We start from the raw sequence: 144,179 nt of genomic DNA on the forward strand, positions 1-144,179 counted from the left end.
ATGTAAAGCCCCCTTTCCACTATCACGATCTGGACCCCGATCTGTCCCGATCTAGCAGATCGGGGGAGAGCGGCAAAAGCGTCGTAGCAAGATCGGAAGCATCGTAGCAGCAGCGTGTGGAGGTCGGGGTTGGAGCGGGCATTTTTTCAGATCGGGAAGAAATTTTGAACCTGTTCAAAATTTCTTCCCGATCTCCCCGATCAAAATTGACCTATTTTTAATCGTACGGCAAGCGGGGAGAGCGTAGTGACAGCGTAAACGCAGCAGGATGAGCGTAACAAGGTCTTTCTGAGCGTAGTAACATCGGCACAAGAACGGGAAGAAAACTAAGAAGTTCCACTATGCCGTTGTCGCTACGATTTGACAATTTTCTCAGATCGGGAAGGATAGGGTAAAACCTGAGCCGATCTGGACCAGATCGGCTCAAGTTTTACCCGATAGTGGAACAGGGGCTTAGGGATAGAAACAACCACTGTACTCTCTAAAAAAGATCGAGTGAAAATATTCACTCTTAAAGGAGTGAATACAAAAAAGAGTGAACTTACAGTGAAATTGGAGTGAATTTCGAGTGAAAATGTTCATATTCACTCATTTTGGAGTGACCTCAGGGATCACTCGAAGACTTTGGAGTGATCCCTGACGTCACTCTAAAACGAGTGAAAATGAACATTTTCACTCAAAATTCACTCCAATTTCACTCTAAATTCACTCTTTTTGTATTCACTCCTTTAAGAGTGAAAATTTTCACTCGATTTTTTTTTTTAGAGAGTAAAAAATTGAATCCGTATAATCGATGTTAAGTGTCGCTAAATGCACAAAATGTGAACAATAGTTATAATAAAAATGTTTCCATACTAAACCGTCTACAGTTATGGTTTATTGAATAAAATAGTTATATCTCTCGATATTTTAGGCTTTATTGCGAAAATTAATGGTAGGATGTTTTGTGATATAACAGACCTACACATATTCATCAAATGTGATATCTTTAACATTTTTGAAATTACTGCTCACCAAAGGTAAACTGGACCTTTAACTTGGTCAAAATGCTTTTGAAAAAAAAGATGAAGTGGCTACATCATGTACAAAAATGTGTGACTTGCAGGTATGCCTAAGCATTTCTTTTTTTAAACAAACCGATTAGAGATTTAAAAGGACCTCTAACAAATTAAACAAATTTAGCTTTTCTAGCCGAATGAAAGAGCACTTGACTTATCTCTGTCAGAAAGCAGTGGAATGATATCGTCCTTGATATGATATGATATGATATATTATGATATGATATGATATGATTATATGATATGATATGATAATATGATATGATATGATATGACATGATTATATGATATGCTATGATAATATGATATGATATGATATGATATGATATGATATGATATGATATGATACGATATGATATGATTATGTGAGCATCAAGTCGAGGTAATGTGTACTTTTCATTTAGATGAATATCGTGGAATTATTGTTCTATATTGATTTTTCTTCTTATCGTTGTCCACCTGCGGGGACATAACTAACTGTAGAATCATCCAGTTAATGGCGGCACCGAAACTTAAAAAACAAAACAAAACATAACTTTTGAAAAGATTGTCCTATTTTCCTCAAACTTTATTGATGTGTTCCACTAACATTGTTTCATTCACTCAATCCACGTATGTAATATACGTATGAGATTTTTTCCCCTTCAAAGCATTTCTATCTTAATAATGCCGAGTTTTCATTCATTTTGTATGATTTCACCATAGGGCCTATAGGCCTACTTATGGAAGACAAAGTAAAATTGGAGGGAAATCGCACTTTCAGTTCACTTTCATTAATTCAATTTATATTTCCAAACATCTTCACAGTATGAAAGGGGCCTTGAGCCACGTCTCATGACCATGAGAACAAGTATAGGGCTAACAACCGAAGCTAAGTACAAAACTGTACTCCGTGAACTCAGCATCGGGCGATTCTTCGCGCATACTGTGTGTGTTGTCGTCGTTTCTTTTGCAAAGGGAGGTATAGATAGACTCCATTTATCACGCCAGCTGCATTTTAGATACTCGATGTCGAAAAAGCGAATTAAGATCGTATATCATATCAAGGTTCCACCGCTTGGGGAACATAATGGCAGCCGATTTCGCGATAATCAGTGATAATAACTAAGCCCATCACCATAAATTGAAGCAACGTGAGTTAGCGCGATTCTGGCCGTAGGTGTCATGGGCATAATGGAGATTTGAACCTCCAAATCGCACGCCCTGGCAAATGTAAAATGCGCTGCCATCAATTGTGTTTTGTGTGCGTGTGTGATGTGAGAGTGTGTGCACGTTTGCATATTATGCCATTGTACAATTTTGAGTTTGCATTTTATGCTACGTGTATGTGTTATGCGGAATGTGTATTTTCGTGGTGTGTTTGTGTGCATGTGTGAGTGTGTGTGTGTGTGTGTGTGTGTGTGTGTGTGTGTGTGCATTATAATACTGTACTATTCTTACGTTTAATAATAAATAATCTTATTCATCTAGACGAGTCACAACCCAAGAGGGTTTTTTTTTTCTATTTGTGTGTTGTTGTCACAATCGGCTGTATCCTTTTCAGACTACGTATCAAGCAGAAGTTAATGATTATCATAATAACCATGATATGATATTTAAATGATTTTGATGCATTCGAATGAGTTCTTAGTAAAGAAATTTCAAGTTTGTGTATACGTGTATGTGTGGATATACTATTAGCACAACCACAAGCAACATACAATTTGTGTGTCATAAAATCAGGATCTTAAATAACTCTGTTTTTCAGTTGACTGAACTTACGCATAGGTTTTGGAAATAAGAGAAATACATGACTGTCTGACCTCAGAATTTCATTAAATACAAACCCAAAGCGAAGAAGAGACAAAACAATTTCATACACTGCATTTTTATTTGTCGTTGAGTCACACCGAAATCTTGTCCAGAGATTATAATGTCATCAACAGAATATCACAGTTCTGTGAGTCGATTATTCCAAGTCGAGTAATGATTTTGAGGAAAACAATGCTCTTGAATCTGTTTTTAAAATGAAAAAGCAGTATTTTCGAAATGTCTTTTTCTCATGCCTCTGAAACAAATGATAACATTTCGAGCATCTCCCTATTTGCCCAATGCTGCATTTTGTCAAAATAATGACAGGAATGGATGTTCTCACATACGAGGTGACCACTGCATGATGTTTTGCGATTTTCTTCTCTCATTTTCTGCCTCATAATATAGGTTAGAAGCAGAAGTAAACGAAACAAAACAAAACAAAAACACGCACGCACACACACACACATAAACACATAATTCTCTCATTAGAACAGTTCCCTTTTTTGTCAATAATTCATCAACGTCTAGTTTAACTTCTCTTTAAAAGTACTCATTTTGACGCAAAAAGATATTATACATTCGTGCTTTTATAATGGGGAAAAAGGTGACAAAGGTCAAAATAAAGACATGGCACACGCAACACTAATAGGTCTTTATACTTCATCCAACTTACATTATGTCAATGTGACAGTTGGCGGGGTTTCAGGACAATGATATATAATTATGATTCTTTATTTACTTTTTACCTTTTACTGTACTGTTTGTTCAAAGCGGATTTAAACATAGAGCAGATTTTCCTTTAAGTGAACTCTTATACAACACGTGTCTCTATTAAGTGGGTTTGATGTGGATACTTGCATGCGCAATTATAATTATTATGACCCATTATGATAATTTTTGCTGACGTTCACTGTCATGTCCGTTTGATTTTTTTTAAGCAGCTTGAACATAAGTCAGAGTTTTCCTTTAGGCGAACTCTTAAACAGCACCTATTGATATCAAGTAGGTTTGATGTGGATACACGCGCCATTATAATTGGACTCATTATATGATATTTTTGGTTAACGTTCACTGTCTTGTCCGTTTGAATTTACTCTTTTGATCAAAGTGAATTCGAACATGGAGTAGACTTTCCCTTTAAGCCAGCTCCTACACAGCACGTGTCGCCAGTAAGTGGGTTTGATGTGGATACACGCGCCATTCCACTCGAAACTGAAGACTGAGGAACAAGGTCTGGAATCGAATACGACAGCCGGATTAGCATTAATTGTATTTACTTCTTGTCTGCCGTATAATCATTCATTTAGCCTTGAACTTGATTTCATTTGTTAACCAATATGAAATATAGAATTAAAATGCAGCTAAATATATGCCTACCATAATTATGCAAACAAGAAAAAAGAAAAGCCTTTTGTATTATAAAGTATATCTATATTGCCTCTTCTTTCTCCCCCCCCCCCCCCCCGTAATTCAATTTATTCAATTCAATGTATCCCTGAAGAGGATATGGCACTGGACTTATCAGTGAGAATTGAAGGATTGAACTGTGTGTTCGGTAAATAGGTATGCATCTGTGGACAATAGGGCCTATTGTTATTGTACCGCGCTGTTTTGCTCTTAACGCTCAAGGTAAACAATGGATAGCTGGCGATGTTGGGAAATAACAGTACCGAAAATGACTAATCAGAAAAATCCCGCAAAACTGATAGAAAACTTGTACATGTATACATAAGATCATTCCTGCCTCATGAATCGATAGATTACTCCATCTAAATTTTATTAGAGAGGTTGAGCATTGTACACAGTGGAAGAGATCATATTATACTACAGGATTACGGGGAAGGGGGGGGGGGAGCGGCATTGGAGGCGGCTGATGGTGATGAATAAAGAATAAAACCCCTATTCGCCTCAATACCACGATGACAAATTACTAACTACGCTGAGACTGATGACCAGTTAAAAGTAACCACTGGCCTCTAACCGGGCGTTCGGTTGATTACCGATACGGCAAAGGACGTAATTAACAGCGTGGTGGGGGATAGATGTAGCCTTCTATCTCGGGCGCAGTGGAATTTGACAATTCTATTGGCTTTACATGCGTGACCGGGCAAGCGAGTGATCAATCACAGCTAAATCACTGTATCTAGGTTTGTGGATGGTAGCATTAGTTGTCAAGAACTTCCTTTTCCTTAACCCCCCCCCCCCCCTTCATCTTCCCCAATCTTTACTTTTCTTCTTAAAGGGTGTGTACAGTTCTGGTTGAGGTGAGGATTTAGCTTTTAACGTTGTGCGAGATATTCAGAAATCACTCTATGAGATGTCAAAGAGCATGCAATTCTAAGGGGTATCAAAAGTTTATTTGATGAAAATCGGTTTTGAAATGGCTGAGATATCAAAAAACAAGGTGAAACAAAGAGATCCTAAAAAAGGTGTGGCCTGTCGCCTTTTATTATTATCACTTTTTTGGTTATCTCGGCCATTTGAAAACCAATTTTCATCAAATAAACATTGAATCCTTCTTAAGATTACATGCTCTTTCATATTTCATAAGAGGTTTCTCATTATCTCACTTAGGAATGTTCAAAACATGAATCCCAACTTCAACCAATACTGTACAGTCCCTTTAACACAAAGGTACTGCTGAAAACGAGCTCCACGCCACCGTCAATCGAAGCAGAGTGCACAGTAAATGTCTGAAAGATAATAAAAACGAGAAAAGAAAAAGGAGAGGGAAACGTCAGAATGGGTCGTCTCTCAGGTATTATGACGTCACGCCAGTCACTTGAGAGCACTGAATGGCGCTCACAGATGGCGCCCACGTGACGCGCATCGTTTACAAATTGAACAAAGACATGCAATGACCCGGAATTAAAACACGAATTTGATTATCAGACAACACACTAAAAACAAATCTATTTACAAGCAAACACACATGTCCAGGTCAACACACACACACACACACTTATGTTTCCTTTATCTTTATTTATTTCATTCTCAAATCATACATAAATGGATTCGAATCCAAGTAAAACATATTTTAATACAGTTGGCAAAATCGATATAATTTCGTAGTATTGACTGCCAAAATCTCTCACTTTAACATCAACAATGGTGATGATAGTTTACAGTTAAGTAATCAATGAAACAAAGCAATGCTTTTGCTTTTCATTCATGAATTTAATTAATGTGCAGTATATTCCACTTGCATATATCCGCTATATTCCATTTGAATAATTATGTTAACATATGAAACGATATTTCACTTGAATGTGTAAACATGTAACTCATTTTCCACCCTTAAGAAAGTATATGTGCAAAAAAAATATACTGTATTACACAACTCAAGAATTAAGGTTTTTAAAAAGCCTTATCACACCCCCCCCCCAAATAAACATGTTTAATCATCATCGATACTAAACAGTATTGTATTCTGAATAATCAGTCATACTGTATAATTCTTACAAGTTATCATTATCCTCTTCTCCATATCTATCCCAACCCCACCAAGTTCCCCTCTATACACAAAACACGTATTCACAGACACACAGACACACAAACACACGAAAACAGACAGACAGGCACAGACACACACACATACATGTACATATAAACTATTAAAACATTGCAAATTGCTATCTTAGAATTAAATGACGAGTGTCCGTAATTAACAATAATTATTGGAAAATACATCATGAATAGAGAATGTGCAACTAAAGAAATAATTTTTGGCAGTCATGTAAACGATAAGTGATAAGGTGAGTCTAACCTTGTCACCTGTGTTCAAAGAATAACTTTTTTGATTTTACCTGCAATTCAGTATAAAAGATGGTTAATCTATATACTGTATACGATTATCAAATGTTAAATGATCAAAGTATAATGATATGATACTAAATACACACATATTACAGGAATCGCAATAATTTGATCTTCTTCTTTTTCCCCTGATCGTGTTAAAAAAGAGGCATAAGAATAAGGGACTGTGAAATGATAACGGAAATCATCTGAACCTGGAACGGTCATAATATTTAAAAATATTTGTGCTGCGTCATCACGTAACCCATATCATTAAAAAAGGGGGGAGAAAAAATTCGCGTGAAGTCTACTTTGGCAATCGTTACAGTTTCTAACGTTTGATTCTTAAAAAGAAAATGTTTCTGTGAACGGTAGTAGGGCACATTATAGATCCATTTTAAGCTTAGCATCTTCCAAATTCAGATCTATACCAAACACCTTAAGTTATTTTCCCGAAATAATATGGCTTTCGTGATGACGTATCATATTTACACTATTTAATATGTGGGTGGAACGTACTTTTCACCATGCATACACACACAGTGCGGATTACAAAGTTAACATAATAAAAACTGTTGAACACAAGCCTTTGACTATTCGAGAGGTTGTTATCTGGCAATCCTTGTCTGCCTCCTCTTCCACTCTTTCTCTAATCTTTCTCCAATCCATTGTGGCCTTGTTCTTTTTCCGTGACTCTACAGATAAGGGAAACATTCTGCGATCTCGAACAAATCCCAGCTTACATATTTTTGTCTCAAGAGTAAAGAATTGCCCACTGTACTGTCTTCTCCAAAATCTCTTGTTTTAATTCGTTTGCACTAGAAACAAACACATAAAAAACAAAAAGTTGTGTCTCACATATAAACCGGTGAGGTATTTTAAAGTACTCGTGTTTCACTGACCTAAATTGTTACAGCAACCGATTCCAAAATATCTCCCTGAGGTGCATGCTTAAACACTTTGCAAAATTCTAACCACTTTGTGGCATTAGGCGGATTTTCAAAGCCTCGAGCTTTATTGAGCACGCAGCTGACGAAAGTGCCAGTTCTTACAAATCCCTCTTGATTTTAATTCTGTAATGGAATACACTTTTGAATATGGATAGGTCCACACTAGTCTGTTGTTGTCCACAGGGCATCCTGTAAAGTGAGGGCAGGGAGTTGGTGGGAGCAACTCAAAATACAGATAGACGGACAGACAGACAGATATCTAGACAGACAGACAGAAATCTAGATGGACACACACGCATGCCTACACACACACAAACGCACACACGCACAGACACACATAGTACAATAGCTCAGAACATCGACCAACGGTGTCAGAATGCCCAGTCGTAACTCGATAGTCGGTATTGTCCGTGGGGGCAGAGAAGCTCGTCTGATCGATAAAAGATTGGTAGATACATGAAAAAAGGGTGTCCTTGGCTGAAGTCTATCTGAGTTCGATCCTCTCGCTTAGAACGAATCCCTCGGGCTCAACGAGAAATCTGATCGCTGACGCTGGTGTCCCAACTTTCTTCCTTGAGATTGTTTGAAGCGGAATTGTAATCTACAAAGACACACACACACACCCACATACACCCACACACATGCACACAACACAAACACACATATATAATGTATCATTTAAATATATATGTATTCATATATATATATATATATATATATATATATACCAATATTATATATTATAAATAGTATATAATGTATCATAAATGATATGTAATATATTATAAATGATATATAATATATATCATATATTACATATTCAGCGTTCGTAATCAAAACAACTTAGTACACCAAATATATCATGCATGAATGTTGTGGTGCATTGTTGCTTCTAGTGTCTTACTCCGTTCTAATTTCAAACATCTTTACCAGACAGAAGCACAGGAAAGAGTGAAAGAGACACAATCATTCAGAATAGTTACACGTAATCAGCAAACGTTTAATTTTCAACGCTATCAGATGTGATTGGCAAGTTAGAATGCCGCAGCTATAGAAACAGTATAAAGGATCGCAGATCATAATATTTCATAGAGGACAAATTATTTCCCTCTCAATGATCGGGTCATTTGGCATGAGCAACTCGAATGTTTTCTCACATTATCAAATCATGGACCTACTACACATGGACGTTCATCGGTCATTAATTAAATTCATGCACCTGTTTCTGTCAAAAGTGTCACAAAACATTTTAATCATGCTTTACTGCTTTAATCTTATCATCACCGCCGACAGACAGCCCGGATAAAAACAAGACAGCGCTTTGAGAAATCTATTAAAAAGTACATGCGCAAAAGCTAGTGATTCTCTTAAATCAAGAAAAAGCATGTGCAGTTGTAGTGTACATTGGGAAATCATCGCTCAAGCACATTTTGTCAAGTAATTTCATTTGCGAAATGTGCGTAATTTACCAGAGAGAGAGAGAGAGAGAGCAATTATTTTGGCAGGTTGATTTTGATTTGTAATCTAATTTTTCCCATTTTCGCACATTGTTTCAGAGTAAACATGGACAGTAAGCGTAGATGACATGCATGTCATATCATTGAGCTATGTTACATGCTTGTCCACTTTTAGTGTCCACTTCAGTAATTTTCAATTTTGTGACAGGAAAACTGTCATATTTTCGGGTTTGCTGCTCCCTTTCATCGGTGTTTATTCCAAGGAAGTTGAGTCTGAAAAGGCACCTCAGCAAAATAAGACTGCAATGAGGGAAACGGTTCTTTTGTTAGTGACGATGCACGATTGTACAATCGTCATTGTCCAAACATCTGAATGCACTCATTAAGATGCACATAATTAGATGGCGGCAGTGATGATGGGATCAAAGAAAGACCTTCGCTATAAGTCCATGTGTGTAGTAGGTCCATGGTCAAATGTAGTTTTGTATTTAAGAAAAAGAGTTATGTGTTAGGAGAGATACATGTACAGTGTGAGAAAAGGAGAACTCGGATATCTGACTTATTACATGTATCCGTCACTGAATGACCTAGTGAAAAAGAAAAAGAAAAATACTGGAGTAATTCTTACAATCCGGACGGCCATCTTAAAAAGCTACAGACACTGTACGTAACGCCGACCACCCATTTACGTATACAATGTCTGCATAGCGTTTTAAGATGGCCGTCCTGGTAAACAGGGGAATCCACTATTTTCACATCTAACGATGATGCAATAACAAAATAGTAGCTGACCAGTCAGCATCAAATGTCAATTAGCGATACCAACACGTTACTATGTCTTAGCATGGTTAGCATGCCTGTACAGTGACGGGGCGATCGTTAACAGGCCGTTAACGATCGTCCCGTCACTGTACAGGCATGCTAACCTGGAAACATTAAACTGCACATTACTTGAATATGAGACCATTCTGAAGCAAATAATTTTCACACAACAATAGATATAATTATAATGTACTCTTAAATGAATCACACAAGGATTGGAACAATCATCCCCCAGCATTCCCACTGATTCCCAATGATCAGTTACTAGCCATCCCCTTTGAATTCATTGGTATTAGTTTAGTATCACTATGCATGGGAAGTGCGCATACACTCCATAACCATAACGCTAAACCAGACATCCGGGATATAAACTTCTGTGTCCAATATCCGCAAGTCAAAAGATATCATTTTTAACCTTATTTGGTGTCATTAAATCTTGGAGGCCTAACAGTTTTGTTTTGTTTTGATTTGTTTTTGTGCGAATTGTTCAGTGGTGGTAGATGACATCCGTTATTAGATGTGGCAATGACTTTTCCTAAACTAAATTCATAATAATGAAGCACAGAAGATGAAATCATGACTGACATCCCCAGAATGATTCGGGAATAAAGGTAACCAACAGTTGATAAAACTTAATGTGGGAAGCAGATGGTTAGGGGATAAGACAGAGATTTGTGTAGGCTGAACTATTATCATGATTATCACATTATATCGTGTCTTTTCCGCTCTTTAGTATGCAATCGTGTGATTACGTAAAGATGAGATACAGGTTGGTTGGAAAGCAGAATGATTAAAGTTATCCAATTTTCCAGTTTGAGGGGGATAAGTGGGCGGACGGGATGATATCGCGTTATTAGCTGTAAATCACCGCTTACATAATACGTCTGTAGTCCCTTGGGGCACCCGCCGGAGTATCCACCGCTCTGACCGGCAGGGCGTAAGGCCCTCGGCCGTACCGCCTTCGGTTACCGGCGGTTTGACAGCTAATTACAAAGACATGCAATTGATTGCAAGATCGGCATTAGAGTAAGTCGTGTCTCAACTAACCAACTGTCTATCGAACAAACGTATAAGCAATTACAATAGTTGTATGACATCGGAATCTAAATTGACAACACGACTTACAGGCAGTATTATCGTATACGGAAGTAACCTTGTGCCAAGGCGCGGTTTCTTTCTACATGCTAATTTTGATCTTTAAGTTCTAACACGTAGACAGGAATGAATGCTCAGCGACCTCACTTGGAGAGACATCAGGCAGAAAAGCACCAGCAGATACATTTCTTGGCCCGCAGCGATGTGTGGTGGTATATAGTATTGGTTGAGGTGAGGATTCCGCTTTTAACTTTTTGCGAGATACTAATAGAAACCACTGTTAAAACCACAATGAAATGTTCAAAAGCATGTAATTCTAAGAGGAATTCAAAGATTATTTGACTTTAATAAATCGGTTTTGAAATGGCCGAGATATCCAAAAATAAAGTAAAACAAAGCGATCCAAGTGAAAGATGGGTCCCATCTTTTATTGGGATCGCGTTGAGTTTGGGATATCCCGCCAATTTTAAGACCACTTGTCATGAAATAAACTCCTTTTAGAATATTGTATGCTCTTTCATAATGACAGGTATCTCATTATCTCACAAAAAAGTTAAAAACCTGAAGTCCCATCTTAACCAAAACTATACCAGCCCTTTAAAGATATCAGAATAAGTACCTCGGGTCATTTTGCAGATCCTGCGTGTCCTGGGCGGCGCAGTTCTCCCTGTAAGGTTTAACAGCTTTTAAACAGTGTTTTATCCTGCTTATACTAATACCTCCCCCACGTTCTGCATCGTTACAGGGGTAAAGTAATGCCTTGATTATGCCTTCTTACACAGTATAGTAGAGGTGTGCAACGCATCTTCATTCCAATGAGGAGCGGAGGGCTAACGATCAGCCACACGTCTCTCTCTCTCTCCCTCTCCTTTTCTCTTACTCTTTCTCTGTCCTTCTTCATTCTTCCTTCGAGAGCACTATACTATATTAGATCAAGAAACAAGATCATGAAGAAGAAGAATTATGGTTGTGACGATTGATTTGAGTGCATGTGTGTATGAGAAGTGCAAACGTGTTATCCCTCCCACACGTCATTCTCCTCGCGCCGGGGTAGCCGAACAAGTAAACAAGGAAACAAATTCCGGTCGATTACTCTTCGCGAATGCACTCCTTATTCCCTCGTCCATACAGTGATTAGAAGGATTAAAGTCATTATTTGGAATATGCTAGTCACTTATTATCTCACCAAGGAATGAAAAATATGCTAAAACTACTGAAGCAATACCGTGAATTCACCAACAAGAGCCACTTTTACGTGCAGAATAGAATTTTGAAAAATCAGTACAAAATTGGCTTAGGGTATAACTTCGTAGAATTTGACACCTTCAGTCTGTTCGTAAGATTTATGCGATCCTCTGACCTACTTAGTAGTCATACGTCTTTGCACATCAGTATATTTTTAAGCTCGTCAACTCTACATATAACAAAGAAGCAGAGATAAAGGGCTGGATATGTTTTCCTTGCACTATTGCCTATGGCGTCTTGCTGAATTTATATCTCCTTACGAGTATAGCTTACAGGGGCAAGTCAGAGCATACCTGCGCTTGTTTATACACCTTCAACCTGAATATAATGTATCACGTTCACCACATACTACTTGACTTACATTACATAAGATTCCAGACTGATTTAAAGAGGCTGAGTATTAACTGATACCGATGGTACCGATGATGAATCGATGATACATAAGTGAATATAAACTTAATCATGGAACTCGGTGAATAATCATGTCCCCATTGAGAATTCTCATTATTGAAGATGCGAACTTCGATATTGATAGATGAATTATTCAAACAGATTAGAAATGTTTACGTCATCAGATGACATATGAAACTGGACGAGAGATGTGAAAGAATAATCTTCCCGTCCTTCATGATTTTTGTAACATTGGAATCGGTAGTTTATTAACTCTGGAAACAAGCAAATAGACAAACATGACAATCAAATAGATAGCTGGAGTAAAATGAATCATCGAAATACAAACATTGGAAAGTGTACTCAGATCCGGCAATACTTGAGGGGGAATAAAGACTCTGTTGTAGCACATAGACACGACCAATCTATTCGCTGTGTTTTACCCATATTTATGACTGTATAGATTTCTCACCTGGTTCGGGTCCTAGAACACTGTCAATCTTTTAGGTATCGTGGTATTTATGTAAGACTAGTATGAACATCAATAACACTCATATATCATGGCGGTCTTTCTAAGGGGTACATTTCTCGTACTCATAACAAGGTCCGACCAAATTAAGTCTAAAAACTCTGAAAGTCACACACTTTTCTTTCCTCCCCCCTTTTTTTTTTGGTTTCACAAGTGTGTAGATTTGAAGACGTCTCATTGGCAGACATCACAAGTCAATGTAATGACGAAAGTGCTTTGACTGTTCCAAAATGTTCCATTTGGAAAGTCAAAATTGGATTTCAAAGCTAATGGATATTAAGAGATAAGTGAGTTGGTAGTTGGAAACCAAGGTGCTTTTAAAGTCTGCTGAATCTATCTAATCTAGCCGGTGACACAACATTCATCTTGCTCATGCGATAGTTGCTCCGGTCTTATTTTCTCCGAGGACTTAGGGTTTGGGTTGTGATAGGATTTTAGGTTTAGGTTGATGCAAGGATTAGGAATAGGGTTATGTTTGTGGGTGGAATTCATGTTTGGTGTAGCGTGTAGATATTTCTAGGGAGCAACTGCCGCAGGAACAAATGTCACGGAACCAATCTTATAGCCCTCGCCCGTCTGTGCACCTATAAGCGAGTTGTACACCGGTACACTTTACGTATTATTCATCACATGGATATCAAAATAAAGCAGTACATGGAAATAAGAGACCTGACAACAATACCACATCCACATCATTACTTGATACGAAGCACAGAGAAAAGTTGTGTAGCTGCTTTAAGGCCCATTCATAATGAAATCAATAATCTTATCTAAGGTATTATATAAGTATGATACATTATACAATGAAGTCTTTAGATTATACAACATCGTTTCTTCTTTTTCTTGAATTGGTTAGGATTGAGCGCTGCCCTCACTGCCTGGTTGAACACCTCCGTGACGCCGTCATTATTCTTCGCTGAGCATTCTACGTACGCCAGCGCCATGACTGTCTTTGAGATCTGGACACCCTGTACAGCATTGCAGAGGGAAAGAAAGAGAGAAAGCGCGGAATAAATTACTAAAAATTCAGCATCAATAATTTCGCAAGGCCGTTGTATAAACAAGCTATACCTCAGGTGAAGTCATATCTTCGAAAGATTTTGTAACATATAACTGATTCTGATATGATTATATTTCAGTTTCAATTTCAATTCATTTTCATGTTTCTTGTTGAAAAAATACATCAAATATAACAAAAATAGTACATGATATTCAGCTAGGATACACAATGTTATGAAATGAAAATACATGATATCCAGCTGGGAGGCATAGTAGAGTATTGCAAACATTGGTTGTGATACTGTGATATTTGCCTATGCTCGAGCATATTCCAAAGGGTGCTGTTCATTATTCCGAAGGTTCGCTATTCCGAAGGTTCGTTATGCGAAGATTCGTTAATCCGAAACACACAAATTCCCTATACCTAGTGGTTCGTTAATCCGAAAATGAAAAAGGGTTCGTTAATCCGAACAATAATTGTGGCGTTATTCCGAAGGTTCGTTATTCCGAAGATTTGTTGATCAGAAAATGAAATTCCGAATAACGAACCTTCGGAATAACGAATCTTCGGACTGAAGAGCCTTCGGAATAACGAACCTTCGGAATAACGAGCTGTAACCATTCCAAATGTAACCATCATCACGATTACATAAAAAATTGTTATTTAGTGGTGGATAATGCAAAGAGAAACTGCACAGGCAACTTTAAATTATTTGGGTATTCTATGTTATGTTGGAAGGCATGCATGGGTAATAAACACTAGCCTACAAGAGCAATCAATGACAATGATAGGTTTTTGTTTTTGTTTTTATTTCATCTGCTCCCTTCAGCGCAACTGTTTCTGTGACCCAAATCCGTACTCCATCCATAGGTCAATTGTTGCTAGATCAGACAAGTCTCAGTCAAGCTTTGAGGTAATTATTCACAATAACCTTTTGGAAACACAACATCAGATTTAGAGCATAAATAAACTCATTCATTTCAAGCATTTGTATTAATCAAGGAGAAAGTATTGTCACCCAGGGCACTAAGGTTTTGGGAATTATACATTTCTCTGAAAGTGATCAGGAAGTTGATGGTTTTTATCTGTTGTAGCAGATGATGAAATTGGAGAAAAAAAAAACTGATTGAAACGTTTCCTGAATGGCAAACATCCCTCAAGCAAACTGAAGCAAACGCATGAATTAAGGGGACGAGGGCTTCGATATAGCCAAAGATCGATGGAATATCTACAATTTAATTGAAAAAAGAATGGAAATAGAAAGTACCGAGAGAAATATTATCACATTAATCACTATATCTCGGGCAATGTCATTATTCTTTCGTTCGTTTTAATTCACATCACTGGCAATATGGGAGGGGTGGGGACATGGGAGTTAGGACGAAGGTATTAACGGAGGATTGATTTGATATCCTCTAACCTACATCTTTTAAGTACCCGTGATATTTTTGTTGCCTATTAGTAAAAATGTCAATGACTGATTAAACCAATGTTATCTTTTCGGTTCCACTTGAGAAGCGTGTCAAAAAAAATGGGGGAGTACATAACCAAAGATGCATATCATGTTATGAGAAGACATGCATTGTCCCACTTAGATTATTGTAATGGCTTCCTATCAAACGAAATTTCTTAGGGCACAATTAAGTAGATTGCAAAAGTTACAGAATTGGGCTGCTCGCCTTTTCTTCATGGTGGAACGTTATCATAATCCCCCACTCTTGTTTTAATTTCCCTTCACTAGGTGTCAATTAAAGGAAAGAGTTGTATTCAAGATATTGTTGCTGGTTTATAATGCCTCTGACAACCAAACATCATGATACATTAACAATTATTGTTTCGAGTTGTATATTTCATTGTAGAAGGAATCTACGTCCTATATAGCACCACTCCAGCCTGTTCCTGAATCTGGGGATCGTAATAGTAACAGCAACACAGGCATACAACGAAGTACCTACTTTCATTGACTTTCTTTAATTCTTCAAGTTCGGTACACACCTTTAAGAAAGTGTTGAAAGCTTATCTTTTCCTCAGTTGTAACAATGATGTATCTTATTATTTGTTTTTGTACATAACTGTATCTTCTGTAAGCGCTGTGATATAGCTGAACTAAGTATGTACATTGCATATCATATCTAAATGTCTAGCGATGATAATCAGCGAGTTGGAACTTGTCATTTGAAGAGCAAGAGAAGGGAAGGGCGGGGCGGATTGACTTTTATATGTAAAGCAAGGAACCAGGATGGCATCTTGGTAAGATGGTCACCTCTTCGTGCATAACAGGTCTGTGTTTCTGCTTCTGCAGAGCATCCAGTGTCGCCTTGTCCTCCCGCAGGTCCGTCTTGGTCCCCACCAGGATGATGGGGGTGTTCGGCTGGTGTTGCCTCACCTCGGGGACCCACTTGAGCGACACGTTGTCGCGGGAGTCGATGTTGACGGTGGAGAAACACACTAAGAACACGTCCTGTGGGGTGCGGGAAAGTGAGCAGGGGGAAAAGGAGGTACATGTATGAAAGGTATCAGACTCGCTAGAATTGTTCTATGGTATATATAATCACAATGATAGCGATGATGTTGTCATGGTGATGATGAACATGATATGTTAAGACGATGGTCATGATAGCCCCAACGATTAACATGACGACGGTATTAAAGAGAGAAGTGATTACTATTATTATTATTATTATTATTATTATTATTATTATTATTATTATTATTATTAATGTTATCATTATTTTCATTATTTATTCATTTGGACATACAACTGCAATATAAGATACATATTATTTAAATGTAAGGGAGTGACCTATGGGCCAGGGCTCACCAAAGTAAAATTCTTTACTATTACCCGGAGGTTTGTGAGCCCTCATGTGTCACTCCCTGAAAAATAATAAAGATGTTCAAAATGAAGATGATAATAAAATTATTAATGGGAATGATGATGAAAATACTAATAGCGAAATACAGGTTGTAATATATAAAAAAGTTAATATATCATTTTCATAATCACCACCGCCATCATCATGACAATAATAACAATGAATAGAACAATGACCCTTCGTATTCATGGAGGGGATCCTCGTTATCTTTGGCACTGTAATTCCACAGAGTCATCATCTAACTTGGCTATGACAGTAACACCTTCCTCATTTTCCCTCTTCAGTCAAGAGGAACATAAAGGGCAGAACACCTTGAATAAAAATGCGCACTGGCCAGGGTCTTGAACACAGGAATTCTCGTATGCGGGTTCTGAGGGCATGCTACGTTCTACCACAGTGCACCTTATACTGTTATCATTATCACGATGATTCTCATTGAAGTGATTACCGACGTCGTTATGTTCCAACATTCAACATTTTGTTAAACTGAGCAAAGAGAGTCAATTTTCAACACTGTAGAATATATCAGTCAAAGTATAAATTCTGCAATATGATATCATATGTTTCTATTTTATCGACATTATCTTCATAAGATATGACATCATACCATGTAAAAAAGCCTGATTAATTATCTTTAAAATAACACCTCACTCGCTGTGATTGGGTGTTCCTGGAATGTGAAAAACAGCTGAGTATGGGAACAGATCAAAAGGGAAAAGTAGAAACAGTTTTTGCTATTGATAATGTACTGTTCCGATGAAGAAAAAAAAAGGCCACCGGAATAAGTAATGTTGAAATGTGAGCACTTTCAAAAACTCGAGTCCTATACTTCAGATGATTGTTTGGTCAACCTTTATTCTTTTATATCCGTAGATACTACTGCAGTTTTTAATCCATGGATGAAGCCTGGAATCTAATGAGAATCTCACAATGCATTCTTTTCAAGCATATGCCTTCCCTGAAAAGACAAATCAAATTGGATTAATATACTGTTTGACGTACCACGTTTGCTCCATTTTGCAACATTTCACATTTTCCTCATACTCAGTCGTACTGTGAATTCCAGAAATGCATAGTGTAAACAAGTGAGTTACCATTGTAAAGAAAATGAATCAGGCTTTCTTATGATGTCACATTTGAATGAAATGATGCAGATTTTTATGGTACATCAAACTGACACTGCAGGACTTTTTTGAGGGGTGTAAATCGCTCCCCTTGTACCTCCTTGGTTGTCTAATTATCGATATGGTCGTTCTGCTTTATACAGCAGGATGAACCGTTACTCGCAAATTTAGTCAAAAACATACAACTTATCCAAAGCAGGGGAAACTTTGCACCACTGCAAGTTCTTGCGTGATGGGGCCATCAAGGAGTGATGGCGGCGATCGGAAGTGGTTAAGAATGGATAGTTTTGCCATTAGAAAGTGAGAAACGAAATGCCTCGCTCTGGGCATGGATGCAGGTCAACGCACGGAGTCTAGACCGTGAATGATAAATTGCTAACACGAAACGAACGTGACGAAATACGAGAGAGAGAGTGTGAGAGTGAGAGAGCAGAGTCGAGTAGGCTATCATTAATGTTTGATTAGAGGCAACAAAAGAATTGCGTGGAATAAATGAGCTTCAGATGGCCCTTCGTGCAAGGCGAATGCATGAAGGGGGGGGGGGGGAGATCTCTGTTGAAGCGATGCAGGTAGCAAAGAACTGCCACGTCTTGCATTGTATATATATTCCAGATATCAATTGCTGTTTGATTGTTTAACCCTATTGTGACTGAGGCAAAATTTATACACTTATCGATCTAAAGCAATATTGCATTTTAAACAGTGGCACCTAAAGAGCCAGTGACCATGGAAGGGGGGGGGGGGATCGAGGCAAGGGAGAGAGGTGGCTGGGGGGGGGGGGGGAGTCATACCGCTGAGCCATGTTTATCACTGATTCCTCTTATTTTTTCTGTCGGATCAACCTTCATCTCACCGCACCATCCCAAAGTGCCTTTGACATTGCAAACAAACGGGTCCTCGACGATAATGACACATTTCAGAGGAGCGCACACCTCATCTCACCCCACCCCCTCGAATCTGTGAGATAGATGTTCGGGAAACCATGAATATTTAATTGCTACGCCTCGCTAGCTGGCGTCAATTCCGTACGATATAGGTTTGGACAACGGGAGTGACAGGGAGAACTCCCCGACGCGGCCGGGGTGACGCGACGGTTTGCCAGGGACTGGATAACGAGTTTGATTAGATTCATAAATGAATATTTCGGTCTGCCTAGACATTTGACATAAAGATTTCCCTGTGAGGTCTTATTCACCGACTGTTTCCATTATTTTTTTTTGAATACTTACATTGTCTCTAAAAGCGAGTAGTGAGTTTCAGTATAAACCATCATATTTATTTTCAGATGTTTTATGCATAGGAAAGAAGTAATAGTCCTGTTCCTGTGGTCATGTTACCAGGACACAAACATCCATGTGGCATAGGATAGCTCCTAAAGATATCATAGTAGGATTACACAATGTCAGCATTTTGTATGAACCTGTGGGTATATAACACTTCAAAAACAGAAATAAAATAACAAAAATACTAACGAAAGAAACTTCTGACTTTCGATAAATAAATCTACGAATTTTATAAGAAAGCGTCATGCGGTTGGTTTGTTACATACTGGTATTACTCAAATAATTGAGAGGTAGAAATAATGTTGATAACAACTGCTTTGCTTTTGAAGTTGTAATTTTGTAGACACGATAGAATTTAAAAGAATTCAAACTCAAAAAGTTTCATAATAATAATGAGTCGAAAATGGAAGCATTACACGTGCAACGAATACGCAGTCACAATTTGTATAGTGCACAGATGATACTAACCCACAATTACACACACGCACACATCATTCGCACACCTGCACACACACACATGCACACACACACACACACACACCACACACACACACACACACACACACACACACACACACACACACACACACACACACACACACACACACACACACATGATGATGATGACAATGAGTGTGTTTAAATCATATTATGTATTCAAATCACACAACCGGGGCTGGAGAGGTTTCACTGCATCAGATGCCAAAACGAAACTGCAAAGACTAAAAACTCATGAGAGTTTTTTGAGATGAGCTTTCAACATCATCGTTATCCTACTCTCTGCGAGAATTCATCTGCAGCAAATTCTTCCCGTTCGAGCTGGCTTTTTCCCCCCTTCTTCCTGGGAATGGGCCTGTTTAATAATTGCCTGGGCTTGATTGACAGGAGTAATCTTCTGTTTAGATGAACATTATTAAATATGCATCATACAACTTGCTAACGGTGTCTTTGGACCAGATTTGAGTGCCCCCCTCCTCACAGTGTGTATGTATATATATGTATATATATATATATATATATATATATATATATGTGTGTGTGTGTGTGTGTGTGTGTGTGTGTGTGTGTGTGTGTGTGTGTGTTTGTGTGTGTGACAGGGATGGGAGTTATATCACCGCATGCCGTTTCGATTACTGCTCAGCGATATGGAAGAAGGGATGCCGTACCATTACCACCTGCCCATGACCTGAAATCGTCTATCCCATATTTATAATACTCACCTACGAACTTAGTGTGAATATCAAAAACCCACTATACATGTACAGGGTGTATAGACACAAACCAATCATATATACACTAAAACCATTCATCCAAAAGAAAGCTTCCGAAAAGGAGGGAGGGGGGAGAATAAACGGTATTATGCATGTTTCATTCTTAACTGAGATCCAGCATTCATGTGATATGATGAATCGCCTATATACTACATAGTCATCGAGTGAAAACATTATACGCTGGTGTGTGATAGTTTTGAAGAATGTACAACGCAAACAGTGGTATTATCTTCACGGAACACTTGATGAACTGATGATGACGTTTATAATATGCTAACGTTCATATGATAACGTTATTACTTCAAGCTTAGCTACAACTGCACTGGAGACGATTCATTCTGCAATCGCTTCAAGAAATGTAATTGATCAATCCATCCATCCATCCATCCATCCATCCATCCATCAATCAATCAATCAATCAATCAATCAATCAATCAATCAATCAATCAATCAATCAATCAACCAACCAACTGAAAATTCAAAACAGTCGCTTGTCGAATGATGATAGAGAATTGTAATCGCACGGTTCCTCATGGTTTGTTGTTAGAATCCCTTCTATTCGTTTTGGCCACCTATAGTCATAGAAATGACGTACATACATGACATACATAGTTATGTCAAACATCACCTTCACACCAATAATGAATTTGCATCATAATTCTCCTGACGTGAAAAGCACATCTGATTTGATTTGATTTGATTTGATTTGATTTTTATTACTTGATTTCGTTTTGAATAATGAATAAAGGTGCATTTATATACACCGAATGACAGTGAATAAATACATGCATTGTGACAAACTGTTTCTCAGTTAACTTGTTTGGAGTCTCCTGGGGATGATATAGTTTTTCTTGAGGTGGGGATTCAGGTTTTAACTTTTCTTGAGGTAATCAGAAACCACTTGTATGAAATATTAAAGAGCATACAATTCTACGAGCAATTCAAAATTTATTAGATGAAAATCGGTTTTGAAATGGCTGAGATATCCAAAGCAAAGAGATCATATCTAAAGGTGGGTATACCACTTTTGATTAGGACCTTTATTTTACTGTATTTCTGGATATTGCGGCCATTTCAAACCGACTTTCATCACATTAACTTGTTCTCAGAATTGTATAGACTATGATATTACATACAAGTGGTTTCTAATTATCTCGCAAAAAGTTAGATCTGAATCCCCAATATCTAAACCAAAACTTATATATACCATTCCATTCAGAAAGTTGCTTCAGAAAGATATGTGATTCGTTCAGCAACCACATTCGTAAAGTAGACCACCTCAGTCATGATATTTTCCCTGTTACCTATTTGTGATGATCGATAATGACATGCACAAAGGGCGAGAGACGTGATGACGTAAATCAGTGAACCAGCGTATAACATGATGTCATGCCAAGTGTCTCACCAGTTAGATCGAAACGTATTTACTTTTCTTCGTGTGTTCATCACGACATTGTATGACTCAGCCTTATTTGATCACTCAGTTGCAAAGGTTACAAAAATGACACCATTTTACCGGACATCTACGAATAACGACGTGTTTACACATACTCTTGTGCATCGAAAGTTGAGGTCCCCAATTAGCGTACTAACAAGCATTTAAACGAATGTATAAAGAAAAACACAAGAAAACAAATGTAAGTATTTGTTTCTTTAATTTGCCTGTATCGTTAATCACGTTCGGAAAGAAATTATGCTGTCATCATACAGAATTGCAAACGACAGTAAGTGAAAGAAAGAAGGAAAGCGAACGACAGACGTACAGTCCTATTCCAAATATTCAGCTCCCGACTTAACATATTTATGACGAGGTGTTAAAATTGCTGGATAGCTAATCCTCCGGTAGCATTAACGCACTAATTAAAAAAAAAAATGACGATAACAGCAGTTGAATTACGCAAAAGACGAGATAACGAAGAAAACAAACAAACAAACAAACCTGGAATTTAGGGATGACTTCAAAATTAGATTAGAAATGAAAAACAATAATGCGCAGGAAATAATTCGCTAAAAGTAATAGGTATATTAATTATAGCTTTATATGTGGGAGCGCCGATCGCGTTAAAAATGTGAACGTGCCATTCCATCACGTCTTAGCAAACGTGAATGAGGTATCTGGAGGGATAAAGTGAAAATTCTATCATAATATCATTCTATCAGATATATTATTTCAAACGAATTCTCATTAATTCATCATTTATCGGGAGGCACTATTACAAGCACGTCATCATACAGGTAGATATACACAGATGCATTCCTAACTAACACTTACGATTCCTTAGGGGAGAAGTGAAGACACTGGAAGACATTTTGTCGCTTATAATTCATTTCTAAGCCCAGGTGACATAAATATATTAATGTCTTTATCTAATAATTATGTTACATATAAAACTTTCGATATTCATGCATTTAAACCCGTCTCTCTTTCTTTCTCTCCCCCTCTCTCCTCTATCTATCTATTTATCTATCTATATATATATCCATCTATCTATCTATCTATCTATCTATCTATTCATCTATCTATCTACTTATCTATCTATTCATCTATCTATCTATCTATCTATCTATCTATTCATCTATCTACTTATCTATCTATTCATCTATCTATCTATCTATCTATCTATCTATCTATCTATCCATCTATCTATCTATCTATCTATCTATCTATCTATATCTTTCAGTGAAAATATATCTTCGCCCAAATCACTCTTAAATATAGAGTACATTAACGAATCTACCATGAGCTATACAGCCATGACAGGGGTATATCACCGTCACCACATCACATTAGTGACCCCACTGCCTTCGGCCGACACGTGATAGAGAGCAGGACGATCCTTTAACTGCGCGCGCCGTTTCGGGTCGCTTGGCCGAGGAGGCCATGCGTTAAATTGCACGAGACCGCGGCGGAGAGCTGACAACAGTCTGGGCCAATAACTTGGCGAATCTCCACCTTGGACCTGTAGCCTACCTTCCAGACTATCGGATGTTTTGTTCCATCCCGACTGACATGATGCGATCTCATTACAAATGATAATGGAGCTCACAAATCACGCATAATCTGAGAACAGTCTTCTTTCTCTGAACGTTATGTCCAACGTTTTGTCGTGTACCCCATGTGCGAAGTAAGAATAAAACGAAGTTTTCAACTAATGTCAGGTAGAAAAGTATTCGGTTTGTACCTTGTTGTAAGTTGATTTGAAAATCTATCAAAGAAGCAAGAATAAATCAATAGTAAGATAAAATGCATTACTTGGTGAAGAAACGGGTAGGACTTAATCGCAGCCAGACGAAGGAAACGAGTGTGCCAAGATCGAGCTTATAGGCATGATAGGGTTCGGTTCATTTCAGTTTGGTGAATGCTTCAGGAGCCCGTCTAACAGCCAATGCCACCTCCAGATTAGAGTTTGTCAAAAAGTGGAAACTAGACAGAACAGAGCTGCTCTCAGTAAACATCAAGGTAGTTGACAACCCCTTTAGCAACGAAAAGGATGTAGGTTTTGAAAGCACTTTCCTCTACCTTAGGATTGAATCAAGACTATGTGGTGATGGAGGCCACTTACAGGAACGAGATGTCAAGGAAAGGAAGAATCAAGTCACCACCAAGATTATTCTTGCATATACAGAGATTATAATTGTGTATTGATGTACATGTTGTTTTCTCTTCAGAGATGTACTCTATATCGATGGTCACTCTCCTGTGGACAACTGGCATTAATTTCCCTCGGGGAAATTAGACGGCGGAAATTTCGTTCCTCTTGTCAAGATCGTCATCAATGTTTAAGCCGCCAAAGAGACTATCCTTTAACTTCTTGAAGTGCTACTGCCGATTGGACGAGTGCACGAGAACGCAAGTCACTAACCTTTCTCTGATACCTATTAGAACGTCCCAAATTTATTATCGTAATCAAGAAGGTCGAGCGAGATAAACGCTATGATTTTACGTCAACCGATGCCTTAAGATGTTGGTAATTCTTAGTTTTGGCGTTTCGAAGTTGTAGCTTAACTTGAACGAGTATCACTACTTTTTTTTTTCTCTCGTCAATCATATACAATTGTGTGTGTGAGTGTGTGTGTGTGTGTGTGAGTTAAATATCCTGTACAAGGAGTTCATGTGGATGAATGAAAATGAAGCTTTTTATCTTTGTTGAATTCTATAAAACCGCTAAGATCGAAGCTCTCTTTAGTATATACCTTCTATGAGTATTGAGCATTATTTATGTATTAATGCATGACTAATGCTACAACTTGAACTAGAGATTGTAATTTGTCATCACTGACAAATTAAGGTGATCCGATTTTTTTTTTAATCAATGATTCGAGTCCTGATCGTAATAGGCATGACAATACAAGTTTCATCTGTGTTTAGAGACATTGGCCGTGTGAGGTTTGGATTCTCATTTAGAAAAGAAGTCATATCTGCCATCTTTGGTACCAATTCTGTATACACTGAATAACGAAGATACAGCAACGAATACATATGACCTTTGACCCACCTTTACACTCCCAAGATGGCATCTGAGGAAAAAGTGGTTATTTTGTGAAATGATTCTTGCGACATCGTCTATATTCGTGGGCAAAATATGGCAAAGATAGGACAGGTATTCACCAAGATGCAAAATGCAAAGTCTTAGGTACAACATAAAATCTGGGAGAAATTCACCGAAGGGTAAGTGAGAGCTAGTGCTCGATAAAGAAAAGCATGTCGATTTTCACATTAAAAAAAAATCCCTCCCATAGAGATAACACGTCATAACGAGGATACAGAAAGAAGTACATATGACCTTTGACCTCACTTTGCACACCCAAGATGGCGTCTGAGCAAAAAGTGGTTATTTTGTGAAATGATCCTTGTTACATGGTCTTTGTGTGTGCAAAATATGGGAAAGATAGGACATGTATTCACCAAGATACAGGATGAAACATTTATGACCTTTGACCCTAATTTACATACCCAAGATGGTGTCTGATCAAGTAGTTGTTATTTTATGAAATAATGTACGTGACATGAACTAAACATGTGCAAAATATGGGATTGATAGCCATTGTTGTTGTTCATCTATTGCACAGAAAGTAGTAGAAAGAAAGAAAAATAAAGAAAAAAATATGTTATTTTATAGAAATTTGAAGGAGAAGCATAAAAAAATCAGAAAAAGATAAAGTTAGGAAGGGAGATTAAGACTAACTAAAGAAAAAGAAGAAAAAAAGTGTTTAAAAAAATGAAAAAAAAAATATTGGCAGGGGTGAGCCTCGAACCAGGGACCTTAGGATTACGAGTCGGATGCGCTATGCAATGACCTATTTCATGCTCCATAGGCCCTGTGTATTAAGCAAAATGACGCTGCATCGAAGCCACGTGCCATTTTCAACCAAGTTTTTCGACGTGATGCCGACGTCGTATGAAAAAATAAAGGGCACATCTACGATAGCCCAAAGTCTCAGCTACAACATACTAAAATCTGGGAAAAATTCACCGAAGCAAAAGTGAGCTAGTGCTCGAAAAAGAGAGTCATGTCAATTTTCACTGCCAGAAAAACTGCTCTCCCATAGAGATAACACGTAAACTGGTCAAATTCTACAAGGATACATTCAATCCATTTTTACGAGGCGATGACGTCATCCAATCAAAATGTTGTTTTTACATTAATGAAAGAACATTTCATAAGCTACAACATGCTGAAATATGGGAAAAAATTGGCAGAGGATAAGTGAGATACGCTCGAGTAAACTTGTAATTTGATGACGTCATTTAGAAAATTTACTTTTTTTACTTTATTAAGAAATTTGATATCTTTTAATCATTTTGTCAGCATTGCCTACCCATGAAATGACATGTACAACTCATCAGCTTTCAATATATGTAAAGAAAATGGGGGGTCACCGTCCATCCTGACGAGCAAAATCGGATTTAAAATTGGCAGTTTTTTGGCATAGTTGCACTGTATATCGCCATTGACGCGCGCGCGGAATTTCAACTTTGACGGCCCCGTATGACGTCATATTGAGTCGGATTGACTTGAAACGTGGTATAAATATTCCTTGACATTACAGACATGCGATCAAAGTGAAAAAACGGGAAATTTCAATTGCATATGAGCTGTGCGTGCGTATATGCGCGCGCGCGTACGCGTCCGTCCGATTTTTTCAATTTTTCAAAAAATGCTCCAAATGGTCTGAAACGTGTGCAAAAAAATTTTGAGCTCGATTGGAGCATACAAATATTTCAACGCGCGCGTACGCGCACGTTTTAAGAGAAAATATGAATTTTGAGAACATGAGTAGAATGCGCATAACTTGAAATATATGTGACGTAAATTTCATTGAAAAATTCTATTTCATTAATGAGATATGATTGAGAATGTGTTTTCATATAATGACGTCATAGTGACGTCACGGTCGACTGATCACAATGATACATTAGATTTGCCGTCTTTGGGACATGATGCATACATGATATAATTTTGAAATTGACAGGCAGCGGACTTTCTGAGCTAACCTCTGCACAACTTTTGAGGAGAAATAAAGAAGAAGAAGAAAAACAAAGAATCCGTACAGATACAGAAGGTGATCCGAGAGGATACTCGGATCACCTAATTATCAATGCACACAGATTGAGTAATCACGTACTCTGATTGATTTTTTTAAAACATTTACTCTTTTTTTTTTTGTAATGCATTTCTGCGTCTTCATTAAGTCGCAAGGAACATACCGCAAACATTTATCACATTTAAAGGGGACCGCCATGCAGGCTAAGATATACTTTTTAGGTGATCCGAGTATCCTTCGGATCACCTTCTGTATCTGTACGGATTCTTTCTTCTTCTTTGTTTCTTTATTTCTCCGCAAGAGTTGTGCAGAGGTTAGCTCAGAAAGTCCGCTGCCTATCAATTTCAAAATTATACCATGTATGCATCATGTCGCAAAGACGACAAATCTAATGTATCATTGTGATCAGTGGACCGTGACGTCACTATGACGTCATTATATGAAAACACATTCTCAATCATATCTCATTAATGGAATGAAATTTTTCAATGAAATTTACGTCACATATATTTCAAATTATGCGCATTCTACTCATGTTCTCAAAATTCATATATTCTCTTAAAACGTGCGCGTACGCGCGCGTTGAAATATTTGTATGCTCCAATCGAGCTCAAAATTTTTTTGCACACGTTTCAGACCATTTGAAGCATTTTTTGAAAAATTGAAAAAATCGGACGGACGCGTACGCGCGCGCGCATATACGCACGCACATATCATGTGCAATTGAAATTTCCAGTTTTTTCACTTTGATCGGATGTCTGAAATGTTAAGGAATATTTATACCAAGTTTCAAATCAATCCGACTCAATATGACGTCATACGGGCCCGTCAAAGTTGAAATTCCGCGCGCGCGTCAATGGCGATATACAGTGCAACTATGCCAAAAAACTGCCAATTTTAAATCCGATTTTACTCGTCAGGATGGACGGTGACCCCCCATTTTCTGTACATATTTTGAAAGCTGATGAGTTGTACATGTCATTTCATGGGGTGGCAATGCTGACAAAATGATTAAAAGATATCAAATTTCTTAATAAAGTAAAAAAAGTAAATTTTCAAAATGACGTCATCAAATTTCAAGTTCATTCGAGCATATCTCACTAGTCCTTTGTCAATTTTCACCCAGATTTCAGTATGATGTAGCTTATTTAATGTTCTTTCAAACATAAAATTACAATATTTTGATTGGATAACGGTATCACCTCGTAAAAATGGATTAAATGTAATCTTGTCAAATTTGACCAGTTTACGTGTTATCTCTATGGGAGTGCAATTTTTCTGGAAATGAAAATTGACATGACTATCTTTATCGAGCACTAGCTCACTTAAGCTTCGGTAAATTTCTCCCAGATTTTAATATGTTGTAGCTGAGACTTTACGCTACCGTAAGTGTGCCCTTTGTTTTTTCATACGATGTCAGAATCACGTCAAAAAATTGGGTTGAAATTCAGGCTTATCTTCGATGTATTGAGATATTTCTTTCTTTCTGCAACTTTCTTTGCAATAACTCAAGAAAAACGGCCTCTATCACTTCTATATTTTGCACATGTTTAGTTCATGTCACGTGAATTATTTCATAAAATAACAACTACTTGATCGGACACCATCTTGGGTATGTAAATTAGGGTCAAAGGTCATAAGTGTTTCACCCTGTATCTTAGTGAATACATGTCCTATCTTTCCCATATTTTGCATACGCAAAGACCATGATACAAGGATCATTTCACAAAATAACCACTTTTTACTCAGATGCCATCTTGTCTGTACAATTTGAGGTCAAAGGTCATATGTACTTCTTTTTGTATCTTCGTTATGACGTGTTATCTCTATGGGAGGGAATTTTCTTTAATGTGAAAATTGACATGATTGTCTTTATCGAGCACTAGCTCACTTACCCTTCGGTTAATTTCTCCCAGATTTTAATATGATGTAGCTGAGACTTTGCGCTATCGTTTTATTTCCTTTGTTTTTTCATACGATGTCGGGATGACGATAAAAAATTGGTTGAAATTAAAGCTTATCTTCTATGTATTGAGATATTTCTTTCTTTCTGCAACTTTCTTTGCAATAACTCAAGAAAAACACGCCCTATCACCCCCATATTTTGCACATGTTTAGTTCATGTCTCGTACATTATTTCATAAAATAACAACTACTAGATCGGACAACATCTTGGGTATGTAAATTAGGGTCAAAGGTCATAAATGTTTCATCTTGTATCTTAGTGAATACCTGTCCTATCTTTCCCATATTTTTCACACGTATCGACGATGTCGCGAGAATCATTTCACAAAATAACCACTATTTCATCAGATGCAATCTTGGGAGTGCAAAGGTGGGTCAAAGGTCATATGTATTCATTGCTGTATCTTCGTTATTCAGTGTATACAGAATTTGGTACCAAAGATGGCAGATATGACTCCCTTTTCTAAATGAGAATGCAAACATCACACGGACAATGTCTCTAAACAGAGATGAAACTTGTATGGTCATGCCTATTGCGATCAGGACTCGAATCATTGATAAAAAAAATCGGATCACCTTAATTTGTCAGTGATGACAAATTACAATCTCTAGTTTTTCTTAAATCTGTATTTGCATAAACACACGTGTCAATGAAATATATATTACATGAGTATGATTTCTGTAGAAACTAGAAACAAAAGTGATAATGATTAATGGCGTTTAGAGGATTCTATAGTGGGTATATGTAATACATTTTCGGCTGTGTTTGCATTTGAATGATTCGCACGCGTACGTTCAATAGTTATTGCTTCTAAAATCAGCGTGACTACTCATTACTCTCTCATCGATTGATGTTCGCAACAGAGCGTCAACCCGAAAAGAGAGAGAGAGAAAAAAAGGAGATCACATTAAATCATACTTTTCTAGAGCCGGCGCACAGAGAATTTTGAGATGAAAAGATTTGTCATATATAGTCTACTTTAATACAGATATTTGTATGCACTTATATGGGTCGTATATGTGCCATGTAGCAAAAGAATAAAAATCCTTCTGTGGTATTTGGTATAGTAGGCCTACCCTTTAAAGTCAGCTGCATACAAACATTGACATAATTATTCATATACTGTACATGTTTGTATACGTACGTGTAAATGCATATCTATATTTATATATTTATAACTTTTTGTACACTCTCATCCATTGTACTTTTTTTTCTTCTTTATAAACATGATATTGTTTGATAGACCTGGAAATAAGAATACCGATTACCAACGACCAACAACTGACTTTTTAAAATAGTTAAACACGGTCCAATTTTGTGAAAGTCTTTGCGAGACACACAGCAAATGTAGATACTAAATTACACGTACGTTCTTTTAGAAAAAAAAAATCTTGCTGTAAATATCTTATCTATTTCACAATATATCATATCTCTACATTCCTTCTACTTTTACATCGTATACTTCTTTGCTGTGTAAGCTATACTGAGGAACGTGCGACGAACCCGTGCTCGTATAGAGCTCGGAGGCATGCGATTGCACGGCGGCCATGATCGGAGGGTTGATTTGATATAGTTTAGAAATTACAGTATCTAGTTGCCGACACAGATTATGTCTGTACAGGGAGAACCATAGGTGCATTGTGAACTTAAAAACCTGATACCGATTCAAAGTGATTACAGACTGCCTGGAGTTCTCCATTTCACAGCGTTCCACATCTAAGCTATAGCTTAGAATATTTCTGACGTTTGTACAGTACAAGCTATGCATTAAATTTTGTCATAACCGTTCACAGTATTACACTAGATCATGCCGCGTTTGTATAGTACAAGCTATGCATTTGTCATATAACATTTCACACTATTGTACTGGATGCCGTCCGTTAAATGAAATATGAAATTGGCATGAATACTCACGGCGTTTGCATAAGAAAGAGGCCTGACTTGAGCGTACGTGTCTTGGCCGGCTGTGTCCCAGAGACTCAGGGATACTCTGACGTCATCAACCATCGTCTTCATGGCATAATGATCGAATCTGAAGAGAAATTAAACAAATGAAATGAAATGTCATATCATATGGCGAGAGCAGTAAGAAGAACTTTATTGCATGGAATGATCCTAATCAAAGTCTAATTGGGATAAGTATTCCTCGATAATGAATGATATTGATGTAATAAGCACATTTCAGTCCGACTTTGGTGTTTCGGTTTTCTTTATCCAGGGTAGCCTCTTCAGCGTTATCACTGCTCTACCAGGGGCCCTGCCATCATTTTTGACCCCAGCGTTGCCAGGCACCCATCTATACACCTGCGTCGCGAGGGACATGACGGAGAAAAACATCTTGTCCAAGGACATAGACAATAAACGAGATTCGAACCAGGGACCCCCCGATTGAAATTCACAAGTCCTATGCGCTGTGCCAGAGTACCCCATTAATTGCGTCTTGGGAAAGACGTTATTGCGTCTTCATTTCCCCCTTCTTCTTCCTTCGTCACTGAAGTAATAACCCGAAGTCATGGCCGATTCTGTTTAGTCTGTCAGGTAGAGACTGTCCTTGATAATGGAGACGATTAGTCTAGAACTGGAGGAGCTACATTCTTGTGAAAGTATGTTTGACCCATTACCCGTATGTACATTACGTGGTAATTCTCAGTGGATTCAACCCATGGCACTATACGGCATCCCGCTGGATTAATCTGCGCTGAACAGTGAAGCCATAGCTACACGAGTGATGTTTGTTAGTCCGAAGGTTCGTTGATCCAAAAATGGAATAAGGTTCGCTATTCCGAAACCTATAAATTCCAGATACCTAGGTGTTCGTTAATCCGGAAATGGAAGGTGATTTGGAGTTATTTCGTTTTCGGATTCCGAACCTTTTACTTCATCTAACTCTTCATCTCGTAACTACAGTATGATTACAACTGGAGATGTTCCTTAGGCCAGTCTTCATTTATATCAACAGCCTCAGGTATCTGTCATTAGATCAATGTAAAATGTGTCAGGATCATAAAGCACAAGCAAATCTAGCACAACAAAAAACGCCCTAGGTCCATTCCCGAAGGTTGCTGCAGCGCCCTCATGATCCCTGGTTCCCAGGGCCCTAACTACCATTTCCATGGCATGGCAACCTCGCGTGCTGGCCGTGACTGCGTCATCAGAAGAACAGTTACCGACATTAGTGGGAGATCGTTATCAGTTATCAATGTGCTGCAGTTTATCGTTATGGGAAAAAATATAACAAAGGCGGAAATCTTATTAATCCGATAGCAGGGAAACAAACTTTCCACTGGGAGATATCATACAGAGCATAAATTTGTTCCAGTTGTACCCATTTCAAATGGCGGTACACGTTAACCAATATTGCTACCTAATTCGGTTTTTTAAAAAGGAGTTGCCTCCGGAACGTAGATTTGTGATTGTGGAATTTCGTATGTGCTTGTTTTTTTTTTTCTTTCTTTTTTGTTGAATAAAAACACCTTTTCTCTATGACCCTTTTATAGCCAAAACTTGAGTTCCAATCTCCAAGACCGATGCCGTTGACGCATACGCATGTAGCAGTCATTCAGGAACTGGAAAGTCTCACCGAGTGAAAGGCGACAATGGAAAATCCCTACTGGAAAGAACACAGTGTCCACAGTGTGTTCACAGTGTGGTCACATAGTCGACTATGTAAAAAACGCTCGAATTTAAGAGTGTGGAGATGATTTCACATTGTGGTTTGGTTTTCAGAGAGTGTTCACATGGTAATGTTCTGTGTCACACTGTGAATTGATTTTTCACAATGTGTTCACACTGTTAAAACGCTTGAATTTAACAGTGTGAAGAGATTTCACATTGTGTTCACATCGTGTTCACACTGTGGGACATTGTGTTCTTTCCAGCATGGATGATCCCCTCCCCCCCCCCCCCCCCATCCCCCGCCGCCCCCAAGATATCTACTCGGTCATGACATTGTAATCAAAACATCTTTCTCACGTTCCTTGCATGTCAGATCTATGTGCGCTGAATAACTTTCATACCGTGGTAACTTTTCGATTAAGGTTTCGTACTAGTATTTAACGCTTTGTGATTCCATGACAGATTCCGACTTCGTCTTCGCCTGAATGTCGGCTTTGGACGCCAAAGGGATAACAGGTGAAAATATTAGCACCAGAGATTTTCAAAACCGACTGGGGAGGCAAGATGTGGGATGGGGAAGGTGGATATTGAGTTGTAACTACCCTAGCTCCCACAAGTACCTCCCTGCATCCAATAAAGGCAAATTGGCACTTCTGTTTCTCGCCTGTTACTACTTCCTTCGGGCAATTTCATGCTTTGATTGGACAACCAACCAAACAGCTCACAAAGTCGGTATTTGTGCGCAATACTCCCGCGTGGACATCGACCTGTAAACCTTAATCAATATCACCGTTTGGCTTTATTAACCTCGAGGAAAAGAAAACCTCGGCGTCTTAAATCTCTTGAATTGAGCTCCTTATTTGCGACCCACGGTGACTATTCACCATCGGTGTCGCTATCATTGTAATAAATCAGCGCAATTTACTTTCCTCTCCTTTTATAATGTGCATTCCGATGTGGATAGTCTGTCGAAATTCCTTCTGCCATCCAATAAGAAGTGGACGAGGGACTTCTGTTGCGTACCATTTGTTCTACTCTTCTCACCCTACGCGCGCCCCATCTACACCGTGGTGCTTAATTAGACGGTATAGTAGTAGCATGGAGCTATATACTGTGTTGTACCTCCATGATTAGGCATCGCATTTGTTTCAAACCGAATTTGACGTACGATATTGACGCCAATTGTTACTAATACGCCGAAGTTTGCGTCTCTTTCGCTCTCCCCCTCCCTGATACCACTGCAACCTTGGTGTTTCATTAAGTCCATGATGTTCGCGAATGCTAGACAGTTATCACATAGGAAGGCAAACTAATTTTGTAATTCCAGCCACTGCGTGCAGTTCTGTACTATTTGGCGCTCGTTAAAATGTCTGGTTGATGATGCAGAGGTCGTGGTCACGATGAGTCATGTGATCGATTCAACTATTCTATTTCCTTTTTTATGCTGGTATCTTAACGAAAATATTCATGTAGAAATATAAGCTATGACTACACCAATTAAACTGACAATGAATTTTTTATTAGGGCATATTTTTAGGGATGACAAAATGGATTTCAAAATGGATTTCAGTTGAGAATGTTCACTATAATACTTGTGATCATCGTGGTGATACCGTGCTCAGTTAACTGAGGGAAAAAAATCTTTGTTAACGCTGTTAAAATGACAGGAAAGCAGTGTGAGAACGTGCTTGCTTGCCGTGAAGAGAAAACTAATATGCATGAAAATAATCAGAATGTATATAGGCGTCAAAAACAATCACTGGGTGAACAGATATTACCACTCGTTATGGACGTGTGAATTCCTGCAGTAACATAACAAATGCACATTAAGCGAAACATTTGTAGGCCAATATGACAGCATAAGAGTTTCTGTGACGACATCTGCGTATAAAGTCTCCCTGCTGGAAAGAACACAATGTCCCACAGTGTGAGAAACACAGTGTGAACACAGTGTGAAATCATCTTCACAATGTTAAATTCGAGCGTTTTAACAGTGTGAACACAATGTGAGTTACCAATTCGCAGTGTGAAACAAAGCATTACTATATTAACATTCTGTGAAGACCACACCACAGTATGAAATCATCTTCACACTATTAAATTCGAGCGTTTTCACATAATCGACTGACATGTGAACACACTGTGAACACACTGTGGGACACTGTGTTCTTTCCAGTAGGGTTTCTCATGTGTTCAGTACATGAATGTGTGGATAACATAGTCCTTCAAAAGTCTGGTGTAAAACTGGCTAACCGGAATTGATTTTGCCTTTAATATAATCTATATAAGGAGAATAATTATGCCTTGGAAGCTATAGGATTTAAAGTATGTGTGAGACTCCTGGTTCTTTTGCATCTTCCAAGTATTATGATGGCACTTGTCAGGATCACTCCGATTGGCGCAGATTTCTTTACCATAATATGACTCCTTCCATTTAAATCACCTTACGGCCGTCGTCACGTATCTTATGTCTCGTTAAAAGAGACCACATGGACTCGAGCCTGTCTTCGTTAATTAAACACCACAACCACTGAATATCATACATGCAAATTAGGATGTTGTGTGCATACCATACTCACTTGCTTTACGGACAGTCGTACTGGAATATTATATGCATGATCGAGTTGTTTTTGCGGTTTTAGTAATATGGCTTCATCAGCCGTCATGCAAAATCAAAATTTGACGCATGAGGCATTGTTATATTGACGTTGTCTCAAATAGCCAGCACACATTATACCTCGAGTAAGTCAGATCACAGTTACAATCTGAGCATAGTATGCAGTTAAAGACCATTACCTTCTCTTCAAACTAATTCTTGTGAATGAGCTGGTTGAAAGACTGGATAGGTCTCATGAAAACGATGTTATAAATACACATGGATACAAGAGAACGTTTATAACCAAATTAACAAAATCCATTCATGCAGCACTTTTGACTTTCATGTAAATTAGCACTGTCTGTATGACTGTGATGATGTCAACTGCTCTTCTTATCAAAATATCAATGCATATTTTGAAAAGTCTTTGTTTCAAAAGTGTTTGAAGACAAATATGTACTGCTAATGGTGAACTGGCCTGTGCATGCCGCACCTTCTTTCTTCAACCTCATCCCCAAGAGATTCGATCCTAAAATCTCCGTGCACATTCTCTGTAAGGGTTCTTTGAGAGTAGGGGGTCTTGAGCTTCATAACCAGGGCGTGGACGTGTGACGAGCACTCTTTGGTTAACCCTTTCAGTACTTGTACTATGAATCGTCACTGACATCATAAATGCAGTGTAAATGTACATACAGGACTGATCGAGTTAACCTGTCGCTGAGAGGCATGAACTTGTGGCAGTGGCTTACATCTTTTGGGCCACAGGAGGTGTGTTCTCCTATCAGATAATGCATTGCAGTGGTGATGTTTAAAGAGGGGGGAAAAGATTCGATGCAGGTGTTGAGGAATTCTCGTGCACCACATCGAGATTAAATTAACACAGCATCACATCATCCAGTACAGTGCACAAACCAAGAATTGAAAAACTCAAAATTATCATCTACATATCTTTACGTAATTCATTTGTTCTGTTAAACGGAATTTTGATATAACGAAAGAAAACTGCCGGTGTTAGAACGGGAGTCGACTGTAATCCCATTTTGCTGTTCATGACTGCAAAATGAGCAGTAATTTTAATACAAGAGAGCTCGGACGGAATGCCCCGGCTATTACAACTAAAATTTGATTGGCAATTACGTCGGGCATGACTTCTCATCTTGTACATGTATTAAGGAACGCTCATTTTAGTCACTGCATGATATGTATAATATGCCAGGTACAGTTGGCTACTAGTATGTGTCTCTTCTGTCACGACGCGCGCGTCCATGCGAAAAGGCGGGAAAAGGTGACGTCGAAGACCGTAAAGAGCACATCTGTCGGACAAGACTCAACGACTTTCGCAGGTAGGATGGGGAAGTCACGCAGTCACGCGCAATCAGCTTACGTGACGACCCAATTACAATCCGGCAGCACTGAACCTCTTTCGCTCGTGCAGAACATAATTTACCGGGCGTGAGATCACGTAGACAGACAGACTAGGTTCTCATGATCAGTTATGTTGCCTTTATATTCGTCCGTCGCCTTCTGCAACCACACCATGACCGGATAGCATTTTTGTGCGTTCAGCCCACTTCATGTATATAACTAATTTGTTTGGCCTTACACCCTTTCTTAGCAACGTACAAATACAGGAGTAGTCAGTGACATTACATACTGATACAGTACATTAGAAACCTTTCAATACCAACGATTCACTGACCGAAATGACCAGATTGTTTATAATCGGTAAACTGAAGTCCACATTTTGTAATATCACATGATTTTGATCAAGGGATGTCTACCGATGTAAGGGATACCTGTGTGCAAAATTTGCGGTGTTGGCCTATACCTACATCCAGATTTGAGGATGGGTACGAGCGTAACTTTCATCCTATCTCTCCCCCTTTTACGGTATATATATAAATATGAATATATGTTCATCTTGGAACTTTCCTCGAGTTGGACTTAGAATGTTGTAATTATAAGAAGAACGAGTCTCAAATTCACCATGGATCCAACAAGAAGGTTTTTTATTTTACATTTTTTTTCTTCTTATAATTATATATATATATATATCACTTGGAAGGCATACACACGTGTATGGGCACACACATGTAGGCTACACAACAATCAAGACCTTTGTGTGTGTATATAGCCCCAAAATAGATTTGAATACTAGTATTCAAAGCGCGGTAAAAATAAAATGAAAGTGAGGGTAAATCACGCATGGACGCAATGTTGCGATCAAACCAATAATAACCCGTTGATGACTCATCACCACAAATCACCAACTGATCATCGTGAACATAATTTTTCGTTGCATATATGCCTCACGTTCACTTTGCACGTGATGACTTCAACATTTTGAAATCTCTATACTCACCCACATTACCTGAATTTCTCACAAAAAGTGTGCTTCACATCGCTTTATCGTGATTTCAAAAACGCAAAAGCTCCGTCGATCGGGATGGGGCATCCCCCTCCCACACTCTCCCCCTCTACCTCATTAGACTTTGTACATACACACAGATGATGCACACGCGGAATAAGAGCTAAATGCCGTGATTTTGCTATTTAGTATTAACACTTTCCTGAAAAAAAAATCTACATTATTTCCGTAAATATATTTTTTGGGGGGAGGGGGGAGGGGCTGGGGGAGCTAGAAAAAATCCAAGTATTGAACCAAAAGTTTGCACCAGATCGCTCAATTTCAGGTCTGAAAATGTAAAATCACCTTCGTGTAGGAGGAGAAATATCCCTTTTGTATATACACTCTCGTGAGCATGCCTTTTCTGTTTGATTGCTTAATAGACAACATTCATGAAATTAATCGTAACAATAACATTATACAAGAAGTTTATTCATATGCTACCACTTTATAGGCAAATTGTTCAATAATAATCCACACCAAAATATCCTGCTATATACCTTAAACAAGTGGGGCCGTTTCAAGTCGATAAAAGACGGAAAACATGCATCAAATTGCACCATTTACAACATAAAAATGCAAAAAGTTCTCACCGTGGGGGGGGGGGGGGAACACCCCCTCCCACACCCTTCCCTCGTTCCCTAAGCTCTCTCGGGCTCGGTCGCTTCGCTCCCTGGCATAGTAGCTACCGCCCTCCCAAGGAAGATCATTATCCAGGATACGCCGGTACGTGTAAGCGGGGGTTTCAAGTTTTTATAGGCAAATTGTTCAATAATATATAATACACATCAAAATATCCTGCTACCTTAAACAAGTGGGGCCGTTTCAAGTCGATAAAAGACGGAAAACATGCATCAAATTGCACCATTTACAACATAAAAATGCAAAAAGTTCTCACCGTGGGAGGGGGAACACCCCCCCCTCCCCCACCCCCTTCCCTCCGCCCTCCCAAGGAAGATCATTATCCAGGCTACGCCGGTGCGTCTAAGCGGGGGTGGGGGGGGGGGGGGGGGGGGTGGGGAGGGGTGACCTTGATATCCCCCCCGGCTGCGCAGCCCCCCCCCCCCCCCAACTGAAAAACGTTCCGCGGCCCCTGATGCACTCAACCCGCATGAGCAGTATTGTAGACAGAGAATGATTTGACAACGTGAAAAAGAAAGGACTCACATTTTAATATTCATTTATCTTCATAAACAGTGATATTCATTATTGAACTACCTTCGATCAGAAGTTAGTTTATCATGTTTATATAGTTTGAGAACCGCAGTTTGATGAAAATTCGCCGACCATTTGCCTTACCCTTACTGGTATCAAAATGAGACAACGCCCGTAATGAGAGCGAGATTCACTGCTGCGTGAATTTCAAAAATACACGTTACACTTTATAGCGTATAGTGAGATTCCATATGCCCTTTAGAATTACTGACTTATTTTCTACATTCTTTCCAAGCAATCCATGGTTTTTGACGTACAGACGCCATGCAAATTCCGCCAAAAAACACAGTGTGAAATACAGTCCCTACTAAAACACACACACACAGTGTCCCACAGTGTGTTCACAGTGTGGTCACATAGTCGACAGTGTGAAAACGCGCGAATTTAACAGTGTAACAGTAAAGATGATGTCACTGTGTGGTTTGGTTTTCACAGAGTGTTCACATGGTAATGTTCCGTGTCACACTGTGAATTGATGATACACAATGATTGTGTTCACATTGTTAAAACTCGAATTTAACAGTGTGAAGAAATTTCACACTGTGTTCACAATGTGTTCACATTGTGTTCATATTGTGTTCACACTGTGGGACACTGTGTTCTTTCCAGCAGGTGTTACATTGAACATTTCAAAGGGTGCACGTCACGAGACCAACATCCACGAGTCACACAGCCCACGAGTCATACATCCCACGAGTTATACAGCCCAAAAGTCATATAAAGCCCAAGAGTCATACAGCTCATGAGTCATACAGCCCATGAGTTATACATCCCACGAGTCATACAGCCCATGAGTTCGACACTTAGCTAACAATTAAGGCCCGCGAGACCGACTCATTAAGCCCGATGTTGTACCTGTCGAACTCGTGGGCTGTTTTTACTAGTGTCGAACTCATGAGCTCTACTTGACGAGTGTCGATCTCATGGGCTATATGACTCATGGATCTTTTTTCAATGTCAAACTCATGGGCTGTATGACTCGTGGGTGTTGGTCTAGTGGGATGACCCCGTTTCAACAGTGTAAACATATTAGTGTCCACAGTGTGTTTACATTGTGGCATTCACATTATAGTCGACGTCGTGTGAATACACATTGTGCAAGCAGATGATCCAGAGTTTGTACAGTGTGCGAACACACACGTGACACTGTGGATTATGCGAACATCGAACATACTGAGAACACTTTGCTCTTTCAAGCATTTCGAACAGTACCCTATAATTCCAAAATATTCCCCATACAGTTTGTGCCTGCCGCTGATTTATAAGAAGCACGTTCATTCAATATTCCTTTCTATGCCCAATTTGATTTCATTAAGTAGAGCACAAACAAATCAACAGTGAAAGTTGTTCTACGATAGGGCAAAAGAGGTAAGAAATTTATGGAACTGTAAAGGTTGATTTGTTTTCGAGAAACCATGATAATAGACAAAATCACGAAGGAAAAATTTGATGAGGGAAACGAAATCATCGTCTCACAAGTCCATCAATAATTTCAAATGATTTGCTCCTTTGCAATGTATTCGAAATGACTTAAAAATCATAGTCCTCGCCTCGATTCACTTTATATCAACCTTGTTATGATATAGCAATGATGGGTTTTTGATGGGCGGTTAAATTTGCCGAGTGCCGCGGAAAGAAATTACGACAATTTTACGAGTAAATCAATGTGATGTGAGGCCATGACAATATCGCCTCAATCTAATGGCTTATGTGAGTATAAATGATAGCACTGCAGCATAAAACATGAGGAAATTTAATGGAACAGAGTCAAATAGTCGCAACATAAAACAAAACCCTGTAAAGTTGATTCCTGTTTTGCGATGGAAAGATCTACACTCGAACCCGAGTTTAGTTGGTTCTCACTGACACTTCCATTTTATGAGTGCAGGCATCTTACCTGTTTTGACATAGCATTTGGGAAGCAGCGTAAAGTGGAGAGGCAGCAATGAGCATATAGGCCCTATACTTATGCATGGCGAGTAATAACTAGGCACGAATTGTCGACCCAGTGTTCGAGAGGGGGAAGATTAAAAATGCATGGTTTACACGCATGGTGGATAGCATTTAATGAAACGACTCTCTGGGTGAAAAGTAGTAACATTAATTTGATGACTACCATTACAGTCTATTTTTGTTTCTTTGAACAGTTATTGAATAATACAGTGAGCGATTGCACACAAATTCACGGGTCAATGAAGGCCCTACCATTAGTGTGAAAAGTAAACGATTGTAATGCATTAAGCATGTAAGAACGATAAAAAGACAGTTTCACCTATGCAATTACATACATGTACAAGTAAATAGAAAAATTAGTTAGTTGAATTTTGCCTTATCTAAAAAAAAAATGAAACAAACACGCAAACAAAACTTGGTTGCTATGTCTCTAAACCAAATCTTCAGCTTGTTTTACGTAATTATGATGGTTGCAATATATGATTCTGATCACGGACAATTCTGTCATAAATTGATCACTGTAGATTCACAATTCCCCTGCTCAGTATCAATATAGCTTGGCTCAACATTAGGAATAAAAGCTGATTAAGGCATGTACAATTCTCTACGTAAAGGCAGAAGTCGATAGTGGATTTAAAATGTTCGCGGCGCTAAAAGAGAAAATTACATTAACTATTTATCATGTTCACGCTTCCGAAGGCTATCAAAAGAATATTAAGTCAAAATCATCATGCATTTCAGTCCATTTAAGTCCCTGAGGATAAAATGTGGAAGTGAAAGAAGCAGAATTGAGGAGGGGAAAGGAAGGTAGGGTGCTGAATGATTAAGGATAGGGGAGTGGAGGAGGGGAGGGGATGGGGAAATGGGGTGGAATGGAGGGTGGAGGTGGAGTTTAGGGGATGGGAGAGGATGGAGAGAAGTGGGGAAGATAAAGGGAAAGAGGTACCCATAGTAGTAGGTCCTACCTCCTTGGATAGGAGAAAAGTGTATCGGATTGAAAGAGGAGAATGGTTTAGTGGGGAATAATATTTGAGGAAGAGATTGAAGTGGACGCGAGGGTGCAGTGGAGTTTAGGGGGTGGCAGGGGTTGGAGGGAAGTGGAGAGGAAGAGATAGGAGCATATAGGGGAAAGAGGAGGGGATAGAAGTATATTGCATTGAAAGAGGAGAAGAATAGTGTAGGCGAGGGGGGGGGGGGGGACCCTGTTTGAAAGAACACAGTGTGAAAGAAGATGTGAAACACAGCGTTAACACATCGTGAACACAGTGTGAAATCTTTCCACTGTTCAATTTGAGCGTTTTAACATTGTGAATACATCGTGACTCATAAATTCACAATGTGAGTCATCAAAACTCACAGCGTGAAACAGAAATTACTATGTGAACTCTCTGTGAAGAAAAAAAATTGCTAAATGGAGATATTTGCGATTAAAGGTCAAGAAAAATAAAGAGAATAATAAGAAAATGTTTGCTTCTTTTGAACATAACTTTAAAAATTTACCTTTATATGTAGTGACCAATATATCATTTTTTAGGTATTATTTTGTACTTTATGACAAAGACCGTACTTCAAAATCTTCAAAAATGGACTTATCGGTTTTTGCAAACAAACTCTTCATATGTCATTTGAGGAAGTCGAGAAAAGTGGTAGTGAGTGGAGTGAAGTGGAGCCGATGATGAGAATAGGGGACATGTAGGGGTGGGGGGGTGAAGAATTTTTGAAGACGGGGATGGGAGGGGAGGACAGAAAAGCAGAGGGCTGTGGAGGAGAAGAGTAGTGTAGAAGAGAGGGAATGACATTTTAGGAAGTGGTATGTGGTAAGGAGTGGGGAAAAGTTATGTACATGGGAACAAGAGGAACATGAGAAGGCAGCCAATGGAGTATGAGGGGAGGGGTTTATTCAAAGAAGAAATCCACCAAAAAACTTCATAAGAAAGAGAAGAATATTCCCTTCAAAACGATGTAAAAATGACAAAAATCGGATAAGAAATAAGGAAAATATGACATATTGAAATTTAACATTTTTTAGAAAACATTTGTCGATCAGTCCTTATGAATAAGTATTATTCAAATGAGCGAGTTGATGATGTCATACACCCCACTTTTTCATGTGTGTTCTACATAAAATTGGGGAAAATTGTTATTTTTAGCTAATACAAGTAAAAGCGTGTTCTCATACCAAGATATATCATAGTTAACGTTTGTTCTTTTGTATTTTGGGTGGTTCTTAAGACAAGTTTTATATTCATATGTCGAAAATGTGAAATTTTTGTTATTTCTGTACATGAAATGAATAAGAAATTGTGAGAGCATGACAACGTCAACTTGCTCATTTGATTATTCATAAGGACTGATCAAGAAATGTTTTCAAAAAAGTATGACATTTCTAAATGTCATATGACATTTCTAAATGTCATACCTTCCTTATTTCTTATCCGATTTCAGTCACTTTTGTATCGTTCTGTATATATAGGTAATATTTGCCTCTTTCTTTTGAGATTTATCTATTTTGGGGTTTGGTTTCCTCTTTAAGGAGGGGAAAGTGAAGGGGACAGGATTTGGTTACGGCAGGAGATGGTAGTGGACGGGACGGGAAGTGGGGCGGGAGGGGGTGGTTTGAAAGTTTATGGGAGTTGAGGGAAGGGGGAGGGAATTTGCTAGAAGTGGAGGAGGGGTAAGTGGAAGCCAGTCAATCAGAGGGAGTTTAATAGTGGGGGAGGGGATGGGTGACTCCGTAATAGGGTAGATAGGGGTGAAGGGGTGATGATGTGAGTCACAGAGCACAGCGCAGCTTGGTATACTCACACAGTCGGAGCGTACTCCCCGGGGAAGCGGTTGGTCGTGTAAGATATCAGTAGACAGGTCTTTCCGACGTACCTGCGTTCAACAAATGGCAGAAGAGTGACAGAAGAGTTCATTACTGTGACAATAAGATATCAATTACTGCTGAGAGTATTTCAATTCCATTTCTAGATATCTTTTTTTTTTAATATGAATGACTCCTCAAAGAATTCTACAAGTTGAAAACAATTAATGGGTTTCTACGGAGATTGTGTAGTTTTTGGTTATGATGGGGCTTCAGATTTTTAGATTTTTTTTTTATTGGTGATTAATATGAAAGAGCATACAATTCTTAAAGGAAATCAAAGTTTATTTGATGAAAAATCGGTTGTGAAATGACTAAGATATCCAGAAACAAAGTGGTCATAATAAAAGGTGGGACCCAACTTTTATTGGGATCCCTTTGTCTTCTTGGGACATCTCAGCCATTTCAAAACCGATTTCCATCAAATGAACTTTAATTTCCTCTTAGAATCAGGGCCCTGTCAAAAAAAGCTGTTCGTAAAGTTACGAACGACTTACGAGCGACTGGTGATTAGTTCTGATGTGCTATACTTATCAGAATTTCAATAATTCAGCACAAGAACTGATCACTAGTCGTTCGTATAAGTCGTTCGTAACTTTACGAACAGCTTTATGAAACATCCCCTGGTCCTATATTCTTGCGGTCGGCTACACGTCACTTCCGGTCGACTGGAGTGAAAACAAACAGCTTGCAAGCGCTAAGCCTGCATTAATGCGCATACTGCATGCTGTGCATGTGCGACGCGTGTAATTTATGTGCAACTCTACGCAGCTCAGACATGGGGACTGTTTTTCATTATTCATTTTGTCATTTGTGCCATCATTCATGAGATACATGCATCATGTCTTGCCAGCAATATTCTAAAAATCTGGATCCTGTCGATCGATCGGTCCCGGTATTTTGCCAAGTTTAAGGCGGCCGGACTGGACCTGTGCCCGTATGAAATCGCGGCAGGACTCTGGATCAACGACCCGACAAAATGGCCAGATGTGCAGTAGAACCTCTTTGAGTAGGCCCTACCCCGATATCTACGCTTACTTAGTACCTCATAGAAACTTCAGGTAGGTCTAACGTTAGTACTGTAGTACTTTAGGGTAGTATAATTTAGAGTAGGCCTAGGGCCTAATCCTGCCGCCCGCACAGCTACAGTACCAGCTTGCGCTAGCGCTATGCTCGCGGGGCGCCCCGGCAGAAAACACGTACAGCGTTCACTCCATACAACTCCAGGCTCACGCGAGTGGTTTGTTTTCACTCCAACGCTATCCATGACCCCGTGACACGCAAAATACCCGGATGTCCGACCATGAGAATGGTCTCTCATATTTTATTTTTCATAAGTAGTTTCTCATTATCTTAAAAAAAAAAACCCACTGAAGCTCCATCTCAAGCAAAAGTATGCCATACCTATCTGTGCTACACAGTAAGGACCCCTTATGAGTGTATTTTCTGTGTGTGTGTGTGTGTGTGTGTGTGTGTTTGTGTGTCTGTCTGTCTGTCTGTCATGAAAACTAATTTACTTGATGGAATACAATGTCAATAATGTCTATTGCTCGATGTTATTTAACTGCTAGGCGATGCCGAGTGTGTGAAGCGGCTTGTTTCCGACTCTACGAAGGAGAGAAGAACACCTCACGAGCAATTAATGGATTTAATTAGAAGAGTAGTGTAGGGGTAACGGACGTACGACTATAGACCCTTTATTTTTTTGTCAGTAAAAGCTTGGTTAGCTGTACATTACGAGATCAATCTAATTCAGGTGTATCATACTGTCTTTCATCTGGTAGGATCGAGGTTCTTACTACACGCATTCTCCAACTTGCCAATTACTCTGAATTGATTGACATGCAATCTATTGTTAGACGTGTTCATACACTGCTTTAATATGTCGGGGATATTCATCCTTCCCGATTGGAGATGATACGGTTTGTAGTTCAGAGAAATATATTATGTAGATGGATGGCTATAATCATGCATAGAGAAATGGATCTAAGAATAGATAGATCCTGAGATGGATAGATTGATGAGCAGACAACCAAATAGATGGAAAATTAATATTTGTATAGATAGATAAGTCAATAAGGGACAAACAGATACATTATAAGGAAAGATTAACAAAAAATATAAACATAAACAGAGTGATTATTGGTATATTGAGAGAATGAGGTAGATAAGCAGATATCATAGATCATCTAAGAGTTCTTGGACTAACACAGGATAAACTCGCAATGAAAGAGCATTTAACTACGCTGTTCTTTTCTCGCACTAACTTGCACCAGGGAGGTGAGGCCCCTCCCTGCTTGCACATGTTCATGAGCACGAAAGTATATATACACGCTGTCAACGATATCATCATTTCCCAAGAGGTCAAACAACTATTGTGGTTTTGCAACATAGCTGTGCGAAGGAACCTGCTACAGAGGAAGTCATTCAACTTCCCTTTCCAATTCACGGGGGAAAACTTACCTTATACCATTATTGCAGCATTTGATAACATTGCTGGTTTGTTTAAAAAAAAATCCTCGGCATTCGTTTTGTTTTGTTTTGTTTTGTTTTGTTTTTGGTAATATTGTTATCATTATTCTTAATCATTGCCGGGCAGGTATGCATGTTCGACTGAATGATATCGGAGTGTACGAAGTTCATTAAGCAATATGACTCAGTTTAATAATTGTTCAAACAGTAGCCTATACTTCAAGCACTTGCTGAGAACTCATTTATCGGCAGACAAATAATACCACGGACTTCACAAGGTCACCTATATTATAGACATAGCCCCCGCTTATTGACAAGCACATCCTGACTATACGACATGTTGCTTGTGAGTTGCCATGGTAACTGTTTCATTCGCCTTGTAGTGCTAAGAGCAAGGGTATCATTTCTCATGCAGCCACAACAAAGGGGAACCCGAAATCGATACAGATGTTGAGAAATGGGGCAAAGATAACTACATCGGAAAAGAAGCATTAATGGGGCAAAAAGGAATGGTCAGGAAATTGAGTAAGTACGTCCCCGCAATCCCAAGAGTATAGGTCATATCAGTTTCAGTTGAACAATATACGCGAGACAGAAATATGTCAAGTGCTGTATTGATTAAAGGTAGTTAATCAATACAACATTTGCTCAATTCACATTCTGTCAATCACAGCATTTCATACATCAATTTATTGTATTTTCATCTACTCCGTCTTCTGAAAAGAAAAACAACAACAGCAACAATTGAGTCCCACTCACAGCCATAAAGACCTGCTTTACAACGGACACAAATGTGAACAGTGAATGACCAATCGATTTGTACGGACACACAAAAAATGGAAAAAAAAAGAATAAGAATGATCAATATTAAAAAGTATACTGCCTACTGGTATAAAAATATCATCCAATATCATCTAGTCTGTAAATAGTCGTCTGGTTATAATCACAGAATCGTATTACCTTTCCCTCTTCAAACGCAGATAATGTTATACGTCCCATTTTCACATTGTATTGAACAGCTAAAATATCCCTAAGAAATCTTAAATAGTCAAGATTCATAATGTATTACCTACTAAATAAGGTTCTCTCAGTTACATTTATTGAGCGATATACATGTATACATGTCTGCATACAAAACTAATCCTCCTATTTTTTATATACATTTCGCAAATTAAAAAAAAACAAACAAATCAGTATGAGCTTAAATCAGTTTATCAGCTAATCGACTATATAACTTCGTAAGTTGGAAGACATTGTGAGCACAGGCACTAATCTTTCTCTCTCTTCTTTTTAATGCTGCTTCTCGATTTATACTGTCTAGCTCCAAGTTACGATACCGGGAATATTACGATGCGGCACCCAGGCAGCAAGCGCCATTCTATGGTATACTATATAGCTCGAGGGATGCATAACACTTACCGCGGCAGCTGCTGACATTTCGCGCTGGTTCCGTTACCGCCGACAAATCGGGTAAATTGAATGAAAGAGTTTTGTTTTAGTGAAAGTGTTTTTAGCGATTATAGGAAGAGTATCCTGTCTTTGCCCAAGACAGCTCAATTCCAGGAAATTCGCATCTCTGCCGTGACGTGTCACTTTATAATGTGTGACTTTAGTCACTTCTTTATGTGCACAAACCTTTTTAAAATGTCGATCAATTTATTATGCAAAGCTGGTCTTATCGTACTAGGCTGTATGTATATAATTATGCATATATGAGTGCATGAGTGAACACCTTTTTATTTGTCCTCAAAGGCACAAAAGTAAAAAAATGCAAAAATTGGCATGTTGTCTATCATTTGCAAATGCCCTTTAAGATAACAATGATAACAAAAGACCAATTTAACACATTGAGAGACATGAATGAAATAGCAAAAATAAGTATTCGTTCTTTTCATCTCTTAATAACCTCAAACGAAATCAACGTGGGAAACTAAAGGGGGAAATTAGAATTTTATGTCAACTCAAACTTCAAATGACATAGGGAGCAAGGGCACAAAGATGATTAAATCAACAGAACATCTTTTTTTTTCATTCTTTTAATTTGGTAATTTAAGAATTCATGAGAAAAATTCAAAAACCAAATACAATTTACAATTTTTTTATTCGAGAAATCAATTCAAATTCCTACCATTTTCATTAAAACATTGCTTTTTTTCTCTCATTTCACTTGAATTCGGATTTGACAGAAGATTCTTCATTTTCCTACATCATTTTTAGCGCTTATTGATCTTTCGGGCTTCAAATATATTGTAGAGATCATAGGTTTATTTTTGAACTTAATTCATGTTTTATTGTGTTAGGTTTGTCTTTTCTTCTATGTATTGTTACATGGAAGAGCACTTACGCACGAATGACAACTTATTCATTTTTGCAATTTTACTTCGTAAAGTTTCCCTTTTTATTGACTTACCAAGTTGATAGCCAATTAGATTACCTTTCATAATATGATATACATGTATAATACATTGACATTTAGCTAAACATTCCATGAGAAATATAAATTAGAAAAAGTGTTTACTTTCTTTCTTTCTTTCTTTCTTTGCTGAATGTATTATAATTCCTTCTTTTTTGTAATCAGTAGGATGTAGATGAGACCACATTGTGTGGCAGGAGTTATACGGACGGAGAGTTTCAGGGCTTTCCAAATTTCAAATCATGTAGTAGATAAATCAATAGTGCCATGTATATATTTGTGGAATTTATTGTGGTCCTTGAGCAGATACACAATTAACCGAAAAACTCAAAACATACTACACTGAACAAGGATGATTACATCGAGGCTCACATATTCCCGTATAAATATAGCTGTAACTCCATACCAATACCACTTGTGTAACAAATTCACCTGTGGAGAATATATGTGATATATATATATTGTATATGCAAATGTCATATTGTATTGTATACTTTTGTCGAAAATGAAATGAAATGAAATGAAATATATGCATGCTTTCTTCTTTTGTTGTGCTTCCTTGAGCACCAAATCGTGCATTCCTAAGTAAAGCTGGTATGTCATCATTTTTGTCCATTGTGATCTATTATGAATTGTGAATACATTATTATTACTCATCCCAATCACCATAAATTCTGAACTCTGTATCCAATAAAACCAGTTTAAAGCAGTTCAAATGCAAAAGTCTGAAAAAAAGAAATCTGAAAAAAAAATCTTTAAAGATCTCAAGCGTTATATTCGCACCGTTGAAGCCTGTGTTTATGTATACAGTTCAGTATGATAGGTCAGCTGTAATACATCAGATTTTTTTCAGGAAGAATTTACACAAATTGTGACATAGATAAAGCCGTAAACTTGTATTCAGAATCGCAAAAGAAAGAAAGAACTATGACCTTTTGAATGCTGGAAATCATAAAACATGACGTTGTACAGTGTATCGGGAAAAGACAGAGCCCAATGTAGGTTGATGAGGTGCGATTATGAAAATCATAAGATAGAGGTATACATTGTAGATTGCTTTGCCTGTGAAAGAAAAGGGGATTACCCCCGTGCTCAATGTCAAATGTCTCACATACCTCCGACCATACCATGCATACGGAGTTAAGCAAGCAAGTTTTCAGCCACTCGCTTTCTATATAAGCTGATAAAACACTTATGTTTCAAAACTGCCATAACGTTACAATCTCAGTTTGAGTGGCGCCACAGTTTATATACACCACTGTCAGCCACAACTTCCGAAGGTGGATTTGTAAGTCTATCAACTTTAAGAAGGAATATCGGCTTGATTGATTAATATATTCCTTTAAAAATGAAATCTACGAACCATAGATCTACGAACCATAGATCAAAGTAGTGGACTCCAATTGTCAAAAATCATATTACATGTAGGTTTGAGTTACTGCATTAGTTTCTTTTCAAGCATCGTTTTCATTCAATAACTGTCACAAACAAACACACACACACACACACGCCTTATGCACAAGCAGTTCGCACTTCCGGACCCCTTCACTTTACTTCTCATATTGTTGTCAAGACATTAGGTTGTCTATTCAATTAGCAAACGGTTAATAAAACCATAGACATGGATGCATTTAAGATTGGAATGGAAATTAATGATTAAACATGTATGTCAGCCGTAAGAGGGTGTCTGCATGTACCTCGGCCTGTGTGTGTGTTTGTCTGTGTGTGTGTGTGGGGGGGGGGAGGGGATATGGTCTATTGATTCTTGCGCGGGGGATCCCGTATGTAAAACACAAATGGAACATGCTTTTTCACGCACTAATGACTATGCTACCCAGTATTCATTCCAAACGCAATTATAGCCCTTGTGCAATTCTATTACACCTCTACCTTCGGCATCAGTTAAATAAACTTGCACTTGGGCTAATTATGCATTTGTCGTGTGTATTATTATTCTAGTATAGTGCATTCAAGATCGTGTATGTACAGGATATATACAGCTATTATTATAATGAATCCTCCTCATCAACATCACAGCCCAGAGTTTTATCAGGATCAGTTGACATATTAGGGCAATTCCGTATGGGAAGGGCAAAAACAGCAAAATTCAAAGTTACGTAAATGCTCAGAAATTTCAGTTTCCCGTACAGACGGATTGTTGTATTTACGGAAACAAAAAACCCTTTACCAATAACTTTCCTCGTTTTTGTTGTACACACTTTTGAAGTTGGAAGACTATTTATTGTATTTATCTAAAATCTTACAATATTAAATGAAAATTTAAAATGAAACAACTTAGATATCTCTCTGCTTTATCCATACTTCCACATCTTTATTCCTATGCTTCAACAATCACATTTAATGAAGCAATCAGTCACTCTCATTATGATATTTTTTGGCTACTGACAAATTGACGTAATTCCGTTACCATAAAATTGAAAAAAGTTTTCTCCTGAACAAACTAATCACTGATTTTTTCTCCCCTTGTAAATTTTTCTCTACATGTGACTCCCTGAAAAGTCACAAAACATTTTGTGAAATATCTCCTTCAGTTCTTCTGTAATTGTGGTAACGGAATTACATGGTAACGGAATTACATGCACATCTAATATGGAAGAGAATGACATATCCTACTTTCGTGCCAATATGTAATTGAACTGTCCATGAAATAGCTTCAGGGCATTATTATTGAGCTTAACAGTGTTAGTGATTGGCAGTAAAGGAGTGAAAGTTGAAATATATGTATGGATACACTGACATGACTCAACATACAGTGTAGCTGGATGCCTCTGACAGTGAGTCCTGACATCAGGGTACACGCTTGACAAGACTTCTTGTGCTGAAAGTCTCCTCCCTTCCTTCACCTTCTCTCATGTACAAGAACGACATGTGTACATGGAGACTGTGCTAACTGATAACTTTATAAGGTTTGCTACAGATACTCATTCTCAAATGTAAAAAATCATACTGAATTCTGAGATATCAATTTGTATATTTTCTCGCTAAAAAGTCTCATGGTTTCATACAAAATCTAAGTATAGTGATGAGGGACTATTGAATGGATGTGATGCAGCATAAATTGAACAAAGGTTACAAAGAAGAGGAAGGACATAAAATTTCTTTAAAAGGAAAAGAGAGCACTGCTACTGACAGAGAGAAATGAACAGGATAATTTTTGTGAGGAAAGATCAAGAATTTAAGATAAGGATCATACACAATGTGATAGAAGTCATAACTTGACACGGGATGCCCACTGAATGTGACACCTTTGATCTTTCTGTATGCTAAAGGCTTTATTATCACCAAGTCGATAGTCTGACCTTTTATTGAACATGTCCTGTTTTCATCCTCAAGTCCTTTATCTTTAATGGTAAGTGTATGACTATTACCTTCTTTCATTTGTTTCTTAGATCTTTCCTCCACAGAGACATGGATTTTGATTTTCATGCCCATTTGATACAGAGCATCTGCTACCCTTTGAAATTTGTTCTTTTATCCTTTCTTTTTAAAAGGAATAAAGACAAAAACACCATTTGTGATGAACATTTACCCAGTCAGTAATTGTGATACAGCTCTAAAATGTAACATTTAGGCCTATACTTTCCAATCCTAAGAAGATTTTAAATATCAAAGTCAATGGGCTTCTGCTTCTACCTTTACTCTTCATGTTACCATTTGCTGTACAATCCAGTTTCCTTTCATACAAGTGCCATCACAGTGTATTTTATAATTTGCTTTCAGGCAGTCAAAATACAACTTACTGCAAAAGAGAAGATGCACACTTCTTGTGAGTAAATATTGGCAACACTCAGGATGAGAAAATAGACAAAGTCAAAGAAGAAAGACAGAGACAGGAAACTTGTAGGAAAATTGTAGGCCAAGTCATGATTACAGTCAGTGATCAAATCACTGTCGTGTTTCTGAAGACGTCATTTGGAAATTTTGTGTGGTCAGAAGTAAATACTAACATTATTCACAGGTTGATTCATCTAACTCTTACACAGTGAGCTGCAGATGGATAAAAGAGGCCCTCTTACCTTTCTATGAATTAACAGAATTTGGTGGACTCACTCTCATGGTTCAAAAGTTGTAGTTTGTTAAAGTTATTTTGCTGTTTTCTATTTCCGTTTAGTTTAGTTCATCTTATTTTGGTGGGCTTAAGTAGGACTTACACTGTAAGGGAATTATCAAATTATGCACTACATTATATACCAGGGGGCAACTTCAGCTATTAGTAAAATGTCACAAGTTTTTAGTGATTAATATATGCCACAACATATAGATAATAAGGATTAAGCACTGGTGCAGTACCATAATCATATAAGAAAATTTTCTTTTCTACTTATGATTGAATTGTAATTTGTTATATTTGTCATTGAACCACAACTGCATCTTTTCACTTAACAAATTACAAGTTTCAAGCATCTTTAGTGTTCATCCTTAATATTAAACATTGTGTTCAATGTTGGGGCTGCACACTGTGCTTTTGCACTGTAAATTGGCACTTTATGATTTAGATTTAAATTCAGTGTCAATCCGGACAGTTCTTTATTATTTTCTTATGCATGTGCACATAATATTTATGTAGAATACTTGTAAGTAATTCACACATATTGTCAATTATTGGCATATTTAGGAAGAAGAAAACAGAGAAATCTGTCTTGCATGATATCAACAAAAGAAATACAAGAAAATTTGAGTATTGTTGACTGGATTTACAGAATTGTACTTGTGTAGGGCTATTCTAGCGTAATTCCGTTACCATGTGTCTTAGATGTCATTTACCTGCAGAGTGTGAAATTCTTAACTTGAAAGTAGACAAATTTTGATGGATGTGGTACTTAGAAGTTACGAGATCTTGATTGACATAGTTACGACTTCAAATCACAGTTGTTAGCGTGAACATTTTATGTTTTTTGACAATAAAAACTCATTTGGCACCTATACACTTGTAGCAGTTCAAGGTCAAAGGCTAGAGAGTACTTATTTAGTGGTTATATTATAGCTAAAGGCATAAACAATCTTTATCAAGACATTTCAGAATACATGAGTACCAAGAATGTGTATTTTTTCCAGTGTATTTCAGAAGGAGTAATTCCGTTACCATTTGTGTAATTCCGTTACCACTGACTTTACAGGGAAAAAGCGTGCTGCTTGGAAAATGTGATGAAATATTTGAAAAACAATACAACCGAATTGAAGTCGACACAATCAAAGATGAAATCAGACAACAACCTACAGTGTATGTGTTATAGATTTCAGAGAAACAACTCCCAAAGTCAGAGTTGAAGTTGTGACTAAATTCTCTGGTAATTCCGTTACCATCACACATTTGTACCTCCTTTGTAACCAACCAAGTGAGAACATTTAACAAATTTGTATTTGGGGTGACAGTGTGAGTACCTCTGCATCTTTTAAATGCATCAAGAGAAGGCAAAGTAATCAATCCTGTATACAGGGTGAAAGAATATGAGCCAAAATTCTCTGATTTGTAATTCCGTTACCGCGGAATTGCCCATTAGTGGCAGTGTGAATTTCAAGATAGCAAAGTAGCTGGTTTGAAAATAGAATGTGGGCCCCTAATTGCAGGTGGGGTCTGAGAACTCATTTGGAAATTTCCAGAAGACCACTCGTGAGAACAAAATTTTGAATTGTAACTACCGTGGCTTTTCTTCGTTTTGTGGGAATTTTTGGTTTTATATTTTGCCTTTTTTTTGGGGGGGGGGGGGGGGGGACAATTTCATAAGCCTTGATCCCTAACTTGGTCGATGTTTTAAGTAGATGCCTCTGTTCTACTCTTCTAATTCTGAAGGATTAATTTACTTCGATCCTTCCTTCCTTCTCTCTCCCTTTCCTTCTACACTGTTAGAAAAAAATCAACAAGGTTGTTTAAAATTTTAAACAACCACAAGTTAACCGGTGAATCGCTCAACTGTTGTTTAAAAATTAAACAACACGTAGTTGTTTAAACTTTTAACCCTTTGTTGTTTAAAAATTCTAAACAACTGTTGTTTAAAAGAAATTTAAACAACTGGGGTTGTTTAAAAAAGTTGTTTAAAAATTTAAACAACTGTTGTTTAAAAGTCATTTTATACAACTGGGTTGTTTAAAAAAAGTTGTTTAAAAGTCTAAACAACTGTTGTTTAAATGTAATTTTATACAACTGAGTTGTTTAAAAAAAGTTGTTTAAAACTCTAAACAACTGTTGTTTAAAAGTCATTTTATACAACCGGGTTGTTTAAAAGTAATTTTATACAACTGGGTTGTTTAAAACAAATATTAAATATTCATGTTTAGAATTTAAACAGTTCGTAATCACATATTACTGTACAACTCACTTGTATATAAGCACAATAACACAAATGTTTATTTTTTTGGCCAATTATATATTTCAGCACATTTTCACTGTCTATATCACTGACAACGTATCATTAGAAAACCTTCAATCGGTCAATCTGTCCATCGATGTGCAAACTTATTACAAATAACAAATTGAGCCAATCAAGAATTGTCTCATCCATTTTCAGAATATATACAGAGTAACAATTCTTCTTATACAGTTAACCTTTGATAAGTCGAAGTTCTCGAGAACCGAGACAAACGTGTCGACTTGCGCGGATTTAGTAAAAATATGCAGTTTGACTGCAAAGGAAAAATCACGAGCTTTTGTTATGCTTGAGTTAAGTGATTTCCTAGCTGAATTGACCTCGACTCATCTAAAGCTTAGTGTATTGTCAAATGTACATTTTGATACCACTTACATACAAATGGGGCGCTTAATGCCGTAAAAATCACATTTCACAATATTTCAACTAAACTGCAATGGCAAATTGAATTTGAAACATGAAATAATTTAAGAATTAATTATTATGCATAACATGGATGTGTTCAGCTTGAGCTTATCTATACCTGTGCCACATTGAATATTTTGTTGCTTCATTTCTCATATTGTGTGGGTGCATGGGAACCATCAGTTGCCCTCAGATGGGTCCAAAGGGCTAACTGAATGAACAGTACACAGAGAATGTAATTTTTCAGAATGCTTTTACAGTCCAATGCACACCTTACAGACACATTATCCAGTTTTATAGTGATCATACCCTGATAAGACAAGATAAATCTTGAATGAGTCTTATTTCCTGGAATAATTATCTGATTTTCTTAGAACCACTGACTTTGTTCTTGAAGTGTTTGTCACTATTACATGCGCTTGGAAATCTCATAAGCGAAGCATAAGGGAATGGCCCTCTAAGGATTTGCTTTTCTGTCCCAATACTGTACTTTGTTGCCCCACTAAGAAAATATTACTGAAGGTATTGCACTACACAACTTCTCTATTAACTAGATCATTTTTAGCAATGTTCAATTTGATGTAACAACATTTTGAATCATTTCAGTTGCAATGCTTTTGGGGAACATCTGCAATTGTAAGTCAGGGGTTATTAGATTATATTTCCTTGACAGTACAATGATGACTGTACATATACTGCAGATGGAGAAACCATTCACATTAAGAAATAAGTTTTATCTCTTGTGAAAATTCTACTCCATACCTATATTCAGCATATCTGAACAGACCAAATAACATATACAGTACATTGTAATTATAATGAAACTTACTCCTGTTTACTGGTGTAATTTGAGAAGTCATACCTGCTACCAACACATACAGTTGTTGTTTTTTTCATAACTGGGATGTGCATTGTACAGCACATCTGTCCAGCAAAGATCATCTCTGTCACTCCTGTGATAAAGATGGCAGTAATGAAGATTACTCTATATACAATGAAATAAATTCATAATGGAAATATACATTCTACGAAACAGTTCATCTTGAATTTTATGAAGGCCACATTCAGTACAGAGTGTCACCTCCATTATGCTCAACAGATATGAGGTTTTAATATCACAATTGCTATATTTCTGAAAATTGACTGTCATGCTTCAGTATAAACCTGTGAAGATCTTGCCCAATATTTCATTAAGTGACTACTATGCAAAATACCTTTTTTAATTCATTTCTAGCCCATCTTTATCACAAGTTTTCAAGGGCCAACATTACCCACTAATAGAACAATCTTCTCATGACCTTTGATCTTTCCATGTGACATGTATCCATTACTTATTGAGTTATAAACAAATGAAATATAGATACCAAACCTTTGCTTTGACGAATGACCTAAAATTCAACTTTGTCAATTAAACTTCTGATGACCATGAAAATCTCATTCTACGCATCTAATCTTCCTGATTTGAAGAGTTCAGGTATGTCCTGATCTCTTTCACAGAATTGGACGTCACTTTACCAGGCATTTTGTACACAACTGTCTCCAAGAACTGCCAGGCAGCAAAACATTGAGCCTGGTACTCTACATCTAGGACATAATGCACTTTGAATGCACAGTCCACAGCCTTTGTCAAAGTTGGAAACAAGAATCCCTGTCTCTCTACAACAGGGAGTTTTCGCAAGCACAACGCGGCCTGGAGTTAAGCATGTCGTGTGCGAAATTTGCTTCTGCACATGATCAAATCCGAGGAACGTCCCGTCCGGGGGAAAACGAATAGTAATTGGCCAAAATAGCGTTCGGTCCCGATGCTGGGCAGGAGTGAGCCAGCCAGTCAGCCAACCATTCAGCGATCTTGTCCTCGTGCCTCCGTTCTGTACAGGAAAGCGAAACTGCATAGATATGGGGACGGGAGTCAGAGTACGGGGACTGTCACAGGTGATCGCTTCCTCGTATTCTCGGTCTTCGCGTCGTGTAGCAAAAACTTCCAAATGACAAAGGTTTGCAGTGGCTTCTTCCAGGATCCTCCCATCAGCAAGATGAAGGGCTGTGGTCTCTGCTTCCTGTCAATTTGTCCAATGTAGAAAGCCAGGTCTGTGCCCTCCTGTAAAATGAAATGGAAGTGGAAAAGAAATATGCATTATATACATCTCGATAAAATCTTGAAATAATCTACGCAGAAGTGTTGGGTTGAGGCATTGGTATAATGAAGTCCATCAGAACAGATATATTTCCCACACCTCTCCAATGTTCAAGGTAGAGTTCATAATAAAGTGCCTGGCCAAATTCTGCAACATTTCATTTGCAAACATATACCCTAAATTGGGTATTTTATGTAGTATATAACATCCATGTATTACATTTTCTATTCTTGCAAGGGCTAACCATGACCTGGCTGAATGAATTTTCAACTGTGTGGCCTATGGGAACTTCTGAAAGGCAATTAATTTTATTGCTGGCAAGCCCAGGCAAAAAGTATTATCAAACAAAAACTACTTCTGAATTGCATTTCATTATTTTGGGTAAGTTACTCTTTCCAATACTAGTAGTATAACAACTTTGTCCACTTACATTGTAGGAACGTTAAGGAGTATGCGAGGTCTTTGTTCTTTTTGGTATGGGGGGGGGGGGGGGGGGAGAGACACCCTGTATCACATTGGATGTATATGAGTGGTATGTGATATATTTCTAGCATCTTGCTGAATATAATGATACCATAGGTCAAGTGCAATATTTATTGATAAATGGAATATTCCTTATTGGCGACATTTGGGACCAATTTTGCATTTCATGCGAATTTTTTTCCCCTTTTTATCAAAATGAAAAGGACATATTGATATTGGACAAGTGTGTGATTGAGCAGTCAGGCACAAAATAAAGTAAATATGTATGTTGACTATGTAATATAAGATTTTTTTTTTTTTCATTAAAAAAAAATTATTGTGATTCACAGCATACATTATCAACATAGTAAATTTGCATAAATATGTAGAATCCATGGACTAAACTAACAAATGAAACAGCATAAACTGGGAATTTCTGTAACTATGGACCACAGCTTGATGATTTTTATATTTTGTATTGCAATGTCAAAGTCCATCTCATTATTTTAATAAGAGGGCAACACATCACTTGTTTTAGAAGATTAGCCTCCGAACAGTTAGGTACTTACAGGTTGAAAGTCGTAGAATAACTCCAACGACTCCTGAAAGGAGCACTTGCCCCACACCCTCGCAGTCCAGCCTCGGCAAACTAGCGGCAGCATGCTGAATGCAAGCGTCTCTTTTTCCTCTGTGGAGCAAAATGTATGACACAGGGGGAGTATTTTGAATGATAAGTACAAATATACCCTTTAAAAATATTAACACAATCAAGGCTGATAAAGAGAAATGCTGACAAGTATCAGCTCATATTCAGATGCTAGCTTATGTACTTATATTGTACTTGATTGCAACCAGGATTACTAACTGTGGGGGGGGGGGGGCTGTTTTAAAGTTGTTTGGAGGGTATTGTAGAAAATACTACACATTTTGAATGAGGGACTGATTCTGGCAACGGCATTTACTACCAAGACGGGCAAGTAATTGTGGATGAGTAGAGCCAAACTTGTAAGGCCAAGCATTAGAATTATAATGTTGTAATAATCATCATGCTACTCTACAAAGCAGCAATCAGAGTTACCATGAACTTGAATGAAAGAAAGTTGAATGGTGTTGACAGCCAGTGCCTTAATAAGAATAATCTTGCACTACTGTTAAGTGCTTAACAAAGACTATTGCAATATGAATGACATTTGGGCTTTTGCAGGAGGTTCATGTCATATTCTGGCAGTGCATAAGGCAAGATCAGTTGATATGCATATATCTTAATTAGATTAGCAAGAGCAAGGGATGTTCAAGGTCCAGTGATTTTTATTTCAAGTAGTAGGAAAAAGAATGCAAAAACTTTAATAGTTCATAAAAGACTTCTCTGTTAATGTTATCCTATAATGACAAAAGCTTGATTATCATGTGAGTTGATCAGGCAGTTGAGAAGAAAAGGGGAATGGTAGATGAAGGAGGCAAGGACAAACCGTCCAGAAGTTTCAGTGTACATGAACTGTGGGGCCGTGGGGTGCTACAATGTGAGAGAGGGGCAGGAGACAGCCTCCCCCAAATAATTGTCCAAGCTGTAGTTACAGTCATTAAAGCTGCACTACCGCATGTGATACAAGGAGCGAAAGAAGTTTGTATGAGCACAATTAAAGATGTTCTGAATCCACATGTCATCTCTTGAGGATTCAGTTCCAGCAGGACGAGGTCCAACATGAGCTAAGGAGGGACAATCTCTGCCTGACTGACCTGCCAGAGGGGGCTGAGGAGACAGAGGAAGAGCTTACTGAGGGCGAGTCAAATGTTGCCAAGGAAGTTGGCTTAGACATTTGGAAAGAGGACATCTCATCTTCATGATCTTATCATCATCTTGGGGAAAAGGCAAGAAGGAAAGAGCAGGCAGATCAAAGTCCACTTTATTGCAAACAAAAGAAACAAACTGTATTCTGGGCATTCTAGTCTGAAAGGAAAAGAGAACATGAAAAGTGTGTACATCAATGAAGATCTAAAGGCATGCAATGTGTCACTCGATCAGTGCATGATAAATGCCAAGGAAGCTCATGATGTCGAATCGGCAACAAAACCAAATACGGGAACATGACATGCAAGTTGAATGATGGACAAAGCAGAGTCATCAAGAGCCCGGATGATCTCTTTGATATTGGCTTTGAAATTACAGATCCACTTCAGTTTTTGCAAGTTTTTGCGAAAGTCTTAGAAATTAATTAACAAGCATTGAATGAATTTATCGGTCTAACAATTTTTTTTTTTTATAGTCATGTTCATACTGTAAGTATTTTGTTAATAATGTTAATAAATTCACCTCAACTCAAATGCAAAAAAGGAAAGGGTGGTACTGGGGCTGTAGATTAGAATCTCTACACAGAGCAATACTATTTAAAATGTCCTTGGGAAAGGCCATCGGTGTCACCCGTGTGACGAATAAGCAGCATTTGCTACGATGGACATCTTGATTCCCCATAGTAGAGTACTTTGTCAGCATACATGGCCATGCTGCAAACATCCTGTCTTCAGCCATGATCTCCTGGCTGAAGTCTTGCTTCATCTGTACAAATTAGGGAACAAGATTGCATTTGTAATCATATTAAGGGTGGCCCAGACAGAATGCTATAAACCAAATGGAAAAAAAATATAATACTCATGTTAATAACAAAAACATAAATGATGGAGTGAATTATGCATGATCATTAGCTTCTGCAAAAATGTTCATTCTATTACATTTTTCTCACAAGTTTGTGTGAATTTGCACAATGTGCTTCGTTTGGCATGGAAATCTTGACAGACTGAGAAGAAAGCTCCTAATCTTTGCATAGAAACTTATTTGAAAGTGACAAAAGTGCCAAAAATTGGTTCCAACCACCTACCTACACGAAACAAATAGAACTCTACTAAGGTGGTATATTATTACTACAGGCATTAAGTTTACGTGTGGTGCATAGACTATTGTGCGTTAAAAACACCACAATCTGTTTTCTGTCTTTATCTTCATTTTCTATAGGGGTTCTAGGCCTTTTTTCTACTAAAAGTTTACGTAGACCTTAATTCATCGAGCATCATTGATGGCAATGATGCTCAGTAAAGAATGAATTGCTCCAGCAAAAGTAGCAGAACTTAACTTGCACTTTAGTATTGGATTTTAGGGGGTTCGTTATGTTTACAGTAGATTTTGGTTGTACGGCTGGACCTACTACTCATCGACCGCCTAATGTTTATTTGCTTGATAAGAATATTTAACACTACTAAAATTCATGCAAAAAACTTGACCTACATGATTGAGAAAATCCAGAGCTAGGCTATCAAATGCCTTTGTTCCCTCTTCGATTCGAAGTTTCAGTGCAAAAATATCGCCGTCGAACTTGCATGGCCTCGTTTCAGCTCCCCGCGGTAACGCTCCTTGATCGACCGCTGTTTTTGCATTGACAATGCACGCAAACTGAGTTGTATTGAACACCGTGTTGTACGAAGCTTTTTAGAAACTTCCATAGACATTACATTACGATTCGGTGAAAATCATTCGAAATTTTGTCCTTGATTAAAACCATTAACTTTGTTAATGAACAGTGAATTTTCGCGTTTTCCCACACCATCCTCAACAGTCAAAGCCAATCCATTTTTATGTGCTTTGCGTGCAGTGAAGTGCGTACTAAGCGTTCAGTGCGCCAATTAATACACGGTCGGTCTATTACAAGAGGGTGGTCGATGTAGTAGGGCTATCATACAGCCGACCATAAGTTCTAAATTATGAGGTAGGATTCATAGGAAGAGACATGTCATTGTGTAATTGAACTTAGTCTTAGTTAGCACTAGCACTAGCAGTCTAAAATATAGGCCCTAGCCCTTGACTAGGCCCTAGCATTGCCTAGCTAGATACATGTAGGCCCTAACCGTCACGTTAGACCCTATGCCTAACTAACTTGTTTAAGTTGTGTTAGATTTCTACATCATCGAACTCGGACACTGCGCCTATATAATTGTGCATGATGTGATACGGTGCCTGTTACAACTTAGAAGTTAGAACCGGGAATACTGTACAACGAATAGGCTACTGTACTGTGTCAACAATGGGAATATTCCGTACGCTGATTTAGAGATTAGTTTTTGTAAAAGAAATTCGTATTTTATGTGAAGTTTTGAAAATGTATGTAAGGATTGAATGGCAATTATGCAAGTGTTTATACAAGCACGAGTTGGTTGAAAAACATAATGTACGTACCGGTACAGACGACCTAACTTAACGTACATTAACAGTTTCTTAGATCTTATAACGTTACATGCGAGGCGTAGCGCAGCCCGGCCAAGAACCCAAAGCGTGAGCCGTGACTATGGCTTCATACATCATGCAAATTACAGATGGGCATGAAGCGATGTAACTATCAGTTAAATAAATAAATACCTTGGAATGACTGGCAAAGTTCTTCTATAGCTAGACCCCATTTGCTGAGAATGTTCGTGACTCCATATAGCTGCATTGCAGTCATCGACACCGCCGTCCATCATGATGAATAGCCGCGTATGAGCTGTATGCTAGCTATACGTACATAAACGTGTGATGTACGTACGTGTGTGTGTGTGAGTCGCGCGGTAGGTGGCCGCGGCGCCCGGCGGCGACCGATCGATTGCGACGAAGGATACATGCAGGCGCTCTGATTGGTTCATGACTCTCACATGACTTTTGCCCATCAATTTCTAAACAACGATGTTTAATTGTTTGGACAATCATTCCGAATTGTTTTTAAACAACCGCTGTTTAAGGCAATCAAGCTCCAATTTTCTATATTTAAACAACATTGTTTAGAATTTTAAACAACAATATTTTAAACAACGAAATTTTACACAGCGTTCTAACAGTGTAGCTCTCCTATATGACCCTGCTGGAAAGAACACAGTGTCCCACAGTGTGAGAAACACAGAGTTAACACAGTGTGAACACGGTGTGAAATCTCTTCACACTGCTAAATTCGAGCGTTTAACAGTGTGAACACAATGCGAGTCGTCAATTTACAATATTTGTATGAAATGAAATAAAGCATTACTATGTGAACACTCTGTGAAAACCACGACACAGTGTGAAATCATCTTCACACTGTTAAATTTGAGCGTTTTCACGTAGTCGACTATAAACACACTGTGAACATGCTGTGAACATTGTGTTCTTTCCAGTGACCATCAGTGTAACACAAAACTAAGGCTTACACCACGCTTTCAGCCCGATAGAGCGCTATAATATTATACCAGAGAGTGTTCACACGTGAATGCACAAGCCTATAATAAGGTGGTCTACTACAACTTACAATCGTGATCTATTCTCCCTGTATGAGAACCTTGCTGGAGAACAATTAACGTCAGGATTTCGAATGGAGAACGTAATTATGAGACAAGGTCGTCATGAATTGAAACAAATAGGATCTACAGATACTAATATCACTGACTCAAACAAATAAGCGCATGCATCCATTTGAGTGACTAGTGTCAGGTCAGCACGACTACCACGCCCACTGCAGAATGGAGAAAAGAATGTTTTTTTTTTTTGTTGTTGCACGTAATGATGCTTCTGGATGTTCGCATCGCTGGGGAAAGTGATAGAATGATGATGATAATTATGTCGACTTGCACAGTTTGACTATAGTCGATGGACACGCTGTGTTGGGATTGCAATGGTACACCTTAGGACACATCAGCACCCTGCGATTTTCATTTCATTTCATTTTATTTCATAGTCACTTAACACTGCACTTCATTTCATTTTATTTCATTTCGTATTCATTTCATTTCAATTTCTTTTCATATTTCTCAATAAGTATATATATATATATATATATATATATATATATATATCAGATAACAAAATGTAATGTCATCAAGCTTGTATTGAGACAGCTCGACCACCGATGGGCATCAGGTGTAAAGCAAAGTACACATCCGTGTTACAAGTACTCATATCACGGGCTCTGAGTAGTTGCATTCGATGCCCACACCGCGTAGACAAATTAATACTAGTACGGAGGCAGCGGAACCGGGGGGGGGGGGGGGTGACTGCACCCCCCCCCCCCCCTCACACACACACACATACACACACACACCACACACCTTTTCTACTCATCAAAAGAGAAAAAAGAAAAGCGCGGTTGGAAAGAAGAAAAAATCACTCTGAGGAAACCCCATGTATCCTCATGATTCCGCCCGGAGACCCCCCCCCCCCCCCCCCCTTATAAGCGCCGGGGGAGGTCCTGGAGTAGCCATAGATCTTCCACCTCCCCACGCACGTATACACACACGCACACACTAAAAACATTCGGCGCCTCCTGGACATTTGCTTACGCGTACATTGTCCTCTTTGGAACTTGGGTTCAGCCAGTGTACACCCAGTGTACACAGAACGTGAACACATCGATGTGCTTTGTGTTGCATGATGTATTATTATATACAAGACACCTATGCTGTATTATGTTTGCTCTCGTTTAAAGCTTACACGCATGTTCAAGAACGTTTACATCTGGAAACTTCCTGAAACTATTTTATCTGCTAAAATGCACCTACAGCGGTAACTGGTAAGGTTAATCGATTTAGTTTGCCACAGCCATTTTTCACTTTGGCAGGTGATTCCTTTTCACCTTCACTCAGAAAAAGCAGTCGCACTCGCACAGCCGTCTTGCAAACTCGTATCCCATGCTTGAGCACTGTGTGATCGATAGCCGAGAATGCTCAATAACATTCCATCGCCCCGTGACATAGAACTGTCCCATTTGGTAGCGTTCCTCATTCACGAAGTTAAAAAAAAAAAAAAATTATTGGAGGTAAAGTTTCACAGAGACTCCAACCTCAAGTATACCGCCTGGATCCTCTACAAAACTAGAGATGTTGATCTCGCGAACACGCGCACAAAATTATTTTAGTTGCGCACATCGCCAGCGCGAAGCGCGTGGTCTCGTACGGACAAAGGAAGCTTTAAGAGTTTTATTATTAGATTCTCTCTGGGGTTATCTTAGTCACATTTTTTAACACATCGGACAAACTAAAGTTGGTCGGGAGAAAACTGCATTATTTTGAGGTAGAGAATGCGCCTTAAGCGGGGGCACACAGCTAGATAGAGCGGGAGAAATGTAAAAAAAAAGGTCAAACTCAAGCAGTAGAGCGGGACATTTTGCCAAAGTGTTTATATAAAACAAAGGCAGGCAAAGGCAGAGAGAAAGACAGACACTCTACCACAGAACTCATCACGACACCAATCGAAAAGCCACATGCCCGTAATTATGTATCAAGGGTTCAAATTCAAATTCAAATTCAAATTCAAATTTATTTTTCACTTCCATCAAATAAATAAAGAAATTATACACAATGTGTATGCACAGGATATTTGTAATAATTGCAGAATGTGATTTAACAAAGTACATATGAAAATGAGTAGCAGATGAAAAAAAACCCACAATTATATCTTTGTTGATATATTTTACACATAAAGCGTATGATACAAGTAAACTAAGGGTGGTGATGGAAATGGAGGGTCCCACTAAGAAGCAAAGCTTGTACGATATGGGACCCTCAGAAAATACACAAGACAGCAATAAAAAACAAAATAAAAAAAAACCAATGTCAACTGACATGAAATCAAAATAATTGGGAAGGGAAAAAAGAAAAAAAAAAGAAAAAAGAAAAAAAAACGAACCTCATTTTGCTCGAGGTTAAAATTATACATTCTCAACATCAAATGAAAAATCTGGGTAGTCAGCCATCCATTTCCAGACTACCCCCCAAGAATTTGGCGCCCTTTAACACCCAATTAAAGAACTGGTATAAGGGGAGATTATGCAATGGGAAACTGGCCCGACTCGGATACATTCGGATATGCCCGTAACTGAATTGTGTACGGCTTCATCACTGATCTCTGTGTACAGACGTCTCACTTCCCTGCGTGTGTATAAGTACACACACAGCCGAAGAATCCCGACTGGAGTCGAACGTTATCATGGATGGGCGTACGCTACGGGGCACATAGATGTTCGTTGATGGGCAATTCTATTCTAGCAGGTCTGCGCTTGTCATGGCTTTTGACTATACCCCGGGGTATAAGCGAATGAAGATAGATTCCATTGAGTCAAGTGTGTTTGTCTACCCTCCCCCCCCCCCGTCTTTAAAACAAACAAACAAACAAACAAACAAACAAACAAACAAACAAACACCTAAGCTGGCTTTTCCGTTCATTCTCTCGAGCTCCGAGTTCACTTCATTATCATATCTTTGAAAAGAAATCGGATATTGGGTTGAACGCGGAAGGAGACCCCAAGCTTCCGTACATCAGCATAAACGCGTTCATACACATACCCACAAAGCGAGCCAGACATATTTCTCTTTACCCCATGTGTGTAGGATCCTACATGAACGCACACCCACACACGCACACATACGTGCACGCCCAATCTTATAGGTCTACGCATACATTGCAGCTGTATATATACATGTATAATGTGGAATACATGCAATAATATAATATGTTTGTATACAATCTTGCATAGAGTGTTGTTGAGGATTTATGCAGAATTTTATAGGTCTATACTTAGCCACAGAAGTAGGCCATACACCAAAAACCAGTGTTCATGAAACGCCCAGTCGAGAATAATGGCAGTAGTTATATGAGAAAGAAGCAGGCGTATACTTTTATTGGTTGTTTATATCATAATAGGATAACCATGGCTTTGCGGATTGCAATAGTAAAAGTTTTTCCTTAACCCTTTCTGTGCCATTTAGTGACATGTGAACAAATTTCACACACATATAACCTATGGACAAGTAATGAATGCGGCAAGAAAAGGGTTAATTTGCATCACACATTACATGACAAACGTTGTCCACTACTCGGCAATCGCAGCATCAAATACTCTCATCCCATTAAATAACAGAGAAAGCAATTAAGGATCGCCTCAACTCCGTATGGGTCGAACTATACATCACTCACCCGTCTCCGACAATAACGCATTTGATATCTTTTCCCGGTTCCATGGTGATATATTAACAACTGGCGTCGATAATCAATGACATATACTCCAACAAACACGTGAATCCTCATAAAAATCCATTTAGTCAACGTATGTTCCCCGTACAATTATTTGGTGGTGGTTTTTTTTTCAGGAATCCGTGTTCATAATGATCCCAGTGAATGTTTGAGCGCACGAGTAACTCACTCCGTCAAACGACAGCCGCAAATTAGTTCGAAATATCGTTCCACAGATCCGTAATTGCCGCAATATGCAAGCTAATGTTAGACAGTGATGACAATGCTAAACGAAACAAAGAAACCTCTCCCACCGTTTCATTATAACTCGTCTTTTCAGCCTGTAGTATATTTATGGCACAAAAATGATGTTCCTGCAAATGTTCACTCTTTTATTCCGAATACTTTATTCCCACGTGAATAAAACCGCTGGTCCGCGTCACACCCACACAGTGGTAGTAAAGAAAAAAAAAATCTATTTATTGTGGTACTTCAGTTTTTGTGTGTACACAATGCCGTTGCAAAATTAGCTCACCACTTCCTACATACAGGCACACAGACACGATATATCTGTTTGGCTTCCTCCTCAGGTAACTTCCGCACTCGATATTTCCAGATATGTTAAAGTCCCATCCACTGTAGAGAAACACTTTGCGACAATAAAGAAACACTGAAGTTTCTACAACTCGTCGACAACTTAAAATCCAACTATAGGCCTACCAGATGCAGGATCTCTGCACCGTCCAGGAACCTACCGTCAGGAGATTGCCAGTTTCAAATGCGTTTGTTTCACTTCTGCGCGCGATCCGAGTTGACACCAAGAGGTATTGCGAACAACCCGCATAAAGTGAGTTGGCCTCTATCTGACGCTCTGGTTGAACGGCAGCAGCGGGCGATCACGCGCGAAGATACCCAACAATGGCTCTCACTGTCAGTGAAATATTTCGGTTATTTTCTCGTGGCGTATTTGTCCTATATATTTCCAAAAATGGCAAATATCTGTTTGATTGAGATCTTCGATCAAGAGGAGGGCTCAGTAATCCTCTCTTCGGCTCGCAATCACAAAATTCAATTGACGTATTTTACGATGTTCTCTGCGATGCGCGATGCAAAACAATCGCTAATAGTCAAAAAGATAAAACTGCTCTAAAAATTCGATGAATGATGAGAACAAGAATGGTTGTATTCTTTACCGCGGCCAGGGAAGAGTACATTGAATGTGATTTCCAAGGTCGCTAAATCCTGGAGTGGAAACTCGCAGACAATAAAGCATGCTGCTCGTCTGACCATGGAGCTCCATGGTCTGAGTAACATAATTATGATGACACGAGAGTGCGATGAACGATTGTATGAACATTAAATCCACGCAATCAATGGCTCTGATGAAAAAATAACGGTAACACCTGCGTGCGCAACGTCTGCCGTGTGCAACCACTGCCATAATTATGAATGTTGTGATGTGACTATGAACCCATCGAATCCTGGGTCAATTTTGCTGCCTATAGATCATTATCTTGTCAGCTTCAATTTGGAATTTTACTGCATACCATACATTTATGGAAGGATTGAATGGAAGCAGAGGAATCAATTCCGCATAACACAAAAACTCAGACAAAAGCTATTAAAAGCATATTTGAAACCAAACTACGAACCTATAGTTATCTTCTAAACTGTACGGACAACATAAGAATCAGTTGCAAATGTAGCAATTTAGGGGCTTTGGAAATTCTGCAGCTGAAAGTAAACAGCTCTGTATAAAAAGTAGACCTATATTGAGGCTAAAAAGAAAGACATGTTCCTTTTACTCTACCTTTCGACCAGAAACATGGAAAATTGGTATCATAATAACGTACGCGCAGTACCAATTACCATGGGTTCATTCATACTGTTTGTTAATTAGCATATTAATGCGAGCAGTATACTACTGAGACAGCGCGTTGTATATACAAAGCTTGCATTATTTACGTTTGCCGCGTCCAAACCTACAGTAGTGATATTTATGTTTTAGACAGCAATAGAGAAAACATGGACAGTAGAATTAAGCGTTTGTAGAAGTAAATACCATTTTAGTCTATCGATGAACATTGAGTATCAAGTGCTCTCCTGACTATCAAACAGCCAATTTTTGTCTCCCTTATGCCAAGAATCTCGGCAAACTCTATCCTCAAGTCTTCATCAAACTCTCTTTAGAATCGACAAGTTTTGAGTCCTCTATTTCTTTTTTAAATTCTCATGATGTGTACTATTTTTGTGTGGACCACATGCGATAGTTATCCCTTTTGCAGTGTTATATGCACACACCTGACCTACAAAAGGTTGGCATATGGTTAAAGAGCCTGGCTGCACGCCGGGTTCAAGGCGGTGAGACCGTCTGGAGCTGAGGAAAACGAAACGTGTTGAGTCACACAGCTTCCGGTGAACCTGTGGGGAGGGGATGAGACGAGGGTGAGGTGCAGACTATAGAGGAGGATGAGGGCGGGGGGGGGGCAAGAAAAGGACAAAGGAGGAAAGAGATGGGAAGATGGAGAGATAAACAGATAGTTGTATTATTGATAGGTAGATAGATGGATGGATAGGTGGGTATCGGTATAGATCGAGAGATATATAGATACAAAGGTAGGTAGATTTTATAGATCAGGTAAGAAGATCGATCGATTGATCGATCGATCGATAGATAGATAGATAGATAGATAAACAGATAGATAAGTAGATAGGTAGATAGATAGATAAATAGGTAGATAGATAGATTATATAGACACATAGGCGCTACATACATACATACATACATACATACATACATACATACAAACACAGGTAGGTATATGATAGATAGGTATAATAAAAGGTAGAAGGATAGATAGATCGATTGGTAGATAGATAGATATATAGATATATATAGATAAGTAGATATGTAGACAGATAGATAGGTAGATAGATAGATATGTAGGTAAATAGGTAGATAAATAAATAAATAGCTATTGAAATAAATAAATAAATAAATAAATAAATAAGTAAATAAATATATATATATATATATATATATATATATATATATATATATACGTAGGTAGATAGACAGGTAGATAGATTGATACATAGATAAAAGGAACGAAAGAGATGGGAAGCTAAGCTAATAGAAAGGGAGAGATAAATAAATGATGAGATTGAGAAAGAGAAGGGGTGGGGAGGGAGAGTTGATGGTAAGGTTGACTAAACATCCCACTGTATAATGTTTGATATAGTGTATAGTATTTGGGTAGTACGTGGGTACCAATCATGCACAAAGCTTATCGATATGCTCAGTTCGTTGTTCTACATAATTGTAATGATTTCCATGTTACTGTTATAAGTCGCATGCAATATACGCACACTTGTCGTTCAAGACCATTAATTCAGCAATTCCACTGCGCCAGTTTGCTTCCTGTTTGACGAGTACACGTCTATCTCCCACCTTGAACGGAAAACCACTAATCTATCAATTCCATACCCTGCCAAAGATACGAACTCAAGGGTTTGGTAAAAGTAATGCTAGAGATCAGCCACTGCTGATTACATAGAAATTACTCCTGTTTGAAACACGTATACGTCACACCAATAAACATTACGTGCAAATTTGTGATGACTCAGAATTGGACACAAAGGACTGCCAACAGCGTAACAAGACATTCATTTTTAGCACAATTTTGGTGGAAATACTGTGAACAAATTTGTATTATATTGCAACCAAGGAGCAAAACCTCTTCAACGTGCTACTACACGTGTCTCCTCTGAAATTACATTCATTGTGTGATATTGTGCTAGCATGCATAAACATGTTCTGTCTGTTGACGTGACTGATTCCGGAATAAGGCATGCTGTGTTCAAAAAATGTATTGATGCTGTCAAAAAAGAAAAGAAAAGAAAAGAAATAGAGTGTACTTTCACACCATGTTTTGGGGTGATTTTAATGAATTGAGTAAAATCAAACGAACAAAATGATAAAGGTTACATCAAAATTGAATCTATAGAATATAATATAAGTAATGGAATTTTACAGTTTTCCATGTTTTCACAAATCAGTGATTTGAGGCGCAACCACAACTCTCAAATTGGCAATGGTGAGGATCTCATGAGCTCGCAAGTCTATCGTAAAACTGTACATAAAGTATTTACTAATACCGTATTCCCTTTTGACCTGATAGTGATAAGAACAAGATGTATCATTCACCGCAAATAATTGATGGCTTGTAATAGTAAACAATGAATGATTGTTGTTGTTGTTGTTGTTGGGGGAGGAGATGGGTGGGGTGTGGGTTGCAGTTGCTAAGTCCTTAACCAAAACTCTGCTGGAAAGAACACAGTGTCTCACAGTGTGTTCACAATGTGTTCACATGTTAGTCGATTATGTGAAAATTATGTGAATTTAACAATGTGAAGATGATTTCACACTGTGGTGTGGTTTTTCACAGAGAGTTCACATACAGTAGTTATATTCTGTTTCACACTGTGAATTGAAGTTCCACAATGTGTTCGCACGGGAATTTAATAGTGTGAAGAGACAACACACTGTGTTCAACATGTGTTCACACTGCGTTTAACATGTGTTCACACTGTGTTTCACTTGTGTTTCACGCTGTGGGACACTGTGTTCTTTTCAGTAGGACTATCATAGTTGTGGAGTGGCAGTGATTATCACCGTCTCTGCTAATTATGCGTGTATTTGATGGAAACATTGTTGTTAACCTTTAAAATTTAACAACTCTGTTGTTTCATATCCGACCTATATCATTTTTATCTTATTCAACCCCTGCATTCATTACATCTATACCTTGAACATGATGTGGAATTATGCTCCAGATATCGACTTTCACGGGTCTTCGTCTTGCCTGATGTTTTGCTCTATTTTGCTTCCACCATCTAGTCAATGTGTCTATGGTGCTCGCAAATAAAAATGGTAATCCGGAGACTTAAAGCACAGACGACTTGATAGTACCGCAGTGACGTCATGCACTACAACATGTTGCCAGTCCCAAACAAGGACACATTAGATCGCATTTGGTCGCGTCGACACATCGCACTAACTCAATTAGCTGCCGTCTTGAATTCGGTTTTTTCTTTCAGTCGAGGGTGCACTGTCCATCACAACACAGGCTGGTGCTAACGTCATGTTGACAGAAATGTGGCAAACAAGAATAAAAGGCGAGCAAAGATGGTGAAACACACACACATAGACACACACACACACACACATATGTATATATAAAAATAAAGAAAAAAAAAGAAAGGGGGCAAAGAAACCATCCTTGTCAGCCGACTGCCTTTTTTATTTTTATATTGTCATGCTTGTCAGCCGATTAAACCCGGAAGTGGTATCAGAAATATACTTTGCGCCCCTCCCCCCCCCCCCCCACCCTTTACGGAATTCCTGGATCCGCCCCTGTAAGCATAATGTGTATGTGAGTGCGTGTGTGTGTGTGTGTGAGTGTTTGTGTGTGTCTCAATCTATAATGCCCCTCTTTTATCCAAATCTATTCTTAGTCTTGAAAGAAAAAAAATCCAAAACACAATAAATCATTTATAGCTTTTGAATTATCTTTGGTTTTAGTTCTATTTTTGTATTTTCTGCATGTTCAATAATGAATGAAACACAAGCCATGCACTCTGACTTATGTAAATAGAGACAAATCTACAGAGGAATATAGTCGACCCAGTAACACTAGTTACCGTGGCAACCATTGTGGCTCGTACAAGATAACTTACAGCGAAGAAATGGAATGACTGGAGACTCAGAAGGAAAATCAGCACAGGAGATCGCCCCCAGCTGAGTTAGACTTGGATGGCGCCCCAACAAAATAAAATGTAATTACCAAAACGATCATTTACTTATGCATTTAAATTATTATACACTACATGTTATGAAAACACAAAATAATGCGCATAGTATACACCCTTCATGAAATCTGTCATCAATCACGCTGATCTTCATGGAAATTTATGATTTCAAATTGCCGGCAGCTCCGCATTTTGCTTATAATAATATTGTAAACATCACATGTCAGTAATTTTCAATGACAACAGTAATTTTTGGGGTTTTTTTGGTCACACACATGAATGGATACCATACTTTATGTCCACATCTCATAAAAATTGTCTGAGTCTTCTTCCGACATCAAACACGTGACGGGCAAATCAGAAGAAGGTATAAATAAAGGACTGGAAATTCGCTCAGTGCCTCCCTCCTTTAGATAAGACGTTTTCCCGTCATTGTCCCCCTCAAGTCGCGTCACACATCCAATTCAGTTCAATTCAGTTCAATTCAATTCAATTCAATTCAATTCAATTCAATTCAATTCAATTCAATTCAATTCAGTTCAATTCAATTCAATTTAATTCAACACAATAACGTCATGCCAATTCAGTACGATTCGGTTCGATTCAATTCAATTCCGTTGTAGTTTATATCAACCGATAAAAGGTATATAATAGACGATACAGAGCATTATATACATTTCAAAAATTATTTTGTTGTAACAATCTGTAAATACATAACGTACAAAATAAATTGCAAAGTAGACTATAAAAATCAAAGGCATAATTTACTATTTGCAGATGAAACAAAACCCAGCATTAGTGCTTTAAAATAGTTCTAAAATGTGAGTTAGGGATAGAAACAACCACTGTAAAAATTTGAATCCATAACATCGATGCTAAATATTGTTAAATACACAACATGTGAACAATAGTTATAATAAAGATGTTTCCAGGCTAAACTGTCTACAGTTATGGTTTATTGAGAAAAAATACTGATATCTCCTTATATTTTAGATTTTATTGCAAAATTCTTATATGGTAGGATGTTTTGTGATACAACAGACCTACACATATATCGTGTATGCATTAAATGTGATACCTTGAATTTTTTAAAATCACTGCTCCCAAAGGTAAACTGGACCTTTAGTATAGTATATGTACAAGAGAATGAAATAGATAATAAATTAAGCGGTATAATACTATGCAGAGTTAACAGAAATGTATATATACATACTTTATGGTGATGGATAAAAGTGATCCACGGAGCTTGAAAGACGTGGATCACTCAAGACGAAATGTGTGAATGATACATTAATAATATATCAATATTTACCTGGCAATACTTGGAAAATGATAATGGAAGCTCCTTCTGTTGCAATGAGAGCTGTGGCAATAGGAAAGAGGCTGCTTCCAGTCTTAATCAAATCGCCATTAGTGGTGTCTCCTCTCAGCTGCATGTTTCCTCCATTTCCTGCAACTTTAATTTTAATTCGATATCATCAGAAGGTGATGCGTAGTATTGTTAATTTCACAATATTTTTCTCCGCTACTATACGTTGTATTGATTTTTTTTGTTTTGTTATGTGTTTGCATTGGCATTGGGTTATTAATGTGTATGTGGACCTAAATGTTTTGTATTGTTGGAAATGTAATAAAACGAAATTAATTGAAATGAAATAAAAATGATTGAATTAGAGGTGGCCCGCTGGTCCGGCGCCACTAAAATTCAATGTCTTCCACCAAATCTACATGAAGTTTATCTCTGTGGTGGCCCGACTAGCAGTAATATGGATTGTTATATTTCCCTTAATTTTGGGTCAATGGATTTCTTCTTTTCGGGCCACCAAAATTTCATATTTAAAGGTTATAGTGTCCGGAATGAGCCACCAGAGAGAGAAAAAAAAAAGAAAAGAAAAAAAAAGGAAAAAAAGAGCTACTATTGTTAGACGTAGGTATAATCAACATAATCGAATAAATTTGAATGAATGATACAGATTGTTCATCTGTGAGAGTTGTTCACTTCATTAATCACCCTCTTTCTTTAGGGAGGATGAGAGGGAGGAGCAGATCAGGGAATGAAGGAAGTATGTGAGGTATTACAGGATGCCATCTGTGAAATGCATCATGGGATACTCATCACTCGCCGGCTGCCCACAGCTAATGAGTGGCACGGCCTTCAGGAGCTATGGTGTGAGGGCTGAGTCTTGGCGGGGAAATGGGGGCGAACCAGGTAAGCGCGGGAAAGACGTTTCCGGATCATTGATATCATGAATTTCTGATGGAGCACCTTCTATATGGGTACTTTTTCTCATTTTTATTCTCCCCTAACGGGAATTCTTTCGTCAAGTTCTATTTCTGGGTCAGCCCGGAGGCGGCATTGTCACTGGGATGTATCTTGGTCGGTACGTTTGAAAATTAGGTCGTTTCGGCTCTGTGAAGGTTCGGTTCACTGTGTCTGATTAACGAAAATTTTATATCACATTTACGGAATCACGTCTAAAGCAGGGCACACTTACGATCTTATCCTTGTCACCCTTTACCTCATTATAATATTCATTCTCTCCTTTCTTGTCTATCCATTCTCATGTCTTCTCCTTCTTCTCATTCTCCTTCTTCCTCGTCTTCCCCGTGCCCTTCTTTTTCTTCCTCTTTTTCTATTCTTCTTCTTCTTCATAATATGCTTTTCTCTTCTTGTTATGGTTACTCGTAATTGTGTTGAGTGTCATCATTATGTATCCCCCGGATCCCTTGCACACACACACACACGTACACACACACTCACACACACATGCACACACACACACACACACACACACACACACACACACACACACACACACACACACACACACACACACACACACACACACAGAAACAAACATACATACATGCACAATCGTGCAGATCAGACAAGACTGTATGTTCTGCATTATTCCAATTCTTTATTTTAAAAGGAAGAATTAGCTGCATTTTGCAAGACTGTAATAGTTCGAGTTCTGGGGTTAATGATAATAGATAATGCAGATAATTAGTTGTTTTTTGTATCATTATCATATCATTATCATTCTTTATAATCATTAATGTTGATCGTGTGGTGAAAATGATAATGGTTATTATTATCATCATCATTTCTGATTTGACTATAATCATCATCATCATCATCATCATCATCATCACTCATCATCATCATCATCATCATCATCATCATCATCATCGTGGATGCCATCATAACTATTATATTGATATCTACATTCTATTATGCTGCATTACCCAGGTTAGCCTTTTCAGTGTAAGTCCCGTTCTCCCGGGGATGGCAGACACCCTACTAAGCATGCTTAAACAGTGAGTATAAAACATATCGTCCGAGGATACACTCACTGTGCTGGACTCGAACCCATTCTGTCTATGGGTCCAGAGTTCTGTCCCCTAGGCCATGCTCTCCCCATCGTATTTCAACAGATTAATGCAACGGACTAATATTCTGTACAAGAATTTGCGAGCAACGAGTAGGTGTTGATAACGATGATGATTATGATAATGACTTAATAACGATATGGTAATAATCATAATTGTGATAACGATATAACAATGATAATTATGATGATGATAATGATGATGGTAACAACAATAAGAAGGAGGGGGAGGAGAAAAAGATCATAAATTGTAATATTTTTCTTGTTTGTATGAAATTAAATGCATATTGTAGTACAGATGTAGATTTAAAAGGAACCCCTATTCAATGATGAAAGCAAATAAAAAAAATCAAATTAGGAACAATCTACAATGTAGTATATATATATATATATATATATATATATATATATATATATATATATATAAATTTGCTGCAAGAGGAATAGGCTGATGAAATCATGCGTCCAAGCAACAGGGTTAGGACATATCACTGAAAAACACAAACAGGCAACAGTCCTCATGAGTTGCTATGCCAGCGTTCCGATGATAATGATAGGCATTATTCATGATGCAAATTGATTCATTTCATTCATTCATTCTTTCATTCATTCATTCATTCATTCATTCATTCATTTTTCCGGAGTAGTTTATGAACAATCTTTTTAATACGAAGAAGTTGAAATCTCCAATGACAGCTGAATTAAAAGAATCAGAACAGAATGAATGAAGAGTTAAACCAAACGCCGAGTGTAGATAAATCGGAGCAACTATTATGGTAGACAGCAGAAAATCTGTCTGTCCGGAGGAGTTTTTTTTTAATTTCTTTATTTCTTTATTCATGATCATTATTATCATTTTTTTAATATATTTACTGTTCTCCTCCGTAGACAAAAGAGGAGAGGGGAAAGTAAACACTTTCTTCCATGATATTTTTATCTATGTGACGATTTAGCTGTTGTTTTTTTTTTATGATAGATCAATATGAAGATACTTGGCGATTCCACACTCATACCGCAAGAGGGCGCTAAACGAAATCTTACAATCTTACAATGACCTAATAATTGTAAAGTATACACTCACTCAGATCTAGTTCTGTATCCACAAAACAAGAGACCTGTAATAATGTTTAGGACCACGACTAATCTACACGTCAGTCAGATTGGTGTTTGAGCTGTCTCTACAATCTTTTTGATTATGTCAAACTACTATGATCATAATTCTCACAATCGTTTACTACTAGTAGTACCTGCAAAAACTCAGATTGTTTATAAAACGTATTATGACCGAAAAAATCTCCAAACAATCATGATTTCTTTGCCATATTTTGTTAAATCATGATTCAATTGCACCTCATAAAAGTTTGCGATGTGAAGACGGAAACAGGTTCATTAACATAACTACAGGGGAATCTATGAATGATGAGGAATTTAAGAATATCTGTATCTACAAAATGGTGATAGGCCTATAGGTATTGAGCACGGGTGGCAGCCAAAATAATGTTGATGATGCCATGGCATCAGTTTAACTACACACTTTTTTCTTGTAACGGAGAAACGACAAAACCATAATGCTTTTATGACATTTTGTGCTTAAAAAAGCATAGGTCTATCATAACAGTTGTTGGTTGATGTCATCTAGCTGTCAACTAATTTACATACGAGGTTGCAACTCATATCATTACTTCGGTCAAAACCATGTGAAAAGGTTACATTTCATCATGATTAACATTCCCCATAGATGTCCGATATCGCGCCAAAAATGTTATCACTTGTTCATATGAATGATTTACCCTCTTTATCAAAATTAATGTCGATTTTTGGTATGCTTCCATTGGATAAAGATCGAATCTTTTCAAGGTTAAATTCTTGCCATACGACATTGTTCATCACTTTCTGCTTCTTTTTAGCCGAGTCCAAACATATGAAGTCCTCTTCAACTAAACGCGACTCACATGAATGTCGGTGTAAGTGATGGTCATGACATGATGACTAAGATGACATTATGTCTAATGATGGTATCAATAATAGATTATTATTGCATTTCAATTCAGTTTAATTCAGTCTATTGTTTCGCGACTTCACTGCCACTAGACATTTTGGAAAACTCTCATTATTGATGTATTGAAAGTTGATCAAAATATCATCTGCTTTTATAATTTCGCATGCAATTTGTTCTACTGCATATTATTTGTTAGTTATGTGCTGTTCCCTATTTATACATTTCTCAATCTTCACTGATCTGAAACGCTTCGAGCTCTCATGTGGATATATACACTACATAATAAACCATCATGATTATTATCGTTATTATACAAGCAATCACACAACAAAAGTTCTTAGAAATTGCAATTTTATCACCTGACTTATTGAAACACAATCACATTTCTTTATTTCTTTTAGCTACTAGCAATTTACTCTCATAACTCCTAATTACCATCATTATCAATATTCACCATCATCATAACATAACGCGTTGAATTTACGTCATATTACTGGTACATCGTATGACGTCATAATAAAGGTTATTGTTAAAAACACGTGGGAGGGGCTGCTCTCGCTTCGGGTGTTACGACACACTCAGCAAGCAAGCAGGGAAGTTCCTCTAGATCTCTTCGGTTGCGGGTGTGCGCTCGCTGTCCCTATGAGAAGAATACGTTGTAATCATGCGCACCAAATGGCGGTACACGCGGTCAAAGGTTAGCGCACAGCAGGATCTATGTGTGTACGTGTGTGAGTCGTTACATACATGCGTTAAAATTGTCATTCACATCGATCTCTATTGATTGTACGTTTTCTTAGCTTGAAGGCTATTGCTTCTTTCAATTTTTCTCCATTTTGACCTCTCAAAATTTCACAATGTCGAAGACTACGGACAGTTTGGCATCAACGTGTGTTCTGTGTTGCCAGGCCATAAAAATTTATGCTGTCGGACCGTGTAATCACCACATCTGCTTTAAGTGTTCGACGAAGATGCGTGTCATATGCAATCAAATGTACTGTGCGGTGTGCCGTGCTGACATGCCGAAGGTATGTACTCGTGGTCCCAGCCGTACATTATGGTGTTTGCCGGATACGGATACTATAGGTTTGTCTGTGAGGTAAACTTTACATGCTAGTATCTAGACTATCTATTTGCCATGCCTGCAACAAGAAGCTCTAGACCTAGTCAAGATCAGCAAGGCAGAGGTAGTCGTATAGTCTACTATACACAATTTGCTCGGAGCAATAACGTATCAAGAATTTAAACTCTGTGGGCCGAGACAGACCGGGGAGAGCGAGAGGGACGGCCCAGATCAGGCGCTTTGTTCGGCAACGTACGCACGAACTGCCCGTGCCACGATTGGAGGAAGGGGGGGGGGGGGGGTTATCTGTAGGCATCTGTAGACAAAGTTCTCCTGGAATGTCTCCCTCCAACATGTCTGAAGAATCTCAACTGGAGTCGACTGTCATCGATGAGTGTCACTGTGTGCTTCGATGCACATCAGGATATACATACAGTGTACATAACATTGCTGGCATGTGGCCGTTGCCAACAAGTGCTATTCAAGTATTCTTGATTGTGGTTTTCAAATGTACTCCAGGCCAGTGGGCATTAAGTGAAGATTAATTCACGTGGACTACTCATGTTTCCTCACACCACCACCAGGTCGTAGATCTGAAAACAGATGGTCCCCTGGCACATTAATGTAGATCTTGTAGACTAGGACATACATTATGAATACACAGCTGACACACCTTTCAAATTGAAATGTGCATAAAACTAAAGCCTGTATGAGTAGTCCTATCAACTTTCCACCAATGAACTTGTTGATTTTGGGTGATCAATTAGTTCCAAACTGTGCCAATACGAAGTGAGGGCACAGCCACATTTACTCTTTCTTTTTCCTTTCTTTCTTCTTTTCTTTTCCAGGCAATATTCACCAACAAGGTCCACCTGTTTGATGGCATCATATCTCACAAGTATCCTCATGACCGCAAGTATGGTATCTTCTTCGCCAGCAGCTGGATCCAGGAGGAGTACAGGAAGATTCTGGCCCACAAATGCAACATCTGTGGCCTGAAGACACCGGCCTTTGCCACCTTCAAACAGCTGCAGGATCACATGCGCAAGGAGCATGAGCGCTTCTCCTGCAACCTGTGTGTTGAGCATATCAAGGTCAGCAACATACGCAGTTAGTCTCCCTCTGGGGACAGTTTAACGCTACTGTAGAGTGATTGGTAGGATCATTTTGCTGGTCAAAATGTGACAGATTGCATTTCGTGAGACTTCAAATAATGTGTGGCATGAAAAATAAAAGATGTTGAAAATAGTGGTCCACTGGTGCACACACGAGTAAGAATACTTTTCGATTGTAATAGGCAAGTAAGCATGTCTGAAGGGCTCTGCGGACAGTTTGAAGTGCACCTTGCATTGCCCAATAGAAATCAAAGTAACAGTACCGGTACATATTACATTAGAATGTTCGTATACATGTGTGTACATGTGTCCAATTTTAATGAGAAGGAAGTGAGCAGTTCCTCTGAATAATTCCTACCTATAACTTTGTTGGACAGAATTCTCTTAACTGAAGGAAAAATACATATTGTACCTCCACCAATGATTGTTTCTCCTATTTAACAGTTCTCCCATTGGATACAATTTGTAAATGATAGTTCTGCTCTAATACCAGACACAGTTTTGTCTTGAAGTACAGATTTAGGTTCATTCTTTGTTTTCAGAGGATTTTCCTTATTTTTGTTGTGTTTGAGCCAGCCTCTTGTTAAAGCATTTGTGTATGATTACTGTATACGCCATATATTTCGCGAGTCTAAATTTTCGTGAATCAAGACTTCCCAACGATTTCGCAAGTGGTAAAATTTGCGATCGTGGAGTCCTGTACTGAATGGAGAAATGCGTTCGCGTACAAGTGTACATGTACGTCATATTCATATCTGGATCAGAGTCAATATTTTCGCGTGTTTTTAATTTCGCGAATAGTAGCTGACTCGCGAAATTCGCGAAAATGAAAACCTCGCGAAATATTCGGCGTATACAGTAACTGTCTTGTATAACTTCAAAAAATTCATGAGCTTTGTGCATGTTTAGAGGCTTTCATGTACATGTATAGGAAGAGAAGAGGTGAGTATGCTCACTACTAAAAGTTGTCTTTCTCTGATCCAGGTCCTGTCTTCAGAGAGGAAGTTCTACAGCCGCAAGGAGCTGGCCCAACACCGCCGCTCTGGCGATCGAGATGACACCTCGTACCGCGGCCACCCCCTGTGTGAGTTCTGCGACGAACGTTACTTTGACAATGATGAGCTCCTTCGCCACCTTAGGAAAGATCACTACTTCTGCCACTTCTGTGAAAATGATGGGGTTACCAACCAGTACTATGGGTAAGCACAGACTGCTGAGCCTCCTTAAAGGGAACCCATACCCAAAGAGCAATGAGGATTGAGTGAAAGCAGCAACATTAGTAGAACACATCAGTGAAAGTTTGAGGAAAATTGAACAATCAACGCAAAAGTTATGATTTTTTTATTAAGTTTTGGTGTTGGAACTGCTGGATGAGGAGACTAGTAAAGGTTTTGACATATGAGTGGACAACAATATTAAGAAAAATGTGAAGAAAAATTCCACAAAATTCACTTTTCTAGGATTACGAAAGAGCATTTGACTAGCCGCGTTCAGAAAGCGGGGGAAACTTAATTGCTACCCATAACATATGTCAGTATCAAATTGATGGAATTTGTAATTTTCCTGAAAAATGAATTTTTGTGGAATTTTCTTCATATTTTCTTTATATTGTTGTTCTCTCATACGTCATAACCTCTAGTAGTCTCCAGCGGTTCCAACACCAAAACTTTAAAAATTCGTAACTTTTGCATCGATTGTACGATTTTCCTCAAACTTTCACTGATGTGTTCTATGAATGTTGCTGCTTTCACTCAATCCACATTGCTCTTTGGGTGTGGGTTCCCTTTAATGCAGCAGGAGTCTCCCTGAGAAATGTTATATCTCCTCATGTTGTGGCCAAGAATGTGAACACCTCCTTGTTGTGGGAGTTATTTTTAAAGGGATGGTAAAGCTTTGGTGTAGAGGGGGCTTCAGGTTTCCAATTTTTTGTGAGATAATGAGAAATCTCCTAAGAAATATGAAACGGCATACAATTTTAAGAGGAATTCAAAGTTTATTTGATGAAAATTGGTTTTGAAATGACCAAGATATCTGTATAGTAACAGTGTTTTACTTTATTTCTTGATATCTCAGCCATTTCAAAACCAATTTTCATTATGCCTCCGCCACGAAGTGGTGCCGGAGGCATTATGTTTTCGGGTTGTCCGTCCGTCCTTCCGTCCGTCCGTCCGTCCGTCTTTCCGTCCGTCCGTAATGAATTTTGTGGACAAGGTAACTATCAAAACCTGTTGAGGTATCCTAATGAAACTTGGCATGTATGTGTATTAGGGGGTGAAGTTGTGCCTATCAACTTTTGGGTGCACGTGCTCAAGGTCAAAGGTCAAAAGGTCAAGGTCAAATACATAAAATTTCACTATTTCCACCATATCTATGCAATGCCTGAAGATATTTTCTTGAAACTTAGTGTATACATGTATTACCCAATTTAGATTCTCTGGTGAAAGTTTGGGTCATGAGGTCAAAGGTCAAAGGTCAAAAGGTCGAGTAAAAGTATTAAAACGTCTTTTTTTTCTCTGTAAATTGGAAAATTGTTCAAGGTATCTTCATGGAACATAGTATATATACATGTACTGACTGGCAGTGATTATCTTGAGAATGTAGGGTTCATGGGGTCAAAGGTCAGGGGTCAAAGGTCGAGTGCAACACTTCAAAATTTTACTATTCCCTCATGTTCATGCAATGCCAGCAGGATTATTATTTTTATGCCTCCGCAACGAAGTGGCCGGAGGCATTATGTTTTCGGGTCGTCCGTCCGTCCGTCCGTCCGTCCGTCCGTCTGTCCGTCCGTCCGTCCGTCCGTACGTCCGTACGTCCGTACGTCCGTCCGTCCCGTTTTGTTTTTGTCAATATCTCAAGAACCGTGTGGTGGTTTTACATCAAACTTGGTATAAGGGTATATCCTTGGGGGATAATACTTTGTGTGGATTTTAGGGTCACAGGGTCAAAGGTCAAAGGTCACAGGTTATTTTGTGAAAAAAATTGAAATTTCATGTTTTTTTTCCATATCTCGCAAATGGTTCATGGTATCTTCATGGAACTTAGTATATATGCTCGTACCGATGGGCAGTGATTATCTAGGGAAGTTGGGGGTCATGGGTCAAAGGTCAGGGGGTTCAAAGGTCAAGGTCAACTCCTCAAAATATCACTACTTTCCTTAAAATGCAATATGCCTGAAGGTTTTTTTTAAACTTGATGTATGGCATGTATTACCCAATATATATTTTTGGGGAAGTTTCTTGCCAAAAGGTCAAAGGTCAAGTGAAAGTGCTAAATTGCACTTTTTCCTCCATATCTCGAAAGTAACTCAAGGTATCATCATGAAACTTACATATTTATGCATGTTCAACCTAACAGTGATTCTCTTTGGAACTGTGAGGTCAAAGGTCAAAGGCCAGGTTTAGATAATGCTATTTTCCCATTTGATACTGAAATTATACTTTTTCTCAATACCTTGAAAATTACTCAATGCATAAACTTATAAAAGGGTCAAAAGTCAAGTAAAAATCATCAGTTCCCCAAATACCTGCACTCTGACATTTTAATCATTCATCCAATTGAACCTAGTTCTAGGAAAGTGAACATTCAGCACATTTGTGTCAAACCTGTCATTTTGATATTTTGCCAATTGTGTGAAACTGTCATCACACATTGTCAAGACATTGTACTATAGACCTATTAAGAGAACCATGCATTATGGCGGAGGCATATCAGTAGCCATAGCGATATATCTAGTTTTTTAACACTTGGTGTATGCATGTGTAACCTAATAGAAATTCTCTGGAGAGTTTTTTTTCTTTTTCTTTTTTTTTTTGCCTCAAAGGTCAAAAGGTCAAAGATCAAGTGAAAGTGCTGAACTAACTTTTTCCTCCATATCTTGGAAGTGGCTCTATTTATCGTGAAACTTACTGCATATTTATGCATGTTCTACCTGAAAGTGATTATCTTATGAATTTTAGGGTCAAACGCCAGATGAACATGGTAACAATTTACTATTCAGTACAGAAATTGCACTTTTTCTCCATACCGGTAACATGAAAATTACTCTGCATAAATGTATGAATTGGTCAAAGTCAAGTTAAAGTCCTTAAATCCCCATATACATGCTCTCCTATTCATCCAATTAAACCAAGGTCAAGGAAGGTGAACATTCAACACATTTGTGACAAACTTGTCATTTCAATATTTTGCCAGTTTTGTGAAAATGTAATCACACATTGTCCACATGTACTATCTAGACCTATTAGGAGAATCATGCATTATGGCGGAGGCATACCAGTCGCCGTAGCGACATTTCTAGTTAAATAAACTTTGAATTCTTCGTGGAATTTTATAATTTTTAGTATTTCATATTACTGGTTTCTAGTTATCTCCCCAAGAGTTCAAATCTGAATGCCCATCTCAGCCAAAACTATACCATCCCTTAACCCACTGAGAATTATGTATGTAAAACACAAGCATTTCCCTTATTGTTCTGAGGAACTATCCTGATTCTGATATATGTTAGCCCTAGTAAATGTTCACTTATTTCCAGGAAGTAAATGTCAGTCTCCACGAGGACATTTGTTCCAGTATTCTTCTTCTAACTGTCATTATTACAATTATTACCACTGTCATCATCATTACCTCTTTTTTTTTTGTCCTAATAGTTCGCAATGTTGTCATTTCGTTGCAAAATGATTTTGTAGAACGAAATGACTGATTTCGTGACGAAATAGGCCATGCGACACTTGGCGCTCCATACAAATGGTTTAAACCATGGTTTCAATTGTACCACCTTTGTGAACTCAGGCCTTAGGGTTGTTTTACCTGTGAGGTCAGAACGAGACTAACATGCATACTAGTTTGGAGCTCAAGACAGATGGGAAGAAATGGTCTTTGCTGTTCTTCATGCATGCGTGATGTTTTCAATGCTTTTTCAATTCTGGATTTCTTTGTTTTTGTTTTGTTTTGGTTGTATTCTTTTAGGGGAAGGAGCAATTTAATTCCATTGCAGTTATAAAGAACACTAAAGCTGAAATCAACATTACTTATGTTGTTACATCGACACAAGAAAGTCTAGAAATGGCGCAAGAATTTGTGTTCCATACATACATGACCAATTGAACTTTAATATTACTTTATAAGAAATCATACAGGTGTATTAATTGCTAGCAATGCTTATTTCGAACTTCAGCTGTGCATGTGCAAAATTTTACATACAAGATATGATGAAAACTTTGAACTTTGCACATGCATGTCCTCATACTCAGTATTACTGGTATCAGTAAACTTGATAGTGAAAGTGTATTGTACATGTTGTAATTACCTTAATATGCAAAATGTTCAGCACTCTTTCTCTCTCTCTGTATTGCAGGGAGTACCCAGATCTAGCAGATCACTTTCGCTCTGACCACTTCCTATGTGAGGAGGATGGCTGTGTCCACGAGAGATTTTTAGGTGCCTTCCGCACCGAAATTGACCTCAAGGCTCACAAGGCCAAGGTCCACTCGGGCAAGATGACCAAGCTGCAGGCCCGCCAGACCAGGCAGGTGGGCATCGAGATCAACCTGCCGCAACGTCCCCGTGAGTTCACCAGGGATCACAGAGATCGTAAGCTCACATTTGTTTCCTATCATTTAAAAAAGAAAATGCTTACACAAAGGGTGCATTAGAGCACTCTCCTAAAGCGAAGCAAACCATACCGTACCTGAACTAGAGGACTGCTCGAACGTTCCTAAAGTGTACCAAACCGAACTGAACCGAGCCAAAAGTGGCTCACCTCCCGATGTGCTCCAAAAGGGTACCAAAAGTGTACCAAAAATTGACATGTGAAGAATGCGCGTAACATGCGCATACGTCATAATGCAAAGAGTTCATTCTCTTTGTTCAGGACCAGCTTGCCTGGTGAATGACCCTGTTGCTGCAAACATGTGACCCCCTCTAAAAATAACTGAGGTACACTTTTTTCACAGAGTGCTTGAACGCACGAAATCTGGCACATCACTGTATGGTATGCTTTGGTTTGGTTTTTGGTTCGCTTTTGAGCACTGGATCGCTTGCATGGAGAGAAGAAGAAAAAAAAAAGTTGGAAATAACGTCAGGATAAGTGAAACTCACTTTTTCACCTTTTTTGAGTCCTCACGTAAAGTCAAGAGGTGTGACTTTTTGTTTGTTTTGTGATGTATACATATATGTATAGTTAATACATTGAAACTAATACTCTTATGTCACTGGTAAAAATGTGTCAAATTGTACAATTCTGGAATTTTCTTATGTTACATCAAACTTTGAGGAGTTGCCTACCATTTAACTAGTTTCAATTTACTCTATTCCTGAAAGCTGACCAGTTCACCAGTTTCATCTGCAATTTTTGGATTTATAAAACAAAATGTGCTGTCTTCACAAACTGAGTTTCTCACAATAGCCAGTATATGTAAACACCAAGGCCCGAATTCACGAAGGTGGTACAAATGAAACCATGGTTTAAACCATGGAGGGCCAAGTGTCGCATGGAATGTTTGTTACGAAATTGTTCATTTCGTTGATAAAATGATTATTTTGTAACTAAATGAACATTTCTTCCACGAAATGATAATTTCGTTAACGAAACTGTCATTTTGTCAACGAAATGACTAATTCCGTGCGACACTTGGCACTCCATGGTTTTTGTCCATGGTTGAAACCATGGTTTCATTTGTACCACCTTCGTGAATTCGGGCCCAAGAGTACAAGATACCATCTAAATTTCAGTGTGCTTTTCTTGTAATTCTGTCATGTAATTATACCATTTTTTTTTTCATCTCCTTATGCATTCTTATTATATATTATACCATCATTCATTACAGCAAGAAACACTTGTTTGTGTGTAAAGGCATGTATGCATCTGTCTTTCTTTGTATCAGCCTGTGCTTTGCTTTGATAGAAATGAATATTGTAGATATCATTGATTTGTGATTTTTTTTTTTTTACTTTTACTGTAGGGCCATATGGTGGAGGCGGCAGAGGAAGAGACAGAAATTGGCGAGAAAGGTGAGTAGTAGTAGTCAAGGCGCTAATTCCTGTAAGAGGCTTAATTAAGGAGTTCGTTCAACCCACCCCGCAGAAAAGGTTTGACCAGACAAGGTGGTAGATGGGACCTCCATGAACATCCCCAGGTAGTATGTGGTTCCAAATTGTGGTGTCAGTAGAATTTTACTGGCCACTTTTCATCATGATTTGTTGGAACAAACGAAAAAGAGTCTGCGCACGCCAAGACTATTACACGCACCACTAGCACTGCTACAGGCGCCAGTGCCAGTGCTGCGTGTAGTAGTCTTTCTAGCGCACATATACTTTTTCTTCGATAAACAAGGGTTTTGCCTGCAAACTAACTTTTCACGCGAAGCTGGGTTCGGTGTAGTGTAGTTTCTAGCCGTTTTTATTTCGTCTTTATTTCAAGAGCTCCAGTAAGCCGAGTGAGAGCGCATACCCGGTGATTGTGACGACCGAATCGCAATCACTGGGTGTGTGCTCTCACTCCACTTAGCGCAATATATACAGCGGGCTTCTGCATAATACACAAGCTGCAACTCAGAGAAATAAAGACGGAAAAAACGGCTAGAAATTAAGACTAAGGTCGGTAAACGCTTGTTGCTATTTGGGGCACTGAAACAACAAACTCACACAGTTTTTGCATTTATTTCATGAAGAATTCATCAAAACTGCATAAAACTATAACCATGTACATGTTGCTAGAGATGTCATCCATACAGTGGGATTCATTGTAAGTTATAATATTGTGCATGGTTACCATGGTAACCGGATGCCTTAAGGTGACTGGTAGCCCCCAAAATGCCTCCTGCTGCTGCAAACATTTTTTTTTAATCTTATAGATGCAATAAAAAAACACAAAATTTTTTATTGTTTTTTGTTTAAAAAGTTTTCCCTGTTGCCATGGCAACCAGTATTATCCAATCAGAATTTAGTTGTCAATAACTCAAAAATTAAAGCCCATAATTTCAAAAAGCATTCCTTCCTTCTGCATAAAGTGTACGACATCAGGTATATGTGAAGAATATTTTGAAGCATTCTCAAGTTACAGCAAAATTTTTAAGCAAAGGCATAATAAACGGACATTGAAAGAAAGATATCATTTTCGAATAGTAAAATGCATGAAAAAGTTGCATCCGTCGTACTTTCAACACAAATTTGACTTAAAAGCATAGGCAAATTTATATAGTTTTTAATAATGTATGGACACAAATTTCCCTTAAAAATAAGATGAATACAGAAAGCAAAGCCAATATTCTATAGTAGCTCTTTCGAGTATTTACAGAGCAATGGTTATTCAAAACAATCCTGGAAAAGAGCAGAGGAAAGCAATTGATTGTTTATGTTCTTAAAGGAAGTTTATTCAAGAATACCGATAAATTCCTTTCTAAAGAAGGAATATACACGTGCGTTGGATTATCCATCAAAGAATTAAGCGTACTTTTGTGTTCGTTAGCTATTGTAAAAAGAAAAAATATATATACATATATGTATGTGTATATATATATATATATATATATATAGAATAAAATGAAATTTGCATGTAAATTTTATTCAAAACGTGCAGTAATGAATTAATGCTGAGGAGAGAATGAGGGAAAAATCTTGGGCGTCTTTTCCCTTTTTATCCAGACTAATTTTACAGTGTAGAACTCATCTACAATGAGTGATGTGCACGAAAGGCAAAAGAAACAAACCTGTCTAAATTCCACATATTTTTGGGAGTTACCAATCACCTGTAGGCATCCGGTTACCATGGTAACCATGCGCAATATTATACCTTACAATGTATCCCATTGTATTGCTGACATCTCTAGCAACATGCACATATATAGTTTTAAGGCGTTTCGATGAATCCTTCGTGAAATAAATGCAAAAACTGTGATAATTTTGTCATTTTCAGTGCCCCAATAGCGACAAGCGTTACCGACCCTAGTCTTAATTTCTAGCTGTTTTTATTTCGCCTTTATTTCTCTGAGTTACAGCTTGTGTATTGTGCAGAAGCCCGCTGTATTGCGCTAAGCCGAGTGAGGGTGCTTGCTCAATGATTGCCACAAAAAACGGTTTGGGCGTCACAATCGCTGGGTATGCACTCTCACTTGGCTTGGTTCAACTCGGAGAAATAAAGACGAAATAAAAACGTCTGGAAACTACACTACACCGACCCAAGCTGAGCGTGAAAAGTTAGTTTGCAGGCAAAAACCGATGTTTGTCGCGGAAAAAGTCTTTGTACGCTAAGACTATAACACGCACCACTGGCATTGGCGCCTGTAGCAGTGCTAGTGGTACGTGTAGTAGTCTTAGTGTGCGCAGACGCTTCCTCTAAGAATATGGTCATGTCGCAACTAAAATGGCCTGTAAAATTTCATTGATACCACAATTTGATATCACATACTACCTAGGGGTGTTCCAGAGGGTCCAACCGACCACCCCATGCAGTCAAACGTTTTCTGCGGGGTGGGTTGAACAAAGTCATTTTTTCTGGGTCGCTGCGCCTGGACTATAGAGATTGCTTCTTACTTTTTATCACATCTGTTTGTTGATGTCAGACAGGGGATTGTTACAGAGAGGTCAGAAGATGTTTGATGATTTATATCAAATCATGTGTGAATGTTTTAAGAAACTGGTGATTAAAGGACAAGTTCACCTTCATATATACATGTGGATTGAGTGAATGCAACAGTATTAGTAGAACACATCAGAGAAAGTTTGGGGAAAATCGGACAATCTGTTCAAAAGTTACGCATTTTTAAAGTATCTGCACAGTCACTGCTGGATGAGAAGACTACTACAGTGTATGATGTCATATGCGTACAACGGTATAAAGAAAATAAAAAGAGAATTTCACAAAACTTCACTTATTGAATAAAATGCACATTTTTTCGACTTGTTGCTGACATATGTTAAGGGTATACATATGTATTATTTCCCCTGCCTTTCGAAAGAGAGAAGTCAAGTGTTCTTTTGTTATGCGAGAAAAGTAAAAATATGTTGAATTTTCTGTATTCTTTCTTTATATCGTTGTACTCACGTGATATCACAAGCTATTGTAGTCTTCTCATCCAACCTTGAGTGAGGAGAAACTTAAAAAATTCATAACTTTTGAACGGATTGTCCAATTTACCTCAAACTCTCACTGATGTGCTCTACTGATATTGCTGCATTGACTCAACCCACATGTCTATGAAGGTGAACTTGTCCTTTAAAGTGTCGGGGGTGGGGAATGATTTTGTAACGTTTCTGTAACGTTGTGTTAGTTACAAACATCTCTTTATTTTTGTGTGTTTCTTGCATGAACTTTTATTGATTATCTAAGAGTTTGATGTGATTAAAAATTCAACATATTTCAAATTATATAAAAATAAAACATTTGGAGGACAGGTGGAATGCTAATTTTGAAGCACAGGTGGAACTAGGACTAGGTACCAATTAACAATGCAATACAATGCCATACAAAATTGTACAACAATGTTTTGACTAGTACATGTATAATAATTAATTGTCCTTTTTTTTCTCTCTTTTTCTGAAGGGAGGACAGAGATACTGCCAGAGCCCTAGAAGCATCCTTGCGTGATACTTTTCAGAGAGATGAAGAAGATAGAGACAGGCGAGATAGACCAAACAGAAGAAAGCAGAACGACGGAAGAGCTAGACATGTGCCTGACGAGGAGAGGCAAAAGCAAACAGCAGCAGCGGCGCGACCGGAATCCCCAACGGAAATCTCACTCCCTCAGCGAGAGACAAGGCGAGACCGGAGGAAAAAGGAGGACAAGGAAAACAAAGACATAGCGCTTGATCTATTAACAGTGCCAAGTGCTTCTTTCATTAATGATACAAACTCTTCTAATTCATATAACAACGAGAAGGAACCACCCGACACTGATAGCTTCCCAGCCCTAATGGAGCAGACAGCAACCGTTTTACAAGGGGCTGGAAATTGGAATAAGGGTAGCGTGCCAGATAGGGCCAAAGACTTCCCAGCTCTGGGAAATGGTGATGGAGGAGTTGATTTGCCGTTAAATGTTGCTGCATCCGTCAGCTTGTATAGCTCGCTAACGAGCAATAACCCAGCAAGCATCGATATACAGCCTATTTCATCCGAACCCACTGCATCCGAGTCAGGGGGTGGAGAGGAGGAGTTTCCCACCTTGAGCTCCATCGCTAGCATGCTGGGCGGCACCGTCACTCAGAAGAAAACCAAACATAAAAAGAAGAAAAATAAACCTGCTTCCGACGCAAATCTAGAGACAGAAGTAAAAACTACGATGGGCAACTCTATTCCAAAAGAAACAAATGTTAGAACAGATACTGCAGAGGGTCAGAAAACTATTACCTCAAGAAGTGCCCACATAGCAACAGCTCCTAAAGTAGAAGCGACCTCTAGCAGTCAAGGCATGAGCAGTTTGCTGACCATGTCCAGTTCTCTCACACCTGCTCTACCTGTCACTTCTTCGCGCCCACCGCCGGGCTTCTTGCCATTTGCGTCACTGGCAGCAGCTCTTCCGACCGCTCCTGCAACCGCCCCACCTCCAGGATTTCCCGCCCTCCTAGGCCAGTCAAACATCCAGAGCACTAATTCCAACTTCATCCAGCCACCCAACTTTAAAGAGCGCAACAGGGAACTGGTCCAACGGATTCAGGAGCTGTGTGTTGGGGATGATGAACTCTTTGCTCAATTCAGGCAGGATTCTGGCAGTTTCCGCCAGGACCTGATAACTGCTAAGGAGTACTACCAACGCTGCGTCCAGACCTTGTCCAAAGAGAACTTCCATAGTGTCTTTGAAGAGCTGGTCACCTTGCTCCCAGACCTCAAGAAGCAGCAGGAGCTCATGGCCGCCCACAAAGAGTTCACCACGCCCAAGGCTCAGCCCCAGAAGGACAAGGTGCTGAAGATCAGTAACACCAAGCCCACAGCATCGTCGGCGGCGGCAAAGGCAGGGAAGAAGGGAAGTGCGTGGAAATCGACCAGCATCAAAGCAGGGAGCAGCCTTTGCTCTGTCTGCTCACAAGTTGTCTCCACCAGAGATATGGCCGGACATATGAATGTTCACGAGGACTTTCCAGCGTTGTCAGCCAGTCGCGCCAAACCGACACCCATGGGTACAGCTCCAGTGGCATGGGGTACTGGCACATGGGGTAGGGGAAAGTAAATCCTCTCTTCACACCTAAAAAATATTGATATTTCTGAATCACATTATATCAGGATACATTGCAGGTCATGTCATGTTTGTATGTTTGAGGGAATTCCTATGTCATGGCAGGATATTTTTTTCCCTTTTTTGTCCCATTGCATTATACCAATGCTCACTGATGAAGTGAACTTTCCTGAATTTGGGGGGGGGGGAGGATGTGAAATGTTTGTGTAAATGGATTCATTTTTTTTCTACTGTATTCTCAGGTGTAGGGGAAAAGAGGACAGGATCAATCCTCAACAGGTGTCAGAGATACTATGGATATTATAAAATCTTGGTGGTATTCTGGAATATGGACATAACATGATAGGTACCTCCCCTCTTTGATGTGATTTTGTGGGTTTTTTCCAACTTTTTTTCTTTGTTTCTTTATGTTTGTGAGCTTGTCTTTGCTTTAAGTATGCAGACTAAAGACAAAGCTGTTTACATGTACATGCATGCCAGTGAAGATGAAAGGACAGCTACAGTGTATGTACACGAGTTTGCTCTGTCTGCGCCAAGTCACAGGTGTAACCTAAAAGTTTATTGACGGACTTTCCCGTGTCAGTTTTAAATTAGCCTTAAAGGGGATGGCTAGCAACTGTGCAATTTGTTTATTTCTTTTGATGAACTTTCATAAGAAGTTCCAGTGTTTCCTATGGTTTTTCATGCTTCCTTTTTCAAGTTATTTGAGAATACCCTAAATAGTTAATGGTTTTCAAGTATCGTAGATTGGTGACTGGGGTAATTTTCGGTAGGTAAATTTATGGATTAAGTTTGCTTCTTCCTTTTTCTTCTTCAGCACTTCCCTTCTATTTGTGTTCTTTGATATATAGTGGACGCTCACTGTAACAAACTTTGTGGGACTTGTGAAATCGTTAGCTTAAATTGAAACTTTTCTATTAAAAATCAGAGTTTGTCAGACATTGATAAATTGAAGGAAACTGAATTGTAGGGAACAAAAATAATGTTTTATGAAGAGTTTGACATACCACTGTTCTATATACAAGAATTCCCACTTAAGGTTTGAAATACTGACTTGTATATCTTGCCCATGCACCACAATCGTGAGGTGCAGTAACATGTTGAGGTTTCTAATCTCTGCCTTAATAATCCTACATCTTTGGTCAGAATTTTATAAGAAAACCATGGTGGTGAATCTGAAATTCTGGTGAAATCAACCCAACCCTTTTCTTCTTCCATGGGAGGCCAGGGAAAGAAAAATCTTGATTTCCACATTAAAATGACAGATTGTGAGCCCTCATGAAATCTTGTCTCCTTCCACCCAATTTTGCCCGAAAGAATAGAATGTATGAGGTGTGTTACTTGCTATTTCGAACAAAATGCACTGTGCAGCTCCTTCTAAGCTTTGTAAGGCCCATCGATGAGGTTGTATCATGAATTATTATTGCCAACTTTCGGCAGCTGTAGCACATCTACCGTCACTGTATGTGCCAGCACTTTAATCATTACAGTCCTAGTTCAGAGCTTGCTGGGGCTGAAGGTACAGGGAACTCCCGTTATAACTGGACAGTAGAGTATACAAAGATATTATAGGTGATAATTTTGGGACCTCAATTTTTACTTTGTTGTAACCGTGTTCTTTATAACAGGAGTACACTGTAGGTTGCGGTATTTTCACATTTTACCATTCTTTTCTGTGAGGTTATGATTAGGTGATACACCACTTGGTCAAAATGGCACAGATCTTTTTCTTTGTTGAACAGCATTTATAGTTTCCAGTTACAACTTTCCTAGTAGGGGGAAAATTGCATGCAGAGCCACATTATTTCATGCAGTATTTTTCTTTGTCCAAAGGCTTAAAACCTGGACGTGCTTCCCTCAGTAATGAGCATGTCATAATGTGTAGTAAACTTTGCGTACATCGACATGGCATCATGCCATTCAAATTAAGAGTCCCCCTTGTTTGTCTTTATTTCGTTTCATTGTTGACTTGCACACGCAAGTCGTAATTCATGTATTTTAGCAGATTTTCTCCAGGCCTGTGCGTACCGACTTGGTGCGAAGTTTGCAGTATATCTTATATATCACCATGATCCTGTAGATGTGATCACTTCTTCTTCATTTTCTTTCATTTATCTTTTTGATTTCATGATTTCTTAGCATGCATAAAAAACAGAGCTTGTGATGCATATATTATTGGTAGAGATATACCTGTGAGAGTAATATATTTTCGAACAAACAGATATGGAAGTTATGCTACTTTTTTTTAATATGAATTTTTTTTGCCATTGTATATTCAGATACTCCATGCTTTGGCATGATCTAGTAATCTATTTTAAGATCTTACAGGATGTGTATGTGAATTCCAGATCTAAACAAGAATCAGAAAAACGCAAGTCTTGTAATTATAGAGCAGACATTGCATGTGAGGAATTGTCTTGCTAATCAAGTTCCATGTACAGGTCATGTGCACCCAGTGGGAGTGCAAAGATATTACTTGGCTTCTGTTTTCTTATGTGCGCACAATTGAGATTTGTATAGTTTAGCTTTCTAAAGTTGACTATGTGCACAATACGGTAAATAAAATTGTTTTATTGTCAAGAAGTAATCCACCATTGCCAGTTGCCAGTCTCTTGCGTCTGCCTCCTCAATACACACACAGCTGTCTATTCAAAGTCACCCTTGGAACAATTTTTGATTGAAAGTAGAAAGGGATTGCAAAATACAGTGTAGATACAAAGAGTTGAACACATTTTCCACAAATGTAACAACCCTTTCACCTTTGACCAAAGTACAACGTGTACTAATAAATTGCATTTGATGTAAGCTGAGCAAATTTCAAAGTGAAGAAGTAAAATTCATGCTCAACTGGCAGTGTTTAATAATTAAAGTACATTGTGTTTTATGAATGTAGCACACAGACAGACACACTGGCAGGTGCACACACACACACACACACACACACACACACGCACGCACACATTATATACATAAAATACATTGTATATGCAAGTAATATATGTATATACATGTAGTCGCAGATTATAACATATATGACAATGTACAACCTGTGTGTGAAATATATGAATGTGTGTGTGCATATCACATACTGCATACGCCATTCTCGAGTCTAAATTTTCGTAAATCGGGAATTCCCGACGATTTCGTGAGTGGTTAAATTCGCGATTGTGGAGTCTCGTACTGAACGGAGAATTGTGTACGCGTATGTCACATCCACATTGGGATCAGAGTCAATATTTTTGCGTGTCTAATTTCACGAATAGCACCTGACTCACGAAATTTGCGAAAATAAAAACCTCGTGAAATATTCGGCGTATACTGTACATTGTATTTTGGTGTACAAGCAGCAAGGAAAGTGCAGTACATGTATGTGCATTTATTTTCACATTTCACCTTTGCACAGCAAGTAATAGCACATCTGTTATAAGCTGTTGTTTGTTATTTTTGTTTGTTTATTTGGTCATTTTCGTTTGAGGGGTAGGGGTGGTTATCTTTTCTCAAGTAGCAGGGATTTGGAACTGGTTGACAATGCTGTAGACTAATCCTTCACCTGGAAATGGAATACTAGAAAGATGTGCATCAATATGTCACAAGTACACAACCACAAGGATATGCAGACACTATCACGTACAGCATTTTCCGCTTAAACCATTCTCAACTAAACCACTTTAGCGTACACAAGTACATTGCACTCCTGTTATACGGAATTCGTTGGGACCGGCAGTTTTTAGTTATATCAAAACTTTGTTTTAACCCTAAAAAGACTGGGGGGGGGGGGGGGGGGCCTTTTAGGCCCCCCCCCCCCTCGACATTTCGCGCGATTACTCTGCAACACGCAGTGCTCTTGCCGCGATGCTCTATGACTTTTTTCTTTCGAGTTTCCCGCACATTTTGACACCAAATTTGTGACGCCCGGGGGTACAGCTCTGAAGTTACATAACGTTTTGTAAATGCACGTGAGGCCAAAAATGGCTCAAAAATGTGATTTTGTGTACAAAGTCAATGCAAATTTAGTTTTTTCACATGGTTCATATAAATATGCTTATTTTTACTCTCAATGACTAAAATTAATTTGTTTTAGGAGTATTATGCTTCAAAAAGTGTCTGCCACAAATTTTGTTAAAAAAACAACAAAAACACAAGGTCGAAAAAACAAAGAAATACATAAGAAATTCATAAAACAATAAAATAAATAAGAAATTAATTTTGATACCGAATTTTTTTTCAAGTACATTTGCTAAGAATGCCACAAAGAATAATTAGACCAAAAATGAGCACTTTTGGAGCTTTATTTACTTATTTAGATCAAAGAGTCTGATTTCTCGCATAAATTAGCATAATTAATCAAAATCAAATAAAAGAAGACTATTTTGGAAAATTTAAATATACGATCTTGTAGATTACATCGCACACTACCATTGTGCCAATTTCCGCGGCGATTGCGCGATCCACGGCCGAGATCTTAAGGGGGGCCCTTTGGGCCCCCCCCCCCCCCCCCCCACAGTCTTTCGAGCTACCAAAATAGCCCAGTCTTTTTTAATAGGGTTAACCCAACAGTAAATTATAGAAAGATATGATTATAGACGATTCTTGGGGACCTGAATTCTTACTTTGTGGTAACATGAATGCCGTTATAACCGTATTTGGTATAACAGGAGTGCACTTTACCAACAATCATCATCTTATTGATACAGGGTGTTTACACCAAAATTTAATTCCAAAACAGTATACATACGTGTACCTATTACAAGTGTAGCTACATAATGGACTTTGATGATTATGTGTCTGAACACTAATAATTGCATTTTGTAATGAAATGAGACTCAGAGCATCATTTCAAACTAGAACTCAATAATTAATCACCCTTTCTTGTGTGTCTGAACATATGGCGACCATAGAATGGTATACACTGTACATGTATTACCAAGCGGGGCTTAACATGAGAGCATGTGAAATTTGACCTTACCTCTCATTTCTATGGACAAGGGCCAAGCAGGGGCTAGTTGTGACCATAACAACATGCACAGTGGAAAACTGCACATCTTCACAATGTTTTTTTGTTGTTGTTTTGTTTTGTTTTTCTAATTGGTTGGGAAATGTGTCTGAAAGGTCCAAAAGCTAAACATACAATGAAAGGATGACACAATTATGGCAGTTCTTTGTAAGGTTTCGGTATAAAGGCTTTTTGTCTGAACAGGGAGTAAGTCTTTTTGTATTTTACATCGTTCAACCTATTCTGTAGCAGCCTGTTTGCTTCCTTATGAGCAAAAGAAACATAAAAGCAACCTATGCAGCCTCAAATATATGTATATACATGTGCAATGATGAATATATGCTTCTTTCTTAGCAGATCAGACATAAGAGAGAATGACAAACTTTCCACTCTATCATATTCACTGCATCTCAAACACTATGCATTTTAGTCAAAAGACATGGAAAATGAGACTCGGGACAAGTATCAAAGCTAGTCTGTACACAATCTCATGGTGCCCTTTATTCCACAGAACAACAGCCACAAAGCCAAACCATGGGCCTACCATGGCCACAGGATGTATCAAAGCTCTTCAAACTCAGGTAGATAACAGTCGATTGGTTACAAGCAGCTATTAACCATGAAGGCTTCACCTATATGAAGGTAGGAGTATGACTGATTGCAACTTATCAAATATAAAACCACACGGATGAAGCTGAACAAAAACATAGAGCTACAAGCAACCCCGAACCTAATTTGACACAACATACATCACGATGTGAAAATGCTGGGTGAGACTGATTTTCAAGACTACAAAGATTCAATACATTTGAAAACTTGCCCTGGATGTCAGTGATTCCATGTTTTTATGTACTTTCTTTCTGGCTAGTGATTATTTAGACAGTCCCATTTTACCTTTCCCAGGATGTAAACATTGATGGTACGTTGTATATTCAAGCCAAAAGTTTGCAGTTAATATGCTGTAGGAATTGGTAGAAAACCCTGTGATACAGTCATACAATCTCTTTGTATAGTTGAGCTGAATCCATTCTTTCCACACTCACTTCAATATCCTTCAAGAGTGATTTTGTCACATACTAAATTCCCTCTGTTGTCATGATATTCACTGTGAATACCTAAATCAAGCAGAATTTGGATAAGGAAAAATAAAAATCCCTCTGTTGCCATAATATTCACTGTGAATACCTAAATCAAGCTGAATTTGGATACGGAAGAAAAAAAAAATATCATGCCTTTGGAAACATCTGCCTTCATTTCCTACAAAGTAACTACAAAAATCACATTGACTGGACTGCTGCACTTCAATGTATGCAACTATGGACACATGGGGTTATCTGTGAACTCGAAAACTCCATTCTCTCTGTGAAGGAAATGAAAAGTCTTGCTCAGTGCAGTCCATCACACAGATTCCAACCCAAGTGGCACAAGATATCTCTCATCTTGATATAATCTGTGTGTTGAGAAAAGTAAGTGAGAGAGAGAGAAGATACTCTGATCAATATCAGGTTTTGCACCATTCTAACACCTCCCGCAAAAAATGAGGGGGGGGAGTTCATTGATGACACATACAAAGCATGCAACACTCTTGCATAGGAGTGTATAAACAGGTAGGATATAATCCACAAATCTTGTGTACTTCCCTTATAATGAAGTCCTCGGGATGGTTATAACAATATTTTTGTTACAAAGAAATCAAAATTCAGATCCCCAAATAATAATCTCTATATCTTTATACACTATGTTATTCAGTTATAACGAAATTTTGTTATACTTGTAACAGGAGTGCGCTGTAACAATGACATCATAAGTATTGCTGTCCATGCAAAAAAAAAAAAAAGAAAGAAGTTTGCAAAATCATCACATAAATCTAGCAATCAATCACTTTTCTTATATCTATTTTCTAAGTGATGAACAGCCTATTCCATTTGTTTGTTTATCCCCCCCCCCCCACTTCTTGAGAACATATAACTACTGTAAAAGTGGAAATTTTCGAGGTGTTGAAATTTTCGCCATTTTCGCGCAATCAGAAACTAGCGCGAAAATAAAAGCATGCGAATATCTTTGCATGCCTTATGTTCCAGTAGTTAATGTCTTGATTCTGTGGAATTAAAAACACCCGAAATTCTTCTCATCCGGCCAAATGCGAAAAATTAGTCAAGCGAAAATATCCACTTTTACAGTATCTGATCTCTAAAGGCTATCTCGTATCCATACGTAGATCTACAGATGACCAACTCATTTCTACACAGTGGTCCCTTTGCAACTTGAAGAGTACAAAATGTACGTTGTACATGTACCAGCACTGTTTCCTGCCCATCTGGTCACCCACAGCTCTACAATCCACATCAGGACAAATCAAACCATAAAAGTCACTGCGCTGTACCACTGGTCATCAAAACAGAGCATTCCCAACCAAGGACAAGAGGAAGTAACCGCTGGTACTCACACACAAATGAACATATGGGGATGGATGGTCAGGCCCTTATTCGGCTATGTCTAGTCTGTCAGCTAGGAACTCTACGACGTCCTTGAGGTTTAAGAGCTTCTCGGCAGTCTCATCTGGTATCTCCACACCTGGATTGCATGAAAGGAAAGCAAAAATACTGGTTTGTCACACTATACTGTAACAACGAGTATACTAAAGTATCAAGAAATATGGACGTATTAACTGGCTGCTCTTATTTTTTTAAACAATAGGAAACATTTCATGATTAATACACAGCATGAACGAATGGGGAATTTACTTCATTTTTTTTCATCAATTAAATCAAGAGCTCTTTTGTTTTGCTAAAATATGAAAATACCTTGAATTCTCTCTCTATTTCCTTTATATCTTTTATACAAATCATAGTCTTCTTTATCTTACAACACATGGATTTAATCACAACTTACGAAAATTCATAACTTTTGAACATTACTCAATTTTCATTTTTGATTGATTTCCAGCACATCCTTGGAGGCAATGAGGCAAATATTACTTATTTGCATCATCGACACGGGCAAAAAAGACAATTGCCTGTGTATCGCCAGATACACTACAGCACAGTGGTTTACACAGAGATGTGTCCTTGTAACCTGTTGAGGACGGGCTGATTTTGCTACAACACGCAAATCCGACAGACACTTCTACTCGAGTTTACTCAGGACTCATCCTCTACGGGGGTTTAAAAGATATACAATTTCTTCCCACAACAATTCTCCAAAGAGAAGTGTAATCTACTCTAAAACTAAACATGCGACAATCTGTTAAACTAGAATACTGAATAAAAACAATAATTTGCTGGAATAATGCAGCATATGAATTTTATTTCACCTACCAAACTCATCTTCGATGGCCATGATGATTTCAACAGCATCTAAACTGTCCAAACCCAGATCTTGCACAAACTTCGCATCTAGTGTTACCTGCAACATGGGAGGAATGCAAGCGTGAAAAATATATCCACATTACTCTTGAAATGACCCATACAGTTTGTAAGGCAGGCTGCTATTTGAAAACCCCACTTGCCTGTTACAACTACACCTGTAAGGGGCCTTTGCATGAATGCTCAAATAGGCAAGTGGGGTACAAGCGTTGTGTACATGTAATATGCCCCCAATGTATGTACAAATACATGTGTACATGTGGTGTCAAAACAGGGCTTCATAAGAGTGTAAAACAAAACAGCATTTCATCTTTGTAAACAGAATTTTTGTATACCTGTTTCATGTACAGTGGAGATCCCATGTTACCTGAAGTGCCACAGAAGTGAGACAACAGATGGATGACTTTAATACGTCATGTATTTTATTAATACATACATTTAGTTTTCAATAACATACATGTAGAAAAATATTGCCGTTCGGCTTTCTGTAACATTTGAACACACTTTTAATGAGACTTCAAGAAGACAACATTTTATACCAAAAACATCACTTGCACTATCCAAAACTACCTTACATTTCCAAATGATAAAGGCATCCCATTGTAATGATAACACAGGTAGATGAACATTTTATATGTTATTCATACACATTGTACAGTACATGAATGTCTTAGGAATACTGTTTCATTGTCAGTCTGTAACATCAATGTGGCTTAAACTTGTTCTTTAACTAAAAAATGTAAAAGCAGAATATGTATGAAGTCATTATTGACTCTAAGTTCCTCCAAGCACAATATTCATAATAATGTTTTATAATGAAGATCATGATACTACGGTATGTACATGTATTGTACCTGTTCTGGGTTGACCTTGTCGAAAAGCTTCAGTACCAACGTACATCTCTCCTTGATGATGTCAATGGTCATCTCTGCCCCGGAGCCATAATGACGGACAGGCCTGGACAACTAGCAAAATAGCCAGAAGAAAAAAGAAAAGAAAAAAGAAAACAAGTAAAACTGCCTGTTCTACTTCTTATCACACATTACCTCGATTTCATCCTTTCCAATTAAACTTCTTGTACCTCCTCAAATCACTACAAGTTTATCTTCCTCTCCTTTCTTTTCCATTTCCTCTCTAGAAACCCTTCAACGTACATTTGTACATCTTGCAATACTCCTTAACCTTCCATTTTGACCATTTGCATGTCACACATATATTCTGATAATCTGATTGACAATGTACCTTTTAACTTTACACAGCCATGTAATATGTATATTGTATGTACTATAGACATTGTAATGATATGACAGTTATGGTAATTTGTACTTGTACTTGGACCAACAATGCAATGGCCCAACAATGCAATGGCCCACCTTTATATACAATACAGTGTACATGTACAAACTGAACCCTTGGGCCATGTAAAACAATGGCCAAACTTAACACTGTCACTGTCCTGCACATTCTTACAAGTTGCTGCACATTTGTCTGAAATCAAGCAGATCTACAAAGATGTCTAATCAATACTGATTTAGAATTTAATCGAGTAAATTTCTATTGCAATAAACATTGCTGAGTGCACGCAAAAATAACAACTTCCACCATTTCCAGACTTGCTCCCTACTCATTGTACAATTGTATGCATACATGCGTGTGCCTGGCGGAGGCATATGTTGTGCTGAAATTAGCCAGCTAAGGGTGATGAACTGTCATGTTGGGGTATGCTGGCTTCTGTAACGCTTACTCTGCTCTAGGCACACTCTAGGCGCGGTCCCATTGCTACAAACTCGCTTTGCTACGGAACTTCACATGAAACACAAGTATCGTTCAAAGCTTTGCATTTGGTCAAAATCAAGCGCAAAGTTGTGTTTAATTCATCAAGATTGCATTTGATATTCGCATATAATGAAATCAAACATCTTTTCTGCAATGGACTTGTGTTTAAACACAAAGTTGCTTACAATTTTTGGGGGACTTGAGTTTGATTTTCCGAGTTTCTCACAACTGGGCCCTGGAGTATTATACGGTAGATGCCAGCTTTCCGTCAGAGTGGCTGACCAATTTTAGCAGATATTGCGCGTACGATAGGCATTCCGGTATTCGTATCAGGAAATGCAAGGTAGCGAATCGGTAGAACTAATCTACAATCCATGCACTTTCTGAAGGCATGATCTAATAATAACAGCTATACACCACCTACAGTAGGCAAAAATTTCATTATTCATATATGTGACCCGCTACAACAAAATGGTCCTAAAGTCGCGCACGGTCGAAGCCGTGAAAATCGAGTTTGAAGTTAGAGCATCAAAACTGGTCAAAACTTACGATTTTCTGAATTTGACATATTATTAGAGTCTGACATGTCTTCTATCATCTGTCGAAATTTTGAAGCAAAATGATGAAAGGAAAGACCAAAAAATAGCGTTTTTCTGGGCCATGTTTTTTGGCGTTTCAACGAAGCAGAAACTGGTTCGAACATTCGGATTGAGCGCCACACATAGGCTCCGCCCCTAACAATGACCAGAGTGATCTCATTGGTCAGTTTGCTGCTTGCCGCTAACTGAAGCGTGAAGCTCGCACTCTGCCCAGTCGACTGGTGCGTGCGGGCGGGTTGCGCTATGCCCAGCCGCTTCTCCTGACATCCTGGTCACTGATTGGTCGGTGAGGAGACCGCCGACGCTGTGTTTGAATGAGCATTTCGGGGGTTGCTAGGGCTTACCTTCTATTGTCCGCAGGTGAATACTGACTTGCGTGTCTCTTGACTGTGATTGCGTTGCGAGGAGAACTTTTAGGGCGCTTTTCTCGAAACAGTGATTTCCCAGACGTCTTGACATGCTCTCTTTTAAACATCGATATCTCCGCAGCCGATTATTTTTATAAGACGTGTTGTATATCAATTTAAAGCAGAAAGATTAGGGAATTGTGTCATGCAATTTTCAAATAACCGACCTCGCCCGACTTTAGGATCATTTTGTTGTAGCGGGTCACATATAGTAAACTTTGGTTCACAATGGTAATTGTTGAGAAGCTGAAATACAGGCAGAATGGCAGAAGAAAGTGAACCCATAATACAGCTGTACCTAAAAAGTGATAAGTTTGCTGACAAATTCAACTCAAGTAGGGCCTACCGATCTACTCTATAGTTAGTATCAGCACTTGTCATTGTGGAATAGACCTACAGTTGTGTATGTAGTATTTTTGGAATATAAAATGTATGCACAAGGTCAGGTAATCTCTGATTTTATTTTTCTCTTTTTTTAGGATTATCTAATGTCAGACTTCAGTTTCATGTGGTTATGGGGCAGATTCGTGCATGGAGAAATGCGAGCCGCAGGAAAAAAAAAAAATCCCAGAAGATATTGAGTCAGATCAGGCCAATACTATAGGTGCAGCAGCCCTGCATTGAGCAAACCCGCTGGCGCCTGTGCTTCGATGGGTCGCTGTGCATCGGTTTATTAAAACTTGATTTTTGTTGAAAAGCGCAGACAGAATTTTTTCTTCTTTTCATCATGGAGAGCGGACATGTGTGTAAAACAAAAAATCACCGTGCAAAGTTGCACCAATTTGTCAGATGCGAGATGGATGAAAAGTGAACCGGGACGGGGGGCTCATGAGTCGCTCTCCCCAGGGTCCTCATGAGGAGGGTGGAGATGCTCATGAGGTGAAGCGGAGGGGTGCTCGTGAGGGGGAGCAGGCCTCAGTCATGAGCAGATTTCCCGGACTGATGTGTATTTAACCCTACGTCATGATAATATTAGCATTCATCATTCAGCACTGGATGGCACTCACGCGCATGTACATCGTTTGTACACACGCAGTGTGCTCAGTTTCTGAGCCCATTCGTGACGATCGTTAGCTGTAGCAGTTATGACAGGGGTGCATTGATATCAACCTTTTCAAAAGTAATACGGCCGTACTGCAAACGACATGTTCGAATCACAAACCTGAACTACTTTTGCCATCCTGTATGTAGGTTTGCGTCTGCTACCTACCGCTAGTAGCCCGAGGAGGATGATCTGTTCGGCATGCTAAGTCGAAATTTCGCACTTATTTGTCGTGACCTTGGGTGTATTTTTGCATTTAATCCACATTGCGCAAAATATGGCAGTACAAACTTTACTTTTTTCAAAATTGAAATGTTTTCTGATTTTTTGAAAGCAAAATTAATCAACCTCACGTAGGCTCAGTATACATTACAACGGTACACGAAATGAACCTTGCAATGCCTGTTTCAGTGAAATTGGCTAGCCCGATTGGAGCCCATGAAGAGCTTTGCGGTTGCTGCCGCGGGAGTCACTATGGGTGTTGTGTGATTTACGACTGCCCTCGGACGCCGCGCGCTGGCTCAGCTCTCTACACTCTGTACTTACGATGATCGGCAAATCGAAGTCGCTAGGGCTAATAGTGGTCGCTAGGGAGCTCGCTACTATAATGGGAAAATCATAAACGTGAAAAGTTATTAAAATGCAAAATTTTTACAAGAAAACAAAAAAAAAAATCGGCTGATTTCAACACTTTTCATGTGTATATTACGTATCAATCTACGGATAATTAATCTCATTTCATGGCTTGGTGTACATCTAATCTTTATATGAAAACCGCTAATTACGATTGTCTTTGGTTGGTTCCTTATGATTATTGATAGTTCTATCTACGGCATTTTGCCCATATTGGCTCAAGAAAGAACAGTGCAGTGGGAGGGGATTAGGATGACCTACATGTACCAAGCTACGGCCTATAAACTTGTTATGCACTTGTCAATGTAATTACGCACCCCACTACCCCCGGACATGGGTGCGTCATGGTCATTTTTTGACTGACCACACAGGGTTTTTGACGGACACCACAGTCACTTTTTTGACGGACAAAACGCTGCAAGTGACGAACACCACAGTCACTTTTTTGACGGACAACACGTTGAAAGTGACGCACACCTCGGTCACTTTTTTGACGGACATCCCCGGTACATTTGACGCACCCCCGTAAATACTGAAACGATTTTTGCGTACGTTTTATTCACGCAATTTCATTTTCTTTTGGTTCGTAAACATAATTTGTAAAAGTTTAGGCAAGTTTCCCTTACCATGGCCCTGTAAGCACCGTACCGTCACTCACCGTACATCACGCTGCTGCCCTGTGCATGCAATCCATACATGACAATCACATGTGTGCAGATGCGCTGTGTGTGTGCGGCCATTGCTAGTGCGGTGGATGCATACTGCTGCAGCGCAGGTACACACCACGCCACGGCATTCCCGCGAGTAACTACATACAGCCTATTCGCTGTACGTAGAGATTCGCACAGCTACAACAGCGTCGCGCGTCTGGTCGGGCTATCCCGCGAGCAGAAAATGGCATGCTGCAGGCAGTTTCTTCTGCTGCCGCTTCTTTTACTGTCAAGAATTTGCCTTTGTCACCACAGATTTCATGGGTTTGTTGGAGGGAAAATGTAAGGAGAAAGGGTGTCTTTTAAATTATGTGCTTGCCAGATTCTGGCAAGCATTTTTCCTTCTTATTCCAAAACACTTCCCGAATTTGATTTTCACTTGCCGCGGGACACCGCTCACTGTAATTTCACTCGTGGTACGTGTATCCGGTACTGGTAGCGTGCAAAAATGCGTGCAGTTTTCCATAGCCAAGTGACGTACCAGGACGCACCCCTCGGTTTAAAATAATGCGTGTTATTTTCCATAGCCAAGTGACGTACCATGACGCACCCCTCGGTCAAAAATTTGACCGACAATGATGGGATTTTGACGCACCCCTCGGTCAAAAATTTGACGGACAAAGCTGGTAAAATGACGAACACCTGGGTCACAAATTTGACGGAACAAACGAGGAAATGATGCACAAATGTCCGGGGGTAGTGGGGTGAGTCATTACATTGACAAGTGCATTACATCAGTCCGGGAAACCCGCTCATGAGGACCGCTCCCGCGTACGAGGACTGCCCCCCCTCATGAGGATGGTTGTAGCTTGTACATTTCACGCGAGCTGCGTGCACCTGCTCTCGACAATCGACTGCATATTTCTTCAAACCATGCTCGCCATGCCGGCTGCCCTGCCTTAAGCCTAGCTCACACCTTTGCGTTTCAAGCTTGCGTTCAGCTGCGTATTGCCCGAACGCAGTCTAACGCAGCCCAACGCAGCACTATGCAATGAAACGAGCTAATACGAGGTTAATACGCAGACTAACGCAGAGGCTTTGCGTTCTAGCTAGCTTGTTTGAAATTTTTTCAAACATCCGCAACTGAACGCAAGATCAAAATTCATACGAGCTAAGACGAGGGACAACCAGCTAGTGCGAGCAAGGACGAGAAAGGGCGAGCGACAACGAGCTGCTTAACGCAGGCCAACGCAGCTTTACTTTGAACTGCGTTTCACTGCGTATGGTTACGATACCAGCTCGCTTCACCTCGACTTACCTCGCTTTCATTCGCGTTACCTCGCTTTACCTCGCATCACCTCACTCTACTCCTAGTACTCTGCTCGCATTACCAAGGACCGTTGCGGATGTAACTCGCTTCATTGCGAATCTAGCTCGTCCGTCGCTCGCTCCCCCTCGTTCATCCTCGCCTTACCTCGTTCCTCCTCGATCCTGTTCGATGCTGCTCGCTTTAGCTCGCTATGACTGCGTATACATGTGTTCATACAAAATCTAGTTACATTTAATTAGAATTCACTTAGTTGACTAAGAAACACAATATGCTTATCAAATCATGAAGCTTTTGGAATGATTGTGTGCTTTCAGCAACATCAGATTCAAACATATCAGTTTTTAAAAACACCTCAAAATGAGTTTCCCGCTGTTATTGTAGGTTTTGTGGAAATTTTGTTTCTTCTCAGAATTGTATTACCACACAATGTATATTGCTGAAAAGTAATTTTTTAACACAGTAATATGCTCTGTTTAGTCCTCAGCAACTGCAGGTAATGAGCAAGGTTGTCATTCCTGTTATAGTGACCGTAGGCAAGCCATTTTGAAATAACCTGTAGTGAAAATAATGTCCTGACCCAAAGCGACATTAAGGGTGACCCTATAAGGAAAAGTTGACTTCAGACCATGAAAACAACATTCAGAATCGATTTCATTGACCCAGAAAACCTATAGTACAGATTTTGAAAATTATTGTGAAATGTTTACCTTTTTAAACAATGGAAGTGACTTTTGAATTTCAGATGGCGGCCATATTGAATTTGGCCAATATGGCCTCAGGGCGCCCTTCTTGGCCCCCATCAAAAAATGAAATACACTAGTATGCTTTTGGCAACACGTGTACCAAATTTAGTGCTTTTTGAAGAATTTGAATCAAAAAGTCCTTGTGCCCCCCCCCCCACCCCCGTAACTGTAAAATGTCAAATTTTTTATACCAGTAAAGCTCTCTACGAGCTTATACGCAGCAGGGCGAATTGATACACAGCGGATCGAGCCGGAACGAGTAACAGTCGAGTGGATGAGCAGTGAAACGAGGAGAAGCGAGTTCATGCGAGCTGCTACGAGCTAGTGCGAGATGCCAGCGAGCAACGAACTAGTGGCGAACGAGGTACACGCGCAACGGGGCGAGCAATCTTCGTACTGAATCGTACTATTACGAGCAAAAGCGAGCTGGAGCGAGGTGAAAAGCAAACTAAGGCAACCGTAGGCAACCATTTTGTACAAAATATACGAGCTACAACGCAACAATGTGACTGCTACAAAATATTTTGCCGCGGAGTGCTGCGTTAGGCTGCTTTCAGGCTGCGTTTGACTGACGCAGCTATACGCAGCAAAAACCGCAAAGGTGTGAGCTGGGCTTTACATCGCAATGCTCTCCGCTCAGCTCCCCGAACTTTACCGGCGGGCTGCATGCGCTGAGCTGCTGCCAGCTGCGCCTGCATACATACAATGTACGCGGGGTTCGTACGTGTTGTAGGGCGCTCAATACGGTACATGCGAATCGAATGTAAACTGAATACCGAGCACATATGGGCAATTCCACGGTAACTAGGACACAGGTGCCAAAAATTCAAAATGATATTTGTTTCAAACACCATACATTTTCAGACAGTACTTGAGTTGAAGTTTTAAGAATCATTATGTTTTTCAATAAAAGCGGCCATTTTGATTTTCAAAATGGCTGCCAAAATATGCCTATAACTCAATGGTGAAAAGAGTGTATTGTCGCATAACTTACTCTCTGTATATCCACTTTATTAGTACTCTAAACAACAATCTTTCATATGTATGCAGTTACCAGAGAAGTCTTTTACCACACGATAGAAAAAAAAAGCTGGTAGCTTTAAAGAATTTGATAAAAACTGTTAATTACTTTGATAATGATGGATGTAACATCAGTTACCAAAAACAAGGAATTTTTAAGTTTATTCATCAAAGGAAGTGAGCTGTATGATGTAACTTGGGATTTCTAATGTATGCCCATATGCCTTTATTTTAATACCAGAAATAAGGATACTTGGCATACTGGAGAGTCAAAATGAACACTACAAAATGTGTAACGTCAGTTACCGAAACGTCATACACAAGTATGTAACGTCAGTTACCATGACCGTAATTATAACTGAGGCAAATTTTTTGACTTTTGGCCATTTCAATACATCTGGGAAGTCAACTTACAACAAATAGCAGCAATCCCTTTCATAGGAAATGATGTCATTACCATGGTATGTCCATGGATATATTTTTTAAAATTTTATTTTATTTCTAAATTCATTTATTCATTCATTTACCATGATTATCTTTTTTTTTTGGGGGGGGGGGGCTTGAGCTTTCGATTTTTGATTCAGCACAAGTTTAAGGTTAAATCATCTGGAAGTTTAGTTTGCCACATGCAGTATATATGCACTCAAATTAGTATATTCCCAGTCCTACAAGATGATAAAGCTACCAAAGTTTGTAGGCTTAATCAGTGACATGATTGCATGTTAACCACATTTTCTACAAAAAAAAAAACAAACAAACAAAACTTCTGCACAGCTGTATACCAACAGTTTAACAATCTTCACCAATGTTTGCTTTTGCTGGCATTTTTCTTTTTTTTTCAGGAAGCTTAGTCAAGTTTCTACCTCAAGGCAAATGCACAAACAGATATTTCTTCTCTTGCACTTAAATGTGTGCTGTAGTTAACATGGCTCATCTTGTGTACATAAGGCATGAACTCATTATTGTTTGAAACTTAACACTGATGTTGCTCAAAGTGAGAGAGGATTCTATAGGGTTTAAAAAAAATTGTTCATACAGTGTGTATTTGTTGATTACTTTATTCTATTCATGCAGGGACATTTTGTAATACAACACATGATAATTATGAACAGGAAGAGTTTTTTATATTGATTTTAGTATTCTTTCGTTGCAAAGTCCGATTTCTTGGTATCTCGAATGGACTTGCAAGCCGTGATATATCAGTGAAAAGGAAAAGAAAAACAGTTAAATTACTTCAAGCTAGGAATAAAACAATAATGCTCTTTTGACCAAAAAAGCATTTATTTTTCTTCTTCACAGAGAAATATCAAAAGTGCGACACTTTTCATTTAAATCAATTGATGATGGAGATCATCAGGAGTAAAATAAAGAAAAGAAGGAGAAATATATCACAATAGATTTCATACATATTTATGCATATTTATGAGTTGATACATGTTTTTTTCCCCATGACCTGGAAGATATTTTGATATTTTTTTCAAGCACAAAAATATCCATGTTTTGTGTAGTAATACAAGGTATTATGGGTGGAGCACTCTATGTAGATAAAAACTTTCCTGTTCATTAAAAAACAAACAAACAAACAAACAAACAAAAAAGCCCTTAGCCATGTCAATATATTCATACTTGGAACTGCTTAATCTATTAATGGCTCTGTGTAATCATAAATGTTGAATAAAAATTAAATCTTCAGACAAATGTCAAGAAATATCCTCTTGTGCATTTACATTATTTTTGCCCAACTGTGCTATGGCATGGGGGGGGGGGGGGTGCCCCCTAAGGGCCCACCCAATATTATTTGTGTCTTTAGATTTTGTTTTAATTTGTTGCTGTAGTTGCCTGGGATTGTCAATGGTACATTGCAGCAGTATAATAACCTGTTAAATAAATTAGTTCTCTGTAAACCCCACGGCAAAGTATGTGTAACGTCAGTTACGTAATGTCAGTTACTGACATGTTTACCTTTAAGTTTTCATAGAACACAAAGAAAATGGACTACTGTTTCATTTCATTGTGTATTTATGACTGATGAACCAAGGTATAACTCCATATCAACCAAATCATTCTGAATGGTCAGAATTATGAAATATCACATAGCTATTCCCAATCATGATTTTGCATGTGTAAACCCTATGGCAAATGTAAGCGTAACGTCAGTTACGTAACGTCAGTTACCGTCATGCCTTCACTGAAATTGGCATGGTGGTAAAAGGAGACAACTAAAGTGCACATTATTTTGCACACCTGTTCCTAAGAACCTAGGTGTATTGCCATATTAAACACATAAAGGCTAAAAGTCAGGGACATGAGATATTTCCATTTATATCTACACCATAATTTCCCATGTCCTTTTTCCGTAACGTCAGTTACCGACACATTTTCACTTGCTATGTGATAAGAAATGCAGTTTGAGAGAAAAACTTTCCACCTATTTCTTCATTCTCATGAACTTATTCATCAATGCTAATTGCAAGCCCAAGGTGCTTTCATTCACAAAACTACAAGGTAAACAATTTCATGAAAATCCTTACGTGTAACGTCAGTTACCATGGAATTGCCCATATACGTACGCACGCAGCGCACACAGGGTCCACTATGACAACACATAGGGGGAGTGGCTTCCGCACTTGTTACGCGTATTTTCTAACCGCTGTACGCTCATTATCTGATCGCTGGAGATCCACACGCGAATGCAGCTTTTCGGCGCTGTTTGCAAACATGATTGGGTCACATTTTCACGCGTGCTCGTAAAAAAAGGGGGTGATATTGCTGTGATTTCAAAGTTAAATATCTCAAGATAGAAACATCATTTCGCCATGAAATTTGAAATATGTCTTAATGATGTAGGGTCTAATTCTCTTTCATATGAAATAATTCACAATTCGTTTCTCACAGAATTTCAAAAGTTACAAAAATGCTCCAGACACCCTACTAATTTACCAATTCTGTCTTTCCTAGTCCTACTTCTCTAGGGCCTACTGTTCTGTTAAATTAATTAGGCACTTCCTAACTTTCTCACTTAGGAAGAAAATTAGGAAGAAACTTAGGAAGATTTTCAGAGTACCACCTCATATCTCGGGTTCTTTTTGAGCAGTGTTGGATGGTTAACTAGCGCGCATGAATGGCTGGAATCTGATCTGGGATGCGGATGCATGGTTCACGTTAACTATAATATTACACAGCCCAGTCGCTGTAAATCAGTTCGGGAAACCCACTCACAAGGGGGGCCCCTCCTTATAAGTAACCCGTCCCCCTTATAAGTAGTGTGTCTGGTAGATTTTTGCAACTGGAGAAATACAAGTCATTTCACACTAAAACATACATATCCATAATGTCCATAGTTTACATAATACATGTGCAAAATTTCTCACCATAATCATGAATAATAGTGAAGTTATGAGCAAATAAAAACAGGGTATTTTTCATCCTCACGCTGTCAAAACCTTGGCGAAAAAGTGGGTCGCGAGCGTAATGAAATTCACTGTCAAGCGCACTCCAGTGGGCGGTGCTATTCACTGCGTTCATCACATTCAAAGCGCGCGTGTTTCTATTGGCTAAGCGCGCATCCTTGTCAGCTAGCACACACCTACCCAGCCAGCTGTGTTACGTGCGAGGCCCGCTTCGATCCCGCGGCACGCACTTGTACTAAACCGTTGCACTCGCACGCGATTTGTACACACGGGTTTACGTACGAGACCGATGACCCATCATACATACAAACGTACGGGTTGTAGGTCTAACAGCGCGGCGGAGTAAAAGCGCACACAGTAGTAGTGCATGTGCGATATGTAGTACAGTGTACATGGAGACGCGCACATGTACCGGTACTCACGTTACGTACCGGCGGTGCGCTATAGCAGCTAGGTGCGGAGGCTGAACATTGTACCTATGCATGCAAAACCGACTCGACTGTATGGAGCTTTGCGTAAGTGCGCGCCGTAACCACGAGTCATGGCGTGTAACTACGTGTCTAGACTTGTAGGCCCCGCCTCGCTTAGTTCGCTGATGCTGTTACTATGCTGACAAGGGTATCTTAATCGCTATTTCGCGGGTTTATCCTGGGGAATAAGCGAAAAACCATTGCTATTTTTGGATTCAGCACCATTGAATCCTCCTACACTGGTATGGCCAGTTTCACAGTCGGACGGAACAGCCGAGTTATAGCGATGTTTAGGCTTAAATCTGAATTTAGGTAGCAATACGTCTTGATATCTAAACTCGGCGTAGGACAAGAAGAATGAGACCACCACAAGCTTTCATATGATACCAAATTTATGGAGATTTGTTCCCGGGATAAACCCGCGAAAATGCCCGAAAGGTGATTTTAAGCCAAAATTGTGGGTCCACTTTTTGACCGAACGCGCGCCCTACGTTTGCCCATTGCCCAACACGCACTGAACGCATCTGGTAGTCGTAAGTTTATTTGAAAATGCTAGCGCTTTTGCATTCAAAATGTGACTTTCGTGATATCAATTTGAATTAGTATCGGAGATAATATGATAGATTTCTCTTATTGTAAAAAATGTTTTGAAGTAGTTTTATGTTCTGTAGATGCATATAGACCTAGAAAATCTAGTTCAAAGATGACTTGTGAACTCGCGACTTTTGCGTGAATTTCGAAGGGGATGACAAAGCGCATCGCGCTACCGACGCCCTATTATAAGTAACCCCGTCCCCCTTATAAGTATCCCCCGGGGCACCCCTTATAAGGAGTCTCCACGCTTTTTTGCAATGCAACGCGAAAATGAAAGGACTGCGGCAATTCGCTTGATTATGTCCATAAAGCTTCACAAGTTTCCTAGTTACTCACGAAATTTGAGCAAAATTGGTTTGAGGCATTCATATCTATTGAAATCATTGATTTAAATGCGATGTCAAACGACCCATGCGAATGCTGAAATGCGAGCGATTACTGGCGTGAGTGTCGCCAGGCGCGGCGGCGCGGCAATGCTTGAGTGCAGACGTGGCGACTGAGTACGGATTCGTACTCAGTCGCCACGTCTGCACTCAAGCATTGCCGCGCCGCCGCGCCTGGCGACACTCACGCCAGTAATCGCTCGCATTTCAGCATTCGCATGGGTCGTTTGACATCGCATTTACATGTAAATCCATGATTTTAGATATGATGCCTCAAACCGATTTTGCTCAAATTTCGTGAGTAACTAGGAAACTTGTGAAGCTTTATGGACATAATCAAGCAAATTACCGCAGTCCTTTCATTTTCGCGTTGCATTGCAAAAAAGCGTGGAGACTCCTTATAAGGGGTGCCCCGGGGGTTAATTATAAGGGGGACGGGGTTACTTACAGTGTATAAGGGGGACGGGTTGTATAATATAAGGAGGGGCCCCCCTTGTGAGTGGGTTTCCCGAACTGAAATAGCGACAGGCGTCTGGTCGGGCTAGGTTTACGTAGCTGTCGTAGTTAAATTTTACACAGTTGTAGGCCCCAAGGCCTAGGCCTACTGTAATTTACAGTGTCTGTAGCTCGTTGACTGATCGACTCGACTGGACAAGTGTGGTAACATGGCCATCATGGCATGGGTAATGATGAGTGGTATTATATGAACTTCGACTATTAAACGTTGCTACCATACAAACTTACCTCGACAATTCTTTGATGAAGATCTACCTTCTGTGTGACTGGTTGTTTATGCAAGACTGGAAAAGATGCACATCGCGATGAAATACTCCTAAAATGGCTAATTCTGGCAAAATTTTGAAGGCCGGCAATTGCACGCAGTCTGCACAGAGTCGCCATGATTATTGTATGGTACGGTGTCTTCGAATCAAACAATTGCGTGCAAGTTAAGTGTCGATTTTCTCCCGAGGGTTCGAGGATCGGGGCGGGGGCAGTGCAGTTCTTTTAATACCCCCATGAACGTAGGGGGGGGGGGGGGGGGAGGAAACATATTATTCTCTTAATGATTCCAGAGATGAATGATTTTCTTGCTTTTCTTGACAGAAAATAGTCCAAATATTTCACCCAGAATGTGCATCAGATCACGAATTTTCAATTCTGAAAATGCAAATCTCCCTCGCGCGCGGCGAGGTCTCTCCTCCCATGTCTACTCCCAGGCACTTACAATGTAGCAGTGGTGGATCAAGAGGGGGGCGCAACCGGCGCACGCCCCCTTTATTTTTCGTTAAAAACAAAAGAAATAAAAAGAAAAAAAATGAAATGTAACCCGGAAGTGGCACCAGAAATATTAGTCGCGCCCCCCTTTACAGAATTCCTGGATCCGCCCTGTGCTTAGTCTCCCCCGCTCGGTCCTAGTGCACTTTTGAGGTTGACAAAATTCCTACTCATCATCTAAAGTATATCTGTCATTTCAATTCCAGAAATGTATTTTAAGTTCCCTCTTGCAGTTTGGGAGGGGGATGCCCTACTGTTTCTTGTTTGAAAATTAGAAAAAACAAAAGTTCAGTATGAAATTTCAACGTCTTCCGGGAACCGCATTCTGTGCATGATAATGACTGCAGTCGGTGGAAAATACCATGTGTCAATGCGATGTGGCTCGGCAAGCCCCTGCTGTGCAGTAAAACCCATCAACGCATGCTTATCATATTAATAAGACCATGATTCTTATGATACATTTATTATAAAAACAAATATCACCACATCTCATTCAACGCCTATACGACGCGTTATTCCGAGGTTCGTTATTACAGCACTCTGAAACACACAAAATCCACATGTACCTGTCATAGATATTCGTTAATCCTAAAATGTAGGGTTTGTAAATCCAATCATAATTATTGTTGCGTTGTTCCGAAGTTTCGTTTTAGTCGTAAAGTGAAACAAGGTTAGCGATTCCGAAGGATCGGTCATCCGAAAGTGAAATAAGGTTCGTTAAGTCGTAGAATGAAGTAAGGACCGTTAATCAGACAATTTGGGGGGGGGGGGGGTAACTCGGAATTACGAACCTTTTGTCGTTTATGGATTATTAGCCTTAGGAATAACAAATCTTATTTCATTTTCGGATTATCGATCTTAGGAATCACGAACCTTATTTCATTTTCGGAAATTACGAACCTTCGGAATAACGAGTGTAACCGATGTAACAACCGACATCCCTGATTCTTGAAAACATACCCACCATTTCTTCTCTCTCTCTCTCTCTCTCTCTCTCTCTCTCTCTCTCTCTCTCTGATGTCAAATCGTATCAAAATTTCTGCCTTTCTGATTTCTTTAATTCATTCCGTTGGTTAGAGTGAACATATTAAACATATAACCTATTTTTGACGAGTGGGCCTATACTTGTATTTCTTTCTGAGAAATTTAAGATGATATACCTATACATAGAGTGTATATCACAATCAAGAACTGAGTGACTCTTATAATTTATAAGAAACTTCGTGATTTTTTTTTCACGATTTGACGATTAGCCAAATGTCCATGTACACTCTTGACACAGCCGCTGCCTCTCATTATTGGTTATTTGGATGGGTATATTATTCAATAAAGTTGACAGATCTTTTTTTTTCAATTATATGGTTTAGTTTAGTTTTTATTGATGGAAATAAGCTATAAAACCCATTGTTTTAATGGAGAGCTTGTTTCACTTGCGTTTCACACTGTGGGACACCGTCTTCTATTCACCAGCAGGGATGGAATAAAATTGATACTCAAACTCTCAACTACCATTTCTCTTTTTTTTATTCTTTGGCTTTATAATGTGAATATATACCTCAATAAAATATCATAACCGTAAAGATAGAATCGTGAATACCATATTATACTGAAATCACTACAAATTTCCGTGTTGGGCTATGTATATAATAACACAAAAATATTTGCAGGACAGAACTGATTTGCGTATGGTGCATGAATCATTCTTCGTTGAAGGAATAATCACATTTAATGACTATTTCATGTCAATGACGTGCATTTGCTATACAAACATTTATATTATGGATTCCTTATTGGCATGATTACCTTATACTGATATATTCAAATAACATTGTGCATCAGATCAGATTCAGACAATGATATGTATTTATTTTTTCAAAATTTCTTTGAAATTTGCATGAAAGGCATATTGTCATGCTCATATCAACATGGTATATGACTGAATATTATTTTCAAATATAGTAGATTCAAAGTCCAATTCCCTGGTTATTGAAAGCATGTGGTATTAACGAAATAAAAGGGTGGTATAGTATTCTATTTTGTTGTGGCCATCGCGGAATACATCATGAAAATAATATCTGATGTCGATGCTTCATTATGATTCACAAAATTTTCTAAAGATATAATCAAAAGTAAAAAATGAACGGAAATTTAGTCCACAATGCGTGTAGAGCATTACGTATAACAAAGTGCTTGACTTGTCAATTTCAGATAATAAGAAGGCAGGACGAAAGTGACGGCCATGAATGCAAACATCTGGTCTTGCATTGGTCATCCATCTATAGGCCTACTCATCACATCAACTATATATCATTTCATGGTCAAAAGTAACTATTGCCACATTTTGTGTTGTACTATAGGCCTAATAACCCTATGTCGTTGAGGGCTTAACGGCATATAATACATGGTCGCTAGCGTGCCCTCCACAAACTCCCCTTACACTGATGACAGTCATCCTTGTGCATGAACGAGTGTATGCCTTTGTGGGCAGTTAGAATTTTGTCAATCAGGCAGTTGACGTGGAACTCGTAAACCATTATTATTATACAAAGTATGCATATATATATATATATATATATATATATATATATATATATGTATATACACTTGGTGATTCTATCCTACTACGAAGAGTGCTCGATATCCTCAAAGGAAGAGCGTTAGACAGAAGTATTAAAACAAGTTCACGCGGTTGAATTGCCTGATGATTGCATCTCATGGAGGTTGCATGAAACTCAGAGTTGCAATAGATACGGATGAACCTGTAGTCAACCGCGTGAACCATTACAATTTCTAAAGTGACATCTTCCATACGCAGAGCGCGTTTTGAAAAAGCACTCATCTGAGTGCATAGACAGGTATAGGGCTAATACACGCAAAGTCTAGTTCATGAGCCCAAAGCTGCGCAGTAATATCTCGGGAAGTAAAAGTAACTCATCAAAATGGAAATGTAGGTCGTACACAAGGAGTAGATGCAGAAATTTTACATTTCTGTACACATTTTACATAGGTACCTTTTGAGTTGAAAATTAGCTGTTTTTCACCTTAGGATTCAGTACTCCGCATAAGGACACACATTTTCGCGCGTTATATGAACGGCGCGGTGCGCGCGAACAGGCAGGGAGAGGTCCCATCAGAATGACCTACTTCGAGACGTAAAAGAACCACTATTCCTGTCGCACAACCAAAAAGTAACTCCTTAAAATGAATAATCATATTCTAATGAATATTCATGTAAAATATCTAGCCAATTGGAAAAACTTTCCCATAGGTACCTCTGCAATATTCATATTCCTTAGCTGCTGACGGAATCTGCCTCTGATACACTGTATTTAACGCGTGCCGCACTTTAGGATACCGCATTCTGATTGGCTAATAGGTTTTCGGGCAATCGGTCACCGCGTGATCATTTCATTAATATTCATCACTACTCACGCCACTGGATCGCTGTGATTGGCTTCATGTAAATGAACCTCAGATTCAAAAATAATGATCTCGCTGCATCGCGATCGGATACAGTGTACTTTGTGACCTCCACACTCTGTACTGTTCATGGCCGCCTTACTACATCGACACTCTTTCCTGTCCACTCATTTACACCACACACTGCACTGGCGTGCTCTGCATCTCCTGCCTTCTATAATCCCTTCCATACACTTTTTTTTTGACGTACTACTACTACTACTACTACTACGACTCCTCCTCCTCCTCCTCCTCCTCCTCCTCCTCCTACTACTACTACTACTACTACTCGTACTACTACTCGTACTAGTAGAGTATGACAAAATCAAAATACGGTATATATGCCCATTGAATATTAAAGACAGCTCGCACAGCTAGAAAAGTATTACATCAGTAATATAAAAAAAAATATCAATTTGATCATTACAGAATTGACACTTAATCATTCGGATTAGATTTTTGTGTACGGCTATGAATAAACTTCGAACTATTAATCACTTTTCAATGTCGTTGTGTGGCTGAATTGCATAATGTACTTGTATGTCACTGCGCTCTGCACTGTCGTAATTACTTTTTGATTCCGTTGAGTTCGATCCCCCGCCATGCACCCCCCCCCACTCTCTCTCTCTCTCTCTCTCTCTTACACACACACACACACACGCACACACACACACACACACACACACACACACACACACACACACACAGGCACACCTCTACCCAGCAAAATCGACACAAGCACATGCTGTATACACATGTCATACACTGACAAAACCTTTTGGACATAAACACAAAACAGTGTATATATGAAGGTAGACCAACAGCCATTTGCTTTTATTCAGTCTTTTTTTTTTTTTTTGTCATCTGCAAAATTACAATACGTGCAAATTCTCTAACAAGATACAGAACTGGTACAAATGCTCTAACAAGAGACAGAATTGGTACAAATCATCTATTGTCTTTATCAATTAAATATTTAGTCCTACAAGGTAGTAGATATCTGCACAACTATGTGACGGTTTAGAAAAGAATCCAGCGCGTGTGAAATTGAATAACAAGTCATTGTGTCAACAATGTACGGATTAATTTCATGGCAGGATTGTACCTTTGCGCGTAAAACTTGTAACAAAAAAACAGGGGTATATTTTTGCTTATACGAATATAGTGTAATGTATGTACATAATACACTGAAGTTTGGAAAAGCGCTGAACTAGGGGAGCTGTGTGTATAATTGCATTGGCTTGAATGGTTTAGCTAATGAGACGTACAGGATGTTTCACCATAAGGCTCATCAGTGACTGACCATTTGTTTGTTTTGTTTTGCTTCTTTCATTTATGAGGGAAGAAGACGGCACGAAGGGTTGTATCGTCTTCTCTTTTGAATGCAAAAATACTGGTCAGTGCTGATGAGCTTTCGGGTGAAGCAGGCTGCATGACTCATAAGCTAAACTATTCCAGCCAATACAATTATATTTTTGATGACTTTATCTTTAGGATATTTCGATTATGAGAGAGTCAATTTATACATTTCACGGAGGTTTGGAAAGATTTAAAATGAATTACATTATAATTCACCACATTCCCTAAAAAAAAAAAATAACCTTATATAAATTTCATAATCTGCAACGATAACAAGGAACATCATGAAAATTTCAGTTGCTAATATAGTACAATGTATTACCTGTTTGTATCATCATTGTATCAGAGTGCATGTATTCAGAACTACCATTTAGGAATCCATATCCAAAACTCATTTCTATTTCAGAACAACTGGGCCATGTGTTCATTGCTTCTAAGTCGTTTAACTGATATACATGGATATGATTATGAACACTTTTTTAAGTGTGCACGACACAGCACTTTAGCATGTACTGTGAAGGAATACAATAGGTCCTAACAATGATACTGCACTATCATTTGCAAAAATTCAGAACACCTTATAAAAAGTAGAATTTGACCCACAGCTGTACTCTATAAACGTGAGATATGTTTGAAAAAAAATCAAATATAAACATTTTAAAAATTATTTCAAAATAAAGTTGAAGAAATACTAGTAGTTTGCATAGTTGCAAGCCGTTGTCATTATCATGATTATTGCGTAAAGACTTACGGCTCAATGAAGTGCACATAATGTTCAAGACATACCAGTAATTGAGACCTGCGATCATAGAAGCTAATGCATATTACATCAACGATTCTTTTACGGGCTTTTTAGATGGCATTGTATTCTTTAAATCATATACAATTGGTAGCATTTTGATTGATCCACGGACGGACGGACAACCCGAAAACTTCTCGGACCTCTTCTGGCGGAAGCATAAAAAGTTTGCCATGTACATCCATCATAGTAACATTATTAAACATGAAACGGTGACATTTGAAAATAGAACTTTATACCCTTATATTCTCAGGAAAGATACACAATTATGCAATGTTCTTCAAAGGGTAATTTTTAAGTTTCAAAAAGTTGACTTCCATCAGAACAGTACTGCTCTACTTTGGCAATTGGAAGCAAATGACATACCATCCAATCTGAGTTAGTGATATTTTCATACTCTATCTAGTGCGCTCTTAGTAGTCAATTCTTGTGCATGGACACTCATCCTACCAAGTGATGTGCTGGGCAAGACATCATGACATTACATTGGCGTCAATAAAGAATGACAGAAACATTTATCTTTTTTTTTACAATAACTGTCAGTTTTGTCAATTGCTTCCTTTACCCAAAGTAGGGCAGAGTACCCCAAAGTTTAAACACCTGCGTTTTCCCCCCCCCCCTTTTTTTTTTTGGACATGCATACTATCTTGACCATCAACAACATCTCTGTACTATTATACAAAACGATGAACATAAAGATCCATATTAATTTTTCATTGCTTCTGTATGGTCTGGGTGACTGGATGTGCATGAACCATTTATGATTCATTGTGACATAATTCTACATTTGACAAGTAGCACTATTATGGCCAGCATATTTGCCACACTTTCCACACTTGTAGGATTTTCGTGGAAGTTTTATGCCTTTGTGTGCACGGTAGAGGCGTCTATTGCTCCTTCGCATGATCTGGACTAGTGACTCAACTCCTCTTCGATGATTAGTACCTCTAAAGTACTCCGTTGTTGTCATGTCATTTAATTTTTCTAGTCCCTGAGCATTGAATATGTGGATAGAACCTAGCCTTTCTATGATATCAGCGGCATGTACTACAAAGAGATGCATGTAGGGGGTTGCTATCTTCGAAGTGCAAGCATCTACCAGGTTGTCATACCACTCAACCAAGTCATTTCTCAACTTTGTCAATTTGGCAGGCCTGTCAGGAGACATGGCCTCAGCCTTCTTGAATGATCGAACATCGTCATACAGAACCCTAAACCTGCGCCATGCATTTACCACTACATGTCCGTGTGCATGAGAGTCAACAAGCTTTTCTATGTCATCCAAGACTTTCTCAACTTTTTGTTTTTCTGGTCCTCTCAGATCCCGGCATTTGACCATTTTGGCATCTTTGTCATAAGCCAGAGGAGCACCACGCACACCTGCTTTCTTCAAGATGTCTTCCATCTTAGCGCATCTTTTCATTTTTTCAGGAGCATAACACCTACTCACTGATCCAATTTCTTGCAAGTCAAGCTCGTTGATCATCTGAATAATCTTCTTCAGCAACCTGTCTGTGATTCTAAGATACATGTGCAACGTATCAAAAACTACGTTCTCCGTTCCGATCGACTTGAATATAGGATCTCGTACACAGGAATATCCCTTTTCACCGATTCTCCTGGGCTGTTTTGGAGCTGTAACATGCAAATGTTGACTATCAATCAGGCAGTAGATACACGGATATTTGGAATTGGCCGCTCCCATTCCACAGATGGTTAGAAGAAACTTGTAATCTCCTGATAAATGATATCGAATAGTGTACTCCAACTCGTCAATGACAACACTTGTGAAGGAAGCTACATCCTGCACTATATCCACCAAGTGTTCTTTCAACTGACTGTATTTCTCTTCATCGCAAAGTATCGCTATGGGATGATGTACACTTGCGGAAGTTGCATTGGCTTCATCGTTTAGAATTGTACATGTGACATTCACGTAATGCCAATGGCCTACCACTGTGCCATCTCCAGTTATCTTCACATCTACGTTCTGCTTACCTTTTCCAAGTATGCCCTTGTCTACAAGACATTCAATTTCTTTTTTCAAAAGTACCTTTATATCTCTTTGAACTCCTGGGTTAGACGACTTGGTTTTGGACAAAGGGATATCCATTTCGCATTCAGTGATTGTCATGTGGCTTTTTACTTTTTTGAGATTCGGAATATTGCTGATACACGCAAGTGCATTCCAAGACTCATCTGAGATGCCATGAGCATCCTTTACTAGCACGGCGAGATTTACCCTTTGTAAAATGTCCTCTTCATTACATCCTGTCATGCTACACAACTCTTCTGTATCTTCAATCAGAGAAATATCCTTCAGTTCTCCACTGTTTGTGTCTGTTACAGTGATATGTATGACACGAACTCCCCACGAATCAAGAAATTGCAACCTGGCCCGACACTCTTCTTTGAGATGCATTGAGAGTCTCCTGGCATGTCTCCTTGAGTAATGTTCTTTTCTCATCCATGCTGATCGCTTGCCTGATTGTCTATTTCTCAGTAACATAGAGAGATGCAGAGCACGTTTCTTGTACTTTTTCCTGATCAATTCAAGGCGTTCATTCTTTTTCAAAGCTTTTTCAAGCTTCTGTTTTATGTCTGTCAACTTCTCATTTTTTCTTTTCAGTTTCTTTATGGTATCAAGCAGACTTTTTTGCGGACATTCTGACTGCAAAATTTTAAGCTGCCATGTCTTTGTCTTTTTAAGCCACTTACTGAACAGAGCTCGCTGCTTCCCTCCACGTCGTGACTGCTTTATTCGAGAAAAAAGTCCTTTAGGTCTGATTAGATACGATTTTATTGCATTCAGTAGACGAGGAGTTGAAGAAATATTCATAGAATAATGTTGACATATAGAAGAAAACACAATGTTTGAAACCTGTTGTGGACCCTTATGCATATGTAACTTTGTAACTTCAGTAACAAAAGCCAAATCTACATTTAAAAAAAAGTATGCCATAGTTCATGAATGAATCAAACTGCATAAAAAATATGGAAATGACGTGTGAGTGTAAAATGTCTAAATAACTTTGAAACTAAGAAACTGTAAAACTCTTAAACAACCCTGAAACAAAACGTTGTTGTGTGTTGACTTCATTTCTGTTGTTTCCACTCTTCTCGAGTTCCATACGACCTTATGAACCTCAACATCAGATAGTGCCCTCTCTCCAGGTGATGTTCTTGCAGGGTACCACTACGTTCCACAAATTCGGTAATTGGTCTCATTTTCCTGAGCTTTAGGTAAAGGCCCTTTTCTTTCACGTATGCGAAATCCCCTGCCATATTGGTTATTCTTACGTTCCAGTCGGGTCCGGGGATGGCATTCAGCTCATTCATTAGGTTACGGTCTTGAGTATTTTTACAAAGTGCAAATACTTCCTCGAACACCAGTGGATCTACAGGGACACGTGCCACGCACTCCGGATTCTGGTTTATGCTGATTGTAAGTTTTTCCTTTATGGCAAGCCTGAGCGCAGTCTTGACATCACTTGCTGTTCCGCAGCTGCCTGAAAAATCTTCTTTGGTGATGAGATCCGCCTGAAATTAAAAGTCAAGTTCATACAATCTCTCTGTAAATCAAAGATGATAATACTAAGCACCCATCATTTATTAGAGAAGTGGTAAGTATACACACGAAGGATAAGTAGGTAGAAAGGAATCATGTACAATGTATAACTGAATTATAACAATGGCTTTATCCCTTCGGCAGTTTAATGTTAAACATGGGTTACATGATTAGGAATATACGTTTTCTTGTTCAATTTCGTATTAGTGCATGGAAGAGTATAGAGAGTCATTCAATTTCGATATAGGGCAACAAAAAAAAATCATAATGGGCATTCAGTTTCACATTAGAGCAATCTACAGAGTAAAAACATTATTTAGATTCCATATACCATAGGGCATTCAAGTAAGCACGAAAAGACACGTGACTGAAGATTCCTGATAGATTATTTGAATTATGTTACACAATTAAGAACAAGCATCTCTACCAATTATACATGTTGATTCCTGGTGACGTGCAATACCGCATACATCTCATTTTATTGCGTTACTTGTTCATCTTCACATTGTATACAATGTATGACAAATTTTCTAACATTTTTGTCAATCATATCATTTCCTCATATCTAAGCTTCACCCTAAAAACAAAAATATAAATATAAACAACCCTCCAGATCACACTCTATAAGGTGACATCATTTGTCAAACGCAAGTCAGCTAAACTAAATTCTACAATTGACAGTGGAATTTAACTTCCCAAGAGCTTTTGGAGCATAGGACTTTTTTAGGGACTTTGTACAACACATTCACAGTGCCTTCATTTTCCAAGAGATGGACAGCATTTCTGACATAGGAATTCTCTTCTATGCTGGTATTGTATATAATTATGAAGAAGTGATCAGCTCTGGGAAGACAACATTGCAGTATCTATTGTACGTTCCTGTTAGTTGAACTGATTTGTGTTTGGCAAATGATGTCCTCTCCAGACTGTGCTCTGGAGTATTTTTTATCTTTATTTGAGCTTAGGTTTGAGAAAATGACAAAAATGTTTGAAAATCTATTCAAGTACATGTGAAGATGAATAAGTAGCACAATAAAATGAGATGTATGCAGCATCCATGCACATCAGCAGGAGTCAACAGGCATTTGGCTTTCCATTGACCATAGTTTAAATTTTGGAAAATACATCTTACCTTTTCCAGCCACTGATCCCACTGATCCCCCCATCCGGTATAGTGAACTAAAACCCTGTGAGTGTGATCATCTTCCTCCAGAATCTTTCATGTAAAAATAAACAGAGCATCAATAATTAATTGTAAGAACTAGAGTTTCTATGATAAGTTATCAAATGAAATGATGAAAACGATTTTCTAGAATGAGATGAACAATCTAGACAATATACTTAATAAGATATCACCTTGTGCTATAAGTATAGTATAATACTCACGGAAATAAGAAAAAAGCTACCCACGCACTACTGTCTCTAAACTGTTCGATATTGTTTTTTTACTGGGACTTTTATTAAATACTGCTGTGCTTCAGTGCTTTAATATGGTTGACAGATATTAAACACTAACGTCAGATTTACAGTCGATGAAAATGAAAATGAAATGATGAAAAAAAAAATTCATCCAATTTTTTCCATTTTTTCCCCCGGGTCGGGGGGAGGGGGGGGGGGGGGGGGAGACAGGAAGTAATCATGGTGTTACGATTACGTGGTCGAGGACGTGATGCGTTTCATGAAACGGTAAACTTTTTGTCAGTGATATACACTGACAACTGTTGAAAGCTACTGAAATCCTTGCGTCTGATTGGCTGATAGCAAATTTGTCGGTGAAAACCTCCGACGAACTTGTTGATGAAACGCCCCCCAGATGGGCGCTCATAAGAGTCATATCACCCGCCTTCCTGACAACATGGTCCATGTTGGGGGACCTAATTTACACCCTAAGCCTGAGGCCTGCTCCCGAGACTGTAACTTGGCTAGAACAATTGAGGGACGTTATTTAACTGCCGCTGAATACGCAAGAAAAAGGCTCATTCGTGTTAATTACCGCTCACTGACCCTGGTGGACCGGGTTACGGTTGGTGCTGTTACTACGTACTACTAGTTACTATAGCTAGTACACTACAGACTAGAGTGTATACCTTACAGTAGATCTACACTGTTAGTGTTACTGACTGTTTTTACTAGTGACTGTTTGATGAATGCATAAATAGTTTTGACTTTTACTAGTTTAATCCCCTCTATAAATTACACTAGTTTGATTCGTTATATTCTACATCGGCGCTAACAGTTACATGAGACAATACTTAAACATGCTTCAAAATATTAGAATGATGTTTAGTAGAGTTTAACGTTAGGCCTACCTCGACATCAAATGCTGACTTTTTGTTCCACTGGCACTGCAGTTGTTTTCTCCTGGGTCTCCGCGGTAGGCCTAATTCTGGAAGTTCTTGAAGTTTTTTGAAATGTCCGATGCAATATGAAGCACATCTTCTCCTTGGTCTTTGGGTTGGGTGTTCATTCATTGGTTCCAGAATGAAGTAGTCTCGTACTTGTAGAATAGAGGTCTAGGGCCCTACTCGATGAAGTCCAAATATGAAATAAGTTCTAACACTTTCTTGTGTTGCATGCATACGTATACAACTACATCTAGTCACATTAGCTATATTACTAGTATAGCTAGCTAGCTATCCCCTCAGTGCATGCATAATACAGCTAGCTGCGCGCATCGCATGCTGGTATTTCGCGGAGCGCGACCACGCTAGCCAGCCGTCCAGCGCTAGCTCGTGATTGGCTAATATCTTTGACCTGTGTTTGTATGCAAATGAGGTCAACGCGTGATCAATTAATGAATATTCATTATACACTACCAGCAACGGGTTTCAATTGGTTGTATGTTAATGAAAATATGACATCATACCTCATTAAGAGTTTGTCCGCCGACGTGTGTAGACTTTTTGTAATGCTTGTTTCAATACTTCTGTTATATATATATATATATATAAGAAGAAAGAAGAAGAAGTATATATACTTATATATATATATAATTATATATATATATAATTATATATGTATATACATGTATATATATATATATATATATATATATATATATATGTATATATATGTATAATTCTCTGTAAGATTATGACGTACCTGTGCAAAAACATGCATATACGCCTAGTATTATGCTCTGCTTTATATACAGCATCGAGCACTTTTCATCAATCCTCAACAAACTATATTCCCAACGGATATACCCAACGGATATATATATATATATATATATATATATATATATATATACATATACACACACACATATATATACATACATACATACAAACATATTTACATATATTGTGTGTGCGTGCGTGCATGTGTGTGTGTATGTTGCTACAAAAATCAGAAGCTAATGATACATCCCCCCCCCAAAAAAAAAAAAAAAACACTTATGGGAAAAAGAAAAACTGTCATTTGTCTGGTAGGTCCCTATACTAGAATGAGTAAAAACCAAAATGGGCATATTTCATTCAGAATAAAGTGGCACTCTTTTTGCATGATGGAATTTTGAGATCAGATGCCCCCCGCCCCCGCCCCCATCCCCCTTACCCCTTCCCGGCAGGTCCCGCCATCCTTGGATGAAATCAATTACAGTAATAAGTGACATGACACTTTTAACTTGGGCCCGCTCCCCACTGAGCGATATGCATGAGTAAAAGTTCCTCCATCAATGACAATTTCTCTCAGCAGGCCATTAGCTCAGGGAGTAAAAGTATGTTAATAGCATGCATTCACCACTCGACTATAGATCGCATGACTCAAAAGTACGAACCACCTTCAGCGTTTTGATCCGGAAGTGAATTAAACGTATCATGATTTTATATATAGAATCCCAGCATCAGTCTTATTATGCCGTTGTTTTTGTTCTTTTATTATCAATTTAAGTTTATCGCACACGAAAACAACATACTGATGACACGAGTAAACAAGCGTTTAATCACAAGAGCTATACAAAAAAAAAAAACTAACCATCCTGAACAGATGACAATGATAATGAATAGCAAGTCACTAATCAGATCGAAAGTTATATCATCAAGGACGTATAAAGCATGGGGGCGGATCCACGAATTCTATACAGGGGAGGCGCCTTTACAAATTTAAAGGGGGAGGGGGTGGGGCGGACGCCCCCCCCCCATTTTTATTTTTTATTTCTTTTGTTTTAACAAAAATTAAGAGGGTGTTGCGTGCCCCCCCCCCCCCATCCGCCACTGTAAAAAGTGTCCCCTTCTCCCATCACGTAGCACCCCCATCGCTTTAAGAATCACAATGATGTAGGGCCTACTACCCATCAGCACTTCATCCCACTACACTCTGTTTGCTACTGAAGTAGACCGCGAGTAAAGCCAGCGCTAATGTTGTCCAATGCAGCACATGCACATCCTGTTTATTGATAATGAGCGAAGAAAATCGCCACATCCGTAGCATTCATTTATACAGCATTAGATCCAAACCTCACTTCCCCGGCGTCTCCCGAGTCACCGTCAACATCCACGACTCGATTGATGAGATGCTTTCAGCTTGATTGGTGTATGTCTCTCATTTTAATTTGCTTCGCTTCCAACTTCACAGCAGCAGTGGGCGGATATCCGGTTCAAAACAGAGACGTCATTGGGACGCAAGTGGGGCTAAGCTACGTCTCTCCATCCACGTTTAAGGTGGTGATGCCTGCTTCACACTGAGCCCTTTATACAAAAAGAGAGTGCGCATTCGCAAGAGAGGGTAGCAGCGATGTTCTTACGGCTTCTTTGCTAATGTTTCATCTCTCGCATGATTACCGCGGGAAATCTGTTTTTCATAATTTTCATACACGGCATTTGGGGACGATGGTCGTCTGGTCGTGAAAGAGTGTACACCGTGAATTGAAAACATGCTGCCGCTTGTCCGACAGTGCTTTTGATCGTGAATTCTTCTTAAAGTCAACTGAACAGTGGCTGCTATACTAAGGTCAGTGCATTTAATATAGCTAATTCCAATTATCATTATTATTATTATCATTATTATTATAATTATTATTATTATTATTATTATTATTAATATTATTATTATTATCATTGTGTGTGTGTGTGTGTGTGTGCGTGTGTCTTGTCAAAAGCATATCTTATCATTCATACTTTGGGTAACTTCTTTTATTTTATAGGGTGATTGTGTGCTGTTTGTATCCAGACGTATTATACAAGTAAGGGGTCCTAAAGAGTGAGTAAAAATTTAATGTCATTATTTATGTAAAGATTTGTCATACAAATTTAAATATCAAACAACCAAACATTGATGTATCGCTGATGGATAGAAAATCTGGTCGGTGCAGAGAACATTGCCAGAGCTTCATTCGTTTCTTCGCTAAGTTGGCTCGGCTTGAATCACAATACGTGATTTCATGCTTATTGGCATAATTATTTCACCCATCATGTCGTTTATGAATTAATGATACAACCAACTGATTAATAGTGATAATCATTATGATGATAATCGTGATGATGATGACAATACTACACTACTACCAGTGATGATGATGATAATAATTGCACTGATAATAACAATGATGGTTATAATAACGCCGATAGTGTATACCAAAACTAGATAATAGTTATGCATGACACGCTTTGCCGCGGTCACATGAATCAACTTTGTACGCGCCATGCTTTATACAACTTCATGAAATGCCGGTGACAGGTTTGGTGCACCGTGCAACGAAAGTATAGTTCCACGTTAGCTGTTAACTCACGACAGGATCGATTGCAGATTCAAATCTTGGACACTAAAATGAAATAATGTATATGTTGCGTCGGTCAACACAGGCCTATAATTTCAAAAGAAAAAAAAAGTGATGTCCGATGTACGTGTACGTGTGAGTGGGTTCGTTGGAGTGTAACATAGTAGGCCCTAATTGTACACTATATAAGTACTGGTTGCTTAAAGGACAAGTCCACCTTCATATACATGTGGATTGAGTAAATGCAACAATATTAGCAGAACACATCAGTAAAAGTTTGGGGAAAATTGGACAATCCGTTCCGAAGTTACGAATTTTTAAAGTATCTTCGCAGTCACTGCTGGATGAGAAGACTACTAAAGTGTACGATGTCATATGCGTATGAGACAAAGAAATAAAGAAAATAAAAAGAAAATTTCACAAAACTTCACTTTTTTAATAAAGTGCACATTTCTTCAACTTGTTACTGACACGTCATGTTAAGGGTAATATTATTCCCCCTGTATACCTTCTGAAAGAGAGAAGTCAAGTGTTCTTTTGTTATGCGAGAAAAGTGAAAATATGTTGAATTTTCTTTATTCTTTCTTTATACAATATTATTGTTGTACACATGTGACATCACAAGCCATAGTAGTCTTCTCATCCAGCCCTGAGTGAGCAGAAACTTCAGAAATTCATAACTTTTGAACGGATTGCCCGATCTTCCTCAAGCTCTCACTGATGTGTTCTACTAATATTGCTGCATTTATAACCCACATGCCTATGAGGGTGGACTTGTCCTTTATTGTGATTACTCAATGTCTTTTCTGCTCATCAGTTTAACAAACTCTAATATGCTGCCATTCGTCAAAGACTTATTGCTACTTATACTGATCATGATTGGTCTGCATATACGACTGAACAATGTATGTAGGCCTGTAGTCAAATTAGCTAAATAGTAGCAGTAACACATGAGATTTTTTTTTCTCATTATTTCCATCTATCACGAACATGTAGCGCTCGATTTACCTTTATGACGTCATCATCCCCCACATTACCGAGTAGCCTATACAAAGGCCTACCACGAAAGCAATTAGGCCTACCAATTAAACATACATACTATACCGGTAACGCACCATTCTCATTAACATTATTCTATACTGTCCTGCTAATTGCTGAATCTCATTTTTTTTTTTTCTTTTGAGCATGCTATACGCCTTTTCCACAGCAAAACTCATGCATGATTTCTCATTATACCCAAAACCGTTCTGGTCACTGTTGTGGCCGGGGAATATTGAATTCGATGACGGGGATATAATTACACGAATATTCCATGACAATGAATTCACAATATCGCTTTTCTTGTGTCGATCGGATGTGTTACAATATCCACAGTAATCTGTCTAATTGCTAGTAGGGCCTACTAGTATATTACTGTTGTTTTTCATAAACCTTTCCTTGTTACTACTCCTTTCTCTCCCTCTCTCTATTTATATATCTATCTATCGTTTTACCTATTATCTCTATTTCATATGTTTACCTACATACGCACACATCTATCAGTGTTACAATTCAAAGTCAATAGTATGCAACGGAAAATTACAAGCGCGAAAATCGTTGCTTGCATATCTTGTTAATGCTATTTTGCTTTGGGAGAATCATAGGGGGTCTGTACAGAATACGATTTTCACACGCAGTGTTATACACTAACCGATGCCCTTTATCAATTCTGTCAATGTCTACAGACATGAATTACCGGTGCACGATTTCCATCGAGTAAGTGCGCACGTAATTGAATTCCGTCGCCTTTTGGAGATTATTCAAGCATGCACCCCGGCTCAACAGTGCTGACCGATCATGTGAAGATGTAAACACAGTTATGTCACATACTAAGTATGCGGGCTCGAGCTTTTCCCAAACCACTCAGTGTCTTTTATGTAGACAGACAGACAAACAAACAGATAGACGTACACATCACGTACATTCACGAACACACACACAGCACACAACACATCGAAACCGTACACACGCAGACACACAACACATACATACCCACACACACGCAGGTATTATAGACGACCCCCTGCTTATTGTATTACGTGCAACTCTCTCTCTCTCCCTCTCTCTCTATCACTGACCAGACGCCAGCCGGTTTAGCGCCACTCCTTTCTTCACGTCACACAGATGAAGTGAGAAGTCTTCGACCGTTAGCGAATCTGGATCACAGACGTGATTAGAAAAAATGTCCCGGATCAATGCTGATTAGACGAATCACACACGCATCTCCCGTCTTCGTGTTTTCTGCATTATCGTCTGGCTTTAGCGCCTGCAGCAGTTTCTTCCCCTTCGTTGTCTTGGCAACTTCCATTCGAACATTATGAGCAGACGATCGGATTCAGGTGGTAAGTCAGCTAAGACCAGTGGCTCGAATCATCGGCGATAATGTGAAGTGCATTTCCTGCTTTAAATAAGATCAAGTAACGCGGCTCTGTGGAGATCGTTTCATGACTGTTATACCCGACAATGGATAATGCAGGGCGCTCAAGTACACTGTATTATGACATCAAGTGATGATTACTAATTATTATAGCCTACTGCAGTGTTAAAAAAAAATGGGTATAACGCGATATCTGCACTTATTTTTCTGCCTCAAACTATATTATGGCCGCCTGGTATCGCATAATAGTTGCAAACATGTATAGTGTTCAAGCTTTTACCGTTCTTTTTCCGTTTTTTCCTCTTCCGTGCACAAACGGGACGCATCGAAGTTTGCATTCATATTGATATTATTATTAATTGATACGTGTGTCTATTATAGTATACCAGTATAGAAGGCCTGCTAGTAATTGGATAGTGATTCATGATTCCATGAAAACGCATGTTTGTACTTTTTAACCATGACAAGTGTATCATGCAATGTGTTATTTTGTTTATTTATATACATTTCGATACAAGGTGCCGTTTTTAGGCTTGAAAAACAAAGCACAGGATGAGTTCATGTAAAAAATTGTGTGGTGCGTGTTTGGTGTATGTATTTCAAATGGACAATGCTTTATTATATCTCATTTGTAATTTGGGATGAAAAGATCAATGTCAGTAGATATAAACACGATGAGTTTATAACGTGTATTGTAGCATCATTGAGTAGGACCCTCAATAGAGCCACTTAGAATACAGCTTTCATTTGAATTCATAGGACCTATTAATGTCTGAGGATAAAAAAAAACAAACAACATGCCCCTTTTTTCCCTACAAGCTAGCGTCAATTTAGTCATCACAGGAAATTCGACACTGGAAAACGCTGACAGGGCTTTAATATACAGCTACTTATGTATGTCATGCCTTTGCTGTCATGGATGGCGTACATTTTGAATTGGCAATTACAGCAACTTGCTTCTTCAATACGAGTGATCTTGAGGGGTGTCGACAAACCCAAGCTTTATTAAGAGAAAGCAGTCTTCTCCACTCAAGAACATTGCGAACTATATACGTCAAACTGCCTGTAGCGTAACCCGGTTTCTGACGCAGATATGACTTTGTTATTTGGTGCAAGGGACTTGAATTCAAGAAAGCAGAGGGCTTTCGTGATATAGGAATTGCGAATTCAAGTGTTTTACTATCACATGACATGTTGCGTGGCGCCTTTTTTTTTTCTCTCTCTCTGCAGCTTCGTCGTCGGACGAGAATCTTCCGTTTAGGATCCGGGCTGGAGCACTGCATACCGTCGACATGCTAACAGGAAAAACTCGCTCGGTGAGTATTTTGTGCAGGGGGTGCAAACAACTTGATTTACAGGCAAGAGCTAACAAGATATGATAAATACATCTCCCCGGTCTCTCATTGGTATCATGCATAAATACACGCACATACCTTTACATATACAATTACCTTATATGCGTTGTGTACAAAGTTATATTATACACATGGGATTCATACTTTCCTAACAATGTCACAATCTCTTTTTTTTTCTACGTGTAGATCTGTTCATTTGTTTGTCAGTATTGTTTAGTGCAAGTTGTTGATTGCTCTTTGTCTCCCTCCCCCTTTACTCAAACACACATACACACTAAATTACACACATCAATATACAATAATACATCTTAATCCGTCATCTTTTTTTTTCCTGGGCTCTATTATATCAATAAGAATCTTCATTTGAATGCCACTTTTCTTTTTTTCATCGGCTAAAGGCCAATCAGAAGGGCAAAAAAATCCATCTATTCAAATTTGTGTTTCTCTGATGGAACGGTTAAATCATTTATGAAAGAAGTGAACAGAACATAGAAATACTTATAATAGTATAGATCAACAGCTTCCATTGTTATCTTCCATATTTTCACTGTTCTTATTACGGCGTTTTGTTTGGTAAAAAAAGGGAAAGAAAGCAGTATTATGCAATTCCTTTGCTTCTCCGTAAAGAGTATACGTTGTCACTTTTCATTCAAGTGTCTTGCATTAAAGACAATTAGAAAGAAGAAGAAAACACGCAAGCTTCATTGAATTCACTCGTTTATCCCTTAACACAGCAACATACCGAAGGCGTCTCGAATAATATTCGTGATGCCTTTCATATACGATATATCGGTGTGTTACGTATTATAACAAATAACATGTTATAAGATAGTTTAGGAGAAATATGTTATGAATCCGAATGATGTATAAAAATACTAAAATGAACACTTTTTTTATATTAGTCTGCAGTTGATCCATAGATGTCGATTGCAGATATACGTGACATGAATGAAAACAGAAGAACAGATTCTCTATTGATAGGAGATCCTCACAATGCCTGTTTCCGCAGACGGTCGCACGGGTTCATATCGCAGGGCAGCGATACGTGTGGATAGAAACATACGGCACGATTTTGTCCATGTATTATTTTTCACACTTCAAAAGGGATAAGACTCATTACACAACTATCATTATGTAATAGCATGAAATTGTATATCACGTAGAACGGTATCATCCGATTACAAATTATCCAGTCTTGTAAGTTGATAATCTATGTGAATGTGGACGCAAACGATAACCTGATATCAAGAAGTATGTTATAGTAGAGAGTAGGATAATCGGAACACAATTCAAGAGATGTTTTGCAACGATATGTGTCATAGTATGTATGTGATTTCTTTCGATGTCGACATTTTCTTTACAGAGATGGGTCGTATTTCAGGGCACCGTGCGGACAGGTGAGAAATTTAAGATAATGAATATTGAAGAAAAAATATACATGATCAATCCCATTTTATTTCTTCCCTTCATTTATTCTCATAAATGCTCACATTTTGTAATTGTCTCGAGATAAAAACAAATCAAATGCAGAAAAAGATGACCCCCCCCCCCAAAAAAAAAAAAAAAACTCTATTAGGACGTACAAGTTTGCAAATATTTTTAGATCGTTTTGTGGAGAATCACCAGGAAGTCATGAACGCTGAATCACAACTTTATTGTTTTGTGCATTGGTAGCAAAGTACAGCAAAAAAGTGGATTTCCATAAATACGAGCATCGTGCAACAATTCAGTGAAGCGCAAGCTTGAACATTGATTTTGGAACAAATACAACGAAGGTGTGACTTAAAGTGACTCCAATTAGAGTGTTCCTGTCACTTGTCTATGCTAACATGATAATCATATTGAGGAAGCCTTGCCTAAATGTAATGTGACACATTCTAATAACTTGTGCCTCACATTAATCGAAAAAGAAAAGAAGCAAACCAGGACAGCTCACCTTATATATTAAAGGGATAGTATAGTATTGGTTGAGATGAGAATTGGACTTTTAAATTTTTGCGAGATACCAAGAAAACACTTATGATATAGCACAGAGCATACCATTTTAAAAGGAATTCAGAGTCTATTTGATGAAAATCGGGTTTGGAATAACTGAAACATCCAAAAACAAAGTAAAACAAAGCGATCGTTACAAAGTGTGGGTCCCACACTTTATTAAAATCGCTCTTTTTTGGATATCTCAGGCATTTCAAAACCAATTTTTATCAAATAAACGTTGAATTCCTCATAGAATTACATGCTCTTTCATATTTCATGAGATTTTTCATTATCTCATCTAAAAATGTTAGAAACCTGAAATAAGGTCTCAACCAGAACTGTACGATCCCTTTAAGTTACAGCGTATGCGGATGATTTGACTTGGTCGAATTTGTATGTGAAGGCCTATCTATACCTGTTCAAGTCACACCTGTTCAAGTTAGCCATTGTCGCATCACCGTTCATAATTGCAAACAATGGATATTGATTTTTCATAACCTCTACTCTACTTTCACATTGCATATCATGCTAAGCTACTTTCCAACTGAAGCTCTACAAATCACGAAGTGAGAAGGTGCTGAAGAGCACGTTCACACTCACCAAGGACACGTATGTCGGTACGGAGCGGGGCAGCTTGCAATCGAGTCGTCGAGCCGGGAGGCAGAACGCACCCGCCGATAGCGATTACTGGGCGATCTTACTCGAAACCGATACGATTGTTTTCACAACTCTAGAGACGGCCGCTGTGGATCTCCATTTATGGAACTCTGCACTGAAGTCATATTTTTCAAGTGGTAACTATATTACTTTCTTCTCTGTTATGTTATACTGCATGTACTCTTTGTTACGTTAGAGTAATATCATGTTGATAATATCTTTGTTTATAATGATGAAAATTGATGCGAAAATGTTTTTTTTTTCTTTTAAACATGACATGAGTATTGTAGTTGATATTCATAATGCACTGTCTTGACAAAATCATTCTGAGTACAAGTATTCCATCCGAATGGGGCGAAATACACCTATATTTCTGTTTGAAAGCGATGGAACAGTATAAAACGATATAAATCATCACAGAATTATCTAAATAGTTTGGATCAAGAAGTTTTTCCCTCGCGGGTGGTGCTTAATGCCCTTTATGTGAGGCCTACACATCACTCAGGGGCGGATCCAGGATTTTGGCGTTAAGAGGGGGCGCCTTTACAAAATTAAAGGGGGGGGGGGGCGCACGCACCCCTCCCTCATTGTTTTCTTTGTCTTTTATTTAATTAAAAAAGAAAGGGGGGGGGGCGCCCGGTGCACTCCTCCCTGGATCCGCCACTGACATTTGATCAAATGAAATGCCCTGATGATGTTATATCTCGGTTATCAATTTTGTGCAGCAGCATCATGCGCCGTAGACAACTTCCGTGTATCGACGTCTAGAGAAGCAATGGAGGACGACCCTTCTCTCCATTTTTCCCTTTTAAAACTGGAATGATGAATTCACTGTTTCCTCTTTTTTTTTTTAAACCACGATGCTCAGAAAGTTGGTTGGTAACCCCAGTTCGTGGGTTCATCATTCCCGACTACCAGCTGACAGTCCACGTCAACCGTCACGCCCTGTGCCTGGCCACGCTGAACCCTCCGCGGTGCATCAAGCGATGGAGGCTGAGTCGGATCGTGGAGTGCTCGAATCGGGCGGGAATCGTTTGCTTCACCTTGGACGCGGACGGCATTGATTCAGGTACGGTCAAACCTGTCTTAATTACTGGCCACCTGTCCCTAGCGACCACCTGCCCTATACGGCCACTAACAATCTCCCGAGACAAAAGCCATGTCAACGACCAAGTGTATAGCGGTCACCTGTCTTCCCAATGCCGCCGGCGGCCATCAATTTTTGTATCTAGTGGTAGATTTTCAACTGTTTAGTATAGCTACCACAAACCCATACGGAGCCGCGATATTTCAGTATGTTTTTTTGCTTTGCAGCCGTGGCGGTCGACATGCATGTTTATTATAGTGAATAGTCCAATGATCGCCACCGCTACATTCACTCGCCTTTCAGGTATAGTAATTAATGCACTCATAAAAGGCTTGCATGCTTGCTATATATGCACGCTAGTGAGCAATAATGTCGCAGAACCTGTCTATAGCGGCCATGCACTTGTCTATGAAGGCCACCCGTTTTCGTCACTCTTGGGTGGCCACTTTAGACATGTTTACCTAAGTTGAATCCACCGGGCCCCGAAAATATCCTTCGACTTATCCGAATTTTGACTTACACAATAGAATTAACACGTGTTCATATCCATCTGGATATTTTTTCCACTAAGCCAATTTTTCGACTTATGTGAGATTGACTGAATGAACGTTTATCGCACATCAAGGTGTCTTCGAGCTGCGAGCGGAGACGGCTGCGCAGGCTCGCCGAATACGAGTGGCTCTCGAGAAGGTCATGGCCGTGGACAGTGACGCAGGACAGATCCAGCCCACCACATCTGGGACTGGTAATACCAGGCCAGACTTTCAGCTCTCATTAGAGCGAGAACCACCGTCACCAGGTCAGTAATCAATCCGAAAATGTGTGTGTAACCTTTCCCACATCCTCACTGAAGAGACTAATGAGAGACCAAACTAACGAGATCCGCTTTCAATCTTGAATCTCGTCAACACCTCACAAATCTGGAGGACACCGATTGAAACACCGTGTCCATAACTGGAAGGTTGTTCCCCCTCCCATGCAGGGATGAGTAAAAGTAAAGCTGTGACTTTTTTTCACCTAGCTTAATGTGAGTGGAAAGAACGAGCGATGGGAAAAGATGGACGAAAGAAATATAGATGGGGGTGGGTGGGGTGGGGTGGGGAGGGAGAGCTAGAGACTGTTGGGGGAGGAGGAGATAAGAGTAGTTTGTGTAAAGCCATTTCCCCCCTGTTCTCCCAATAACACTCTTGACGACGCCAGAAAGTAAACTTCATAGTTACAGTCTATTGCCAAAATGGGGGAGGGGAAACTTATATAGCTTTATTACAGGCAATGGACGTGACCCATCTTTAGACTACAGGAAATACTGTGAAGCCGGGAGCCTTCATACAAATTTCGGCGGTGAAGTTTTGTGACATTTTCCTTTCATTGAATAATCATGCTGGGCCGTGATGGGGCGTATAATAGACGCCCTCTTTCATGTATTCTCATTTGACTTGTAATAAAATTACCACACGTCACTTTACGCCTACCAGTCTACCTGATTTCTCATGTATACCCGATGATCACAATAATAAAGCACCGACATATGACTTTTGACTGAACGTCACTGAACCGAGCTAAGAGTGAGGTGATGATTCTACTCTCATGGTTTAAATTTGTCTGTTTTATTCACAGCACGGTACACGCCTTCGCCGACCAAAACTGTAAAACCGATCGTATTTTGTGGACAGGAAATTTATAGCGCCTGACTTGGCTTAATTGCTCTGCAACGGATCGAGGCGCATGAAAAAAGCTACACAAAGCGAACAAGATGACAGGACCGTCGAGGGTTTGCAATCCATCAGCATGAAACCAAACGATCAAAGAAAAGCTTCGGTCGCTCGACTCACTCTATACCAGTCCTGTTTCGCAGGTTGCATCAGTGCTAATTGTTAGCGGCGCCGACTGTATACCGACGCGTTGTGAGATGCATAATGATTAGTGAGCTTAATAATTAGATCTGCGACGCAAACGCTAAGACAACACAACCTCCCTGGTTGGACAATGGAAATGGCCGCCTCACGCAAGTGCAGAACACCATTTTTAGTCTCATAGCGTCGTCTTTAGCGTTAGCGTCGCAAATCTAAAGCTTGCCAATTATGGATGCGTTATGGTCCACATCTACTTCACACGAAGGAAATAACATGATTGTGTGCCAACTGGCGACAAGAACGAAATATATAATCCCGCATAATGCCTATCCCAATGTCGAAAATGTCAGAATTATAGAGCCTCCTAAAAGTGTATGTCTATAATTTCAGTCCTCGTTCTGACTATAATTCGGTACAAGTGACATCATGAAGATGACAAGTGCATTGAAAGGTCGGTGCGAGAAAATAATTATGCCGTTCTGTATATCGACTACACGGAATTGCATAATAGGATAATGATGTGCTACCATAGACCGATATGCTGTCGAGAACTTTTGATCAAAATATGGCCTTAGAATATCTGTGCCATTACCAATGAAAATTCAACGCTTTTGGCGTCGGATTCATTTTAGATAGTTGGAGGACGACAACCCTGTGTGTGCTTAGAGCGCCGGTGGGCACAGAAAGCCTAATAGCATTGTACAAACTTTCCAAAGTCCCTGGGACAGAAATGATTATACATTGTAATAAACAACAAAATTCGCATCGCTACACGGCTATATAAATGGTAAACACATCAGAAGAAAATTTGCGGTTATAGAGGTAATCATGTCGAAGTATGAAACTAAAAAGTAAGATGTAAAACATTAATTATTTGAAAAAAAATTGTATTTTATAATTATAAAGTTATAAAATGTAATGACACTTTTGAAAAGATTAAATTGAACTTATCATGAAACATGGAATTTGTTTTCCCTGTTTGTTCCCTGTGTGCTGTAAACATTATTTTGCAATTACTTTTTCATAGGAAAACGCTTTATTTTTATTTTTCAGAGTTCGACTCAAAGAAATTACTAAATACTTCTCTGTCACCAAGACAGAGTTTCTGTCAGTTACTTGTGAAAAATGTTTCAGCTTTATAGATACATTGAAATGAATTCGATAATGCGAACCACTCGATAAGATACACGAGTCAATGCCGTAGGAATGTGCCGAGGCATCCTGGTTGTCTGCGCAACGTTTTTCATTCATACCTTTTCTCTCTCACAAACTCTTTAAACTCTTTTTTTTTTTCCAATCTTTATTTGCAGTCATTTCATCCATTGCCTAATTCTAAATATACGTACATGTATATCGATGAGAGGGGTAATTAAACAATAATAAAGGGCTAACATCGTGTTTTTCCAAATTCTGTTAAAATTAATATACTTATGATACAATGAGAACGATTATGTACATACACAGAAAATACATACATATATTTTATTATACATGTATATACATATTATATAAAACATACATATAGGTATATAATAGTATTATAATAAATACCTGTATGTATGTTTTATATATTATATAAGATGAAAAGAAGAGATCGTAATGCATTACTAGCGTCCAACAATTTGTACTGGTTGGACGCCAATACTGTAATGTTACAATCTCTTTTTTTAACATCTTTCGTGTGATGGAACCAACATGTGGATAAAAGTCGTTATTTCATAAACACATGCATATATATATAATATACTATATATATATATATACTAATATACATATACATATATATATATAATTTCCTGTTAAATGCACCCATGAGGATAAAACACAACATTGAAAATACAGGGCTCAGAATCGCTCTTTTTAACATTTCATTTTTTATTGTTTTAAACAAACATAATACATTTACGTATAGTTGCTGGCAAAACATTATATATATATCCAAGTTTTACATAAAACTATCTTTGATCGTTGTACATTCAATGGATACGCACTTCCATTGATACAAAACAAGATTGCAAATCGTAAAAGGAAGTTGGGAGTTTTTACATAACTTATATGGCACAACAATACGTAAGTACATGCAATTTATTAGAAACTTGTTACCTTACCACTCATGATACTGCATGCAGCCATACATGAGATTAACATACCTTCAGTCTCTTCACGCTTTTATTACTAAATGATTGAATGTACAAAATTCAAAGTTGTAATTCACATCTTTCGATCTTGATCCGTCCCATGTGCTGTGTTTTCACAAAAAATAGCACACGGCAACGTGTATAAAATGCATAATGGACGCTCTGAGAAATGGCTTGATCCCTTTAAAGCACCAAGTAGTTTATCAACAAGATCACAATTCAATTGACGTCATTTTTTTTTTTAATCAAAGGTTACAGGGCAGACGGATGAAGATAAAGAAAGTTGAAATTGATGATATAAAAATAAACAAACAAGTTGGAAACCCGAAGCCCATCTCAACCAAAACAATACCAAACTTTTAAACTTTCTTTGCAGTCGACAATTGATTATTCATGGCAACGTACAACTGACAATACAATATTATCATGTTCGTTATCGATGAAGAAAATGATGCCAATGATGATACTAATAACAGTGTGACAATAGCTATAATAAAATTACAACAGAAACGATGGCTAATGAAAAAGGCATTTACAGTAACACTGAAATATAAGTATACATGGTGAGTATAGAAAAGCTTTTTGCTCTCACAATGATGTGAAATTCACAAGTTGCGTTTGGGGATTTTGATAGATATTTGTTCAAAAATTAACTCCGAATGTTGTCTGCGTAGAGCCCATACGACATAAACAAACAAATGAACAAACAAAACACAAAACACGTACAATCGAAAAATAATCTTGAATTTGCCAAAAGCTCATCACAATAGAAAAGCAGAAAGTACATTGTTTTTTTAGCTTGGGTTGGAAGCAGGTGGGTGCAAAAACACTCAGGCCAGGGGTCCATTTCATGAAGTCATTTAAAGTCTTTACAGAAAACATAATCTCAGGGTGGCCAAAGTCGCTCATAATCAGGTGGCTAGGAGGGACTTTGACATCCATTTCATGAAGTCTCTCATAAGTGTGTCTTATGAGCTAAGAGTCTCTCCCAAGATCTTTATGGAACGGACCCCAGGTGAGGTTATTTAGAACCAGTTTGCATGGTGATGAATGGCCATGACATCACACTTTGGTACTCTACATCACTGCCCATCACGATTACCTCTGGACTGCATCGAATGTGAAGTGTATTGTTCCGGCAAGCCTATTGTACATAGGTGTCATTGCGCCTCTGCATCAAGGTGCCATACCCTTCACCGGAGGAGACACGGTACAGCGTGCTGCGCCATACAACCCTTCCGAGGAGACACAGTACAGGATAGTGGGTGCAGAGATTCCAGCATCTCCACAGCTTTTGTTATAGTTTAGTCTTTCCAATCATTGTTTCCGTCAACTCACCAGAATAACGAAGGGGCAAATAGCGACAACGTTCAGTTTCATAATGCACAATGGGAGAAAAGAGGTTGGATTGAGAGGTTGGATTGACATAGAGACAAAGAAATAGGACCTGCTGGAAATTTTTCTGGAGTTCAATGGAAATTTCTTTAAGATGTTTTGCATGATACAGTTAAGTTGTATAACACAAAAGCATTATACATAAAGATGTTTACGGGATGCAGAAATGTCTGACAACACGGAGATGTGTAGTCCAGACTCTGGCCGATTGTCATCTGATCCGTTACTCGCATGTAGTGCATGTGCTTTTTACTACCAGTATTAAAGACTGCGCTATCCCCGTGATGATTCATATGTCACACGTCATCAACGTCAGAAGTAGGCAAAGTGCATGGCTGGGTGAATTGATTGCTGCTGAAAACAGTCCAAGTAGTGAACTAAGAGATATTACGCTGTAAAATCACTTAATGTGGCTGAAGTAAACAATTCTACACAAAATGCCTCTCAGTATGTTAAAACCACAAATATTGCAACAGTTGGCAAATTCAAGAATATGATAAACTATGTTCTGCCCTAACCTATCTGTTCATACTTTTAGCAGATGTCATGTCTGTTTCATTCAAAATGTTGATCACATCCAAAATAACCAGGCACTGAAATCGAAATATGAAACCAACTTCAAGTGATACAGATTATGTTAAAGAAAATACCTGCCAGACATTCATCGACTTTTTCTTTCCAAGTGTAGAATATATCCAATAATCCTAATGACTCCATACTGCACCCTACTTCAACTCATCAAAAAATCTCCAGATTGTTCAGGAATTAAGCCTTTAATGTGAACAAGTGCCTGCCTAATTTACGCAGATCTATGCACTATCTCATGTGACCTACATTACTTGTACAGACATCATCAACTAACAGAAAATGTCACACGTTGAAAACTAGTATTCAGTAGGACCAATGCACAACAACTATGATACATCAATGAAGGCAGAACAGTATCCACAGAAGATGTGTTCACATTGTTGAAAAAAAAAATCCCTGTAATAGCAACCCTGGATTCGTTAAAGCGATGGAAGACTTCAAAAATTTTATCCAA

General features: G+C 38.7%; 3 protein-coding genes across 3 annotated transcripts; 1 reads left to right on the forward strand and 2 right to left on the reverse strand.

Moving 5' to 3' along the window:
- Nucleotides 1–13,940: 13,940 nt before the first annotated feature.
- Nucleotides 13,941–67,129, reverse strand: LOC139727723 (ras-related C3 botulinum toxin substrate 1-like). The gene is made up of 5 exons (XM_071638701.1): nucleotides 67,086–67,129; nucleotides 43,793–43,864; nucleotides 31,116–31,233; nucleotides 16,399–16,596; nucleotides 13,941–14,103 (listed from the first exon to the last, which is right to left on the reverse strand). Exons 1-5 carry the CDS (start codon nucleotides 67,127–67,129, stop codon nucleotides 13,948–13,950), a joined length of 588 nt encoding a protein of 195 aa, XP_071494802.1. The 3' UTR covers nucleotides 13,941–13,947.
- A 12,051-nt stretch (nucleotides 67,130–79,180) lies between these two features.
- LOC139727717 (E3 ubiquitin-protein ligase ZNF598-like) lies at nucleotides 79,181–92,761 on the forward strand. The gene is made up of 6 exons (XM_071638696.1): nucleotides 79,181–79,351; nucleotides 80,235–80,480; nucleotides 81,486–81,700; nucleotides 85,855–86,090; nucleotides 87,461–87,509; nucleotides 91,039–92,761. Exons 1-6 carry the CDS (start codon nucleotides 79,181–79,183, stop codon nucleotides 92,657–92,659), a joined length of 2,538 nt encoding a protein of 845 aa, XP_071494797.1. The 3' UTR covers nucleotides 92,660–92,761.
- Nucleotides 92,762–98,009: 5,248 nt separating this feature from the next.
- Nucleotides 98,010–114,980, reverse strand: LOC139727718 (acyl carrier protein-like). Its single transcript, XM_071638697.1, has 5 exons — nucleotides 114,825–114,980; nucleotides 101,878–101,988; nucleotides 100,976–101,063; nucleotides 100,105–100,232; nucleotides 98,010–99,108 (listed from the first exon to the last, which is right to left on the reverse strand). The coding sequence occupies exons 1-4, from the start codon at nucleotides 114,978–114,980 to the stop codon at nucleotides 100,141–100,143; spliced, it is 447 nt and encodes a 148-aa protein (XP_071494798.1). The 3' UTR covers nucleotides 98,010–99,108; nucleotides 100,105–100,140.
- Between the last annotated feature and the right edge of the window lie 29,199 nt (nucleotides 114,981–144,179).

The sequence above is a fragment of the Diadema antillarum genome, unplaced genomic scaffold, assembly GCF_040938485.1.
Source record: "Diadema antillarum isolate AM-2024a unplaced genomic scaffold, OU_Dant_1.0 seq00000146_RagTag, whole genome shotgun sequence".
NCBI classification, from domain to species: Eukaryota; Metazoa; Echinodermata; class Echinoidea; order Diadematoida; family Diadematidae; genus Diadema; species Diadema antillarum.

What these genes read in the sequence shown, in the direction of transcription:
- LOC139727723 (XM_071638701.1), bottom strand. Translation starts at nt 67,129, where the DNA reads ATGGAACCGGGAAAAGATATCAAATGCGTTATTGTCGGAGACGG. An exon ending in CTCTTTCTTATGCAAACGCC is followed by an intron (nt 16,597 to 31,115) that starts GTGAGTATTCAT and finishes CGCACCCCACAG; the next exon opens with GACGTGTTCTTAGTGTGTTT. An exon ending in GACCTGTTATGCACGAAGAG is followed by an intron (nt 14,104 to 16,398) that starts GTGACCATCTTA and finishes AATGCTGTACAG; the next exon opens with GGTGTCCAGATCTCAAAGAC.
- LOC139727717 (XM_071638696.1), top strand. Translation starts at nt 79,181, where the DNA reads ATGTCGAAGACTACGGACAGTTTGGCATCAACGTGTGTTCTGTGTTGC. An exon ending in TGTGTGTTGAGCATATCAAG is followed by an intron (nt 80,481 to 81,485) that starts GTCAGCAACATA and finishes TCTCTGATCCAG; the next exon opens with GTCCTGTCTTCAGAGAGGAA. An exon ending in CACCAGGGATCACAGAGATC is followed by an intron (nt 86,091 to 87,460) that starts GTAAGCTCACAT and finishes CTTTTACTGTAG; the next exon opens with GGCCATATGGTGGAGGCGGC.
- LOC139727718 (XM_071638697.1), bottom strand. Translation starts at nt 114,980, where the DNA reads ATGGCGACTCTGTGCAGACTGCGTGCAATTGCCGGCCTTCAAAATTTT. An exon ending in ACAAGGTCAACCCAGAACAG is followed by an intron (nt 101,064 to 101,877) that starts GTACAATACATG and finishes CCCATGTTGCAG; the next exon opens with GTAACACTAGATGCGAAGTT. An exon ending in GGCCATCGAAGATGAGTTTG is followed by an intron (nt 100,233 to 100,975) that starts GTAGGTGAAATA and finishes CATGCAATCCAG; the next exon opens with GTGTGGAGATACCAGATGAG.